Source organism: Tiliqua scincoides, chromosome 1, assembly GCF_035046505.1.
Source record: "Tiliqua scincoides isolate rTilSci1 chromosome 1, rTilSci1.hap2, whole genome shotgun sequence".
In the NCBI taxonomy this organism is placed as follows: Eukaryota; Metazoa; Chordata; class Lepidosauria; order Squamata; family Scincidae; genus Tiliqua; species Tiliqua scincoides.
The window spans coordinates 59,741,720-59,885,898 of record NC_089821.1 but is presented as its reverse complement, the minus strand read 5'-3'; the positions used below and the strand labels follow the sequence as shown (position 1 = coordinate 59,885,898).

Genomic DNA, 144,179 nt, shown 5'->3' with positions numbered 1-144,179 from the left:
GGGCTCTGCATTGGGCACTGAATTTCTGCACCATCAATCAGTTGAAATTCTGATAGCACTGTGTGGCTTTTGTATGCAAGACTATTAACATCCCAAGTGGCCTGTCAACGAGCAGCCTATGGCCTGATCCAGTGGGGCTGTTCTTATGAGCCTATCAACTTGCTCTAGCAATAAAATCACCTTATTTTTTGGTGCCATCCTACACTTCCATTGCTGCCACAGCAGACAACAAACCTCAAGTATTCTTTGTCAGGGTTATTACAAGAAACTTTGATAGTTTCTTTGATAAAAGAAACTTTGATAAAAGCACATCTTGCGTGTGTGCGGTGCCTGCTGTTCAGACTGCTCAGAACATGCTGGATCTTGTCCTCTATGGCACAATTTTCCTTTGCAGATTTCCAGAGAACTCTGCAATATGGAAATGCCAAGAAAACAACACTTTCTATTGCCCTTCATTGTATGTTTTTTGAGATACCTATGGTGGGCATGATTCTTGTTGGAAAATATTCCACTAACTTGTTGTGGGTGGCAACAGAGCAGTCATTTAACTGACTGAATTATAATTGAAAGCCAACTGCAATTCTGTCCTTTGGAACAATATCAGATGATAAGCCCCTTTGCATGCCATACCTTTCCTTTACCTTTCCAAAATGTCTTCTACAAGAGATGTCTGAAGCAAAAAAGTGGTGCTTACATTGCCAGCTACTTAGTATTTTGCTCTCACAACTGTCTAGAAGATTTTGTGGGTTAGCTATAAAACATAGTCCAGTAGCTGTGAAAACAGTCGAGTTTAATATGCTAATAAAAGCCTTAGATTAATGACTGCTCATGCCTACAGTGACAGCTGGTGCTAGATATACAAGAGCAGTGCTAAGCAGAAAGCAAGATGGGTCCATTTGGGCTCCAGGAAAGAGATCTCTCTCTCTCTCCTCCTCCTCTCCCCCTCTCAATTTTTTCAAATTTCGAAAGGACTGGATAATTTTTATATAGCCTCTAGCACAACAACAGAGAAGTCAAAATACTACTGTTTTTAAGGATACAACATGTTCAGGGCCACAGAAAAGAGCATGGGTGTGTTCCCCCCACAGTAAGGGACTGAGAAAGGCCCTCACTGACATGTATGTATGCACGCAAGTACATATACACACACATGATATACCCACATAAACACAGACATGATAGAAACTAGACCAGTTTCTATCCCTCCCATTTTGGTCATGATAGGTAGGTTCACTCCTAGATTCTCTTAAATAATTCAATTGCCCTTGTGAAACAAAAATTATCAGAAATCTGAAACAGACTCAAGCTATCTGCAAAAGAACTTGGTACAGTTCAAAAGCCTACATTCCTACACCAAACATATTTTGATTTGATATCAGACATAGGGTGCAATCCTAACCCCTTATGTCAGCACTTTCCAGCACTGGCATAGCAGTGCCAATGGGACGTGTGCTGCAGTTGGGTGTCACTCATGGAGGCTTCCTCCAAGTAAGGGAATGTTGGTTCCCTTACCTCAGAGCTGCATTGCCCTTATGTCAGTGCTTGAAAGCACCGACATAAGGGGCTAGGATTGTGCCCATAATCTATTTTACATCACTTCTGTCTGTAGCTGATCAGTAGTATGTTACCAGTGTATCATTGGTTACTTTTACAGGTCACTAAATGGTCTTGGGAAAATCATGTCCCCTAATAATAGACTCCCACCCAAATGTGTTCTCCCCATCACCATCGCATTAAGATGTGAGCATCTTGCATGCATGGGGGGGGGGAACTGCATTTTTGCAGCATGATACTTGGTTATGATCATAAAAAGCAACCTTCCTCCACAGATAGTATGTCCGTTATGAGAGTAATTGCCACAAGTATGTATTGGTAAGTGCCCTTGACATCCCTGAGGATAAGTGACGAAACTACATCCTTAGTGGTATTTTGTAAGGTACCAATTTTTTTTCTTGTTCTTTACAGTTTAAGCCCTGACCCCTATTGTAGCAATTAATCACAGGAGAAGAATTTTTTTGTTTTGTTTCTTTAAAATTTAAATTTTAAGTGAATAGTTTTTATGCTGTTTAAAAGCAAGCATATATAACTAAGCAAACATCTTATTATTTGTTTTGCTTAGTTATATATGCATATATATCTTAGTTATATATATAACTTAGTTATATAAGCATATATAACTAAGCAAAACAAATAATAATAATAAAAAACATAATAAAACAACACCCCAGATTAATAACTGAGTAGAAGGAGAGAATATCAACAATTGTTTAGATTAGAGAAACACATTCTAAGATGAGAAAACAGGTTTGCATCTGGACTGTTTTAACAACGAATGAATAAATAAAAAATGCAGAACAGATAATTGTAAACTCCACAAAATATCGCCTACAAGCCAAAACTGTTAGTTAATGCTTAATCTGTGTCTTTTTTATGAAAAGAGGGTTCACAGAAGCACCGAAGAATACCAGTGAAACACACACTCTTGTTTGCCCCCTCCCATATTGTGATATAGCATAAAGTATATGCAAAATTTATTCACTACTAGTCATAATTTCATTGGCAAGTCATTGTCTTCCTATCTGCCCTCTTATGATCTGCATGCTGAGATATAGGGAAGCTTGCATTGAGGCTCCTGAATACTCAGAACTCATGGTCAAGAGAGAAACCTTTAATCCTGGTTAGATATGAAAAGTGTAATTTCTTCATAGAGGGAAGAAGCTTGGTTTTGGTGCATAGTCGTCACTGTTTTTCCTTGTGAATGTGACTGGTACTCCTACCATTTGGTGACTAACACAAGGATGCAACAGACCTGGCCAAATAACCTACTTCAAGAGGGCCCCTTGGCATGGAGAATATTATCTTGCACCTGTCAAATGATGCCTTCACCTATCAAAGAAACATTAGTCTCAGATTTCTTTAGCACAAGCAGCTTGTGTTCCTGTTTATGAGATGAATTCCATGTTTTCTTCAAACTTGTGCTGCTTGTTGCTTCCTATAGTAATTGAAAAGAACTATTCTTGGCACTGCCAAGCTCTGGACACCACATCATCACTAGTGTGGGGCCAGATGGATGGTTATTATTCCTGAATGCTGGACATATGCTGTCATTTAACAGTTTCTCTGCAGTTTCTAAAGCCAGAAAGCTGAGATGACTCTGTATCCACAATCCTGTGCCTTTCAGCATTTTCTAAAGCTATGCTCAGAGGCTGCGTCAATAATACATTTCTGCCATTGAATATTTTATTGATGGTTTGACTTCTGCTGCTTGCCGTTCCCATTTCAAGGCTGCCTGATTGTCTCTAATTAAAATTTTATGCCCTGGGAGAAGCCTCCTTGCTACAGTGGAGATGCTGCTGTCCTTTTCTAGACCAGAACAGAGCAGTGGGAAGGGATTACTGGTCCCTGTATAACAAACAATTACTTAAGTATGGAGTGGAAAATGAAGAAGGGATCATGATAAGGTAGGCTCAGGGCAAGAGCAGTATTTTAAGTGCCGCAGTGGGTTCCCTCCACAGGTATGCTGTGGCAGTGAACCAAATGGCCATGTCTTGGCTTCTCTGTGTGGGAAACGAACTGGGGAAATTCTGCCACAGCAGCTGCAGGAAGGTACTCAAGTGCAACTGGCTTAGCCCAGTAATGCTTTCCTTCCTTTAAGTGATCCACTAATTAATTTGCAGTTTGCAAATGTTGTTGATGGAGGATTACTGGAAACCCTAACGGAGCAAGACTTTTACGATACTCTTAGCCAGATGTTATAGGGGTGTTCAGAGTTGTCTGTAAAAAAGACCTCTCCCCTCACCCAGGTCTCTTAGTTAGGATTAGCCCTTCAGCAAAAGCCAGGGTCTAATTAATACAATAGGGCTCCATCAGATCCAAGCTGTGCCCCATCAGCAGCTTGCAACGTGCAAGTTTAAAGATCAAAACATGATAAGGCAAAGAGGATTCTCTGAGGTTTAGAGCTTCATTCTCCGGGTTAGGTGTGAGCAGGGTGCCCCTAAAGCTCAGTGCTAGTGGTTCCGGGGGTGTGTGTCAGAATGCCTTAGACTCTACAGATCATCACTCCAAAGATGTTACTGGCAAAACAAAAAACTTTCTGCCTTTATCAATTGTCTGGGTACAAGGATGGAGATACAGAAACACTAGCGCTAAGAAAGAATGGCATAAAATCCAAGTTATAGGTCAAGTTTACTGTTGACTTCACATTGTGCACCTCTGCCCAGTGGGACATGCAACAGTGATGAGGAAAGTTACACATTTTGCTCCTTTCATTGTTATGTAATATTCAATAGCATACGAGCACTGAAAGACCAATATGTGGCCAGTTGGGCTAATACTTCAAATGTCTGACAGGCCCCATGTGATAGCAGACCCAAGCACATATATCCTTGTTCCCCCCCCCCCATAGCTGGGGGTGTTTGGGGCATTTTGCTTAATTGGGGGGGGAGAGCAGTTCAGACGAACTCTTCTCCCACTTGATTGAGGGACATGCTCCAATGTCCCCTAGATGCAAAGAAAGGTGCTAAGAAGGCCAATCTTTCATTATGTGGGGCTTGTGAGATATGTGAAGCATCACCCAGGCTGGTCCATGGTTGACCACTGCATTCTTCTGCAATGCTCTCAGAACTCACTGCACAATGGATGCTGTTCAAACAACATTAAAAGTGGTATTAAAAGTTTTCTCTTCAAACATTATTCATCTCAGCTTTCTCTATGGGGGGGGCCACGCAGCTTGGGAAGGTGGAGTACAACTTGTTCATCACAGGTACATCTCACTGAAGCACAGGCTCTGCCTTGGGGTAGTGCCAGAGGGCCAGCCTGCTGGAGCACATGCTGCAGGAGAGCTTAATGCCTCATTCAGTCATTAGCTGCTGTGAAACTTGCAGCAGCCTGAAAAGTTCATTAAGGAAATGTATGAGTTGCACACAGAATTAAGGAAAGATACAGCATGGCTCAAGGGCCCAGAACCAGGCCAGGCCCCCAGGGTCTGCCTTTGGTCCTGGCCTACATTCTGCCTATGACCATTCCATTGCTGTACTAGCCAAGGTGGTCTCAACTCTCTTCTGTCCAGTTTCGACTGGTTTATTGTAGACTCAGAGATTGGGAGGTACAAAATGGGAGTGTGCATATGGTGATAATGGGGAATTACCACTATGTTCTGAGACGATAAAGAGCAGACTCTGGAATCATCAACTGAACAGGGGAAGCATTTGTGGCTGAATGGGATAAAGAGTGCTAGTCAAAATGAAAGGCATCAATGGGACAGACACTTATGTAAGCGAGCCTTATGGCTCCCAGTCACGTCCTCTCACACACACTACACTTCCAGGCCTTTGCCTTATTAGACTGTAGCTGAGGATTGCACTAAGCCCTCCTATATACAATGCCTATGCTTTTTTTTAATGAACCTTGGGTCATATGGGACCCCTTGGGTTCTGTGCGACATAGCTGGGAGTGCTACCATGCATGGGGCAGGGTAAAGGGGGGGGTGAACAAAATTTCTCAGGGGCCTAGGCCACAACAAGGACTCTTCCCCCTGGGGACACACTCTTGTGTTCAGTGAAACAGACCCAGCTTCTGCTTTTACTGCTGCTTCCTTTTAGGAGGTTCTTGCCAGCAAGACCCCAGAGGACTGTCTCTTGTGGTAGTGACATTCACATTTCTCTTATGAGGCACTCATTGCTTCTTCCTCACTCAAATTACTATTACAAGACAGCTTGTGGTGGGGCCTGCTATGAGCTTGCTGCTGAAGCTACTATTCTTTCCTTGGCATGTGCACTCCTCACCCCTCCTCTGCGAAGTGTTGGCTTCCTTCACAGACACAGTAATACAAAACCATTGTTGGCAACGTTATAGGATTTACTTGCCTGGAAGTATTGTTCTCAAAGCAGTACTTGAACCTTTTCTCCTGGGAAGCCTCTTGGTTCTCAGTGCAGAACATAGTGCCCTGACAGTTTCTACAGGGTGAGGTATGATGGCTGCCATGTTCGTTGTATATGGAGGGTATGGCACTTGGTTGTGTAGCACCATGGGTTGTTTCATCATCAACCTGCAGCCATTGGCACCTTCTATGCATAAGTAATGTGATATCATAGGTATGTACCATATTGATTGGTAGGCAGCAGCGACATCCAGAAATGCTATTAGCTTTTGTTTTTATAGCTACCCTTGTGCTGCTGACTGTCAGTAGGATAACAAATTATCCCCTCCCCTCCCATAATTGAGTTTTTTGGAATAAAGTCCCCCTTCTAGCAACAGGAAGGTCATTAATGGTACAGAAAAGGCACCCCCCTTTACCTTATGTGTAGCCAAGGACAGTGGGGGGGATAGAATGATGAAGGGGCATGTGGCAGTGTGTTCACAGAGCTGACTTGCAAGGGAGACTGGAAAAAGAGTTCCTTCTTGCTAACAGCCGTTCCTTTGTAAAGCAAAGAAAAATACTACAAGGCGGCTTAAAATTTGCTCCCCATCCCTTTACCAAGGCAGAACACAATGTTCACTCTCTAAGCAGGAAGGTCACATGACCTTCTTGTAGGCATTGCCAGGCAACAGGACCATACCAGCTGTAGCCATCTAAACAAGGAAGGGTTGGACGGCTGGCAGCATCTCACAGCTATCTAGGTGTTGGATCCCACTAGCTGATGAAGATGCCAAGTGCAGCAATACCAGCAACAGATTTGTTTTTGTAAAGACTGCAGACTTCAGTTCCCAGCAAGATCAGTCAGACTACGACAAATACCATCCTACTTTGAGTCACCTTCTGTAGCACATGTGCCCTCCTGGTCAGTAAAGCAGAACCCTGCACGTTTCATGAAATGAGCAGCTCATTGTGCCAGCATGACAAACAATGCAGAGATGGGTGTGACAACCCCCCCCCCAAGCCAGAGCAACATTTCTCTCAAACAAAAGGGGAGCCAACTTGGCAGTGAATAAGGATGCCTCAGGTTGGGGTAGGAAAGAGAGCCAAGACTAGGCAAATTGTCTGCCCTTATGTTAAGTCTACCACTTGTGGGTTTGCTTTTCCTGCAACAGCAAGGAATACTTCTGATTAGGACCAGTGCCAGGCTGCTGAGGCCCCTCTGGCACCACCCTGGTGGCACATTAGGTGCCACTACTGCCACCAATACCATGGTGGTATTGCAATGGTTCAAGGGTTGATCTGACCAGGTGGGTGATGAGCTCTTGGCCAGTGCCCGACCTGCAACACCACCCCTGCTTTTGAGAATGAACGTAAAAAACAAACTTCCATCTAACCATTACTCTCCCCTTCACAACAGAACCTCTACTTCTTGTACCCTTTTCATTTATGTAAGACACGGAGCTTTGATTTTCACATTGAAAGAATTCCACTGTGATTAATACTTGAAACAGTTTATTATGAAGAATATTTATGTAGCACTTTTCAATAGTAGTTCACAAAGCGGTGTACATAGAAAAAAATCAATGGTTTCCTGTCCCTAAAGGACTCACAATCTGAAAAAAAAATACATAAGAGACCAGCAACAACCACTGGAAAAGACATTGTGCTGGGGTAAAGAGGACAGTTGCGCTCCCCCTGGTAAATATAAGAGGGCACCACTTTGAAAGGTGCCTCTTTGCCCAGTTAGCAAGAGTTAAAGCAACAATATTTGTCTTGAAAAATGTATTCTATATTTTAGTTAGTTCTATTAACAGCAGTTTTAAATTCCCTTGCAGTAGGTTTTTGAAAGACTTTTTCCAAGTTTACTTCCTTTAGAAATTGCCTATTATATAAAAGCAAAGTGCTAAAGTACAAAAGAGGCTTCCTGACTCCAAGGCCTTTCCAGGTGATATACAAATACTGATGCAAAGGCAACAGGAGGGGCTGCATTAGCCACAAAGAGGCATCTTGCATGTTTAGTATGATTGGTTCAATCGAGGAAGTAGAATCATTAATACAATACGAACTCTTGTTATCTGTATTCCCTCCTTGTGTCAATAGAATCTCTCTTTTTTAAATAATCCACCAGACTATTCGAATAACTGAAGTTTTCCTATAGATTCTCATGCCATGGGCAAAGCTTAGTATGCTGCAAGTGAGGTTAAATGAAATAATTAAAAAACTCCTAAGTTTATAAGGATAAAAGAGCCATCCCGAAACAGTCAGTGTTTGATAGGCACAGAGCTTTCAACTTGCCTTATGATTTTTTCAGAAGCTCTTGTTCTGTGTCAGAAGATTCTGGCTGTTTCTGGATGAGCGCGTTCTCTCCCCCAGTGGAATTTCCTGCCAACTGATTTTAAGAGGTATTATATAAGTCTCTGCACAAGTAACATGTGCTCTTTTGGTGCTGGAGAAATCCTCTAGGATCAAAGCTTCTTACTCACAGAGGTGCATTAAAAGCAAGACAGGGTACTTCACTTATTATCAGAGAAGTCACAGTCTGCCTTCTGCATAAGACTGAAGAAAATATAGTCACAATACCTTAATCAAGTATATTTGTAAGAAATCAACAATTTCTAATTATTCCAAGATTAAAGCACCATTTTACTTGTGCTGACATTTGGGGGCCCAATAGCCATAGTGCTTTGCTGAAATAACTTGAACTTTGGTCATGAAAAGTTTGCTGTTGAATTTACACTCTTGGTAGGAGTAATGTTTTATGATGTGTAGCTGTCAACACTCTCAATTCCAAGTACTTAGTGCTGGTGGCACAGCAAATATTTGGGTTATTAGACTCTTAAATTCTCATATTATTGGCCAATCCAGAAATATCTAAAGTGTACCATTAAGAATCACATCTCCCTCAGCTGAATGTTATATTCTTTAGAATAGTGATCATGGTTTAACTTTAGGAGGTCCCCTTGAGATGCTTACTCTGTGATTTGATGACGCTACTAATAGAATACTTTGTCTACTAATCTACTGTGGAAAATGTAAATACCAATGAAAGAAATATAGATGCAGGAAGTGGCATGTTCAACCATGATGTAGTAAGATTAGATTCCCCTCCCCCATGTTCAGTCACAGTGGATAAACATGACTCAGAGATAAGGCATAATCATAAAAAACAGAAAAGCAACCCCAACAATACAATCAATCATGTTGCTTTAAAAGTAATATGTACACAATTGTTGCAGATTATTGATTTAGCAACCAGTGTAATAAAACTAATGTGACAAATGGTTTGGTCTGTCTCCCTACACTTTACACAGCTGTATACTTTTTAAAAAGGGGGGAAGATTGTTTGAGCTTTTGCATTTAATCCTAAATTGTTATACATTTTGCTCAGTACTCTAGAGACAGCAAATTAAAAGTATGTGCAGGATGAGAGCGAGGTTAGCATGACCATTTCTGGTATTGGCCCAAATTTCTGGAAGGCAGAAGTCAATTCTAAACTACCTCCCAGTGACTTTTAGCATGCACTTCTTATATGTGATGCTCTACAACTCTTCCGTCATTAACCTTCCCAGCAAACCTGCATCAGGCCACAGTTATTCCTATTTTTCAGATGGACACCCGAGTTTGACCCAATGCAATGAGAAGTTTAAGGAGATAACTAAAAGGGAAGATTTATTAACAGCAATTAAAGAATAGCAGCATGTACATTGTGATGCAATACAAAAGCCTTAATTTGAGCAGTAAGCTTATATATTATATAGACGTAATATTCTGTACACAGAGACCAAGCTTTATAACAGACCACAGATGTGATACACTGGGCCACCAAAACAACCTACAGGAGTTGTTCAGTGACCCTGTAAATAATGTGAAGCAACTTAATTAATGCACAGTTGGACCTCATCTCCATATTCATTATTTAAGCACAACTTAAGACTAGTATGAACCTCAGTTGATGTGTGAACTGACTCTTTTGAAAAGAACCATTTATGTGACAATATTAAATTTTGATAATCAATTCAAGCATGCCAATGCTTTTCCGATTGGGGTACTTCACATTATAGCAGGTGCAGATGGTATTTGGTCACGCTGTCCCACCTGGTCTGCCCCTACTGGAAGTGGAGATGCCTGGGGCAGTTATGCACATGTGACTGCAGTGCAATTTCCTGCCTTCCTCCCAAATAAAAGGCCTGAATTGGGTGAAGGAGGGTGCAGAGAAAAACCCCCAACTGTGGGGAAAGCTGCCCACTTCTGTGCATAGCTGTTATCGCTGTTTCTCTGTCTATTTGGAAAGGTGGGGAGGGGGGAAACAAAGCAAAACAAGAAGGCCAAAAAGCCCTAACATATGCCATGCTGCTTCTTGATCCTGCAGTCATCAGATGATGGCCAACACAAATGAACCAGCCCTTAGATGTAGAACAAACAGAGAAGCCTGTGCTCTGTCAGGACAACTAGACATTGGTTATACCTTCAGCAATGCCTTCCTGAATGTTTCTGGATTGTGAATAGTACAAGAGAAATAGGCACAGCTGAACAATGAGTCCACTGAATGGACTGATGACCATGGGAAACTTGGGTTCAAATTCCAGGCTAGCCTTGCATTCATTAGGTGTCTTTGGGTATATCCTTCTCATATTCGATTATCTATCTGTAAAGTAGGAACACAATGACCTACGTGCATGGACTGTCATGAGGTTTTGTGAAATTATTTTTGTACAGTATAACACTCAGAAAATTGTGCTAGATAGAAAAAATAAAAGTAATACAAAGCCATATGAGTCTGATGACTTTTGCTTGATATACACAGTAACCTACTGTGTGTGTGTGGGTGCCCCTGTGCCAAGTAAAAATTTCACAGCTAGGAAACAAATATAGTAGCATGGTATTATTAAAATAACTCTAATAACCCACATTAGTTGTCCGATACAAACAGTGAGGTCACAGACATCAATCTTTGAGGCCAAAACCATACATGCACCTAAAGTATTTTATTAGTCATTCAGGAGACCTCCCCCTCCCACCCACCCACCCCACTAATGCGTACTATCCCAACCTTATCCCACTTTAAATGTTACTATAGCCACACTAGCTAAAATGAGAAAAGTCTCCTTCCCATACCTGCCTACCCCAGATACGAGACAGGAACGCCCTGTATTTAGACTTGGATGCAATCTCATGTGACTGTGTCTTTCCTATCCTACCACTATTTCTTCACTGTCCCCTGTTCTGCTCTCCTGAGGTAAAGGGAAAGACTTGTCTGTTTCTTTAACATATTGCTATTGCCTGTTCAAAGAAAGAGGCCCCCCTGGCCTCCCTGGAGCTGCAGCAGAAAATGCAAGAAATGGATGAGTGAAGTTTTTTCCAATATCAGTGAAACAAAAAAGACTTTACCTCTGCAGTTCTGCACTGGAAGGAGAAGTTAAAATGTGAAAAATGCCATGTTCAGATGTGTACAACTTTATGAGGGAAAAAATGTTGGGAGGAGAACTTAAAACATCTATCTGCTTCAAACATAACTTATCTGTTCACAAGTTGAAATTTGGTTGCAAGTCTGCCATCCTGGTTGGCTATTATCCACCTTTAAACTTGATAGCACTTTTAAAGCTGCATTTCTGTCTTCCATACAGACACCAACAGCAAAAGTGTATTGTGTGCTACGTGTGAAATCCATCCACTGTGACAGGTCACTGCTCTCCCCTCTGCCCATCAGAGGAACAGCTCACTTGTCCCAATTTGCTCCCTAAGGAAGATCAGCTAGGAAAGGAGCACAGCCCACACTTAAAGGGCAAAACTCTAACAGTGGAAATTGTTTACAATTCTAATCTTTTGAGCATCATAGTCTTCCCTATTTGCAGTTCACTGACAGCAACATCAAGTATAATTTCCTCTGCTGACATAGCCATGTGAAGGAATCTTGACTGCATTACTCAGATTGCAATTCTACTCTACACGCACTTACCTAGGATTCTATACACACTTACCTAGGAGCAAGCTCTACTGAACACAATGGAACTTATTTCTCAGTAAACATGTATGCAATTGCATTATCATTCACTTAACTGTGTACCAATATACTGGCAAACATTTTTTTATTCAATACAATATCCCCTAAGAATTCTTGAAACTTTTTTGGCAAGGTTTTTCAATTCCTTATATTTACTGTCATAAATTCATGATCTTCCCATACAGATCATGATCAGGTCACAAATCTAGTTCACTGCATTAGTTATGTAGAAGAAATCAATCATGGATCATCTTTCAGCACTCCAAGCAAGACTTTGCTAAATTACACCCTTCCCCAATCTAGTGACCCCTCTAAAAACATAACTCGCTTAAATCTGACAACAGTGATTTCATTGTCAGTTTCATCTCATTTCTATTTCGAGTCGTTCATACATCCCCAAGGGGAAGATTGTACACAGATGTCAGGTCTGCTTTTCTGCAATAATCATGGCTGTACAAGCTTGTTAGTGGTCGATGCTCAGATCCGAAGAGTTTTTTCCCCTTCTACTGAACTCAGGGAAACTGGAAGATAGATCACCAGGCTCCAATGTGTCGCTGCTTTCCAGGGCATGAGGGTAACTGGAGACACAGTGATGTCCGAAAAGCAGGTTAGCCGCTGTCACACGCACAGTGGGGACACTAGAAGCACAATGTGCGTTAGTCAGTGGCTCACCTGCTTCTGGAGGTTAGTCCAACATAGATAGGTTTATGCTCCTAGGATGCCAGCAACAGAGCCCCCCTCCCCCACCCTAGCCCCTAATAACAATGACCTGAAACATACAAGAAACATATCAGCAATAAAGTCAGCACCATCATTCCCCAAGTTCTAACACACACCTGCATATTTAGATACCAATATTCAACATGCCATAAGCTCAAAAAGCTTCCACTTTAATATCCTGGTCCACTACAATGTGTGCAGGGTTGGTGTAAAAAGTCACACTGAAAGTCACAATCTGCAACCAACACAGTGCCTTGCCTCACAGTTTTTTGTTTTTTTTTTAATTCAGAGCATTCTCTCTCTCTTTGGGCACTGAGATTTAGACTGACACCAATACCTAGGGCTTTTTTTCTGCTTGGTTGGACAGAAAATATGACACCCCCCCCACAGAACAACGTTAATTTTGGAAGATTATCAGAGAATATGTACAGGAGGTCAATCCAGTTGAGTATTCCCAGCAACTGTTTCACAGAAAGACAGCAAGAGATGCTGTTGTTGGAGATATTACAACAAGGAAGTTCTCCTCCAAGCTATTCCCACCTGGAGTACAATTCACCGCCTGCTGAATTGAAAAATACCAACTTTTCTCATTGACTTTTAAAAGAAATGGATTGCATCTTCAGTCACTTACTGATTGCCCCAATGCTCATGCAAACTCTCAGGTCCTTTAAGAGTTTGAGCTCTTATTAGAGGTGTTTGCTTCCAGAGAGTAAGATAAGATTACAGCCTAACAGCCCAATCCTATACCTTTCTACTGAGAAAGTAAGACTCATGATAGTCAATGGGACTTACTCCCAGATAAGTGCATACAGGATTTCAGCCAGAGAGCCCAGTCCTATGTCTTTCTACTCAGAAGTAAGTCTCATTATCATCAATAGGGCTTACTCCCAGGTAAGTGTGGCCAGCATTACAGCCTAAGAACCCAATCCTACACCTTTTTTACTTAGAAGTAAGTCTCATAGGTCAATGGGGCTTACTCCCAGTTCAGTGTGGACAGGACTGTAGCCTTATTGACCGAAGTTTTAGTGAACACAATGGGCTTACTCCAGAGTAAAGTAAACAAACACCATCCTCGTACACCTCTAGCTCTTACTATCACCTGAAACTTCTGTCTTTTATCTGGGCGCTTCTCCGCATACTTAGCACACACCTGAAAGAGTAAACAACTTTGTGAATGTATAGGGGTGGCAAAAAAACAATTACAGCAACAGAGAGGGGCATTTAATTAAGAAGAAAGAAAAAGTTGAACAGGAGTTCAGAGCCCTTTTTTCTCAGGGGATGTGGAGGGCTCTGGGGTTGGCATGGCATGAGCCCGGTCCTCAGATCAGGAATATGGGACTGGGTGGGGAGGCAGGTGAGGCAGTGCCTCCGCACTGGAGTCCTTAAAAAAGCACCACCGCCATATGAGGCACCCAAGCACCCACAACCCACAGGCTTTGCGCTTGGGTTGTGGGTGCCTCACACGGCGGCTGCGCTTTTCAAAGGACTCCAGTGCGGAGACACTGCCTCACTTGCCTCCCCACCCAGCCCCACAGAACACACTAGATACCCGAAGACTTTGGGGCGAAAAGTCTCGTCTGAACGCGTTGACACGTGTCAGTGCTGTGCTCCATGGACCACCATCTCCCTGCCACCTGAGGAAAGCGGGGCCAGAAGTCCTCCTGACGCCTTCCGAGACGCTCTTCCCCTCAGCGAAGCCACGACGCGCCAACCTGCACAGCCCAGGTGCGCCCAGCCCAGCGCAGGCTCCTACCTGGTGCCCCTGCTTACTTACCCGAACTTCGGAGGCGCCGGGCGCGGGCTATGCCGTCCAGGCGAGCCTCTGGGGCAGCGCTGGGCACGGGCAGGGCCACCTCCGGCGGGGAGAGCGCGCGCCACAACTTCTCCTCTCCTCGCCGCGCTTCCCTTCCCAGCCCTGCCCACGCCGCGACCACCGCTCCTGTGCAACCTGCCTTCTCCCTCGCGCCCCTGCCCCGCCCTGGCTTCATGCAAATCGAGGCCGTGACGCGCCCCGCCCTCGCCCAATCGCGGCCGCGCCCGGCTCCCCTGCAGCCACGCCTCCCGCCGCGCGGGCCAATCGGCGCGCGCTTCCCTCCTCGCAGCGGGCTAGGCGGCTCCCTCCTTCCCTTCCGCGTGAGTTACAGTGCGGGGTTCGGCGCGTTCGGTTCTGCACGTCCTTCTTTGAGGGAGGAACCAACTGTACTTGTCCGAGCGTTAGCGCCGCTCTCCTCCCCCCTCCCGCAATGGTTGCCGCCAGCCAGCTAGGCGCTTGCAGTGCGAGTCACGCCAGGGCGAGCCTCCGGATCGGCGTCCGCCGCCCGCCTCGCCCGCGCGCGCGCGTGTGACTCGGCCCTCCCCCGCCCCTCTTCGGGGGTGCTCAGTGGTACAGCCCGGCTTGGGCTTTGCCATGAGGACAGTGTCAGTGTGCACGTAGCAAGCGCAGAAGCCACAGAAGGACGGGCCCCAAGTGGCGGGGCGGGCAGGGCAGGCAGGCGCGCGCCGCTAGATGTCCCCCGCGCGGCCACCGGTGCAGCTGTTGTTTGCAGCTGGCGCGCTGTCCTCAAAGGCTCTTTCAGTCCCCGCGCGGCACAGTCCTGCCGGCCTCCCCCAGCAAGGTGGGAGCCGAGAAGCCCCGCCCTTTAGCCTCGTTATTTCTTGCAAGGCTGGGGGTGTGAGTGTCTCTTGCAGTGCTGGCTCTATGCGTGTCTTGCAGGGAGTGTGTGTGTCTCTCTCGTGCACTGTTGGTTCTGTGTGTGTCTGTGTCTTGCAACGTTGACTCTCGGTGTGTCTGTGTCTTGCAATGCTGGCTCTGTGTGTGTGAGTGTCTTGCAGTGCTGGCTGTGTGTGCGTGCAAAAAGCGCGGGGGGGATCTGTTTATCTTTAGCACTGGAACAGTACATTCAAGACAGCAGGCGAGCGCCACAAATTTTGTGTGCTGCTTGCTGCCCCTGAGATGGTGCAAGTCATCAAAGGCATTCTCGTGCATCTGAGCCCCCAGATAGGTACCGCAGACACTAGCTGGACACTGCATGGACTGTGGCTGGCGTGTGACTTTCCGAGTAGACTCTTGTCAGCTTGCATTTTCAAAAAAGTATGAGAGGACACTCACCCTCCGGGGAGAGAGAGGAGAGCATTGGGGAAGTGTGGCTCTCGGGGCAAGACAAACCTGAATGCATCAGGGATGTGCGGTGGGTGGGGAGGTAGGTGAGGCAGAGCCTCCCCTCCAGAGTACTTCGAAAAGTGCCACCACCACCACCATGTGAGGTGCACTCTCAACCCACACACAAAGCTTCGCACAAATCCTCTCACGGTTGCGGCAGAGGTGTTTTTCAAAGGACTCCAGTGGGGAGGCTCTGCTTCACCTGCCTCACTGCATCTGGGTTATGAGTGCTTTGGGCTCCTTCCACGGCAGCGCTTTTCTTTTTTTTTAATTAATTTTTTTTAATTTTTCCAAAAACAAAATAACAAACAGACATAACACATAATGTACAATACATACAAGACATAAACACAATATTAGAGGGTGCAAGATATCATACATCACTATAACTAATAAATCATTACATATTTCCTAATCCAGTTTCTCTTCTACGTTAGCCTCTTAATATCATTTATCTATCATATATAATATATATATAATACATTCATCTAAATGCCCTATCTTATACTTTTACAACTTTATTTTCAACCAAACATCAAATGATTTTCATTACTCAATCTACATCAGTTTCACTGTTGATCCAAGCTCTCTAAAAATCTGTCCATTTCTACCACATTCATTATTTTCTCTATTAATTCATATTTCATTGGGATCTTCATGTCTTTCCAATATCTAGCATATAAAATCCTCACAAAAATTAATATCATAATCCAATATCTAACATACTAAATTGCATACTAACATCCTCATGACTAAATACATAAACATATACATAAACATCCAAAACAATCACCAAAAATTAATTCTAATTCATTAAAATTATCCTCTAAAATTCTAACATCTATTCATATCAAACTAAAATTTTTATACATATTACATATCACTTATAAAGCTTATATAAATTCTCATTGACATCTAATAAGCTTTAATTTCTAACATACAAAATTCACACATTACTGTCTTTCTTTTTATCTATTTTCTTGTCTCCAACCTAAATATCCACAGGTCTGCAAAATATCTTCTCTAGACTTTAACTTTCCATCTTTTTTTCTAATAAATTTCACATGAGTTCCTCTTAACTAATCACGGTTTAATGTACTCGCCCTTCTTGCTAAATCAACATCTTGATGAGTCATCTCCTTCACTTGATCATTCCAATCCATGTCAGTTGGTTGAAGTATTTCTTCTTCCTTCACTTGATCAATCCAATCTGCATCAATTAGTCAGAAGTATTTCTTCTCCTTTCTGGTCTGGTGACTTTTGAGTCTTTATGTTCCAAGCTATCTCCATTAACATTGTCTCTTCCAATTGTTTATTTTGTCCTATCTCCAGTGTTGTGGATATATCTTCCATTTCTTTGCTCTTTGGTTGATCCTCTCCGGTCTGTTGCGTATTAGACTAATTTGTCTGTTGAATTAAGATTTCCAGGCTAATTTGGATTTGTAAATATCGATTTGCTTGTTGCTTTTCCATTTCCAATACTTTTTCCATAATCCTCTGTTTTTTCTCTTGTGATTCAGATATAACATCTTTGAGTTGCACACTAAGATCATTTAGTTGTGTAGTTAACACATCCAAACTAGCTTGAACCCGCAGATATTGATTTATTTGTTGCTGTCCCATCGCCACTAATTTCTCTTTATTGTCTTGTATTATCTGCTTCCATTCTTTCCTTTTTGGTTCCTCTTGTGTTAGTTTTCCCAAGCTGAACTCTGGGGCAGAAGAGCTCCTAACTTTCTCTCCTTTTCCTGTCATCCTTTTTCTTCCTTCTTACATCTTCTTTCTTCTTACTTCACTTGTCAAGCCCTGTACTTGTCCTTGTAGTATCTTTTTTAGTCCACTAGATGTCCCTGATGTTCTTATTTCTGTTGTTTATATCTTATTCTGTTATTTATATTTATCTCTATGTCAACCACATTCTTTTCCAAGCAATAATCAAAGGAATGTAAACAATCAACCACTTTTGCAAAACAAAAAAAATGCAGGTCTCCTGCCGCTCTCCACAGGCTCTCCACAGGAAAACAAAACTGAACACTCCACAACAACAATTGTATTCCAAGATGGTTAATTTGTAATCCAACAAATTTCAGATTTATAAAATTAGAGTTATGCACTCATATTTCCATAACAAGCTCGGCAGATCTCCTCCAAAGCTTCTTCTCACATCAACAAACAAATACGCAGAGAAAGCCTCCCCCTTCTTCCTCTTCTCCCAGGAGGGGGAAAGCCTGCCCCTCCTTCTCCTTCTCTAGGGCAAAAGCTTAATCAGGCAGTCAATTAGTCAATTAATGCCAGACACACACAAAGGAACAACACTCGCTTCTTTCAACTTCCTTCCCTGCTTGGAACCTTCAGCTTAATTTCAACATTGAATCCTCACCATCACTGACATTGATGGCTGGGTTCCTTTGGAGAAAAAACAGTCCCCCCTTCTTCTCTGAAACTGTACAGCATCTGTACGATCAAGGCCTCTCCTGACCACTGATCCTTGGATCTCATCGGACCCGCGATCCTGGGAAGAAATAGTGTTTTCCAAGAGCTTTCCAGGAGCTCAGAAAAACATGGCTACTCAGTCACCTCAGGCCCCGCCCCCCTCCATGATAGTGCTTTTCAAAGGACTCCAGTGGGGAGGCTCTGCCTCACTGCATCTGGGTTATGGGTGCTTCGGGCTCCTCACACGGCAGCACATTTCGAAGAATTCCAGTGGGGAGGCTCTGCCTCACCTGCCTCCCTGCATCTGGGTTGTGGGTGCTTGGGCTGCTCACACGGCGGCGCTTTTCAAAGGACTCCAGTGGGGAGGCTCTGACTCACCTGCCTCCCCACCCACCACACGTCCCTGAAATGCATTGCTTTCAAAGCTCATGATTTCCAACATATCACACTTTTGAAATGCTCTGATAAGCTCTACTGCAGGAATTTCAGCTTGATTCTTTACTGGAATTCTTTAATGTGTACTTTAGGACACTTTGTGCGTGAACTTGTGTCACATTGGAGATCTCAGCTCATTATTAATGTTCAAAAGATCTTCTGAATGACCTGGTGTTTTTTTGTTTTTGTTACACTCCAGAAATTGTACCCAGTGGCACAACATAAAGAATACAAGGCATTCACCAGCTGTGGCCTGGCAACCGACATGTCTGAGCAGATTCTGCTAAATATATGTGTGTGTTGTTAACTTTTATGACTTTTAGGCACTGTATTTCTCCCATGAACACCCCGCCCAATTCTCAAGTATTAAAACTGGGGGAAGTGATACAAGGTAGAAGATGAAGTGCAGAAATTATATCTGACAATACACTACTCTAGTAATCCTTCAAAGCAATTTGTAAAATCTCTTCTCCTCCCCGTCTCTGCTACTTTATGATGAGATTTTCAAAATGTGAGTCAACCAGTAAACATTCTCTCCACATTTTATTGCCCATCCGTGCAGAAATGTGAAATCCTTGGGAGCAGCCTGGTGAATGCACACAGCACTTCCTCTCCCTGTTCGGCGTCCAATAACAGCATGGCTAATGTGTTACATAAGAAGAGGAACTCACGCAGGCTATGGTGATGGGTGCTGCATTCCAGAGGGCAGAGAGCATGGCAGGAAGCTTTCAGGCCAACAGACCAATTGTGCAGAAGGGATTTGTACATAACATACACCAGCATGGAGGGAAATGACTGTGACGACTGATCCTTACCTCACCAGCATGGGGTGGCAGCACTGAACATGGCCACTGGGGTTGTGCCAGTTGGGAAAATGTTGGAGCTCTGCCAGTACCTGTGGCCTTTTCCCTCCTGCCTGCTCACCTTCTGATTGCCCAGGCGCTCAGATTTCCTTCCCCCATAGCCACCTCCCTCTCTTCTGCTTGGCTGCAGTCTTCTCTCCTAGCATCCCATTCCTCTGAAGCCCTCCCACTGACAACTACGTCTCTTGCACCTACCCTGCCACTTTCCTGCCCCCAACCCATCTCTTGTTTCTTCCTGTTTTACTGATGTTGATTTTATTCTTAAACTTGGCACTGTTTGTCATTTCTGATTCTTCATTACTGAAAAGCAGCACTCGCATTTTATTACCAAAAAACCCCCAAATGCATGCTTGTCCTTTCCTATGTAGTCTTCCCCCTCACTGTCCAAAGCTGGATTTGAAGTAGGGCTCAGCATTTCTGTTGTTGGACTCAGGACTGGCACAAGACTTACTGGCACAAGGGTTCCTTGTAAGCTATGCAGCCACATAGCTCTGAGCTGAGCTCTGCACAGCACAGAGCTCAGCTCAGCAACCTGGAAGTTTGGAAATGAAGTGATGACAGCATCACCAGGTGCCCAGGGACAGTGTCACAACACAGTCACAATGCCATGCTGACACGCGTTAGAAAGAAGATTGCTTGGCACCTGAGGTGACACGTCCAATCCTGCCTCCCTTACCTGGTGATGAGCCAGCTTCTGCTCTTCCAGCATTCTAGCCCACTGCTCTCCTCCACACTTCTCTGTCCCCTTCTTCCTTTTCCAATCCAAGGAGTGGAAGGAGGAGGATCAGTGAAGATGAGAAGACTGACAGATGTGGCTGCCCCCTGCCAATCTACTGCCTGAAGCAACTACTTCAGTTGGCCTCATGGATAGACCTGCCCTGGGTGAACCTATACTCATTTTAGGCATAGCCCAAATTAAACTCTGGAGATTGTTGAGACTGGTAATTTGATTGTCCCTGCATCTTCACTAGTAGGCAGCTATGAGGCGCTTCCTAACAACTGCTGCAAACAGGATAAAGAATGACCAAGCCTTTCATACAAACCCTAGAACAGCTTCCCTCTCCATTCTGATCTGGCTCCCTTCTCCTGCTTGCTCCTCTTAGCTGGGCTAAATAAAGGAGCTTGTTGAGGCAAGGTTGCTTTTCTTCAAGGCCGCAACCCTATGTACATTTTCCTGAAAGAAAGCCCCAGTGAATAAAATGGGGCTTACTTCAAAATAGACATGAATGGATTGCATTGTTATTGGTGTTTTTGTTTTTTGAAAAAGCCCTTCCCATCTCCATCATAGAGGAGGAGCCATGTAGTTCACTTGGGTTGCCAGGCCCAGGCTTTGTCAGGACTGTTTGTATCTCTGAAGTTACACAGAAGAGAAAATTCCACCAGGTGCAGCTTCTCCTGTCACCACAGCACTGTGATGAGAAAAGCCTCATGGTAAAATTCTTCCTTTGGTGGAAGGTCTTTACCATTTTGGTTGCCTACTTTACCCTTTTCCTACACAAGTAGTACTAATTGTATTCTGCTATGCGCACATGCATGCTCTCTCTCTCTCTCTCTCTCTCTCTCTCACACACACACACACACACACACACTGGATTATTCAGTGACTTCTTCACTTGCTCACTGCTTTTTAAGCTGTATGTTTTCCCTGTACAGCTTAAATATAGACATTTCCCCCTTGTTTTCCTCTGAGCCAATTAATCAACTGTTTTAAACATATTGTATGCCCTTTGCTGCCTTTATAAGTTAGTTGCTTCTAGATGCCATATGCTTTAGTCATTACTATAAATACTCACTTCAAAGGAGATCTAAATTCTCTGCCAAAGGAAGTGGAATTCTACCACCAGAATACTTTATGTAAATCAAGTGCATTTATTTCACAGCACGTATTCTGCATCTGAGATCAAGTATTTCAGTGAATTTGGCATTTTTAGCCAACACTAGGGTGAGAGGTGTAGAGGGAGGCAAAGAAACTGGGGTAGCTGATGAACATATCTGGGGGTGGGGCAGTAAATGTGGCAATCATAAGAATCTACTATCAGAATCCTGATTTCTCCACTCAGTCAACTGTCTTTTGATTACTGATCCCATATTCTAGCCACATAGTTCCAGCCTTTCCTCTACAGCAGTGTTTCTCAAACTGGATCAGGACCCACTAGGTGGGTTGCAAGCCAATTTCAGATGAGTCCCCAGTCATTTCAATATTTTATTTTTAATATATTAGACTTGATGCTACCATGATATAGGACTGCATCTGGGGAAATGTGACAGATGTATACTTTTAACAGGCTACTATGTATATTTATTTAACAATGATAGTAAATGGGACTTACTCCTTGGTAAGTGAGGGTAGGATTGCAGGATTGTTAAAAGTGTTCCTGCTTGATGATGTCACTTCCGGTCATGACATCACTTCCGGAGAGTCCTGACCAATTTTCATTCTAAAAAGTGGGTCCCAGTTGAGAACCACTGCTGTACAGCGATAAAGACATCGGCTCAAAAAAAGTCAACTATGTAGCAGAATCCTAAGCATGTTTACTCAGAAGTAAGTCCCACTGAATTCACTGGGATTTGCTCCCTACTCAATTTGCAGCCATGCAACCAAATCCTATTTATATGTGGAATTTAGTGCAACTTACTATAAAGTAAGTGTGTACATGTATATCATTGCAGTCTTATATTTCAGGATTCCAAATTCTATTTGTTCAGTGGACCTGCAGCTGTGTTGAATAAACAAAGTCTCAATTGTTGTTTTGCTGCAGTAATTGCTTTGTTAATTGGCAGTTTGGCAGCACAGAATCGTAACACTGGGCAATACCTCAAGATCATCTACTCCAAATCCCAAAATGACAAGGTTCCTTAGACTTTGAACACCCTTGGCATTTCCAAGGCTTTCCATTGTTCCATTGAACACCATTGAGCACCACTGAATTCCATTGAACACCAAGGCTGCCTCCTATCCCCCCTTTCCCCCCCCCCCAATCACTTTTAACAGTCACAGGCAGGAATTTTGAGATTAAACATTTTCTGGTATACAGATACAAGGACATACCTACTGATTTTTGTTTGTCATAAAAGATGCAGGAGTTTTGTCAGAAAAAAAGTTGGCAATCCTAGATACTAAGGCAGTTGAATAGCTGTTGGGAATGAATTTTCCATAACTTTCTGAGCCCCTTGTTCTCTGCTGTTCAACTATTCTTATAGTTGGGAAATGTTTTCTGATATCCTATCTAAATTTGCTTTGTGCAATCTGAACCACTTCCTTCTTGTAGTCCCAAAACTGCACTGGCAAATTGCTGCTTTATCTGGCACTGGCAACTGCTGCTTTATCTTTCCTTTATGGTCACCCACTCACTTGCATACCTTACTACATCTGGCAGTTTCACTGCTGCAAGCCACTACTGGTCTTGGCAACTCAGGGAAGTTAAAACAGGGAGAGCGTATTTGGAAGTCTATTTGGAAGTAGTATTTATTCCAAGGGGCAAAGCATCATTATTATTGATAGCAAAGCATTATTTAACCAAATATAAAAATCACACACACACAAACGTGGACCAATGCTTGTACAAAACAGCAGAACTTTACAGCTACTTACAGTACTGGCCCTTTGCAAGGAGTGCAGTAAGCTTATTGGTTAATCCAGTGCTCCTGGCCTACATGCAGAGTAATGCCACTGAAGTCAGGGAATTACAGTGGTTTAAAACCACTGTAAATGAGATTAGACTCACACTAATTTTCTTTTGCAGGGATTTTACAGTAACTAAGCCCAAAGACTTAGATGCCCTTGCATTGGTCAACAGTAAGGCTGCAATCATATTCACACTTTAATGGGGTTAATAGCCCAATTAAGCCCCCCACCACAGCTATAGCATGTAGCTGTGCCAACGGAGCATGCTCTGCATGCCATAATGGTGGTGGGGGAAACTAGAAGGCCAAAAAGCGATAAACAAAAACATTTTTACTTACTCTTTTCTGTAGGCCTTCTGGCCACCAATGGGTCTCCTATGGGTCACCTGTACAGCAGGCATAAGTCTGAGATGGGGGTGGAGCAGACTGAAAAATGGGGAAAAGGACAGCATATACCTTTTACATCAAGACCCACCCCCTTCAGCCTGCTCCCCACCCCCTGCCCTCCCTGTTCTGAACCTCCCCCCAAATTGCCCATGGCCATCCTATGGTTTGCCCCTGTCATCATCTTACCTGGACTAGTGGAGCATCTCGGTAAGTCTGGCACATGCACAATGCCCGGTGTGCAGGCATGGTGCTGTTGCCCATTTCCGGCAGTAGCTTCATTGCATGTGACAGCAGCTTTTGCACCTTTGATAGGATTGGGCCATCAATCCCATTGAAACAGTGGCACTTCTGAATAAACACACACAGGGTTGCACTGTAAGAGTTTATAAGATGTACCCATAAGGTCTTCTACTGCATATTGTATCAGCAAAAAAGGGGATCCGTTTCTAGCCAAGGACTATAGATGGACACTAGCCGTGCCTCAGTAATGTAGCTGGAGGGTGGTCACAGCACTAAGTTTTTGCAGACACAAAATTCTTGTCAGAAGCTGGACTAGATGGGTCTTAGGCCTGATCCAGTGGAGCTCTTCTTATGTTCAGGCACCTGAATGCACCATGCAAGCAGCTCCTCTCCCCCTTCGGAGCCCCCTTCAGAGACATTCCAGGCAGCTCTCCATTTTTGCTCTGGCCACTTGTGAGCATTCCTCCAGCTATGCTACTGCTATGCCTAACAGTACTGTAGTGTGATGCGCAAACAGTAGCAGGTAATGATGCTATCTGCATGCACTAAAAAAATTAATTTGCTGGTTTCTGCAGATCAGACTGCAACTGAAGGCAGAAGAGCAGGACAGGCTGTCAATTTCCAGAACAGCTGGCAACTCTATTTCTATCTGCCACTGCTAGAATGTGATAATTAACTGAGCTGGGGTCAATAGCTCATTCTTACTGTATTCTGAATCACTGGCTAGAGAAAGAGATGCCAATAACTAATGTAGACTAAACACCACAGAAATCAATAGGCCCAAATAGACAAGCCTAGAACCTGTCTAGCCAAGCCTAGAACCAGTGTTCTAGACTTTTAGGGAACCTATGATTTTTTAGGTTCTTTCGATAGGGACCATAGACTAAACTGCTGATATAAAAGATGATTTGCTAATAATGTTCCAGGGTCTCTGAGAGGAATTTTATCCAGGGTACAAAGTTTCTTCCCTTCTCCACCAGATCATAATTTCATACAATCATAATTTCTGTGAATTACGATATATAAAACTATATAGGCTTACACAAAATGTGAATGCTAGTCTTCACAAAATATATGCAAACACTTTCTGAGATCCCAGGAAATTTCCAACTCCTCTCCTTTGGCTCCCAGGCTCCCCCCCTTTTTTTTTACCCTCTGCACCCCCTTCTCATGGACCCTGGTAAGATCGGAAAATGTAAGATCCAGGTATTTTTGTGCCCCCTTTGGCTTCCAGACCCCCTTTTTGACCTGGGCCTGGGTACAGTTTACCCCCCCCCCCAACCCGTCTCATGAGCCCTATGCTGCTCAGTAAATTCATATCTGTTTGCAAGGCACAGGCACACACAAGGGTTTGCCCAGTTTATATTCTGCCCAACCCACCACCTGTAAAGTTGCAATCAGTAAGAAAAAGTGAACAGGAGTGGCCCATTCATGAGGCCATCTGAGGCAACTACCCCAATGGCAGATTGATGGAAATGCCTACCTCCATTTTTCCACTCACCCCAACTGTTCTGGAACAATTCCTGAAACAGATGAGCAAGGCAGAGCATGTGTTTTTCTTCCTTTTCCTGTCCAGAGAGTGGGAGGAGCAGAGGCTAGCACATCATCAGAAATTTCATTGTAAATTACAATGACAATAAAGTATCTATCAGATAAGGGGGGAGCAGCATTTAGCATGCCATTTCAGGTGCTAAAAGTCTTGGACCAGCCCTAAAACTGAAGCTACCTGGTTCTCAGTCAAGCTATTGGTTCATCTAGTCCAGAACTGACTGGCAGCCGCTCAACAAGGTTTAAATCAGAGGATTTCTCAGTTCTGCTCCTTCTAATTGGTGATACCAAAGATTGAATAAAGGATCTTTTGCATGTGCTCTGCCTCTGTGTGGTGGTCCTTTCCTCTGGCTGAAGTGGCTGAAAGCCAAGAAGACAGCTGGGTTGTGTGTCAAGTAGTTACTGGGAAAGTGGAAATGATGAGAAAGAATAATTTTATTCCCCACAACATTTTGCAGATTCTCAAGCCAAGTCCTTAGAGTCTGCCAGAAGCACCTGGATGCCAATCTGAGATTCACTTCAAAAATGTGAACTGCCCTCCACATGAGGTGTTTTGTTTGTCATGTCCATAGCTCTTCCTGGTTTTCAAAATGGTTTGCAGATTTTCCCCCCCTCATTTGCCCTCACGTTGACCCTTTGAGGAAGGTTAGGTTGAAAGTGACCTGACCAAGACCACCCAGAGAGCTTCATGGTTGAGTAGGGATTGGACCTTGGAAGGATGGAAAGATGGAAGCCAAGAGAATGACAGGCTTTCAACTTAGTATTCTTTGAATTTCAATCAGCTCTAGTGTTGAGATCACTATAACAATCTCAACTGGCTAAGTCTTTATTATTCAAGAAACTCACAGGAAAATTTTACAGCACAGCAATAAAATGGATGCTCCATGTCTGAGTTTACATGAGAAATGTGTCTGTAGTTTTAATTATCCTTGTGTTTAGCTGTGCATGACATACTGCAGGGAGCACATTGACGTTTGGAGTAGATTCAAATCCTCTGTCTGAAGACAATGGGGTGGATTTTAGTCAAAGCCAAAGTATATCTTAAGAGTCAGGGAGGAGACTTCAAATGCTGTTATATGTAATAAATTAATTTCCTCGATTCTCACCACAGGGAGGAAATATGATTATTTCCAGTTTATAATACTTATTCATTTTTAGTCAGAAATATAGTTCTAAATTTATTTGATAAGATATTCATATACATTTTACACATCTTCATTAGTTTTCCATAGATGATCTATAGCCAAAATTTTTTTGCTCTTTTAAAACTAGCACAATCATTTTTGATCTATTCATAGAATTCATCTGGGGATATTCTTATTCTTTCAGTTTGTTACAACAACCTGCTTTGTGGTCACATGGCTCTTAAAGCCCATGGTTTTAAATATTTCCAGGAATGTCAAGTAGCCAAGAATATAGTGGGATCTAGTCTACTGACTCAGGAAGACACTCTTGTCCTGATCTACAAAAATTTTGTTCTCAGCTGAAGAGCACCCGCGATGGAATACTCTTACAGGGCCAACTGAATTTGATGGAAGAATGTGGCAACATGAATGGGAAAATGTATCTGGAGCTACTAAGCACATGGAATACAAGGGATCAAAGCTGGGTTATACCCATGGGTTGAATCCAAAGACAGTAATGAATGACAAAGTTACAACTTAAAATCAGTTATGGCTAATTAATTGATTTTGATGTTACTTAGGGCTCAGTCCTACAGGCCTGTAGCAACGGTGCTGAGCTCCTGCACCAGCGCTAGGTGTTGTAAACATGCCGTAAAGCATGATTACAATACCCTCAGAGTAAGGAGCACCAGTGTCGGGCCAGCGCCAGTTGGAGGAGGATGCAGTGCAGCTGCTAGAGGTGAGTGTGACCACTGGGTGGTGGTGCGGCCTTTCAGGGTGTGGGAATGCATTCCAGGGTGGGGGAGAGCAAGGTGGGGGGAGGAACCAACTGGTGGGGTGTGGGACCGGTGAAGGCCTCCTCCACCGGATCCTACCCTCCGTGTTAGGCTGAAAAGCCTGGCGTGGAGATTCTCAAGACTACGCCAGCAAAACAGCAGGCGCAGACTTGAGAAGCCCTACTGTGGGCCTATGCCCCAAACATCCCCTTCGCCCGGGATACCTCTGACAGCTTTGCAGGATACAGTGGTCACCATTTTGGTGCCACTGTTCCTCTGGGTGCCAAGAAGCACAGGATTGGGCTGCCCCTTATGGCTAGCTTTCTTTGGCTATAACCCATGAATTTTTATCCTCATCATTATGTTTTACCGTATTTTTCGCTCCATAAGATGCACTTTTTCCACCCCAAAAAGTGGGGGGGAAAGTGTGTGTGTCTTATGGAGCGAATACTGCAAAAAAAAAAAAAAAAAAAAAACCGCCCCGGCCCTGGCCCCGCCCCCTGCCCACTCGCTCTGCTTGGCTTCCCTGGGCAGTCAGAGGATGAGCTGGCTGGGGGGGCTCCTGCGTTCCCTCAGCGCCCATGCGGACTGTGGCAGCGCTGGAGGGAGCCCAAGCCCGCGTGTCTACTCAGAAGTAAGTTTCAGAGTCACTGGGGCTCACTCCCAGGAAAGCGTGGGTGGGGTGGCAGTCTCGCTGCCCAATCCTGTGCATGCCTACTCTGAAGTAAGTCCCATTAGAGTCAGGGGGGCTTACTCCCAGGAAAGCCTCTCTCTCCCCCCCCCAAGCCTGGAGCATCACAGCCTCTCTTCTCTTTCCCCCCACCCTAAGCCTGGAGCATCACATCCTCTCTCCCCCCAAGCCTGGAGCATCACAGCTTCTCTCTTCCGCCCCCCAAACCTGGAGCATCACAGCCTCTCTCTCCCCCCCCCCAAAGCCTGGAGCATTACAGCCTCTCTCCCCCCCCCCAAGCCTGGAGCATCATAGCCTCTCTCTCTCCCCCCCAAGCCTGGAGCATCACAGCTTCTCTCTTCCCCCCCCCCCCAAGCCTGGAGCATCACAGACTCTTGCTCCCCCCCAAGCCTAGAGCATCACAGACTTCCCCTCCCCCAAGCCTGGAGCATCACAGCTTCTCTCTTCCCCCCCCCAAGCCTGGAGCATCACAGACTCTTGCTTCCCTCCCCCAAGCCTAGAGCATCACAGACTCTTCCCCCCCCAAGCCTAGAGCATCACAGCCTCTCTTTCCCCCCACCCCAAGCCTGGAGCATCACAACTTCTCTGCAACACAAACACTTTCCCCCCCTCTCTCACACACAGGCTGCCCCCTTCTCTTACACACACAGATGCTCGCCCCCCCCCCACACACACACTTACACAGCAGGGGAGGGGCACTTTCACTCACCTCATCCAGCATCTGAATGTAAGCCCCCCCCATCACAAAGAAAAAACTGTCTCCTTGGTCAGAATGCCAGTGTTTGCTTATTGCACAAGCCCCAGGTAAATCACCATAAATCCAGAGGTTTGTTGTGTCTTGAGAATTCAAGTTGTGGTTGGACTTTCCACTTGTTCATTTGTATTGGAATCACAGAAGAACTGGTGAGGAGGTAGATGTGGTGTCAGCAGTGGCCCCTTTAAGGGTAAGGCCTGGGCATCCAGCATAGTGTGCTGCACAGCTGCAGCCACTGGAAGGCAATAGGGCCATAAGAACATAAGAACAGCCCCACTGGATCAGGCCATAGGCCCATCTAGTCCAGCTTCCTGTATCTCACAGCGGCCCACCAAATGCCCCAGGGAGCACACCAGATAACAAGAGACCTCATCCTGGTGCCCTCCCTTGCATCTGGCATTCTGACATAACCCATTTCTAAAATCAGGAGGTTGCGCATACATATCATGGCTTGTACCCCATAATGGATTTTTCCTCCAGAAACTTGTCCAATCCCCTTTTAAAGGCGTCTAGGCTAGACGCCAGCACCACATCCTGTGGCAAGGAGTTCCACAGACCAACCACACGCTGAGTAAAGAAATATTTTTTTTTGTCTGTCCTAACCCGCCCAACACTCAATTTTAGTGGATGTCCCCTGGTTCTGGTATTATGTGAGAGTGTAAAGAGCACCTCCCTATCCACTCTGTCCATTCCCTGCATAATTTTGTATGTCTCAATCATGTCTCCCCTCAAGCGTCTCTTTTCTAGGCTGAAGAGGCCCAAACGCCGTAGCCTTTCCTCAGAAGGAAGGTGCCCTAGCCCCGTAATCATCTTAGTCGCTCTCTTTTGCACCTTTTCCATTTCCTATGGAAATGTCTTTTTTGAGATGCGGCGACCAGAACTGGACACAATACTCCAGGTGTGGCCTTACCATAGATTTGTACAACGGCATTATAATACTAGCCATTTTGTTCTCAATACCCTTCCTAATGATCCCAAGCATAGAATTGGCCTTCTTCACTGCCGCCGCACATTGGGTCGACACTTTCATTGACCTGTCCACCACCACCCCAAGATCTCTCTCCTGATCTGTCACAGACAGCTCAGAACCCATCAGCCTATATCTTAAGTTTTGATTTTTTGCCCCAATGTGCATGACTTTACACTTACTGACATTGAAGCGCATCTGCCATTTTGTTGCCCATTCTGCCAGTCTGGAGAGATCCTTCTGGAGCTCCTCACAATCACTTCTGGTCTTTACCACTCGGAAAAGTTTGGTGTCGTCTGCAAACTTAGCCACTTCACTGCTCAACCCTGTCTCCAGGTCATTTATGAAGAGGTTGAAAAGCAGCGGTCCCAGGACAGATCCTTGGGGCACACCACTTTTCACCTCTCTCCATTGTGAAAATTGCCCATTGACACCCACTCTCTGCTTCCTGGCCTCCAACCAGTTCTCAATCCACGAGAGGACCTGTCCTCTAATTCCCTGACTGTGGAGTTTTTTCAGTAGCCTTTGGTAAGGGACCGTGTCAGACGCCTTCTGAAAGTCCAGATATATAATGTCCACGGGTTCTCCCGCATCCACATGCCTGTTGACCTTTTCAAAGAATTCCATAAGGTTTGTGAGGCAAGACTTACCCTTACAGAAGCCATGCTGACTCTCCCTCAGCAAGGCCTGTTCGTCTATGTGTTTTGAGATCCTATCTTTGATGAGGCATTCCACCATCAGGGATATAAGGAGTACCTGAGGCAGGAAGGGTTTGTGGGTTTTGAAGGAGTGCAGGTTGGAGGTAGGAGAGGGTTTATTGAATTTGGAATCTGACTGTGGATTGTGACTGGACTTGGATACCCTGATGGATTTGACTAACCTACCTGGAACCTGACCTTGGACAGTAATTTGGCTTATTGGCTCTGGACTCTGATTTGGCAACTCTGATTGATGGGACTGATTTACTTGGCATCTGTGGACTAGAACTGGACTCACTTTTGCTTGCTGCACTGGTGAGTTGCACAAGGGGGACTGATCAGCCTTAAGCGGGCATGAGGCCCATTGGATTGGAATTTGGCAGAACCTCATTGTAGAAGAAAGATAATGTGATCCCCTATTTGTGTGCACCTGCTTTTATGAGCTTCATAAATTCCGACTCTAGCGATGATGAGTTCTTGGGGTTTCCAGAAAACTAGAGTACTCAAACCTTTAAGTCTCTCCATTTGTTAATGACAGTGATAATGGTTCTTAATGCCACTGTTGACTGCTGTTCACTTTACATGGTTCAAATGTTCTGTTATAGTTTATTACACTATTTGGTTCAGAATATTTTTTTCCTGTTTTCCTCCTCTAAAAGCTAGGTGTGTCTTATGGTCAGGTGTGTCTTATGGAGCGAAAAATACAGTATTTTATTTTATTTTTCACATTTTTTATACCACCCTTCCTCCAAGGAGCTCAGGGCGGTGTACACAGCTGCTCCCCTCCTTTTGTCCTCACAACAACCCTGTGAGGTAGGTGAGGCTGAGAGAAAGTGACTGGCTGAAGGTCATCCAGGAAGTTTTGTGGCTTAGGAGGGATTCAAACCTGGATCTTCCAGGTCTAAGTCCACCTCTGAATCCACTACAGCATCCTGGCACAGTTTTTTAAATCAAGAACCTGGTTTTTAAAATAAAAAACCTTATACAACCTTACATTTCCACATCTTCTGCCCCATGTTCACATCACTGGTTTCATATCTCTAGCGCAGGGGTGCCCAAACCCCAGCCATGGGGCCACTTGCGGCCCTTAAGGTCTCTCAGTGTGGCCCTCAGGGAGCCCCCAGTCTCCAATGAGCTTCTGGCCCTCCAGAGATTTGTTGGAGCCTGCACTAGACCGATGCAACTGCTCTAAGCGTGAGGGCAACTGTTTGACCTCTCACGTGAGCTGTGGGATAAGGGTTTCCTCCACTGCTTGCTGTTTCACATGTGATACAGTAGTAGTAGCAAAGGAAAGGCCAGACTTGCTTTGTGCAAGGCCTTTTATAGGCCTTGAGCTATTGCAAGAACTTTATTCATTCATATAAGTTCATCTGTAATCATTTATGTAAACATGTAAATTCATTCAAACTTTAAATGTAAATTAATTATTTTTTCCCCCCGGCCCCTGACACAGTGTCAGAGAGAGGACGTGGCCCTTCTCCCAAAAACTTTGGACACCCCTGCTCTAGCATCCAAGATAGCAGAATCATTTTAGGCACAAATCTAGAAAGAACAGACTACAGTTGAATATATTCCTGTGTCCCCCTTCTTGAGAGAGGATTTTGCAAGCAACATTTCCAGTGACAGCACTAGGTTGCAAAGGCCTGAGGCAAAGCCCTGCACTGGACCCCCTCCCTCCATGGTCTCCCCACTCATACCACAGCCACCAGTATTGAGGGTTCAGGGTTGGCCCACCCAGGTCCACCTTTTGATTGGCATGAATCTCTGGTAAGAGCTTGAACTGGCCAATCCTGATACTTCAGTATATTTTTAATCTTTAGGTATTGTTAACAACAGTCAAATACAATAATCTCTGTGCTAACAATTTTTTTCCCAACTGGAATGTTTGATTAAACCATAAGGAACTACAGAGATGTGAATTCAATTTAGGCACAAACCTAATTCTTAGCTAATCAGGAGGTCTGGGCAGGAGGTCTGGTCTAGAGGGTTGAGCCTCCATTTGCCTGAAGATAACATCTGAAGGTCGCCAGTTCGAGGGCACCGTGCGACCTTGAAGCAGCTGACAAGCTGAGCCGAGCTATTCCATCTGCTCTGAGCGTGGGAGGATGGAGGCCAGAATGTGCGACCAGATCAAGAAAGAAACATCTGAATGTTGTGGTTTCTTGAAAGATAGAAACCTTCTTTCAAATTGTAAAAATCCCTATGGGGATTTAAATTGCCTGCCTATGTAAACCGCCTTGAATAAAGTCTAAGGAGAAATCTGAGGACCAAGAAAGGCGGTATAGAAATACCTGTATTATTAATATTATTTAATCAAGTTCCATATACTACACCAGGGGTGTCCAAAGTTTTTGGCTGGAGGGCCACATCTCTTTGACACTGTGTCGGGGGGTGGGGGAGAAAAAAGAATTTTCAATTTACATTTAAAATTTGAATAAATTTGCATAAGTTTACATAAATGAATATATTAAAGATGAACTTATATGAATGAATGAAGGTCTTGCAATAGCTCAAGGTCTATAAAAGGCCTTGCATAAAGCAAGGCTGGTCTTTCCTTTTCTGCCTCTGCTGCATCACAGACATGAAACAGCTCACAGCTCACGCGAGAAGTCAAACAGTCACCCTCACGCTGAGAGCAGTTGCATCGGGCCAGTGTGGACTCCAACAAATCTCCAGAGGGCCAGAGGCTCATTGGAGACTGGGGGCTCCCTGAGGGCTGCATTTGGCCCCAGGGGCGGGGTTAGGGCACCCCTGTACTACACTATTATTCAATGTTGCATGTATAGAAGGTATTTGGTTTAAAAAAATAAAAATTTTAAAATTAAAATTGGTGTTGCTGTGTACTATAAGAAAATCTAATGAAAGAGAACATCATATTTCTAGGTCTCTACCACCTCCTCTCTAAGCTCTAGTTCACAGTTCTTCAACCTGTGGGTCATGACCCTAATAGGCTTGCAAAGCCTCACTTGGGAGATCGCAGCAACCTTTCAAAGACAATTTCATTGAATTTGATTCAATCCAATAATGGTACTGCCTTATCAAAACTGAGTTCTTGATATAATCCTGCATAGCCTCTTCTCACGGTCTTGCGCTCCTAAGGCAAGCCCTAGTCCACAGGGTTGTTGTGAAGACACAAGAGGTAGGGGGAAACAGGGCTGGGTAGGAGCAGAGAGTGGGTGGATTGGGTCCTGGGAGGGGGGATGAGATTGATGGTGAGTCCCCAGTTCTTTCTTTCTTTTAGGGGGTCATGGCATGAAAAAGATTGAAGACCACTGCTCTAGTTGGTTTACAATGCTTTAGAAACACAGAAATAGCAGAAATGTACTGTACAGACATTATTCGATAGTGACTGCTGCTGAATACTGTTCCATATTTTCTGTCTCTTTTCTAAGCCTGTGATTTGCCATTATCCTTTATAATGTAACAATAGGAAAATATGTATATAAATTGATAAACAAAACAAGCTCTAGCCCAGTGGCTGCTACAGGATTTATGAGTTTTGAGAAGCAATTTTGCAGCAGTTTGGGCATGAGTTCACCTCTGAAGGAGCCTGGAGAACAACAGAGTGCCAGGTTAACTCATAAGCCTATCCAGCTATGCAGAGACATTAACAGTCAAGTAGCTTGATACCCTTGTGAGCACTTTTGGATTTGAAAAGGGCAACTATGAAAGCCAGAGAGCCTAAAGAAGATCCAGAGCGATCAAGTCCTCATTTGTTTTCTTTATTAATGAGATGTGCAGTGAAAGGCACATTAGGCAATCCCAGGGCAGGAGTGGTGTTTCCAAAGCACTGCTTACTCACAAGCTTCAACCGGGGGTGGGGGGTGGTTTAGAGAGAAGCTCCATAGAAATGAAAGGAAACTGAGGTGTGGCAGTACTGGAGGGATGGCAACAACTTTTGTTTGGATTGTGATGTCAACCTCTCAGGATTACAGCCCAACACCCTAACAGTTTTCTAATGAAGGGTGCCTAATAACTTTGCTTGCGCTAAATAAATAAACAAATGTGACTTCAGCTCTGTTGCAGACAACATTGTTTGGAAGGTAGCCCTTTTGAGTTTAACATTGATTAGGATGCCAGATATATATTTATTAGGCAACTTAACAAAGAACATTCTCCTGTTATCTTTGTTGACTTTCATTAGATCTACAGGTGATTCCACACTACTACATGTGCTTGTCTCTGATAATTGTTCAGCTAGTAAATTTTGAACAGAAGTGTAGCAGGGAGTGGAGTACACTGATGCTCCAGGACTCCTACAACAGGAGCAGTGATGTCATCAGCAAGAGCATTCAGGTGCTCTCTGAAACTTTTTTCAAAGAGATTTGAGAAGCGGCAGGCTTAGCAGGAGGCAAACTGAGAAATTTGCCTTGGAAAGCAGTTCCAAACTTTTGAGCTTCATAACCTGCCTCATTGTCTGTGGTGGGTCATGGGCCTGTGATGGCTGCCGGACCACTGGGCATTATGAGGCACAACACAGAAGTGGTTTCCAGGTTGTGCCGGCATGTGACCTGCTTCACTGGCTGTGTTGTGCCTTGTTACACCCCATAATGCAATGCATTCCCAAACTGTGTGTTGTGACTCACTGGTGGGCCACAACCCAATTTTTGGTGGATTGCTGACCCACTACAACCAGGAAGCTATAAGGCAGTCCAGGATGCAACATGGCCAATGAAGTGGTTCATGCATCAGTGTGACCTGAAAGCAACTTCCATATCATACCCCACAATCGCTGGTGGCTTCCTTGTTGCTGCATAACTGCAACCCACCAAAAATTGGGTCATGACCCACTAGTGAGTTGCAACCAACAGTTTGAGAATTGCTGGGCCAAGAACTGTTATCTAAGACGAAGTATGTAGCTCATGTTACATTAAGATTACAATTCTATGCAAATTTCTCTAGGAGTAAGTCTTATTGAATGTAGTGGGACTTACCTCTGAATGAACACACATAGGCCAACATTTTAATAAACCTTCTATATTCTGAAATATTTTTAATTACATTAAAAGCACAAAGCTTACTCAAAAGTCATGTTTTAGTTACTTGCTTAAAGGGGAGCAGCATGGCACCTATAGAGGCCTCCCTGAGGAGAGGGTTTCACAGCCGAGGTGCTGCCATCCAAAAGGCCCAAAGCAGGAGGGAGGGAGGAAGGCTAAAATCTACAAGGCCTCAGCTGTTGAAACAGACTGTCTAGGCCAACTCATATGGAAGGGAGTGGCCTTTAAAATATCCTAGACCCAGACAGTTCAAGACCTTGAAGAAACTTTGAAGTGAGCCTGGAAGCAAATTGGTTGTCAGGGCAGCTGAAACAGCATCCAAGTGACGTGATCACAATACAGTATAGTACTTCATGCCAGATAATAGTCCATCAGCTGCATTCTGAACCAACCAAACCCCCTGGATGCTCTTCAAAGGGACTCTCATGCAAAGCCCATTAAAATAATCAAACCTGGATGTAACAAGGGCATGGACAACAGTGGCCCAACTAGATTCCTCCAGGTAAGGATCCAACATGCACACCACTCAAAGCTATGGAAAATATAAAAAGGTTAGCAGTTGAGCCAACTGGAGCTCCAAAAGACCTGAAATCCAGTGATATACACATATACATAATGATATAAAGAATCTCATTTAATTTGAGAACCAGTAAAGATTAAGACCCCAATTCTGAGCTTGGTGTAGCAAACGTGCCATAAGGCACATTTGCAGGTCATACTGCTGGGTGAGCACTGGTTGTAGCCCAGTGCTGGCCGGTGCCAGGCGGGTGCCTGACCCCCACTGCTCAGCAGTCGCGCGGTCTGCCGAGCAACGGAGACGTAAGCGGGAGTATGGGGGAGGTGGGGAGGAGGTGTTCTGGGGAGGGGGAGCAGACAGAGGGCAGGGTTGAGGTGTTATGGGGGTGGCAGGAGGCACAGAGCGGGCGGGGTGAGGCGTGCCGGGGGGGGGAGGGAGTGGGAAGGGAGGGAGGCTGGACTGGTGGAGCTTTGCTCCACCAGATCCAAAGCCTCCGTGTAGGGCTCACCACCTTACACAGAAGCTCTTGATTCACAACCCACCTTTGGGTTGGCAGTGAATTGAGTAGTGAATCGAGGAACACATTTGTTCCCTTACCTAGAAGCAACAATGCCCTTAGCTCGATGATGAAAATTTGGTTAGTATTGCGCCCTAAGGTGTATCTGTTTAGAAATAGGGGGTGGGGGATATTTAAGGAAACAATTTCTGATCATGACCAAAGCATATGTGTAAGAGAGGCATCCAAGATGTTACAACATAGCATTTAGATTTTTAAATTAATCCTTTACTAAGAAGCTGAGATGTACAATAAAACCGAATTTTTTTTTGGTTGAATTAAATACAGTCTAAGATCCATAGATAATGAAGATATATTATTTAGAATCATTTTCCATTGATTATACAAGATAGAACAGTCGCGCTCTAAATTCCATCTTACTCTGAATAGTTGAGTCATCTTACATCTCTATTTAGCAGATTTGTTGTTTTACATTCTAAGTGACAAGAACAATTATTTTCTGCAACAAAAACAAGTTGTTTTACCTTTCTTGGCCTTTACTTTTATGAATCCATTTTTTTGGTTGTCTCATTTCATTATGTGGAATATTAGTTAACAACCAGACTTCCCAGTTGTGCAAGCTGTAATCCTTATAATCCTGAACTTTTTAGCAAGAGAATACTGGCATGCCACACTGTTCATCCCTTCAGCAAGGTTTAACACGCACAACTCGCTCTCATTAAACTACAGGGTGCAGTATTGTTCATGGGTATTAGAGAGACCTCTTGTGGGAGAAAGCTGGCACAACCACAATAACAATTTTAAAAAAGGATAAAAAATGTGTACATACATGGTCTCTGACTGTGTTCAAAGCACCATGTGACAGGGTCATCATAATCCTAAACATAATTACTCAGATATGCCCCTCTGAGTTCAATAGGAGTTATTACACACTATGTTTGCTTAGAATTTAATTCTATGTATGTCTATTTTGAAGTCTCATTATGTTCAGTTAAGATTACTCCTAAGTAAGTATGCATCAGATTGAAGCCTTAATTAAATAGAACTAAAGTGGATAAAGTCAATATTGCCTTAACTTTCAAGAAGTCAAAAAATCCAAACAGTTGTTTTTTTTTGCGCCTCAACTGTTTTAAGGAACCCATTAAAAAAATCTCTTTCAGGACAAGTCCGATGCACACTGCTATGAGGATTGCTCCTGATTGCATGAAGTGGCTTAGACCTTCTCCCATGGTTTACTGAGCATTACTTATGCTCATATTTATAATGGTGTGTCACCCGGGCACAGCTCAAGCACCATGGGTCTCCTCCAGAGTAAGGGTCTCCTTAAGAGTAGGGGAGCCGAATAAGTATGGCCAGTATCCAGCTCCCTTGCCAGGGGCCTACCTGGGAGTAAGGCCAAGGGTCACATGGCTGGAAGGGGTGGAGTCAGGGAAACCAGCTGCTGGGCTCAGAGGGAGCTCAGCAGCTGTGGGAGCAGGAGGTTGCCTCCTGGGCTCTGGCTTTGGAAGGAGGATCAGGGGAAGCCACCCTGGTACTTACCCTAGACCTGTGCCTGTCCGGGATAGGGTCGGACAGGCCCCAAGCTGGGGTAACCTCTGGGGGAGAGCTGGCCCCAAGGAGGAAGAATACCCCGGGCTTGCGAAATACGTCCTGTAGAGTCTCCTGTCTCTTGCCAACAACCTGAAGGAAGCCTGGGGAACACAAGGGAAAAGGCAGGCTAAAGACTAATACCGGGTCTTGTGAAGCAACAAGACCCTGATGAGTGTAAAATTGATAACGAGAATAAACCGTGTGCATAGACCATCTTCACTGGCTCCTTGCCTCCTTATGTGCCTGGGGTAAGGCAGTCCCCACCGGTACCAGTTCGGCAGAAGCTCCACCCCTTGGCCCTGCCCAGGGGATGGACATGACATGGTGTCACATTAAAATCAAGACAGTATTAAAAATAAGAATTTTTTTTTTAGAATTAAACAGTTGAATTTTATTTATATAAACACTTGGATGGGGCTCATCATCGTTATCCTAGCATCTCTGGGTAGGGCTGAGAATTACAAGTCTAAAATCATGTCAAGTCAGTCAGGGCCCAATCCTATCCAATTTTCCAGCACTGGTGTAGCTGCAATGCAGCCCCAAGATAAGGGAACAAATGTCCCCATACCTTAAGGGGACCTCTGTGATTGCTGCTCCATGACAAGATGCAGTGCATGCCCCATTGGCACAGCAGCACCAGCACTGGAAAATTGGATAGGATTGGGCCCTCAAACTAGAAACAATATTGACCTAGATGGACCAATGGATTGACTTGGTATATATCAGCTTCATATAACACAGGCCAACACACATTTTGCTTCCTTAAACGTTACACCAATTCCTGGGTATATTTGGGGTGCCGATTCCAAAAATGGCATCCATTTTGCCCTATCATGCACATTGGGGCAAAAAATCAAAACTTACTAAACTGAGACTGCTAGCATGATGTCTCCTGAGTTGTTTTGAAATGAAAATGCCAGAGACAGAACCTAGAAACTACAGTCACAGATGTGCTCCTCTACCCTCCACACCTACACTTTTAGTTAATGACTAAGGGCCCAATCCTATCCAGTTTTCCAGTGCTGGCGCAACCATGCCAATGGGTGTGCATTGCATCCTGTGGTGGGGAGACAGTCACAGAGGCCTCCTCAAGGTATGGGAACATTTGTTCCCTTATCTCAGGGCTGCATTGTGGTTGGAAATTTGGATAGGACTGGGCCCTAAGGGAGGGATCGGAGACAACACTCTAAAACAAAAAGTGGTAACCTGGCTAATAAAGGAAAAGTGCTCTGCATGTGTTCAACAACACTGTTACTTATCCCTGGGCTGATAACAGGGATGCCACTGATGCCAACTCCAGGCCTGCCTCTGCCACATCATGGTGATTTTAAAAAACCTCACGGTCCTCCATTGTGCTTTTCACTGTACAAAAGTGCAGGACTTCCAGTTATATTTACAGGGGCCACATGAATGAAAGTGCATCTTGTTCACACTGCCCCTGTAAATAAAACCGGAAGTCCCACACTTCTGGGTTTGTAAAAACTTGCAATGGAACATGGTAAGGAAGCAAATGATCTGAGGTAGACCTGGAGGTGGTTCTTCTAAATACCTTGTCACCCACAGCTGGCTCAGCCACAAAGCGACCTGATACAGTTTGTGTCCATAGTGGAGGAGCTACCTCCCTCCAGCCTGCCATAGACATGAGCTGCATTGAGCCACTCTCTGGTCACTAAAAATGAGCAGAAAGCTGATGATGATGATGAAGAACAGTATTTATATACCGCTTTTCAACAACAACATAAAGTTCACAATCTTAACCAGGTCTACTCAGAAGTAAGCCCTATTTTGTTCAATGGGGCTTACTCTCAGGAAAGTGTGGTTAGGATTGCAACCAAAGTCCTAGATCTTTTGCAGGCTTATTGAGCAACTGAGGGCTCAATCCTATCCAGGTTTCCAGTGCCAATGCAGCTGTGCCTGCACTGGGGGGTAGTAATGGAGGGGGTTTGTTTCCTTACTCGAGGGGCTGCTTTGCAGCTGCATTGGGGGTGGAAAGTTGGATAGGACTGAGCCCTGTATTCAATGAGACTGAGGACCCAATCCTAATTTTCCAGTACTGATGCAGTTGTGCCAGTAGGGTGTGTGCTGCATCCTGTGGTGGAGGGGCAGTCACTGGGGCCTTCTCAAGGTATAGGAACATGTGTTCTCTTACCCTGGGGCTACATTGTGGCTACACTGGAAACTTGGATAGGATTGGGCCCTGACTCTCCAGATAAGGGTGCTTGGGATTTAGTGATGGCTTTTTGGCATGTGCAACTCGTCATGAGGGCCAGGGAAAGGTGCAACTGCTCAAGAGTTCTTTTAAACAAGAACCCAGCTGTCCTCCTTCCACAGGATGTTCTCAGCTAGAGGGATCCGTGGCCTGACTCCGTCACAGGCAGCATCCTGCATCCACTGCAAGCACCCACCCTCCACTATGGGTGCCCCTGTTCTCTGCTAGGGGACACCACCGCACCCCTGGAAACAGCTGCTGCTGCGGGTGGCAATCTGACCCAGCCCAGCCTCATAATCTTAGGACGTGTCTCCTTGGAGGTAAATCTCATTGACTCCAATGGGACTTACTCCCAGGTAAAAATGCACATAGGATGGCAACTGAAAGCAATGGTTCTTTAACCCCTTCCTCAAAGAGGTGAGGCTGCCACCCTATCCACACTTTCCTGGGAGTAAGCCCCATTGACTCTGTTGGGACTTACTTCTGAGTAGACAGGCATAGCATTGGACTCTCAGGCTGCCATTCTGGCCAGACTTTCCTGGGAGTAAGCTCCCTTGACTCTGATGGAACTTGCTTCTGAGCAGACATGCCAGGCTTGGACTCTGGGGGAGGCGGCGCCGCCAGGCTCGGCCCCTCAGAGCGCGCAGGGTAGGGCAGGGCAGGGCCTCCTGGCAGGGCAGTCCCCCGCGTCGTGTCGCGTCCCTCCTCCTCCTCCTCCTCCTCCGCGCCGCGTTACCCGGAAGAGCTGCGCATTATTTTTCCGGGGCGGCCAAGCGGCGTCGGGGCCTACTCGACGTCCGGCTTCGGGGGCGCGCGCTTTCCACAGAGCGCCCGGCCTGCGCCCCTCCGAGGCCTGTGGGACTCCCTCGTGGCAGGTGGGTGGGGCCCGGCCGGCGGCGTCGCGCGACACCCACTCTGGGCCGGGCGGGGGGAGGCGACTCGCGCTTGGAACGCAGGCTGGCGCCGCAGCCCTGACAGGGGCGGAATGTGGGCAGGCAGAGCGCCAAGGGCCCCGGGCGGGGAGGGGGCGGCTCGCCGTGTCTTGGAGCCCAGTCCTGTGCATGTCTGCTCAGAAGTAAGTCGCATGATAGTCAGCGGGGCTTACTCCCAGGTAAGCGTGGCCGGGATGGCAGCCTGAGAGCCCAATCCTGTGCCTGTCTACTCAAAAGTAAGTCCCATTGTGTTCAGTGGGGCTTACTTCCAGGTAAGTGTGGATAGGATTACTGCCTCAGAACCCACTCTTGTGCATGCCTACTCAGAAGTAGGTTGCATTATAGTCAGTGGGGCTTACTCCTGGGTAAATGTGGATAGGATTGCTGCCTCAGAACCCACTCTTGTGCATGTCTACCAGTTCCCCTAGCAGCCTTAAGTGCACTTAGCAGACATGCACTAGGACTTGTTCAGTACAGTTCTCTGTACAATTACAGAGAAGGATGACAATTCTCAAAATAGGCCCAGTCCTATCTAGCTTTCTAGTGCCAACGCAGCCCCAAGGTAAGGAAACAAATGGCTCCGTACCTCCATGACCGCCACCGCCACCACAGTATGCAACATGCACCCCATTCGAATGGCTGCATCAGTTTGGAAAGTTGGATATGATTGGGCCCTTGTAAGAGTTAGCACCAGGCAGATCTTTGTGGGGAGAGTGCTCCAGAGACAGGATGCAACAGCTGAAAAAGCTTTTTCTTGGGTCATTGCCTGCCTAACCTTTGAAGGCACCTAGGGAAAAAGGTCAGTGGGTAGGCATGGTCAAGTAGGAGTCAGTGATCTGAATCCCAAGGCTTGTGGAGCTTAAGAGACTTCACCAAAGTTATGCCGAGTTATTTCTGGATTCCTAGGTATATCTGTGTTTAACTCATAAGTAACTGCAACTTGCAAGTGCTTGGTTGTGAACAACCAAGAGAACTGCTTCTCTTGTTATAAACATATGAAAGTCAACTGTTCACTGGCAACAGCTAAAGAAACAAGCTGACTTCTTGTTATTTTGTTGAGCTGTCCAACTCTTCATGCATGTCCAAGGGTTAAGGTGAAGTACCACATATTGAAAGGTGTCTGTCATCACTGAGGCTATATCAGAGTTTCCTGTGCTGTAACAGCAAAATAAAGTTATTTGTCCTAAGTGTGAGGGTGAGGTGATAACAAATAAAAGACAGGTCTTCACGCTGCATATGGCTTCGGTATGATGTTTTAAGTTCTTCTCTAAAGCATCACAGGGAAGTTTGCTTTGGAGGACAGAATTGTTGCCAAATCCAACCAGCTACAGAGTGTGAGGAGAGCTTGTATCTTCTCTTGGCATTTACCTGCATTTCCTTTGGTAGGCATGCTTTGTATTTTGAGAGTTGTCATCCTTGGTACCGAACAAGTTCCCTAGCAGCCTTAAGAGTCTCCTTTGTATATAGTCTATATACACATTGCAGTAGTTTATATATAGTATTTATATACAGTTTCCTTTATATATACACTATATAGCATGCAAGTTATTTCCTTTTTGCATATCACCTCTGTATTCTAGGATTCAGTTTCATACGCTAAAAAAAAGTCTTTATGTATTTGTCCAGGTTAAATCTAGAGCAGTGTTTCTCAAACTGTGGGTCAGGACCCACTAGGTGGGTCACGAGCCAATTTCAGGTGGGCCCCCATTCATTTCAATATTTTATTTTTATTAGACTTGATGCTACCATGGTATGTGACTGCGTTTGGGGAAATGTTACAGACCAGACTATTCTGTATATTCTTTTAACAATGATAGTAAATGGGACTTGCTCCTGAGTAAGGGTGGGCAGGATTGCAGCCTAGGATTGTTAAAAATTTTCCTGCTTGGTGATGTCACTTCTGGTCATGACATTACTTCCAGTGGATCCTGACAGATTCTCATTCTAAAAAGTGGGTCCCGGTGCTAAATGTGTGAGAACCACTGATCTAGAGCATTAAACAGTTAACTTTTATTCAGATCATGTATTCTGTGTTCCTTGCAAATGTTTAACTGAAACCTTGTTTGCTGCAGGGAGCCAATTCCAAATGCCCCGAAATGGATGAGGACAGCCAGGACGAGCTCATAAACAAGAATGCTGCATTAGGCAAAGTCAAAAAAACAAATGCGCTGCTCTTTGGTGATGCAGGTAAATCAAAATAGTTGAAGCATATTCTTAAAATGGTCTGTGCTTCCTGTTCTTAATACAAGAGCTGATTTGTCTAAAGCAGGGGTTGGCAACCTTTATGTTTCAAGGATCTTAATGTTCAGCAGTGACATCATCACATCACCACCGAACTTCTCAGTTGCCGAGTACCTGGAAGTAGCCTGTGCAGAGCTCAGCTTGGGAGGCACAGCCTCCTGCCCAATTTGCCATGGGCAGCTCCACCATTCCCATGTGGTGGATGGTGACTTGGGTAGAAGGCTTTGCCTCCCAAGCCGACCTCTGCATGGGCAGATTCAGAGTGTGGGAGGTAGGTTACAGAACCAGCATGGCTTCTGTAAGGGTAAGTCTTGCCTCACGAACCTTATAGAATTCTTTGAAAAGGTCAACAGGCATGTGGATGCGGGAGAACCCGTGGACATTATATATCTGGACTTTCAGAAGGTGTTCGACAAGGTCCCTCACCAAAGGCTACTGAAAAAACTCCACAGTCAGGGAATTAGAGGACAGGTCCTCTCATGGATTGAGAACTGGTTGGAGGCTAGGAAGCAGAGAGTGGGTGTCAATGGGCAATTTTCACAATGGAGAGAGGTGAAAAGTGGTGTGCCCCAAGGATCTGTCCTGGGATCGGTGCTTTTCAACCTCTTCATAAATGACCTGGAGACAGGGTTGAGCAGTGAGGTGGCAAAGTTTGCAGACGACACCAAACTTTTCCGAGTGGTGAAGACCAGAAGTGATTGTGAGGAGCTCCAGAAGGATCTCTCCAGACTGGCAGAATGGGCAACAAAATGGCAGATGCGCTTCAATGTCAGTAAGTGTAAAGTCATGCACATTGGGGCAAAAAATCAAAACTTTAGATATAGGCTGATGGGTTCTGAGCTGTCTGTGACAGATCAGGAGAGAGATCTTGGGGTGGTGGTGGACAGGTCGATGAAAGTGTCGACCCAATGTGCGGCGGCAATGAAGAAGGCCAATTCTATGCTTGGGATCATTAGGAAGGGTATTGACAACAAAATGGCTACTATTATAATGCCGTTGTACAAATCTATGGTAAGGCCACACCTGGAGTATTGTGTCCAGTTCTGGTCGCCGCATCTCAAAAAAGACATAGTGGAAATGGAAAAGGTGCAAAAGAGAGCGACTAAGATGATTATGGGGCTGGGGCACCCTCCTTCTGAGGAAGGGCTACGGCGTTTGGGCCTCTTCAGCCTAGAAAAGAGATGCCTGAGGGGGGACATGATTGAGACATACAAAATTATGCAGGGGATGGACAGAGTGGATAGGGAGATGCTCTTTACGCTCTCACATAATACCAGAACCAGGGGACATCCACTAAAATTGAGTGTTGGGCGGGTTAGGACAGACAAAAGAAAATATTTCTTTACTCAGCGTGTGGTCGGTCTGTGGAACTCCTTGCCGCAGGATGTGGTGCTGGCGTCTAGCCTAGACGCCTTTAAAAGGGGATTGGACAAGTTTCTGGAGGAAAACTCCATTACGGGGTACAAGCCATGATGTGTATGCGCAACTTCCTGATTTTAGAAATTGGTTATGTCAGAATGCCAGATGCAAGGGAGGGCACCAGGATGAGGTCTCTTGTTATCTGGTGTGCTCCCTGGGGCATTTGGTGGGCCGCTGTGAGATACAGGAAGCTGGACTAGATGGGCCTATGGCCTGATCCAGTGGGGCTGTGCTTATGTTCTTATGTTCTTATGTCTAGAGCAGGGGTCTCCAGACCCTGGCCCAGGGGTCAGATGCAGCCCACAGTGAGCCTCTCTTTGGCCCACGGCAAATATCTGATTCCCTGCAAGCCTCTGGCCCACTCATCAGAATGTGACCGAAGCTGTGCTCCAGTCACATCTGGGGGGTGTTCTGAAGGTCAGGAACACCATGCACTCAGTAATGGTGTAACCATTCCCCCCTCAGAATTATTATCAAAGTAGCCATTACTAAGAGCCATTAGTTATTTCATTTTTCTCTGTAAACCGCTTTGTGAACTAATGTTAATAATAATAACTGCCTATCTGATGCATCTTGGAAATATTTTTTGTTTGGTCTTTACATGGCAATCTGGTACCTTGTCTGTGTGACTGTTGTAGTGAACATTCATGGCAATTGTAGGGCCCAATCCTATCCAGCTTTCCATTACTGATGCAGCCATGCTAGTGGGGCGTGTGCTGCATTCTTTGGTGGTGCGGTCAGTCGTGGAGGCTGCCTCAAGGTAAGGAAACATTTGTTCTCTTACGTTGTGACTGCACTGCGGCTACATTGGTGCTGGAAAGATGAATGGGATTTGGCCCTTAGTTAGGAGTATATACAGGCGTCCCCTTGTATCTCTGAGAGATGTGTTCCAGGGCCCCCCTTGGAAATGGGAAACTGTGGTTATGGGGGAACCCTATCTCCATGCTTCCCACGCCCATTAACTTTGTATTCTTAATGCTAGCTTTAAGTTTGAACTTGTCTTGCTTGTACAGTACTGGTTGCTATAAGCAGGTTCCTGCTTCCTGTTAATATTAAATGCCTAAATATACATGACCAAGTCATCAATCACTGATAGAAAAATCAGCAAGTAGGCAGCACAGCACAATTGGACATTTAACCAAAATTTTTCTTCTTCTTTGCTTCATATCCTGGCTGGTTGGTCATGGGAACTCATGGTTTTGTTTTGTCCCTTGCATTGTTCAAAAGAAAGCAGCGATGGAAATAGTGGGGACTCTGATGATACAGGAAGTGAGGAAGAAGATGATACTGATGAAGATGGAGGTGAGGAGGATGAAGAAGGTGAAGATGAAGATCTAGAAGGTGGGTCGCTTTACACCAGTTTTGAATATTGGCACTTTAGAAGAATAATGTTGATGACTGGCAAAGCAAGGAGCTTGTTAAACTGTAGAACAGTGTTCTACAACCTTGGGGTCAGGACCCCAATGGGGTCATGAAGCCTCAGTTGTGGGGTTGCAGCAACTTATGGGAATGAAAAAGATTGAATACCACTGAACTAGAGCACCACCAGGTAAAGGTGGAGGCATCTGGTGTACCCCTTCAGGTATCAGGAGATTGTGTCCCAGTCCTGCTCAGGTTCTTAGCAATTGTGCTAAAATAGCTTTCACTGGTGCCAGGCTTCATGGTAACTTTTTCTGTTCTCTCTAATAAGTATCTTTGGTTACAGTGTGCTGGGAGGGCATTATGAGGGCGGAACGTGGGTGGCAATGGGGTGGGGTGGACAGGTGGGGTCTTGGGAGGGGATGCAGGATTGGTAGTGGGGTCCCCAGTCTCTATATTGGGATTCAGGTTTTGCTCATACTCTTCAGAACTCAAAGGGACTACTCCAGAATATGTTTTCTGAATACTACAGGCTTATGAAGCCCTGAAAATGGCTATTCATATGCTCATGCTGCTCTAGAAATCCATTCAGATGTTGCCTTCTTTCTGAATTGTTTTGCATTCTAATGTCCTAATCCAAAATGCGTTATCTAGAAACAAGTGCTAAACTATTTTAATCATTTCTCAAGATTCTGATGAAGATGAGGAAGAGGATGATATGGAAATTGCTTCTGAGCAACCAACACATCTGGTGAAAGGAAAACCACAAATTAATGGAGGAGCTTGTTCTTCTTCTGATGAAGATGCTGAAAAATGCCCTATATGCCTCAATACATTCAGGGACCAGGAAGTTGGAACACCTGAAAACTGTGCCCATTACTTCTGCTCTGATTGTATAGTGGAATGGTCTAAAGTAAGAATGCTTTTTTAAAATAACTGTCTCTTCCCCTCTTTCCCACCCCCCAGGCATCCTTCTGGTTCAGTCTTTGTAGCTTTGTCTACCTAGTATGTGCCTCTGTGCTAGCTTCTGTAAGGGTCATCAAGTGGGACTAAAACGAAGACTCCCTGTTTTGTTAAAGGATCCATGCAAGAGACTTATAGCGGGGAGATGGGGACAGGGACTAATTCCCAGTTCTGTAATAACTCTTTGCTTCTTCTCATACTGCTGTTGGAATAGCCTGGAGGTTGTATTCTCTCTTTCACAAATGGAAGGCACTTCTGTTTGGGCACAGAGAGAGGAGTGATCCTTGCCAATTTCCCTGTAATCCTGGAACCCTCTGCACCCTGCAGAATCCCACTGTGGGCTTCTCTTCAGTATTTTTGAGCAGAGGGCAGAGAGAGCTATCAGGACAAGGAAGTTCATATCTGTGGGTGTGTCTTGGGATACAATTTCTGTATTTGTGCTCAAGAACTGTGTATTTGGCTCTTTTAGTGTTCACTTCTAAAATTATTACAACTTGAAATTTCAGCCATGTAATTACACAGAATTCTTAATGATTCTAGTGAAAATTCATTGTACAGGATTGAGTTATTAATGCAGCTTTTCAGTTGTAGGCCAGCACAATCAATAAGAACTAGACCAAATGTTTATTTATTTTATTTAGCGTATGGCATATAATACATGGACTTGTATATCAGTTAGACTAAATAGACCAAATGTGATCTGCTATGACACATTTAAGTTACTATTGTAAACTATTAGAGTCCAGTGGCAGAACTTTCTTTTAGTATTGGTAGTAATAATCTCAGTAATCTCAAAATACATGTGCTTACAATCCTTTTCTTTCTTTCTTTCTTTCTTTCTTTCTTTCTTTCTTTCTTTCTTTCTTTCTTTCTTTCTTTCTTTCTTTCTTTCTTTCTTTCTTTCTTTCTTTCTTTCTTTCTTTCTTTCTTTCTTTCTAATTCAAGTGCATTATCTGGTTTATTCGTATCTCCCACATTTCCTGTTTAGTCATTTGGATAGCATAAAAACTAAAACTGTTTGCTCTGACAAGGATCTGTAAGCTTTTGGCTTGCCTTGGTAGTCAGTGAAAACTTGTAGTTACCACAAATCCTGCCCTTCCCTGACTTCCCTGAGTAGGGTAGAGAGGTTTATCACAGCAGTTGGGCTTTGGAACCACTTGAAAGCAGTGAGAAATTTTGTTGCTTCCATGAGCTTCCAAAGTCAACCTCAAGGCAAAGGTGAGCGCTACCTGTCTCTCACTTTGCACTTGCTGAAAATGTGTTTGCCACGTTGTCGTTGTTTAAGAATACAGTTATCTATTTAAGAATACTTGTTATGTGCAGAGATTCTGTTCCCAGAACCCCTGCGGATACCAAAATCCATGGGTAATCAAGTCTGCAGATTAGGGCACTAAAATTCTCTGAAAACAACTGGAACTGTGCTCCAGTCATGTCCGGAGGCTGTTCTGAGGGCCAGGGAGGCTCCACGCAGCCTCCCTGAACCTCAGAATACCTTCTACAGGCATTTTAACGCAACTGCCGGAAGTGGCATTTTTATGACCTTATAAGGTATTCTGAGACCTGGGGAAGCCATGCAGAGCTTCAAATGCAGACGATAACACCAGCAGCAGCCTATGGAAAAGACACTATGCGTGGGTGAAGAGGGACAATTGCTCTCCTCCTGCTAACTTTAAGAGGACACAATTTCTGCCCTGTTAGCAGGAAAAGAGCAAGTTGGGAGAGATGCTCTGCACTGATGAGCATGTCTGTGGACCTCTGTAGTCTGGTAACTTGAATCTGTAATTTGCTGTGGCATGGAACAACTAAGATGCAAACCTAAGAAGTGTTAATTTCTAATCTGAGAGGATAGATGCTAACCCTTTTCCTTGTTTTTGCAGAATGCCAACTCTTGTCCAGTGGATCGAATTACTTTTAAATTTATCTGCATTCGAACACATTTTGGTGGAGAAATCTTGAAAAAAGTAGGCTTTCTATTGACTTACAACAATCAAAGCTTAGAATGCTTGTTTCGTAGACTTTATGTTAAAATCTTTATTGGCTTTCTCTTGTCTGTCTTCAACTCATAATTCTAAGTGACTTTTGTTTTGGATTTGACTCTTTCAACCTAAGTTTTGCAACCTTTCTTCTATGCTGTAGTTGATATGCCAATGCCCATTTGAAAATACAGGTGGACCCTTGTTATTCGCGAGGATTCTGTTCCTGGAACCCACGTGAATATCGAATTTCACGTGAAACAAAGTCACACAAAATTTGGAATCCACTGAGCTCTGAACACAACCAGAGCCTTCCTCTAGTCATGTCTGGAGCTGTTCTGAGGCCCGTGGAGGCTGCACATGGCTTCTATGGGCCTCAGAAAGGCCCCCAAAAGCCTTAGAGGCTACTTCTCCGGAGACGATTGGAGCTGTGCCCTAGTGGCCTCCAGAGGCTCTTCTGAGCCCCATGGAAGCCATGTGCAGCCTCCATGAGCCTCAGAAGAGCCTCTGGAGATCCTAGAGAGGCACTTCCAGTTTTCAGGCAAAAACTGGGCTCTGCAACTTTCTGGGCTTGTGGAATCTGCACCTGGCCTCCACAGGCCTGAGAAGAGCCTTCGAAGGCCACTGGAGCACAGCTTCAGTCACCTCCAGAGTTCTCTGGTAGGGCCAAGTCTGACTCCACGCAGGTCCTGGGGACCCGCATTGAACCAGATTTTGCAGAAAGAAATTCCAAGAATAGGCTCCACCTGTATTTATTATTAAGAATATTTATAAACTATTCTTCAACAAAATGTTCCCAAAGTGGTTTGCAGAGAAAATCAAATAACTAAATGGCTTCCTGTCCTTAAAAGGCTCACAGTCTAAAGAGATGCAGAAGAGCACTAGTAAAAGCCACTAGAAAAGACACTGTGAGCCCAAGCCTAAGCATGTCTACTCAGAAGTAAGTCCTATTATAGTCAGTGGGGCTTACTCCCAGGAAAGTATAGACAGGATTGCAGCCTGTGTTGAAGAGGGATTGTTTCTTTGCTAAATATAAGAGGAGCACCACTTGAAAACACGTGAACAGAAAACTGAAATATGAACAGATGAGTTTTGGGATGCATATGCCATAAAATCAGATAGCTGAAAGAAGTAAGATTAGTTTAGCAAGTCATGGTGGTCATCTGGGGATCTCATTTCTGTGTCTGTCTGTGTGTAAGGGATTTTGCTTATGCCAGCAGCTGTGACCCACTCACTACTTCATGTAACATTTTGCCTCTGGGTGCTATTGAATGAAACTTGCTACAGATGAATAGGGTAGAAACTGTAATGTGACTGACAGTAAAGTCTTTCACCTTTTAAATTTTGCAGACACTTCTAAAAATATATAACTTTGTTTAGGTACCTGTTGAGAATGCACAATCTCAGGAGGTTGTGGTGGAGGATGATCCAACTTTTTGTGAAGTGTGTGGCCGAAGCGACAGAGAAGATCGTCTCTTGCTCTGTGATGGCTGTGATGCCGGGTAAGGACTCTTTGCCTTTAAAAACGTATTTATTATAAAACAGGGTGTCCATACTTTTTGGCAGGAGGAGGCTACATCATCTCTCTGACACTGTGTATAGGGCTAGGGAAAGAAATTACAGGTCCAGCCTATTTATACACAGATTTTTTTATACATGGATTTGACTCAACATGAATTGCCACTGCAAATGAGAAGGAATGTGCTGATCCCTGGAGAACTGGGAAAATGCATCCCTTTAAAATCAGTTTAAAAAACTGAACAGTCCTTTAACAGCAGCCTCCTTAATGAGCAAGAGAGAGGGCAACTGGCTGACAATCCATCAATCCTTCTCTCCCCAGCGGCCCCCCTCCCCCCCCAGCACATTTGCATTGGTGAAGGGAGGGTCTGAGTGAAGCGGTTGGAGGAGGACTGATTGATGGATTGTCTTCTTAATGACTCTTATCTTAGAGTCAAAAGGTCAGCAAGGCTGTTCTTTCAAACACTAGAGCAAAGAAACTTTTAAATTGATTTGCTATAGTGCGTTTTTTGCCATCCACATGAGTGCTTGGAATGGAACCCATGAGAATAATTAGTCTCAACCTGTAGTTTACATTTAAAATTTACATAAATGAATATATTAGATATGAATGAATGAACAAACATCTCAAGGACTATAAAAGGCCTTGTGCAAAGCAAGACCGGCCTTTCCTCTTCCACTGCTGCTTCACAGATGCAAAACAGCAGACAGTGGAGGTAGCCCTTGGCCTGCACACAAGAGGTCAAACAGTTGCCCTCATGCTGAGAGCAGCCGTGTTGGCCAGTGCAGGCTCCAGCAAATCTCCAGAGGACCAGAGGCTCATTGGGGACTGGAGGATCCCCATGGACCAGATTGGAGGATCCCCATGGACCAGATGGACCCATGGACCACGAATGGCCCTTGGGCCGGGGTTTGGGCACCGCTGTTATAAAACCATAAAATGTCTCTAAGCTTGTGTTTGATGGTAAAAACAAGCCTGTCTCCACATTGGATTATTTTATTAGGGTAAAGAGATGGGTTTTACTTCTATGTTTGTACAAATACACTGTGTGGTGTTCTTTTTCTTTTCTTTTCTTTTTTTGCTAGGTATCACATGGAATGCCTTAATCCACCTCTGAGTGAGGTACCTGTGGCTGAATGGTTCTGTCCACCTTGCACATTGGCAAATGCTGTACCTATTGATGCCGGTAAATATGTTCTTTAGCTTAACTTTGAATTTCAGAAAGCTATTCTTTAAAAAACAAAATTTTCCCATAACTTACACAGCATTTTGCTCCCACTTCTTCAGGTGGTTCCCTGTATGCAATACTAAAATAAGTTGCATGAGCCCTCTAACAGCAGTGGGAAGTAAGGGGGAGGATGATTTCAGGTGACCAAATAAACCATAATTTATTAATAAATAAACCAAATAAACCATAATTTATTCAGTTGTAAATGTAACTTGAACCTGCATGCTCTTTCTTTGTCGTGGTTTCATGACTCAAAGGAACCTAAAGCAGTGCTTTAACTGTGACTTACAAACCATGTTGAAACCAACATTTGAAAAAGATACTCAACTGTGGTTTCAAAGTTTAGTTTAATTGTGGTCTGTAAGTCAAACTGAAAGCACAGCGCCATAGTTTGCACAAAAACCACCCGTTTGCTTTTACCAAATCATAATATTGATGTAAATGGCTTGTTCACAGAGCAAAGGAAGTAAAGTGAGGGGAGGAGGGAGTGTGCCAGCTGGGACACATTCATGATAAAACTAGGGTGGGCAGACTTCAGGGATTTACTTTTGTCTCTTACATGAACAATATGAGCGAGATGCAAAATAGTGGTATTGGCACTATGCGTGAGGAGAGCAGATATACAGCTAGATCTAAGGAGCAAAGTCTCTCTGAACACATGCTCAGTCCAGGAATTTGTCTTCTGTACCGGAACTGAGCTGTCATTTATGGTCCAAACCTATTGTGCGTGTGTTCTGCTGGCAGTGACTGCCTTATGGCAGTTGTAAAAGATGCTCCAGCAGCATGCAGAGTAGGGCACTGCAGGAGCACCAGTGAGAAGGCCACAGTCTTCTCCTGTGTGTCAGTGGATCACCAGCGACCCGTTGAGTTGGGGAGGGCAGAATGGGTCCAGAAAGGGTAGTTGGTTGGGTTTGGCCACAGCAGAAGCTGCCAGATTCTAGCCTCCTTCCTGGGTCTGAAGTCTGAACAGTCTGAACAGTCTGAAGTCTGGGTCTGAAGTCTGAACAGGTCCATGCAGACTTGTGCCAGCAAACCTGCTAGTGCAGGTCTGAGTAGACCTCTCTGCACTGTTGAGGCTTATCCCAGGAAGGAGAACAAATGTTCCCTTACCCCAAGGAGACCTTCACAACTGCTCCCTACAGAATGCAGTTGTAGCCACTTTGACATTGCTGCATTGGCAGCAGGGAGGAGATTAGGATTGGGCTATTACTCGCTGATTCTTTCCCTTTCTTTATCTTGGCACCCTAAGCCTCTCTGTTGCTATTGTAAACCGGTAAGAGTCAGAAAGCCTTGCCAATCTACTGCAAATTACTCAGAGAACTACCAGTAGATTCTTTTGACAATCCTGGAATAACCCATGGCTTTTCTGGTTGTCTAAATCTACCCAGTATATCTTAAAATGTAAAACTGGGCTTTGTATAAGGCTGTCAACCTGGGAAGGTTTGAACTCTTCCTTGGGGGATTATAGACCAAGGGGATTTTAAATAAACTTTCTTTTTTTCAGAAACCTTGCAAGTTTTGTTCCAGAGGGTTAGCAAAATGCCTGGATTTAGGTCTCTAGAAAAGGGGTTCAGGTGCTGGTTGGAATACTCAGAACTGACACAAAGATCTTGTTTTAAGAAACAGATCATGTGAGTGAAGAGGAAGTTGCTTCCCTCACAGCTGATGTTGTCCCTACTACTAGTAGACTACGCCCTAATGTCCGAATGCGAGCGATAGCCCGAACCCGCCAGAGCGAGCGTGTGCGGGCAACGGTGAATAGAAACCGCATAACAACTGCACAGCGAATTCAGGTATTGTGTGATCAAGGGGATGAAATAATTTTCAAACTATTATCCGGTGAGTTTTCAGATATTTGCATATGTAGTGTATAGAAGGAACTTGAGTTTCAACATAATGTGAGAACTTTTTAGGCCTTGTGGGGCATAACTCCCAAAAGTAAAGTTTGAGGAACAGTCCCTCGGGAATTATTTGCAAACCCTATTAAAATGAATAAGGGCTATGCAAGAATACTTAGTGTGGTGGTATTCAATGCCTGTTTGTTTCTGTGAAGATCATGGGAGATCTTTCCAGTGTGCCCTCTGTAGTGGGGTCAGTGTGTGACTTTTGAATAGGGTAGATTTCATAAGACTCTTTAGGGGAATTGTTAAAGAATAAATGTTTATGAAACAAAATTAAAGGTGTGATAATTCTCAATTGTGGGCATCAAAGGAGCCCCAGATCCCCTTTGAATGTGCAGGGCTGTGTGCTACTTCACACTTATGACACCACATGGCAATTTTGTGACTTCTGTGTTGACCTGTGCATCTCCAAACACTTGGGTTAGGCAGTGAAAATATGTTAGGAGTTTGTAATTGGCAGTGGCTCACTAGCATGTATTCGCTACATGTTTCCAAACTCATCACCCCTTCATGTTTCATGTGCTTATCTGCAGTGGACTGTAAAATTACTCATGGTCCTGCGTGTTCACACTGGGTTTACAGACTGATTGGGCAATATAAGTCTTCTCCATTTTTTACACTAATTTTGTTGTAGATAACCTGAAGCAGTAACTTGGAATGTCCACCTTGCTTTTAGCATGTACCGAGGTACCTTATGTCTTCCCTTGATGAAACAATTGAGGCTGTTGCAGCAGGGATAAGCACAGCAGTGTACCAGAGACCACTGACTCCTCGAGCCCGATCTAAGAAGAAACGAAAAGTTGGTAAGAAGCTTAGAATGATGGCAGTTGCCTACTGCTGGGGAAAAAAATAGAGCAACTGCTATATCTCTGGCTGTTTAAGTGTTTTGGCAGGGCACAGACACAAAATGACAATGGGATTATTGTACCTTGGAGAATGTTACGAAGCTTGAGTTGATGTAGGCTATGAGGATCTTCTGACATATCCATAGCATTTAAGTACCCAGTTGCCTTATTAAAGGGGGGAGGGAGCAATTGCTCTGGTGGATTTACAGTCTTTGAAGTGAACCCTGAATCAACCCCAAACTGTTGGATTACAGAAAATAGCAATTCCATCCAAAGAGTTGGCCTCTTTCATAGTAATTTCCAGTTATGTTTTTCTAAAGGATGCGACGCTTCAAATATAGGTGGTGTGAGAAGTTCAGGGTGGGGCACTTGTTTTCCTTTTATAAACTTGCTTTTTAGTAGCAATGTAGGGAGGGCTATAGGAGTCCGTGTTTGATACTTAATTCAAAAATCTTTTACATTTTTTGTAATTCAGGGAGGAGAAAGAGAGTGGCGGGTAAAAAAAATCACACACAAACATCTGTTGGAAAAAAGAGCACCGGAGTATGGATTAAGAGACGGAGACGTCGAACAAAGAGGAGAAGGGTGAAAAAAATAAAAGTAAGCTCCCATGTTAGTTTCACCAGTATTGAAACAAATATAGTTTATGCTTTCTTAGAATACAGTACTTACAGAATGGTGGAGATGCAGCCCCCTATTTCTGTAATATACTGTTTTCTGTCTTCAGAGGATTGATAGAAATCCTGTTCCTTGGCATATTAACTCCTTCTTCTTCTGCCCAGCTGAAAACTGAGATGACTGCTCGTTCCCGAATTGCAAAAACTCTCCGTCTTGGCAAGCCTGTGCATGGCATATCAATTCCTTCCATGCACAAACCAATAGAACCCTCGCTTGGTCTTCTGAGAGCAGATATTGGGGCAGCATCTCTCTCTGTTTTTGGAGATCCTTTTGAGTTGGACCCATATGACAGGTAACAATATGACAGGTGGTAAGGAAATTATCGGCAACTCTTTATACACACACACACATTCACTAACACGCACAGAAGTGGCTTTGAATCATGTAGTGTTTGTGACTGTATGGACAGTTTGCTAGTGCCCAATGATCTTCTGGTATTTTCAGCTTACCCACCTTGAGCCTTTATGTCAGGGTTGGATCAAAAAGGTATATAAATAATAAAAGAATGAAATAAGTAAGAAATAAATAAGAATGAAATTTTAGGTAATGTAACCTTGTCTTAAATGAAGTTGTTGTGTGCCAGGTCTTAATACATATATCTTGGTGCTATATCTGAGTTTTCTTTTACTGCATTTAACAAGCCTAAAGACACTGTGACAGAACTGTTTCGTTGAGAACTCCACACTGATGCTGAACTTTTCACAATGTATGGAGATACAATCCCACTCTGCCAAGTTGTTGCTCAATCTATGTCCACATCATCTATATATAGCAGTACAGTAGGCCCTTGGTGTCATGTGGGATCTGTTCCTGCGGATACCAATTTCTATAGATAATCAAATTCATGGGAAGGGCCTTGAGGACCTCCCAGATGTGACTGAACTGTCTTCAGGACACCTCCCAGGAGGCCTTCTGAGGCTCAGGGAGGCCACATGTCCATTGTATACTTTTTCTGAATTCCCTTTGCTCAGTTATACAAACATCCAGCCGGCTCACCTCAAATTTGAAAACTCAGTTCTGATTTGGTCTTTGACTTGTTTGGATTGCCTTTTGAATATTTCCTGCTACTGTGAATTTGTCACATTTGACCTACTTATTGTTTTTCTTTCCTAATATGAATGACAGGAAAGACACAACCCCTCCCCCCAAGATAACTGAAATGTAAACTGTGGCTAGACCAAATTAGATTGAAGTTTATTCAGACTGAAGAAAAAGTCAGGCTTTTAGTGTACCAACTGCAAATTCTGTCACTTGTAGTTCCCTGTCTCTCTCCCCACCCTGTTTTCACTGAAGCCCCACCCTGTTTTCAATGAAGTTTTTTGTTTGAATATTACAGTTAAAATAAGAACTTGGATGAGACAGAGTTTGAGACTAACCTTTCACATATTTCTCTTTGTAGTGATGATGAAGAGCTTCCTGTAAACTCAGCCTCACCTCTGAGTGCTAAAAGAAGAGTCCTGTCTCAATCAGCACTTAGATCACATCGTCCTGTTGCTAGACCTGTTGCTGTGGGGTTTCCTGGGTAAGGTCAAGCAGATGATTCTGTCTTGTGTAAAAATGAAGAAGCCTTTTTTTTAATCTCTTGTTTCTGTGTACCGCATAGAGAGCTCCCCACTTTTTGCTGTGGATTCAAGTTCAGTGCTGTGGACTATAGTGTAGGGATGCATACCTGGAGAAACAATTCAAATGCTGGCTTAGCTAGGGGTGGCCTTGAACAGGTTACTATCTTTCACAGATTATAGTTCCCAGTCTGTGAAATCAGATTTGCAGAATAAAAGGTTGTGCTTCTCAACATGTGAAAATGTACTAAACAGAAAACCTAAACCTTGTAACCTAAATAGTCTCTTCTGCATACTTGTTCATGGAGAAAAACTAAATACAATTGTTCCTAAAGAGATAGGTGGAGTCTAGTACAAATGTAGCTCAGCATTCTGCATCTGCAAAGGCCCTTTGTACTCTAGAAAAGTCTGCAAGTCAAAGCTAGTGACAGCTCTTTTCATACATTCCAGCAATCCTCTGAATAGAGGTGAGGGGATTGACAGCCAGCAATGTTTTTACACTAAAGTATTCAAAGTATATTTACTCGTATGAAATTGAGGATTAACAATGCTGAGCAGGTTTAAAAACAAAATATCTTAATCTTGCAGGGCATCCTGGGCTTGGCATTGCACTCAATTTGAGTGCCAATACCAGTTCAAGCAACATTTATTTTATTAATTTAATTGAGAAATTTATATCCCATCTTTCCCACGCTGAAGCAGATGCTCAAGGCAGATTACAAACTTCATAATAAAGTACAAGGTATCATAACAGATAAGAAAGAAAAACATCAAACAAAGCATTAAAAACATTAGTTTTAACATTAAACAAGAAAACATAAAAAAAAAAAAACAAAGCAAGACCTAACACACATTGTTGAGCAAATAAGTCCAGGGGGAACAAATAAGTCCAGGAAGGCAGTCAAGTCACAGCAGTATTGCAAAGGGCTAATACTTACCATTAGCACAATAGTGTTGCACTTTCCTGAGCTATGGACCCTTGGTGTGTTAATGTTGCAATAACCATGATGCTGAGTTCATGCAATGTTGTTTGGGTAACACGTACTGTGTATTTTTTGGTTGAGCTTAGGTCTGAAGGGAGTATTCCTTTAATGGTGGAATGAGATGGAATGTTGAATCTGGGAGGTTCTGTTGCAGTTGGAGTGGAGAAGGGACTTCTAGAGAAAAGTGAGGGGCAATTTGGGGCTTACATCAAAAGGAGGATTACTGGTGTAAGTACAAGAGATTGAGGGAAGGTGTTGGAGCAACACACCTCAGTAGCATGGAAATTTCAGTTTGTCATTTAGGGAACCTAGAATTCAAAAGGGTTTGGAAGAACTACAGACTTCAGGAATAAAGCTGTTATGCATTTGGCTCTTTTGCCCTGCAATTTTCTAATTTCTTTTTTCCTGTATCTGATTCAGAACTATAAGAGACAGTTCTGTAAAGAGTTTTATTTATATGTTTGGAAATTAAGTTAGCTTAGAAGAAATACAGTTTCCTTGCCTAGTGTCTGAACAGGGTCATTTGGCTGGATTCCTGCTCATCTTCCCAAGTGGTAACTAGAAATGAAGCCGTTCTCATGCAGGTCCATGTCTGTGAAATAAACAATGCTTTAAAGTTTAGGGAGCTTTCTGCTTCCTTTTTATTAGGAGCCAAAGTGTAAGCTGAATACACTGAGATGTTTCCTGTAGAACGAAAGGGGGCCAAAGCCCACTGAGAATTATCAGAGAATCTACCAAAGAGCAGGAATGCAGCCAAATGTTAACCTCCAAAGAAGGCAAATTACAGGTGAGTTATTACAGGTAAGGCAAAACCAATGAACAGGAATGCCACAAGAAAGTTCCAAAGTGAGGGGGAGGGAAAAAAACAAACCTTGTCATAGTTTTGACTCTTCCTTTCAAAGTGCTTAGCTCAAGTTTAGTTGGTAGTAAAGTTTAGTTGGAAGCAATCTAATCTTGTTTCATATACCATAAGTTGAAGCCATAGCCACCCCAGCTTGAGCTCTTAATGAATAGTGTCTCTAGGGTATACAGACACTGGACAGCAGCTGTGTGGCAGTGTCATATTTTAGGTGCTGAGTGTACTATGATTCCATATGTTCCGGACTACTGTTCTTTAGCCCCCTGCTCTTGGTTCTTTTTGTAACATCTTTTTAGCTTTTGGTTTTAAAAATTTGGTTTTAATGCGTTTATATCCTGCCTTTCCTTCACATTGTAAAATGCTTGAAGGAGAGTGTAGCAGAGATGGAACTCTTTCTGTAGAAAGGCAGAGTGTATATAAAAGTTGTTTTGTGTGTATCCCACAACATTTGCATGGTTTGCATATGGATAGGTGTTGTATTAGCATGTGTGAGATCATGCAGATAAAACCTGGTTAGCTCAGCTGAGAAGACTACTTCTTTCTTTCTTTCTCAGATGTGGCCTTCACTTGGAGGGCAGATGTTAAGGTGTTGGAGGGCAGGAGGACCAGAAGTAGATTTAGAGTTACTGTTCTTTGGCATGAAGTGCAACATCCTATTCTTTCTATGTGTACCTTTATTCTCACTTTCCTTGCATCACTTGACTCTGATGTTGTATCCTGTCTTTATGGTGCTTTCTAAAACGTATTTTACAAACATATTTTTTGTGTTCAACAAGCTTCTTGGGTGGCAAAGAGATTGATAACCACAACACTGTATGTTTTGCCATTCTCCTGTTGAGCAATTAATAGAATTCTCAAGCTTAGCATGCAAGCAAAAGTGTCTCATAATAGGAGAGAAATGAAATGTACCCTTTTATCTGGCAGAAGGTGGTTGGTTCATTTTAAGAAAGGAAACTTATGTAAGCTAATTCTGAATTGCCCTCTGTTTTTGTGCACACTCCCTGCCCCACCCCACCCCCTTCTCTCTTTTACAGAAAGGGTGGCATTCTTCTTTATTTCCTCCCCTTTCATTGTTATTCATTTCTAATTGGCTGTTGGGAAAAGTTGGGGATGAGATGGGGCATTCCTATTGTTATTTTGTAAAAATTAAATCCCTTAAAAATATTCAAATGTAAAGAATCTGCTACTTCAGAGTAATGGAAGGTGCTATAGAAACATCTGTTGGGTCTAGTTTGAGGAAGAAAAAAGATTCAAGATGCAATAAAACAGTGCTGCTCAAACTGTGGGTCGGGACCCACTAGGTGGGTCGCAAGCCAATTTCAGGTGGGTCCCCATTCATTTCAATATTTTATTTTTAATATATTAGACTTGATGCTACAAGTATGTGACTGTATTTTGGGAAATGTTACAAACCTGTACTTTTAACAAGTTACTATGTATATTCTTATAATAATGATAGTCAATGGGACTTACTCCTGGGTAAGTGTGGGTAGGAGTGCAGCCTAGGATTGTCAAAAAGTTTCCTTCTTGATGATGTCATTTCCGGTCACGACATCACTTCCGGCGGGTCCTGACAGATTCTCAATCTAAAAAGTGTGTCCCAGTGCTAAAAGTTTGAGAGCCGCTGATTTAGTGTAACTTGACAAACTTATCATTTTCACAAGGTCTTTAGCTGTTCAGGGTGCTGCCCTCACTATAGGAAATCCTATTGAACCACTCCTTGGGGCTCTAAAAGTCCTCCAGGCATTGCACACCTATTTCTCACTTGAAGAAGGAATAAATATGTTTTAAAAATCAGTGGAACTATTGTGAAGGCCAATTCTGTGTCTAATAATCCATTCTACAGGTTTTCTTCACTTGCAAGGAAAGAATATACAGCCCTACGTATTATCCATAGTTAAGTAGAAGAGCTCATATTTGCATGCAGAAGTTCAGTCCCTGACATCTCCAGGTAGGGTTGGGAAAGAGCCCTCTCCAAAGTCCTGGAGAGCCAATCAGGGCAGGCAGTATTGAGTTGGATGAACCAATTGTCTGACTTGGTATAAGGCAACTTACTATTTTAATTTCTCTTTTTCCCTGACTTACCTCAATTTATGTTAGGTATTGATAATCCATCTTTTAATCCTCATGGGGCTCCCACTTCTCTAGCAATGCAAAATTAAAATAAAAGAAAAAAATCACCACAAACCAATAGCAAATAAAACTTCCAACAGTTTTTTTTTTCCAAACTCTTTGACCAAGTAAGTTGTACTTGACAATTTCTTTCTTATCTAACTTTTGCAATGGGGGGGGGGAATGTCCGTGGATTCCCGTATCCATGGATCGGGTCCACACACCCCTGTGCGCTACCTCTGGAGGTGATGGGAGCACCACTCCTCTTGCCTCTGGAGCAGGGGTGTCCAAAGTTTTTGGCAGGAGGGCCACATCAGTTCTCTGATACTGTGTCGGGGGCCGGGGGGAAAAAAAGAATTAATTTGCATTTAAAATTTGAATAAATTTGAATAAATTTACATAAATGAATATATTAAAGATGAACTTATATGAACGAATGAAGGTCTTGCAACAGTTCAATGCCTATAAAAGGCCTTGCACAAAGCAAGGCTGGCCTTTCCTTTGCTGCCGCTGCTGCATCACAGATGTGAAAGAGCAAGCAATGGAGGGAGCCCTCATCCCACAGCTCACGTGAGAGGTCAAACAGTCGCCGTCACGCTGAGAGAAGTTGCGTTGGGCCAGTGCGGGCTTCAACAAATCTCTGGAGGGCCAGAGGCTCATTGGAGACTGGGGGTTCCCTGAGGGCCGCATTAAGAGACCTCGAGGGCCGCAAGTGGCCCCCGGGCCGGGGTTTGGGCACCCCTGCTCTGGAGGGTCCTCTGAGCTCAGCAGGCTTCCAGAGGGCTTCCCTGGGCCTTATAAGGCATTAGAAATGTTACTTTCTATTTCTCTGTGAAACCAGAAGTCACATGTTTTGAGCTCTAGATGTCCATCCGTGGCCTCTGCTGAGCTCTGAAGTCTCTTCAGAGGAGGGGGCGCTGGGCTTCCCTTGCCTCCAGAAGGTTCAGACCGCATGAATGAGCATTTTGCCCATATCCGCAGTTTCGGCTATCTGTGGGGGGGTTCTGGAATTGATGCCCCCCACGGATAAGGGGGCGCACCTGTAGTCCCATAGGTTGCCAGCAGACCGCTCTTTCTGTAAACAATGGTAGCAGTAGCCCTTGGTATATGTGTGTTAATCACTCCTGATTGCCTGTATAAGGACATGGGTTCTGTTTATGCGAGTACAGTTGTGTCTGGTAATCTGTGCAGAGAATTCTCATGTAAAGTGATGTAAAAGTTCTTGTTCTGATGCAACATGTACAGAAGGTGTATTCATTGTAAAAATAGAGAAGGCATATATTGTCTTATTTGCAGGAGGAGTGTGCCTGCCCTGATACCGGAGCCAGAAGCTGAGTCAGCTGACCTGTTAGGAACCATCTTGGCCGGACAGACTCGTCTTATGATGAGTGGTTCTGATGTTGTAATTAATCGAGATGGATCATTAACAGCAAAGAAAGCAGGTGAGGATTTAACTTTAACTACCTGTGTGGTGTTTGGTCAAACTGGCTCTTACGGTGTTTGGACCTCTTCAGCCTAGAAAAGAGACGCCTGAGGGGGGACATGATTGAGACATACAAAATTATGCAGGGGAAGGATAAAGTGGATAGAGAAATGCTCTTTACACTTTCACATTACACCAGAACAAGGGGACATCCACTAAAATTGAGCGTTGGGAGGGTTAGGACAGACAAAAGAAAATATTTCTTTACTTAGCTTGTGGTCTGTCTGTGGAACTCCTTGCCGCAGGATGTGGTGATGGCATCTGGCCTGGATGCCTTTAAAAGGGGACTGGACAAGTTTCTGGAGGAAAAATCCATTATGGGTTACAAGCCATGATGTGTATGTGCAACCTCCTGATTTTAGAAATGGGCTATGTCAGATGCAAGGGAGGGCACCAGGATGCAGATCTCTTGTTATCTGGTGTGCTCCCTGGGGCATTTGGTGGGCTGCTGTGAGATACAGGAAGCTGGACTAGATGGGCCTATGGTCTGATCCAGTGGGGCTGTTCTTATGTTCTTATGGCTCTGATTCTGTAGATACATTTGTGTTTTATGCTCATCAACACACTTTAATCCTTGCAAGATCTGGGCAAATAATAACAAGTATTATTGGTATTGATTTTGTCAGTTGCATCCTGTAAATACTAAGTCTTGTTTTGATAGTAGTCAGGGGTGTTAAGGTTTTTGGAAGCATGGGCTCAGTAGAAGAAAACTGCATACAACAAATGAATACTGTGTGGCTATTAGGCTTTGTAGAATGCAATGTGTGAATTTTCACAGTAATATAGAAACTTGGTCTTGCTTTTCTGCACAATATATATGTATACCACAGACACTCATCTATAAGTCACAGATAAGTTGAGTGCAGTGATTGCACCAAAAATCATGGAATTTTCTATTACCCTTGGATACATTAGGGGTAAATCTGCAGGGTGTGTGAAATTCTTTTAATGACTTACCAGTAATTGTTCTGAGGCAGCCGCAAAAAGCCAAAAAGAAAGATAAAGGTGCCATCTTACCTTCTTCTCCTAACAGGGAGATGAAGGTGCTTATAGGAGTTGTAGGCTTTGTGACTAGTACAGTGCTGCATTTCCATAGCAGCAGCCCTCATACAATTCCCATAAGCATCTTCACTTTTCTTCCTGTTTGGAGAAGAAGCTAAAATGGCTACTATTTTTTGTTGCTGCCTCTGAATACTGTAATTACTGGTAAGTGAAATTGCTCCTTTTTCTCCCCTCCCCCTGTTTCCTACTTCTCAGCCCAGTCCCACCTCACCAGGTGGCTGCTCTTAGAAGCCTTATTTACTGTATTGACCAATGTATGCTGATCCATATTTTCAGGGTTAATTTTTTTGACTTATACACTAGTATGTACGGTATGTTGCTGTTTAAAAGTCATACTAGAATTGGTATGAAGCTGCTTATGGAATAGCAGCTGGCACCTTGATAACCTTTTATTAAAGAATCTTAACTTTGTGTTTCTTGCACAATTGCAATGGGAGATTACTTACTGCCGTAATAGAAACCATATTAGCTAGTAACTTCAGTGGACTGAGTGCAGAGATGACATTTCAACAGCAGTTACTTGCATAGTAATGTCTGTTGCCAATAATCACTTTGACTTAAATTAGCTTCATATTAAAATGATGAAATACTGTTTCAGTGTGGATTAGTTATGCTAATTATTGGAAAAATATTTTTCTCATGTATCTTTCAGTTCCACCGTTGCATGCCAATTCAGTACACAATTCAAAAGCAGAGGAAAACTCAGAAGATGGTGCCCAGCCTGGAGCATCTCATTTGGGAACCTCCGTTAGTAGCTCTGGTGCTGAATCTTTGGGTTCTTTGTTGCTGAATACAAACTCCAGACCCACCTCCTCAAATACTTGCTCTTCTTCCCTACAGTTAGCAAGCAAAGCCGTGAGTTCATTGCAGACTGTGTTGGGAAAGGCACCCATTAGGTTTGAATATTCAATGACTCCAAGGTCTGTTCAGACTCAGAATTTAGCAAATCTGAATAGGTGTATTCCCAAACTGGGTGACATACCCAGATTTAATGGAAACTCACAGTCTCATTCCGAATCTTCTAAGTTGTACAATAACTCAAGCTCATTTACAAAAACTGTATCTGTGAGACAGCCTCTCAAGCTCGTTCCTAAAAGGCCTGATATCTCTGAACTTCCCAGGATACCAAAGATTAAAAAGGAAGCAAACAGTGGCCATTTGGGATCACAGTCTGCCAGTGAGAGAAGTGGTGATGTTCCCAGCTCCTGTATAACACAACTGACTGGCAAAGGGGGTACAAACCAGCCGATCAGAGGTAGTAAAATGGAAAGCAGCAAACCAAATGCCACTCAGCAGCAAGCATGCTCAAGTGGAGGCTCTCTCTCTGCAAATACCATTGCTCATGGCAGTTCTGTTCTTTCTTCATCAAGGGGGAAAGCAGGAAGCTCTTCCTTTGAGAGTTTTAAAATCAACATCCCTGGAAATGTTGGGCATTCCAGCAGACTGTCTAATCCTGGATTTTGCAATACTTTTCGACCTGTTGACAATAAAGCGCAACAGAAAGAGAATTCTTCACCTTTCTTTTCTCTGAAAAAAACAAAACCTGTCAAAAGTGAAATATATGATCCTTTTGATCCAACAGGCTCTGATTCAAGCTCAGCAAATAGCAGTCCTGAAAGATTGCCCCTCACTAATATAACCAGAACAATATCCATAGCAAGCCCCAAAGTTCAGACATTCCAAACAGTGCGCCGTATTACCCCTTACACACTGGAAAACATCTTTGGACCAGGAGCAGAGTTGTCTGATGTGCCATCAAGTAACACAGAGTCCCATGATGATGTGGTGATTAAGGAGCGACTGGTAAAACAAATCTCTGATACAGAACAAAATGAGAAGGAATTGTCAAATATATCCTGCCCTTCATCTGCCATCAAGCAAGTTCCTGATGCAGAGCACTTAAATGAAGGTGACAGGGACAGTCCTCGGATAGTTTTTGAAGATGACCACGGTAAACCTAGAGTGAAAATGGAGCTGGACAGTCCTATAAGGAATGAGCACCAAAACACACCTAAAAATGGGCAAGCAGAGAAGCCATCTTTTTCACAATCCCCATCAAGTTCCAGTTCTTGGAGCCAGAAGAAATTAAAAAAAGAGGAGACCACAAAAGAGTACAAATGCACCCAGTCACGATCTAGATCAAGAGACAGAAGCTCCAGATCTACTTCCCGCTCAGTTGAAGAAAGCTACAGCAAAATTCACAAGATGAAATCCAAGGTCAGGCAGTCATCGAGCGACCACTCTAGCAGTCATGAGCAATCTCAAAAAAAGAAAGCCAAGGATAAAATGAAGAACAAAAAAGTAAAAACCTCCTGGGCAAAAGAACACAAGCGATCTAGGTCACGATCTGGTAGCCCAGGTAACTCTTCTGTTGAGTTTTACGAAAGCAGGAAGAAGAAAAAACACTCTTCCTCTAGAGCAAAGGGAAGAGAATGTTCCCAATCAGACAGTACTGAGAGAACTAAGAAAAAGAAGCACAGAAGAGAGAGATGCTATGACAGATATGAAAAGGAAAGAACCTCAAGGAGAAGATCCAGATCTAGGTCTCGGGAGAAGCGAAAAAAGAGATCAAGGTCACCCTCTGCATCAGGATTCTGGGAGCCCAAAGAAACTAAATCAAGAGAGAGATGGCCGCAGTGCAGGTCACGCTCCAAAGAAAGAAAATTGAAGCCAAAGGAAACATCCCCTCCTCTTAATGAGAAGGACCAGAGATCTTCAGATAACAACACAGACAATTCTCTTGAGTATGCTCTCCCTTGGAAACAAGAGCTGGAAGAAATGAAGCAAGAACCTTTGAATATTCATCTAGACCTGATATCTCTACAGGAGATTCCTCCAAAGGGCAACATAATAGAAACTGATTTAAAAGAGTCCATTGCAGCAGAGCAGATCTGTGAGAAGTTTATAAATGAAGCCATTCCTTCCCAGTCAGAATGCTCAAATACTGGAGTTTTACCAAATAGCATAGACTCTTCCATGGAGATTGAACTGACAACGGGCAGTGATTCACCAGAGCTCAGTAGTCAAAATAGTATAAGATTGGAAGAAATTTCAGTTAAAGAAGAAGATAATGAAGTATGCCCATTTCTAACAGACTTTCCTTTAGAGAAGGAAAAACTTGAACAGGGACCTGTTGAAACAGCAACTCAATCTTCACCTGAAATCAAAATGCCAGCAGAGGCTCAAGATGGGGGCCTTGTGTTGGGTGATGATGTAGCTGATGTAAATAAACCTGAAACAGAGACCTGTGCTCAAGGTCCTGCATTGAAATCTAAAGCATTAGTGAAAAGGGTTACGTGGAATCTGCAAGAGGAAGAAGGTGATACAGTGACTGTGGACAAAGCAAGTAAGTGTGGGCAGTGTGAAAAAAAAGAATTGGACTAGAAACCACCTTAAGTGGAAGGAATGTTATTGCCACACAAAACTCAAAATCTGCTGTTTGTTTGGTTCCCTTAACCTGGCAGTTCCCAATCTGTACATTGCAGTGCCCCAAGGCACTTGCTGGTGCGATACGGGCCACCCATAGCCCAGCTGTCAGACTGCAGTGTGAGCCTGCAGACAGCAGCAGGAGGTTTGGTGCAGCGGGCAGAGCTGCAGCATGCGAAAACTGGATGCCTGCCCTGACCTGCTTACCACTGTTTAGAGGCTTTTGTTGGGCCTTGGAACCAGGAAGTGAATGGTGATGATGTCATTACATGTTGCATTTCGTGTCATCATCATTCACTTCCTGGTTCTGAGGGCATCGCAACCCCAGCATGTTTGGGAACTGTAACCTTAACCCAAAGCTACAGGTTAGGCTGCAATAATTGGTGCAGTTCAAAAAAAGTTGAAAGCGCATTTGAAAAAAGTTTTGAGGGTGGGATTTGCTATTAGGAAGGTTGTGGCTCAGTAGCAGAGCACTTGCTTTGCATGCAGAAGATCTCAGATTTGATCTCTGGCATCTCCAAGTAGGAGAGATAAATATTCTTGTTTGAAACCCTGGAGAGCTGCAACTAGTCTGTTGTTAATACTGACATGTATGGTCCAGGTGTCTGATTCACTATGACACAAATTAATGTTTACTGCAGATACTCACCTATAAGTTGCCCCCACAGATAAATCAAGGGCAAGTTTTGAGCCAACAATCATGGAATTTTCTATGACCCTCGGATAAGTCGGGGGTTAAACTTAGGGTGGTGTCTGACTATAGTTTTGTCTGATTTTACCTGACGCCAGATCCTGAAAATAACCTACCACTAATTGTTACCTAAGATCTGTAGTCTCTAATTTATTAAAAGATCATAAGATACATTTTTCTTCTTTTTTAAATTCTGGTCTTCACCACCTTTTTGTAAACACTATCAGAGTAAGTGCACTGTAAACAGCATACCTATAGAACAGTGGTTCCTAACCTGGTATTCATGTACTCCCAGGGACACTCAACAGGACCTTTAGGGGTACTTGAAAAAGAATGGAATAATGGCAGAAAAAGGCAGGCCGTGCTCCAGAATGCACAGCCTGGAAGGGAGGTAGCTAGTTGGCTGCGAAAGCCCCACCAGTAGCTAGCTTTTGGTCATCAATTCATCTATGAACCAGTGATTGAAAACCAGCACAGTAAAAAAACTGAAACATAATATGGAAAGTGATCAATCGCCCAGAATTTCTCAGCGCACTTCTGGTGCAAAACAGTGCAAAGGCAGAGTCTTCTGTTCTTCAAACAGATGAAAAGAGAAAACACTGTGATGAATACATGAAGTCTGGGCTTTCATATGGAGGAGATGAGGGCTTGTCTTACTAATTACAAACATTTTGCTAATAGGTACAATTAATGGAAATGGGCTGCCAAGGGATATGCCAGTGAAAAAGATAGCAACATGAATCAAATCCACATTTAAGGTGTCTGGTGTGTTAAGCCAGAAGCTCTACATACAGCATATAACACATAACTAGGAGTGTGCAATTCAGTTCACAGCAGAGAGATGCAGCTGCATTTATTTGCAACCCTTTTTACTCAGAAGTAGACCCACTGCTTTCCATGGGTGTCATTCTGGAGTGATGGTGCACTGAATTGTAGCCTGGGAAGGAGGGTTCCATCCTGGTGTTTCAAGAAACAGACCCGCTTTGCAAGCATTTGCCAAGCAGAGCCAGAACCAGGCTGCAGCAGGAGATTAAAAGGTTAACTTCGGCTGGAATTTCCCAGTTGCCTTGCCAAAGGATCTCTGCCTTGCCTGCCTGGTGCCTGCCTGCTACTTGAGAAACTTGGCGCCTGCCTGTCTGCCCTTGAGAAAGGAAACTGTTCAGAGTTGAAAGGCTCTGCCCTCTGATTTACCCGGAGATCAGGCCAAGTGAGAATTGGAGCTTGATTACTTGGCAAAAATTTCACGTACTATACATGAGTATCTATGGTAGTTTTTTGCTCATTAATTTGTTGTGGCACACTTTAATCTGAGTTCTGTGTCCTGTGCCATTGGGGTGGCAGCTAGTGAGGAATGCCATCTTGAAGGAGGGCTGAACGAGATTATTTTCAATGTAATGTAATGTAATTGGAAGGGAGAAGTATGAGAAGTGGGCTATCTGCTGCAGGTACTTGGATGTGTTGATGTACTGAAATTCTTTTTTTCTTTTGGGATATGCTTAGGAGTGCCATTCTGCAAACAGAGAATGAAAGAAGGGGTCTGGAAAGCAGAGGATTTGACCCAGACATTTAATCAGGTGCAGTTAACTGAGCCTCCTCCAACCAATTATATGATTCCTGAGCCTATGTTTCCTGATCTAGATTCTTCTCAGGTTGGTTCCCACTCCAGAAGCCAAGTATAATGGAAGGCCATTCCACTCCATCTGTGACCTTGTGCCCCACCTGATTTCATTGCGCAATGCTCCTCCTCCTTCCATGTGCAGTACATTTTCATATAGCCCAATAAACTGATGTTGGTATTTCCTCCCCGTCCCCACCGTCCCTTTTAAAACAAAAACTGCGTTCTGCTACTTTGCAATACACGTGTGACTTGTTTACCAAGCATCATAGGTTTTTAGCCCTTTTTTGCTTGCTATTTTGGTGAATGTAAGGTGCCCTTGGAACCCCTGGAGCTCTGGGCAGTGGTACAGCAAATGGTTTGACTTCTGTTCCTTTTTCTTCAGGTTTACAACCAAAACCTACCTTTGACAGCACCACTGCCATCAAGTCTGCCACCCTATGCGCCTGTCAGTCAGCCCACTGTTCAGTTCATAATGCAAGGGAGCCTTCCTCTGCTCAGCTGTGTGTCAGGGCAAGGGCTAACTCCAGAGCCTGGCAATCTGGCCACAGCTTCAGAGCCAGGAATTCAGGCAGCTTCCACTGGAGAGATGGAGGAGAAAGTCAAAGCACTTAAATCCCCGATGGATAAAACAAAAAATGAAGAGGTGAGTGAATAGCCAAGATAGACGTATGCTGGGTTTGCTCATCTTGCTGCAGAAAATATCTGATAACAAAGATAACATTCTGCCTCTAGTAGTGGTCATCTAAGCACTACAAAAGCTGTTCATGATAGAGATCCTCCTCCCAGCATTTTGTCACAAAAGGGGGAGGAGTTTGTGGAGGTTCCATTTAAATCCCTACTAAGAAACCTGTCCCTCCATTAGTGTTGCCTACTCCTCTTTAAATTCATCTTACCTAGTGGATGTCACCAGCCCTTGTGACAATGGATTCCATGAATTGATTATTCATTTTCATCCTTCTTGCTTGTCCTGAGCCTATTGTCAGTTAGTTGCACTGGATGGTCCCACACTCTGGAGCAATGTTTCTCAAACTTGGATCGGGATCAACTAGGTGGGTCGTGAGCCAATTTCAGGTGGGTCCCCATTCATTTCAATATTTTATTTTTAACCTATTAGACTTGATGCTACCATGGTATGTGACTGCATTTCGGGAAACATAGACCTGTACTTTTAACAAGCTACTATGTATATTCTTTTAACAATACTAGTCAATGGGACTTACTCCTGTGTAAGTGTGGGTAGGAGTGCAGCCTAGGATTGTCAGAAATTTTTCTGTTTGATGATGTCACTTCCAGTCATGACACTACTTCCGGTGGATCCTGACAGATTCTCATTCTAAAAAATGGGTCCCAGCGTTAAATGTGTGAGAACCACTGCTCTACAGAGATTCAAGTGTTCATTCAAAGATATCATTCAGTGGTTTCCCCCACCCAGTTTTAAAGTTGGTGTAATGGTAGGAGCAGTGGAATAGCCAGAACAATGACATACCCCTTTGAGTGGAAACCAGCAGATGGTTTATCGTTGAATACATCACTTGGGAATTGCAGGCAGGATGCTGTCCTGCTGGGCTAAAGATTTCATAGGGGTCCATACATTAGCCAGGTAAAGTCTCTTCCAGCGTGTGTGCTTTGCAGAGTTCTTCTCACTTTTAATCATACATTATTCTGAGTCATTTTCCATATGCTTGTTAAACGACTCTTTGCATACATCTGATCTCTTCATCATTTCTGAGTGAAGACATTTGTGCAATTTCTTCATCTTACAGTACAATAGGCCTGCTATCTTCTTAAGGTGCTGGGCACTGATGACATTTGGCTGCTGCAAAAAAGTTTCATGTGTGAGCTGAGTGGAATGTAAAGGCAGATGCTTCAACTATCATCTGGTGCAGAGTGGGTTAGATGCCACTGTCCATAAAACCCATTCTCTTATCTATCTGATTCTCCTAACCATCTTAGTTGTGCCTTCTGTACTCTCCAGTTTTCCTCTGTTCTTTTAGAAAATGGAGCGACTAGAATTGCTTGTGCATGTGCCATAGATTGATGTAATGGCAGTATGATGCTGCCTTTATTGTGTTCAGCCTCTTTCTTAAAAACCCTGAAACAACCACTTTCCCTTTTTGAGCTGGTGATTCAGTTAGCTTTCTACTATGATCCCATGATAGTCTGTCTTCCTGGGTCGTTGCACCCAGTGCAGCTGCATTTTGTTCCATTTCAGTTTGAGAGAAGTGAATGTACAGTATATATCCTATCTCATTATCTACTCAGCCATCTCATTATCTACTTTGGGAATTAATATTTTTTAAGTTTTTACAATTCTTAGTAGCTTACCCAAGGTAGCTGGTCACTCCATTTATTCCTATCCTTTTCTTCCCATCACGTTGATACAATATGGTCTAAATGAATTGCTACCATAGGACAGTGGAATAATATGGTGTAAAATTTGCTATTCCGGGAGAAACAGAACATCACATCACAAGATATTCCTGTTTTCTGAGCCTTAGTTCATAGCTTTCTTTTGCATTCCCCCTGCTCCACTTTTACTGAAGGACCTGTCCTCTTTGTCCATGACTGCACAGTCTTAGGAAGTTGAAGGAATTTTTCATTACCTGGAATGTTATTGTGCCTGCTTGTCTCATGTGATTTTCCCCATGTTCTGACATTTCTGGGAACTGCATGGGATGTAGCCGTAGGAGAGCAGCAAGAGTGTGCTCCTGTCATTCATTCGATTTGTACCCTGTACCCAGAGGGCACACATGGCAGCTAACAACAATTAAATGAATCATCAATGTTCGTAGTTTACTATGATCAGATATATGAATGGGCCTCTGGATGTTTTACTTGAGATGCTGCTTGCAGACAGTTCTTGGTTAACCCATTTTTTGTCCTTGTAGTACATGAAGAAACTTCATATGCAAGAGAGGGCTGTGGAAGAAGTGAAACTTGCAATCAAGCCCTTTTACCAGAAGAGGGAGATCACCAAGGAGGAGTACAAGGATATTCTTCGAAAGGCAGTACAAAAGGTAATGGGAGAGAAGGATGTTGGGCAAAGTATCTCCTTGCATGATTTGACTGGGAGCTTGAGTTACTGACACAGGAATATCCTACTCCTTCATGTAGTAAAGTTTGAAGTGAAGAACAATTTTTATTTGCACCAGCTAATGCTGAGATTAAGACTGACTTCTTTTACTGTTTCTAGATTTGTCACAGCAGAAGTGGTGAAATCAACCCTGTGAAGGTGGCTAATCTTGTGAAGGCTTATGTTGAGAAGTACAAACATATGAGGAAACATAAGAAGGCTGATGCTGAAGAAGAGCCTCATGAAATGGGGAACTGAGGACAAAAAAAAATGGGGAACTGAAGAGCCCAGGTGAAACCAGCAGAGGCTGCGTTAGCCAAGGAATTTTGCTTCCTCCGAAGAGAGACGGGGATCAGCAATTGCATGTTGCAGGCCTTTCCCCCTCTGCCCCTCAGAAACTGGATGCTGTAAGAGGACCTTCCTGCAGGACGACACATTTTCCCATAGGAGTAGAACCTCCTTTTGGATTTGACTGCAGTTTGAGAACCAAATAAGCCAGCATATCCCCCTTAACTTGTGGAGTAACTCTGGACAAAGGGAACTTTGTGGGCTTTGGAGAAGTGCCCCATCAATGTTCATGGTTTACTATGATCACATTTTTGAATCTAGTCACCCGTCCTGCTCACAGTTTAAAGCAGGCACTTTCATATACGGTATATGGCAATGTATACTGTTACCATTGTGTTCTTATTTATCGGAAATACGGATTATTTAGAGATTTCTCAGAAATTAGTTTAATACTTGAACTGTGAAATTTTTTAGCTTGTTTGAGAAGAGAAACTTTGGTTCGCCCTGTCAGGTGGGAGTTGCAAATATGTGCACACCTTTATAAATTTTCTTCTGCAAGAACCACTTTCAGAAGTGGCATTTATTTACATTTTGTTAATATCTCAATGAGGAACTCCATTTGGGATTTGGGGGGGAGGGTAGCATGGTGACGGGGAACCAAACTCTGTTGTGCTTCCTGTGAATAATGTGCTGAAGGGTTGGTTTTGAGGTATTTTGCATTCAACAATGCTGTCTTTCACTAAGGGGGGGGGAGAGCAATGTTTGCAGACTTTTAGCAGCAAACCTGAGGAATGCAATATAAGGATGTACAAAGCAGAAATGTGGCAATTTATAAAGTTATTTTGAATTGTTTTAGTCCTTTAGAAGGTGTGTCATTTTTGTCCTTGTTCTTCTAACTTTATGTATCTCTGGGTTTGTAGTGGTAGTCTAGATAGAGCAAACTATTTTTATCAAGACTAGAGGACAAGTGGATACAAGTCACAGGGGCTTTTGCATCAGAAACAGGCTGTGGAATTGTGTACACTGCCACCTCTTTCTGATGCTGATAGTGACATAAGCCTATACATATCTAAGAAGTAAGTTTCATTGAATTCATTGGAAATTATTCCCAGAAAGTGGTTTTAGGATTGCAACCTAGATAGGCTTAGGAATAATTCCAAATACCCTTTTCATTTTATTTAAGTGGTAGTACAGGTTGAGTATCCATTATCCAGAATTCTGAAATGTTCCAAAATCTGAAATATTACCACTTCACAGAGGCAAGTCCCACCTCAATGCCCCAAGCAGAGTGGAGCTTGCTTTCCCACACCTGGTTGAATGAAACAGCAACTCGGGACATGGCATCAGTCTAGAGGAAGAGGCGGAAGGGCAGTGTGGAGGGACATGCTTGGCTGTTTCAGGAACGTGCATTAAGGCAGCTGCAAAGGTAGTAGGAAACGAACGTTTACACTCATGGGTGCTGCTCCTTGGTAGTGAGGCTTGTGGTCATTGGTGGGGTTCCTTCTGAGGAAGGTGCGCACTACAAAACAGCAACCTTACACAAGCTTCCATTCAAAGGCAGGCCTGCGCACAACTCATTACAATAACCCAATATGAGTATTGTCAGGATGTTTGGTAGGCTGTCTCTGAGAAGGACAGCTTATAAGCACATCAGTGGTAGTGAGTGTAAGTTGCACACCATTGCCACTCAGGGCCTCAGACTGCAAGCTGGATCCTTAGAGCAGGGTTTCTTAACTGGGGGGTATTCATACCCCAGCAGCCAAATGCTGGAGGTATTGGACTCTGAACAATTAAAAAAAAAAAAAAAGATAGATTGGATTATTAACAACATTATCACTACAGATTAGTTAGTTGGCAACCTTCAGTCTCGAAAGACTATGGTATCGCGCTCTGAAAGGTGGTTCTGGAACAGCGTCTAGTGTGACCGATTCGGGAGTGACAATCCCTTCCACACTGGGAGCAAGTGCAGTCTGTCCCTGGCCTGTCTCCCTGGCTATGGGCCTTCCTTCTTTGCCTCTTAGCCTCAGACTGTTGGCCAAGTGTCTCTTCAAACTGGGAAAGGCCATGTTGCACAGCCTGCCTCCAAGCGGGCCGCTCAGAGGCCAGGGTTTCCCACTTGTTGAGGTCCACTCCTAAGGCCTTCAGATCCCTCTTGCAGATGTCCTTGTATCGCAGCTGTGGTCTACCCGTAGGGCGCTTTCCTTGCACGAGTTCTCCATAGAGGAGATCCTTTGGGATCCGGCCATCATCCATTCTCACGACATGACCGAGCCAACGCAGGCGTCTCTGTTTCAGTAGTGCATACATGCTAGGGATTCCAGCACGTTCCAGGACTGTGTTGTTTGGAACTTTGTCCTGCCAGGTGATGCCGAGAATACATCAGAGGCAGCGCATGTGGAAAGCATTCAGTTTCCTCTCCTGTTGTGAGTGAAGAGTCCATGATTCGCTGCAGTACAGAAGTGGACTCAGGACGCAAGCTCTGTAGACCTGGATCTTGGTATGTTCCGTCAGCTTCTTGTTGGACCAGACTCTCTTTGTGAGTCTGGAAAATGTGGTAGCTGCTTTACCGATGCGTTTGTTTAGCTCGGTATCGAGAGAAAGAGTGTCGGAGATCGTTGAGCCAAGGTACACAAAGTCATGGACAACCTCCAGTTCATGCGCAGAGATTGTAATGCAGGGAGGTGAGTCCACACCCTGAACCATGACCTGTGTTTTCTTCAGGCTGATTGTCAGTCCAAAATCTTGGCAGGCCTTGCTAAAACGATCCATGAGCTGCTGGAGATCTTTGGCAGAGTGGGTAGTGATAGCTGCATCGTCGGCAAAGAGGAAGTCACGCAGACATTTCAGCTGGACTTTGGACTTTGCTCTCAGTCTGGAGAGGTTGGAGAGCTTTCCATCTGATCTGGTCCGGAGATAGATGCCTTCTGTTGTAGTTCCAAAGGCCTGCTTCAGCAGGACAGCGAAGAAGATCCCAAACAAGGTTGGTGCAAGAACACAGCCCTGCTTCACGCCGCTTCGGATCATCAGACACTACATCAGACACTACAGATTGAAGTATTCTATTCATAGCTATCCATAAGTAAAGTACAATCAAGCTATTGACACATTTTGTAGTCCTTCTGGTTCCTAATAGGATTTGTGTTGGTGGTGATGATGATTTTGACAGTCTGGCGAAGGGGATATGGGGGCATACTGGGTAATCCACTGGGAATCTGTAATCGAAAAAATGTTAAGAACTCCTGCTGAATTCTGTTCAGAAAAGGGTTGAATACTATCTCCTAAATCATCTTAACAACCTAGCAACAGTATCTGTGCCTTAATCAGCTTGAGCCTCTGTTATAAAAGGCTTTTATCCATGCACAGTATGTTGCTTATATGGTATGCTGTTGAGGAACCAAGTGAATGGAAGCCTTTACCACAAGCCTGACAGGCATGGAAGAACTGTAGATACTAGTCTAGAAGGTGAGAAATTTTACCAAAAATATCCAGAATAGGCAATCTCCTGGTCCTATCTGTGAGTCATTCAGGGTCAGGGCAGTTCAGGGATGTTGCAGCAGTCAGGAGAAGCCTGAGGAGTGGCAGGCAGGGGTTCAGCTCCAGCTGGCGATGCTTTGCCTTGCCCACCAGCTCTCTGTTGCAGGGAGATGCTTTGCCAGCATGCGACTGGCAAGACAGTCAGGCAAGCTGCTGCTGGGGCTTAAAGCCTACCAGCTACAAAGTCAGTACAACTACAGATTGGAAAAATTCCCCTCTCTTCCTCTGGGCTGTTCAATTACACAGAAGGGGGGAATGGCATCCAATACTGCATAAGCACCTTGTTAATGTCTTCAAAACAGTGGCACGGTTCAGATTCTTTCCCCCTATCTATCAGGCTCCAGGGCAAGCTACAGCTCTTCCTCACAAGCATCTTTACCTACCTTTTACACCCCTGACTCTGAGGGTCATGGAACATTCCCATGATTTTGGGCTGAAAACCTGCGCTTGTCTTATCTGTGATTGCCTTATAGGAGAGTATCTATGGTAACTAAGACAGCTATACTCTGCCAGAACAGAGCATAGAAAAGCCCTCTTTTTATTTTACCCCTAGGCCACTTCCACCATTTAAGGTGCCTTCCTGTTGGTTATGAAAGGATGTGATAGCTACCAAGTTGTTTGTTTGTTTTGTACTCTGCCTTTCTCCCCAAAAGTGGCTAACAATCAATAGATAAAAGTACAAAAAATACAAATAAAACTAAAAAAATAATAAACAGTATAGACCAGTGGTTCCCAAAGTGGTGGGTTGCGACCCAACAGTTTGTGTAAAGGGTCCCCTGTCCCTTTAAGGGGAGGGGGAGAGGGAAGTGAGCCCCAGGGTCATGTCCCTCCATTTTGCAGGAGGTGCTTCGTGTCCACTTTTAGTTAATGTTCCAAGCCTCAGGAAGCACTGTAGAGGGCTGTGCAGAGTTCCCCGTACCTGCTGCAGCCCTATGTACATAAAGTAAGTGAAAGCACCCTCTCGTAATGACACGATCCTGGGGATTGTGTCACTGCCCTAGCCCCTCCCCCACAAAGACTTACTGAGGGAGTAAAGCTCCCTCAAAGTTTGAGAAACACTGGTATAGACAATAAAAATAATCAGTATAAAACACTTTAGTGTTTTATAAATCACTTTAGTGGTGATGTAATGAAGTGTTTCTTAAACTGTGGGTCGGGACCCATTAGTTGGGTCATGAGCCAATTTCAGGTGGGTCCCCATTCATTTCAATATTTTAATTTCAATATATTAGACTTGATGCTACCATTATGTGTGACTGCATTTGGGGAAATGTTACACATCTGTACTTTTAACAATGATAGTAAATGGCACTTACTCTGGGTAAGTGTAGGTAGGATTGCAGCCTAGGATTGTAAAAAATTTTCCTGCTTGATGATGTCACTTCTGGTCATGACATCACTTCCGGTGGGTCCTGACAGATTCTCATTCTAGAAAGTGCTAAATGTGTGAGAACCACTGGCTCAGAGCTTTCACCCTGTTGAGTACTGAGCACCCAATTCTTCCTTTTCCAATCTGTTGTGTATGAGTGTGATATTTTGAAATTGCCTGGAGGACTTTTCAGAGACAATTGAGGAAACGAAAGCAGATGAATGTAGCAGAAAGACACAGCTGCAGCTTGCCATATAGGGAGCACCAGATGAAAAGCATGGCCCTGCTTGGATTTAGTGAGTACTCCTGGTCTTTTATTCCCCTCTTAATTGCTGCTGCTTTGAAAGAGGAAGAAAAAAAAAGGATTGCTGTGTTCTTGCTAACCTTTCTCCAATACAAGGGGATAAAGAAATGATGCTTTAATTTTGCTTTCTGAATGTTTGAGATTTTTGTGCTTTTCTGAACTGTTCTATGTCATATGCAGCACAAGTTAGCAGAAGTCTGATCTGTTCCAGATTTAGTACAGCCCTCTCTGTAATGTGCTACTCTGACACTTGCTGGGAGACCGCATAGAGGATCATTTGTCTGCAATATGAAGGGATACAGTCCTATCATCTTGGTCTACCATCTCCTATGAGTTGTAGAACTCTGTTTAGTGGTTCTGTGTCCCTTTTTAGAGATCTCGTAGCTAGGATTGAGGGAATTTTAAAAGGAAGAATAGTTTCTCATACAGGGATCTTTCTCCTAAGTTTGAGTTTGTTTCTCATCTGCAGTGGAACCTATTATAATTTCTACATCTACCTGCCTCTTGTTCCTTCCCACTCATTCTTTCTCAGGTAGCTTGCAACAGTTGACTGTTAACAAAGCCAGCTTGGCAAGTGTCTTGCAGGGCACAATCCTAACAAGGTCTACTCAGAAATAAGTCCTATTTTGTTCAATGGGGCTTACTCTCAGGAAAGTGTGGTTGGGATTGCAGCCACAGTTTCCTGTTTCCAAATAATTAGCACTTACTAATAGAATGCAAATTGTAGACTCATACTTTCCATGAGTTACTGAAGTCTCTCCTACAAATTTAGCAGAATGGGGTGGCACAATTGTATCTATCAGGTTAGGCTCTAGGTGGAAGAAGTCACTTTTTTAACGCTCCAGAATTAAAAACATAGACCCAGAAACCTGCCCAAAGCATTGAGGAGGGAGGCAGCCATAGGCACCATTCTCTTGCATGAGGAATGCATAACAATTTCTGTACCAAATTTCAGCTTCAGTCCTATGCACCTTTACTTGGGTGTAAGCCCCACTGAACAAAAAGGGAATTGCTTCCAGGTAAACCTGCATAGGTTTGTACCACTAATGTTTGTACTGCTAAACACTAGGATGATGCTGTCATTCATTCAGTGTGGTTTTATGGATTATTTTATGTGTAGTTTTGTGTGTATGTTCAATATTGCTTCTGTGCTTTACTGTCATCTCTCCCACACATACACCTCTTCTTTATGGGGCAAATCAGAGGAAACACCAAATACAGTTTTGATACTGGAAGTTCTAAGAACAAAAATATTACCAAATTCCACCATGATCTTCCATTTTGTTTCATTTGATTTTAAACCAGTCATTACATAACTATATCCGGGCTGCTAGACTGAACCAGTTCCTTCTTGAGTGACTCTGCAACATGTATCTGTTTTTCTTTTTTAGAAAGTACTTGGTACATCCCAGGGGGAATTGAATGGAAAACTTTGAACCCCGCTATCAAATGAACTGCTCAAGGCCTCTTGTGATATACAATCAGAATGACACACTTGACAATTTTGAAAAGTTATTTGGAGGCTGACTGGGGAGGGGGTGCTTGATGGTTTCTCTCAGATGGCTTTGTTTGAATGAGTGGTGGCCATAGCCACAGTCCTGCTACCCAGGAAAGCCTCTACCAGGATCTGGTTTGGGTGTAAGTAAAGAATTGAAAGGGTAAGAATAAGGGGTGGGGAGGTGGGAAGAGAAATGAGACATGGCTATGCAAGAGAAAATGGGGAGATTACGCAATGTGAACAAAAAACACAGAAAGGAGTAGTGGAGAGCTGGAAGTGGAGTCCTTGCAAACGGAATAACCCGCAAGTCTTGCTGAAAGCAACCAATATAGCATTTATTTTCTGGCTGTTGGAACCAGCCCAGGCAGATGACCTCCCTCGACTCATGGCTGCTTGGGAGGAGAAGAGGGATTTTTCTTGAAGCCATTTCTGTGCAATGTTGCATATAAACAATAGGGACCAAATGTGCACACCTGTGGCCTGGGTTAAGCAGTTGCATGCGACTGGGCTAGGAACCCAGGAAACCCAGTAGGTCCATCGTGCCTGTCTAGCCACCTGCTTTGGCTACTCTTGGAGAAGGGAGAGAGGAAGAAAACATGGGGAAGTGAAAAGTGAGCAATCCTTTTGTCTGGGTTTGCCTTGCAGAGTCATGGACCTCGAAATTTTTACCACAGGCACTTGTGTCCACATAAGGACATGCTGCCTATCCTTGGAGGGAGGGTGGCAAAGAGCATTCAGACAGTATGTAGGTTGGTAGAGGAGCAAGAGTGGTGGGTGGAGCTGCTCCTGGAAGGGAACTCCTCTGTCTTAGGGCAAAAGTGAAAAGTAGTGCTGCTGCTAGACCTTGATTGTGTCTTTTCTCTGGTTTGTGTCATCGCCACTGTAAACACTTGGAAATTAAGGTTAGTACTGTGAGTGGATACAGAGCACCCCTACCAAGTGTTAGATGGAAACAGTTATGCATCTACTTTATATTAAGTAACTGGTATCATCCTGAACTGTTAGGGAGAATTTTGCCACAAATTAAGTGCAGGTATGCTGTAAAAATCCGCCTGGCCATTCAAAAACATTGAAATAATATCTATAGCTTGTTCAGAGAAGAAGTGGTCCTCATCTTACCATGTGTGCAAGTTTTGAAACTACATAAAAGACAGAGAGATTTGGCATTGCTATTTCTCTGCTTTTTATTTTCCTATAGAGTCCCTGCCTGAACTCAATGTTTCTTTCCAATGAAGTCGTTTATTTGTAAATTATGCTGAGAGAATTTGAAATGGTTATAGAAAGCACAGTCATACAACAATCACCTTGAGCAGAGCTACTCTCACACACCAGGAGATGTTCTTTTTTGTCCATTGGCTGAAATCCTTTGTGTCTTCTTAATTATTAATAACAGTGTCTCGTGCCATCTGTTTACCAGGTCAAAAGCAAGATGGCTGCTCAACTGAGGTGACCCTCTCCACTTTTCGGCTCCGAGTGCTTCCACCTGAAGTTTTGCAAAACAACAACATAGAAAGCTTGAATTTGGACCGGAACAAACTGAAGCATCTGACAGGCATTTCAAGGCTTTGCAATCTGAAAAAACTGGTTTTGTCTAAAAATGATATAACAGACTTCCCAGAGGAAATCAGGAATTTGGTCCATCTGGAGAAGCTAGAACTCAATCAGAACCAAATCAAAGTCATTCCAGAAAGCGTCTTTTCTTGCATTTCCAAGTTAAAACATCTCAAGCTGAATAACAACCGCCTGGATCGCCTTCCCAAGGACTTGGCAGCCTGCAGTGACAGTCTCCAGTACCTCAACCTGTCCAACAACTGCTTCCAAACTGTCCCTTCGGTGGTCTTGGAGCTTAAAAAATTACAGGAGTTTTATATACAGAACAATCTGCTGCACCAGCTTCCTGTGGAGTTATTCAAAGAACTGCCACTGAAAATGTTCAAGGTAAATGAGAACCCACTGAGGGAGCCTCCCTTTGAAGTTTGTGCAGGAGGCATCAGGCAAATCATAAGCTACTTCAACCAGCTGCAGAACTGCCAAGCTGAAGAGGACCGGAGAGTAAAGACTATGTTCCTGGGGACGACCTTAGCCGGGAAGTCTACCATTTGCAAGAGCCTGAAGCAGAGGCAAGTAGTTTGCATGTCGGAGGACGAGCGGACTGTTGGGATTGAGATCAGTGAGTTCCATCTCCAAGGCTTCACCTTTCTCTTTTGGGACTTTGCTGGCCAGTTGGAATACTACATGACTCACCACATGTTCATCACCCCACAAGCACTTGTCATCTTGGTGGTTAACTTTCAGCAGTAAGTGTCATCCAGTTGATCTTATTTGATGATATTGCCAAAGGCCAGCAGCGCTTCTCAGGCCCATTGCTTTTGATTTGAGACTGACACTGGTGCGTCACTTTCCCATTGAAACAAAGTTTTTTTAAAAAACTTTGGTTAAGTTGGCATTTTTGTTATGAGCTTATAGATTTTGCCTTATAACAAAAACTAGTTACTGTTTTTCTAATAGCTTACTTCTGTTTGATAGGCATGAAGGCTGCAGTATGGTACATTTTTATCTTAGGGGGAGCCCCATGACACCCAGTGAGATTTCCTGCCAAGTAAATATGCATAGAAGCAAGCTGCGTGTGTACCAACTTAATGCATTGCATGATTAGCCTAGGGAGTTCGCTGTCGGAGGATATTTTGACAGGCTTCTAAGAACCTCAGAAACAGCTGTTTGGCCCCAAAACAGCAGAGGGTGGTTTCTTTGCTTGTCCCCTTCTTGCACCTCCTTCCCCAGGTTTGTTGCTTGCTTCAGCAGGTTATGTGAGAATCTGCCTGCGTCAGGTTCTTGTCTTCTGTTTATTGAGCTATCAGTCAAATACATTAACCAAGTCAGAACAGGACAGGTATTTGTCTTGGCTCCAATTTAGAATAAAACGTTGCCTCTGAGCATGGGCAAAATGCATTTTCTCACCCAGGGCCTAGGAGAAGGGGGTAAATTTGTACCTGGGCCCAGGGTCTGAAAGGGGGCCCGGAAGCTAGAGGAGGGGGCCTGGAGCCATACAGTTTCCTTGGAGCTCAGCAGACTGCTGCACGGGAGACAGGACGCTCCGACCAACTGGACGCCAAGTCCCCGAAGGCAAAGCAGCAGGCTACAGCCTACTGGGCCTGTGCTGCCTCCTCCGAGCTTAGCGGTGGCACACGGGCTTGCCTCATGCAGGAGCACCGCTGCCTTGCCTCGTGGAACTCGGGCAGCCAATGCCAGCACTCAGCAGCAGGCTCCATGAACTGCGATGAACTGGCCTCCAACTCCCACAAGGCAAAGCGGCAGTGACACCTACTGGGCTTGGGCACTAGTACACGAGGCAAACCTGTGCTCCGAGCGTAAGAGAGGGGCTGAGATCTGTTCTTGTGGCCTGCTGGCATCCTAAATATTCCCTCAACATTTTCAACGTCTAAAAAAAAATGTTGTGACTTTTCTTCTCTTCAGTCTGGTCTGTCTCTAAAATGTCTTATTCTCATAAATCAGGAGCCCAGAAAAGAAAAGACAAAAAAGAACGAGATGAAACTCATAGAAGGGGTCAACAAACACTATTTCAGTTTGGGTTAGGTGCAGCTTCGCATTCACAGAGTTCTCCATTGAGCTCACCTGTAGAATTGGAACAAGAAGAAGATGTTGAAAGCCTTATCCCCAAACAAGCAGCAATTGATTTGGGAGCTTCTGCACAGAGTTTTAATAAAGAGGCAAATGCAAAAAATGAAAATGCAACAGACATACAGATGCATGTGAAAGAGAATTTGGAAGGAGAGAGGAGTGATCATAATGCAGGCCTTGACATTGGATATATCACAACTGAGTTTCCACCTCAAAAGAAAATAGAAAAGTATGTTATGAATCGTCACATCCCTGTGCCTAAAATATTCCCAAAAGATACCTGTAATACAGTTTCCCCAGAAAGCATACTGAAATATCAAAGCACTAATGGAGAAGTACATTCAAGAGACTGGCTTGTTTGGAGTCAACAGAAACAAGCTTTATATTGCTTCGCGTGTAGATTATTTTGGCACAAGACAGTCAAGACTAGCACTTCTGCTGCACAGAAGTCTGCACTGGTATCTGCTGAAGGCTGGGGTTTGAATGTAAAGTGGCAGGAATTTTCCTACAGGATCCCAAAAGGCAATAGCCACAGAGAATGTTACCTAGCTTGGCGAGAACTGGCAAGGCTGGAACAGGAGCTGACATAATCTTACAAGCATCAGTCGAAACTGAAGCTGCAAAATGGTATAACCTCTTAAAGTGTATAATAGATGTTGTACTCGTCTTGGGAGAACATGGTCTACCATTTACTGGTTCATCCCAACAAATTGGTGATCCAGACAATGGAAACTTTTTAGGACTCATTTAACTGCTCTCCAGGTGGGACCCCATCCTTCAGGAACACGTACTACATGTGTAGGAATCACAGAAAAGGGCTTCAAGTTCATTGACTCACAAAATGAGTTTATTGCAGAATGCTCAAATCTTGTGAAACCACATTTTGCTTGAGAGGCAATCTGCAAAGTACTTTGCAGTAATAGTAGATTCCACACCAGATTCCTCCCATACTGAACAAACAACATTTCTTTTGAGATATGTACTTTTAAAAGAAATGCAGTGAGATTCAAGAAAGATTTCTTACATTTGCAGATTGTAGCAACAAAAGGGGAAGAGATTGCTCAGTTGATAACTGATACATTGAAAGAACATGGTATTCCTCTCAGTGATTGCAGAGCTCAAGCCTATGATAATGAGGCTAATATGACCAGAAAGTACAGTGGTGCACAAGCAAAAATACTAGAATAGTGTTCTATAGCAATTTTTTCACCTTGTGGTTGTCATACATTCAACTTACATGGAAATGATGCTGCTGAATGCCTACCTGAAGCAATAACCTTCTCTGGAACAAATCAAACTGTGTACCACCTATTCAGTTCCAGTCTTAAGAGGTGGGAATTACTACAAAACAGTATTGGGTATGTCTGAAACAAGATGGTCTGATCACATTGAATGTGTACAACTTTTTTGCAGCTCACTTGCCTGGCATTAAATTAGCACTGAAAGACCTTCTAGAACTGAATTTGACAACAAAAGCAAGAAATGAAGTCACTGGAGCTTTAGTATACATGACATCGTTTGCACGTGTGTTAATGCCAGCCTTGTGGTACAAAATATTAGCTGCCACAGATATTTGCAACAGGGTCATCCAAGCTAGAGATGCCACACTGGATGTTGAAGTAGCAAACATAGACACGCTTATCACAGATATAAAAGAACTTCGAAACAACTGGAAATGCATATGGAATGAAGCCAAATTGGTTGCATCAAATGTAAATATAGAAATAACACTCTCCCACAGAGGTGATAGAGCTAGGCGCAAGACGGCAAAGTCGCATGATGACAATACACCTGATGCTTACTTGGAGGAAATGAATGACCCATAGATGATACTCCAGAAGAGGCCTATTTCAGAAAGTGTGCGTTTTATTTTTGTATTCATGTTATAGCAGGATTAACCATCCGCTTCAATGCTGATAAGCAGTTGGCAGAAAAATTTGATTTCTTGTGGCACTATCTCTCCATGTCTGCATGTGATGTGGAGAGAGAGGTTTTATCTTTGTCAGAACAATATCCTGCTGACCTTAATAGTGATGACTTTGGAAAAGAAATGGAGCATTTACGATCACTGCATAAAGCAAATTTTGGAACTGCACAATTAAAACCATTAGATCTGTTGAACTTGTGAACAGAGTACAGGCTAGGTGACCTGTTTCCAAATGTTTGAATTAGTTTAAGAATATTGTTAACAATTCCAGCAACAGTAGCTTCTGCAGAGTGGTCATTTAGCAAACTAAAGCTAATTAAAAATTATTTAAGATCTACAATGTCTCAGGAACGTCTTGTGGATTTGGCCAGGTTAAGTATCGAATCAAGCGTTGCCAGAACAATTAATTTCAATGTTGTGATTCAAAACTTTTCACAGAAAAAGGCCAGGAAAGCTCTTTTTGCTAAGTAAATACTAAAACTACAATTCTATACACGCGTTCCTGGGAGTAAGCCTTATTGAACACAATGAGGTTTACTTCCGAGTAGACATGAATAGGATTGCACTGTAAGATTCTTAATAATAGTTATGTCTTCTGATGATCATATCTGCATATTAATATAAAATGTTTCAAGGTGAATTCTGTCTCCTTATCTGTATTGTTCTTTCTCATCTGCATTATAGCGTAAACAGATATGTTCAAATCAAATGTGCTTTCTTATCATCTTTTATTTATTTATTTATTTATATTAATTATATCCATCAACCCCCGTCACTTCCCTCCCCCCTCATTGACCCCTCCTCCTTTGAGAAGGAGCACAAAATAAACTTTGTACCCCCTGCCAAAATTCCTCTCAGAGGCCCTGTTCTCACTAGTCAGTAAAGCTATAGTTCTCCTGTTGCCGTGGTGTTGTGGACAAATGCTATGCCATTGCTAATCATTTAGTTATCCCTTTAATGGATATTTTCTCTAGTGGTGCACCTCACTTCCCCATCTGCAAAATGAGAACAGTAGCATTTCCCAACTGCAGAGATTATGCTCCTGTCCTTAATATCAGTAAGAAATTTGCTTTGTGTGAGCTGCCATTATTAGAGACGGTTGGAAGGTCATCTGGAGTACTTTCATTGGGATTAGTTTGCTTATCCCTATCATGCCAGCCAGGGCAACTGTCTGAGGCTCTGACTGCCCTGGAGTCAGCCCCTCTCTCTCTCTCTCCCCCACTCCCAGGTACCAGCTCAGCAATGATTCTTTTAAGGAGCGTGTTGGATTTTGGATCAACAACCTCTTTATGCGAGTGCCAAACTCTGTTGTCCTCCCTGTTGGAACCCATATAGATGCCTGTAGTGATGAAGAGGTTGAAATAAAGAAACAGGACATCATGTGCAAGATCCAGGCCATGCTGGAGGAGCGCAAGACCAACTTATCCCACTTCATTGCCAACTTGGAGGACAATGAAGAATCTGAGTTTTATGTAGACCAGTGCAATAAACTGAAAGAAATGGAAAGCTGCAGTCTAAAGGTGAGGTGTATGGTGAGGTAGTTTGTGTATATAGAGGGCTCAAGGCATTATACAATGTGATCAGAACTTGAAAAAGTGCACGCTCCTTCCTTACTTCCTGCTGTGTTTCAGTGTTCCGCTTTTGTGGCAGGTTCCCCATTTGTCGAGTTGCAGCTTTTATTTCTTCAACAGAAAGGGAGTGAGTTGACAGGCATTGCTTTGCCCCTGTTCCTTGTTCTGTTGTAGTGATCACATCTCCATCATCATTGCAATAGTTAATTATTGGGCTCAATCTCCTACCCATAAGGGTCCCATTCTCATAAATCACCATCATCTGTCACTACACAAGCTATTTAGTGTAAGAGGCACTTTTTCAAGTGGGTTCTCCTCTTTGATTTAGCAGAGGGAGAGTAACTGGCCCTCTTTACCCCAGCAGTGTCTTTTCTAGTGGCTATCTGCTGGTATTCTTTTGCATCTTTTTAGATTGTGAGCCCTTTTGGGACAGGGAGCCATTAGTTATTTGATTTTTCTTTGTAAACCGCTTTGGGAACTTTTTGTTGAAAAGCGGTATATAAATACTGTTAATGTTAATAATAGTGTATGGAAGTTCCAATTTCTCTTTTAAAGCCCTAATCTGGCCTCACAATATGTGCAGTCCAGTCTATTTTGAGATTTCCCTTATTCTAGGGCAGTGTTTCTCAACCAGTGGTACAGGTGCCACCAGTGGTACTTGAAGTGGTGTCTGGTGGTACACACGCAGGACCTCTGGAACCTGCCGTCTGGAGGTGAGACCAGCAATGCGACTTGACACACAGCAGTAGGAGGCTCTACTTGGTGGGCAGAACTCCAAGGCACGCTTTTCCGTGCTCGACAAAGCCCTCCTGTCCACCCTGAGCCTCTTAATGATGATTATCATTTCACATCTGGCCTCCCAACCTATACGTAGATGTCATCACCAGCTACTTCCAATAGGTGAACCATGCAAAGTGGTACAGTGGAGGGCAAATGTTGAGAAACTCGGTTCTAAGGTGATTTTTCATTCACATGCCCCTAAGGAAGCTTCTGCCATTCATCTGCTTACACTGTAAGCCTTACAGAGATAGAATTACAAACTTGAACTCCTTTTTAGGACCACTGTGGGCCAGGTGGATATATCTTTTGGGGACTACAGGCTGGATGATTTCAGGTGGCAGGCCAGATCAGGCTGTGGGCCATACGCTGCCTATCCCTGTATTACAGTAAAGCATCATAATATTGATTTTCCATCCTCATCTAGACATCTACTCCCTGCCTCAGATCCCAATGCAGTTTTCACACATCCTGCCACTAGGACACTGTGGAAACAGGGCCCCTAAGCAGTCTTCTGTTAACACCTGTTTTACCTCATAAGAAGCCTGACTCCTTGAACCCTACACATCTACATCCTCTTTTCCAGGCTTCACACTTGCTATTCCTGCCTTTCTGTACTGAGGTGGACTGTCTATCCCATTTAGCCATATCCTTCCCTCTGCCCATGGGTGGGGAAGGGGGCAAAGCTCAACTCCTTCCTTACATCATCCCCTTCTATTCAGCCAGAATGTTCTACCCTTTGCCTTTCCTTTTTTAGCTATCTATTGCCAATGTATCTTGACGCTGCTTTTTTCGTGGCAATATATCTTGGCAATGTATCTCTATGCCTTCCATTATCTGTATTGGAGACCATTCCTCCCAATTCTTCTCTACCTGCATTCAGTTGGCAACCTTCAGTCTCGAAAGACTATGGTATCGCGCTCTGAAAGGTGGTTCTGGAACAGCGTCTAGTGTGGCTGAAAAGGCCGATTCGGGAGTGACAATCCCTTCCACACTGGGAGCAAGTGCAGTCTGTCCCTGGCCTGTCTCCCTGGCTATGGGCCTTCCTTCTTTGCCTCTTAGCCTCAGACTGTTGGCCAAGTGTCTCTTCAAACTGGGAAAGGCCATGTTGCACAGCCTGCCTCCAAGCGGGCCGCTCAGAGGCCAGGGTTTCCCACTTGTTGAGGTCCACTCCTAAGGCCTTCAGATCCCTCTTGCAGATGTCCTTGTATCGCAGCTGTGGTCTACCTGTAGGGCGCTTTCCTTGCACGAGTTCTCCATAGAGGAGATCCTTTGGGATCCGGCCATCATCCATTCTCACGACATGACCGAGCCAACGCAAGCGTCTCTGTTTCAGTAGTGCATACATGCTAGGGATTCCAGCACGTTCCAGGACTGTGTTGTTTGGAACTTTGTCCTGCCAGGTGATGCCGAGAATACGTCGGAGGCAGCGCATGTGGAAAGCATTCAGTTTCCTCTCCTGTTGTGAGTGAAGAGTCCATGACTCGCTGCAGTACAGAAGTGTACTCAGGACGCATACCTGCATTATGTCGTGTCAGAGGCCCTTCCTACTCCCTGTGAGAAGCTACCTTTCACTTACTGGCCCTCTCATTAATTAACCTCAATTGAGCCACTTGCACATTAAAATTCACCAGTTGGTTGGGTGACCCCCCCCCCCCGCCATTTTAGACAACTAGTGATATGAAAAGTTGGAGGCAGTATCTCAGTTACTCTGTAGCCCAGTCTATATTGTCCACTGTACTGGCACTGGCTCCTTCCACCATTTGAGGCATCCTTTTCCATGTTTCCCCTGGATTAGCAGTCATAATTATGGCTTGTTTCTTCAACATCTTTAACCCCAATTCCTATTCCAATCGAAGGAGCATTTTAAATGCATTATTTTGTCCTTGTGCTATAGCTCTGGACACATCTGAATGCAGACAATAGAGAACACACGTAGAACAACTGATTCAGCTCTTCTCACAAACGTTCTGCTGTTGTACTGTGTGAGCCCTTTATCTCACGATGCAAGTATTTAGAAAACAATTCTGCTTTCAAGATTTACTTATTTTTCCTCCCCTTCTGCCCATCTTGGAACAAAACTAGAATTTGATTTGTAAGTGTTCACCTCTCTATTGCATTGCCTACGGATTGATTGCGGTGATGTCCAGTTGTTTTGAATGGATTCAGATGAATTGGTGCAATTATAATGAGGATGGTTATGCAACTAGTGGAATGACTTTAGGTGGGGTCATGGTGATTGTTTAAATGTTCTAAATGCTCATGGCCATGTGCAGACTTCCAATTGGCCATACCTCTGAGAGCAGAATCAACTTCTTTTAGATAAATGTATAATTTACATCTGTTGCTTGCTTCTAAACTATTTAGAGTCTGGGATGTGTGTGTGTGTTTACCTGCTCCAGATTTTAGACCTTATTCCAGTCAATTGCATGGATTATCGAGACATCAAAAATCTAGAAGACACAATTTTGAAGCATGTCAAAAATGAAGCAATATTCCCTAATGTCATCCAAGTGCTCCCCTCCATCTACAAACAAGTAGAAGCTGCAATTGTGGATATGGTGCAAAAAAATGACAAGATGGCAGAGCATGGTAAATAAACACGACCACTTACAATTTTACAGCTTCCCCACTGCCTACTCCCTTCCTTGTTCAAGCAAGATCTTAGCCCTGGAACACACGACATCATAACAGAACAAAGTGTTTCTGAACATATGCAGAGGGTCTGTCATTAGTCAGGTAGTACCCATAGCTAGCTCAGATTAATGTGAGTTTTCAGCCTGGCTTGTGAACCAGACACAGCACCAAGCTTAGGTTTGCTACTACCTCCACTCGCTGCCTCAGCTATAATGGCTCCCATCCAATGCCTTTGTCCTTCCACTACCTCAGTTTCTCTTCCTTCCAGAGTGCTTTCAATTTCTGCTTCACATTCTCCCTAACCTTGTTTTCCAACTGTCGTTCACCTGTGTTTATCTCTCAAGCATGTGCCTGCCGTGGTTTGCTTGCCATTGAACTCAGTAGGTGCATACCTTCACATCATAAACTTATATCCAGTTTGATGCTAGTGTGGCATTTAGTTTAGCCACATTCAGGGAGACATCGTTCCTAAAAGAAATCTAAGGGTTGGATCCAAATGCTTGTTGCATGGGTACTGCCTCCTGCTCGCACAAGAGGAGATGGGACATCATTTGTAGCAATTTTCCCTTCCATCTCTTCCCAGTTCCCAAGAATTGGGGACAATCAGGAACAAGTTAGTGTGTAGCATTGCTGCTGGAGAGAAGTAGATCTGTGATTGTTCCCTCCCCTATTTGGATTTTCCTTGGCTCAGAATAATTCCATTACTCCCAGGTTGCTTTTCCTCCTGAAAGGTAAAAGATAAAGACCCTTTTAATTACTTGGGAGAAACGAAGTCATTCTCAAGTCCCTATTCAGGGACACGGGAAGCTGTCTTAAACTGAGTTAGATCATTGGTTCACTGAGCTCAGAACTGTTGACACTGGCTGGCTATAGGGCTCTCCAGGGTTTCAGACACACAAGATGTTAAAAACCATCCAAAAGTTGGAAAGCCCTTCCCCATCACAGACAGCAAACACCTGTCAGCTCCCTGCCCTTATTCATTCTGACACATTTTGACAGTGATACTTGACTACTGAGAGACAATACTCCACTGCCCCATAGGGAGAAAAAGTCCACAACTGTGAGACTGCAGTGAAGAAGTAATATCAACATTTTAATACAGGGGAGCATTTCTTTATGTTTCACATTCTCCTGTTAGTTATAGCAACCAAAGTAGTTTTAGAACTGCGGGAGAGCTTGCATAGATTGGTATGCGATTACCTGTCCTGTTTAGGGTTCATCCTGATTTCTCTCCCATTTGAAAGCATTTTTCCATCATTTAAATCAGCCATTTTCAACCACTGTGCCGTGGCACACATGGTCTCCAGGTGTGCCGTGGAAATTTGGGAGAGTGTCATTTATCAATAGGGCCATTGGGGGATGTGAGCCCCCATTTGACAGCACAGTGTTCCTTGTCAATTGTCAAAAAGCCGATGGTGGGCCTTGACCATTTTAGCGCCTTGCCAATGTGCAGCAAGATGAAAAAGGTTGAAAATCACTGATTTAAATCGTGACTCTAAGCACACTTATTTAGAAGGCAGTCATTGTGTTTGATCACCCATCATAGAACATCTGCTTAGGATTTCTGCCTAGATTGAATCTCTTGCTTGCAGCAGTTACCAGAGTCCTGTTCTGATTCTCCAGGTATGATGGATCTTGGTCTCTTACACAGTGAACTTTCCTGCAAAGATCACCTGACCCACCTAGATAGAGAACTTCTATGGGATATCTTGAGATACCTCCACCGCATTGGACTAATTGTGTGGTATGAAGAAGTCAAGCAGCTCAAAAACATTGTATTTTTACGTCCAGCCATTCTGATCACCGTATTGAAAGTGAGTACCGGGTATCCTCCTTTCACTGTGCTTATTATAAAGATCATAAATACTTATACTTACTTACTAGACCTTTATCAGCATAGAATAAATACATACATATTCATAGTATAAAGAAAAAAAAATCACCTTATGGGAGGCTAAAGCAAATCGTAAAGGTCATAAATCTGTTGCACAAGAGGTCGTCTGAAAGGCATCCCAGTCATGACCATCTTGTAAAAATGAGCCCATTTGGAGTCCGAAATGGAATCTGAATTTGTCACATTCCTCAGCAATTTATTCACATTAACTGTTTTTAAAATGTTAATTTTTATGTCTCTGTGATTTGCAGAAAATGTGAAAATATACAGTATGTATATTATACAGTATGTCTAAAGACTCAGAAATCAGTTTATGTCTTGGCCCAGTCTTCCAGTGGTAATAGATTGAGACTTTTCCGCATAATTTCTTGGTCTTTCTTTTAAATGTTGAACTTTAGGGGATGGGACAATTTCTTTCAGTGGTAGAGCACATGGTTTGTATATAGAAGGTTCTCGGTTCGGTCCCGGACATCTCCAGGTAGGGTAGCAGATTTCAGAATGGTATGCCATTCAGAACAGAAGCTATAATTTTGTTTTTTGTTCAAAAGTGATGTTTTCCTCCTATTGTACAGCCCTGACTTGGTACAGTATTCTCCATTCTACAAGTCCTGATGTCTTTCCATAAGTTTATTCCTAATACATTACTGAGCTAGCTCTGTGACCAGCAGCAAGAGCCAAGTTCACCTCAAAAGGGGCAAGTTCTCCATCTTGCTACTTGCAACTCTTTTGGTGTCACTGTATTAAGTCCCCTATAAATGCAGTATCTTGATCTCAGGAAGAAAAACTCTTCGCTTCATGGAGTTTCTCTGCTCTCCCACTAACCTGCTCTAGTTTAAACCTGGTGACCTTAATTTGGGAGAGTATCCATGTTGCTTTGGAATGCAAGGGCTCAGAAGGGGGGGGTTCCCTCAAACCAATGTTAATTCCTATTGAGATGTGTGGAGATTGCACTGCTGCCTTCCTGAACCAAGCAGCAGAATGTCTCTACAATGTTTCAAGACGCCTGGTTTCCCCTGGGATAATTACGATCTCCTGACTGTATTCTAGCATCAACTGAGACGACATGAAATTTCTGCCTGCGTGAGAACTTTTGGAAAAAAGATTGCAAATAGACTGTTAAACATAGCAGAGAACAGATTTTTCTTTTATTTAGAACAAGGCTTAGTGGAGTCATATACACAGAGGCCAAAGCAGTATTATCATTATCATGCAGGTGATGTAGCAGGACTCAGCAGCTACTGAATAGAAGCAGTTACCGTTTTTCAACACTCAGTGCTAAAACTAAACTTAGATTCTGAACTTAGATTCAGATTCTAAACTTAGAATCCTATCTTTTGGTCCCATTCAAGGCAGCTTATAAAAATATTAAAGGGAATCAGCATCAATGGTGAAATTAATAAAAGCACAGTGATAAATTTAAAAAAAAATTGGAGTCAGCATGGTATAGCAAAACAAAACCCCATGTGAATGAGATTGAGGTGGAACAAGGATGTCTTAACTTTCTACCTAAAAGCTAACATTGAGGGGCTGACCAATGTTTACAGGACAGGGAGTTCTACAATCTGGATGCTGCCACTGAAAAGACCCTGCCCTATGCCCCAGCCAGCCAGACCTCTGATAGCAAAAGAATATGGAGTCTATTGCTCTCAGATGGAGGGCAATAGACAGTCTACTGTACTAGAAGTTGGTTCTTCAAATATCCAGATTCAAGCCATTTAAGACCTCATAGGTAGTGATAAACCCTTTGACTTTTGCCCAGAACCAAACTGACAGCCAGTGTAGGTGGAACAATACATTCCCAAAAAAACCCCAGATACAATCAAGGCAGCTGCTTTTTGTATCAGTTGACGTATCTAGACAGTCTTCAAGGCAAGCCCCATAAATAACACATTAAAATAATTTAACCTTGGCCTGAATTGGACCAATAATCATGGCCAGATCTGCCTTCTCCAAAAAAAGAGCACAGCTTGCACAGTAGCTGAAACTAAGCAACAGCACCCCTGATCACAACCACTGCCTAGTTCTCCAGGAATGAAGCCTGATCCAGGAGCACTTCCAAGTTGCAGAGGAGGAGAGCAACCCCATCTAGAATAGACTGAACACCTGATTCCAGATTGGCTTTCCTACTGACCAATGGCAGCCCCTTAGTCTTGCCAAGATTCCAGTTCGTTAGCCCAACTCATTCAGAATATCCACAGCCTCCCTGGATTCAGATGGGCAGAACAGACACAGTTGGGTGTCGTCAGCATATTGATGACATCACACTCCAAATACATGGGCATGCTCCCCCAGCAGTTTGATGCAGATATTAGATATCATGGACAAGATGGAACCGTCAGACTCCCATAGGCCAATGGCCAAGGGACCTAGAAATCCTCTATCACTATCTTTTGGAGCCCAGGTAGGAGCAGAATGATTAAAAAAAGCAGTGTCATTTTGATTGCAAGCCATGTTGCTTTCTTTATAATAACTACAGCATGTACTAAAAGGCAGTGATGGACCTGTGAACCTGGCCAGATGGGTATGTTTAGGACTGCACTTTAATGCTTTTTAAAAAAAAAAAGTTTCTGCCCTACCAGACCCTTGTTCGGTGTGGCCTGATGCAGCAGTTGAAGAGCATCACTGTGGACATCTTGGTAGGAGAACATGCAACCATCCGAGACCAGACCAACTGGGTGTGGACATTTAAATCAAAGGCCATGCTGAGCCAGAAAGCCATAAGAGCCTTGCTTAAGCACCAGCTTTATTTGGATGGCATGAGGGACATTTTCGAGGAAATGGTGGGCAGCAGATCCCGGAAGGGCAAACTGTTCTGCCTTTTGGAACATTTTGAGATCTGTCTGGAGGTCAGAAATACAGAGGGACTGAATCCAAGAGCCAGAGTGTTTGTGCCTGGACAACCCTGGGAAACTGTGCAAGGCTGTGAGGAGGTTCATTACTTATTTCCCACATACCTTAATCAGAGTGAGGAGGTTTCAGCAACGTGGGGAGGAGATCAAGCAGAAGACCTTCATATCCGTTTGTACTTTTCCCCTGAGATCCCAGAGGGTTTCTTCCAAAGGTAACAAAGCTTAGTCTGAGAGCATATGATACGGTCACCTTGCTGAAACTAAGCAAGTCTAGGTCTTGTCTGGACAAGAGAACAGCTGGAAACCCCATCTACACTGCCTAAAGTTCCACAATGGAAGAAAGGCAGACTATAAATGTAACAAATAGCTAGAGCCAGAGCATGAAGGCCATGTGATGTAACTTGGCCCTCCACATGGCAAGTTTCTGCAAGTATATTACTCTTTTAAACGGAGAATGCAATAATAAAAATTGGTTAATTGTATGTAGGGATTACCCCCCCATCCCTGTGCTGCCACATTAAGGCCCTGAGGATGCTGTGTGCCTTCTTTTCCTGTGTGTGCAACAGATACTTTTAAGTACAAGATCTGGGTATATGTAGTGGGAAAGGGTTGTGTGTGCAGGTGGGGTGATAGTTATGAGAAATGCATACCTCTGTATCAGAGCATACCTAAGTGATGGATGACCCAAATAGATCACGTGGTAGGCAGGATGAGATTATGTCATGTCCCCAACATGAAGAGATCTAACACCAGCATGACCTTTCAAAAGAACACAGAGCTAGCTCTAAGTGGTTGTTTTTACAAGGAGGGGCTTGTGGTCAAACAGAAACCATAACACTGGAAAAATATATGGAATACAAAACAAAACCATCACCACCCATGATCTGTGACACTGCCTGCTGTTTCTCTCTTTTCAAGGCTCATGGTGAAAGCTTGCTCCTTCTTCTCAACCCACTGGGTTGCAAAAGCAGAATGTCTGCTCATATGTAGTGGTAAACCTTTACTGATCAAAGCAAACAACCAAAAAGGATATAGCTACATTGAACTCAGGTGCAGAAAGCCACTGGAGAGGGCAGGTAAAGCTAAGAACCATCTTGATTTGTTCACTAGGAGAAATTGTCTTTGTTTTTCTTTCATCCTTTTCTGTGCTATTGAATTCTGCATTTTCTATTTGCTCTGAAAAGAGCAGGATTATTGGTACATAGTACTGTATAGCCTCAAATAATCCAGCATTTGGAGACACAGGCATACATGGTGTTAAAATGCCATGAAGCTACACAGATGACACAAATCATATCTAGAGCTGTTCCACCACAACAGATATGTATCTCACCATCCACAATATGAATTGCTTTTATACCAGTCTGTCATGACAACTGTGCTGAGAATTGTGTCTTAGATTCATTATCTTTTTTCTCCACTTAACATAATTAGTTACAATGTTTGCTGGAGAGAGGGAATGGCTATTAAATTGGTTTAATGCAGTGCTTCCAAAACTTACCCAGCCAGTGACACCAACACTTCCCTAGCCCTTGGAACGCAGAAGTGAATGGTGATGATGTGTTTCATGTTACACAATGACATCACCACCATTCACTTCCAGATTCAGAGGCCTGCAGCAACCCCACGAACACAAGGCTGTGGGTGGTAGGGCTTTTCTAAGCGCACAAACACCATGTGCAGGAGCTCTTCCTGCCACGCTGAGTGTCCTGCCGCCATTTGCAGGGTTGCATAGTGGTATCCCTGCTGGGCAATGGACATCCTATGATGTCCCAGTGAATGCCTCACGACACCCCAGGGTGTTGCCATGCAGTTTGGGAACCTCTGTTTAATGCAGTGGTTCCCAATCTTTAGGACCCTGCAGACCACTGAAGCAAAAATTGGAATCATCGTGGACTGCAATCTCCCCACCCCCACACACAAAAAATACAATTAAGCTTGTAATAATTAAAAGATTTATTAGAAATTTATTATAGAGAAGATTTGCAGGTTGCTGCTTTAGTTGTCGGCTACAGCTAGGGACACTCCGTTCTCCTCCCTTTCTAGTTGTCCATAGAAAAGAGTCTCCTGAGTGAGCTCTCCGCCACAGACTACTAGATAGGGTGGAGAATGGACTGCCCACAGCTGCAGCTGACACTTCAGTGATGGCTGTGGGTTGTCTGTGGGGAAGTGCTCACTCAGTGATACTTTAAAACTGATCAAAGGCAATTTTTTTTCCTGAGACCTAACAGACCACTTCTAAGGATCTCATGGACCACAGGTTGGGAACCAGTGGTTTAATGTAATGTAAAGACACCCAAGTAATTTTTCTTGTAGGAACTATATGTTGTAAATATGTTTTATATATTAAACTCACACAGAGGATGAACAATGAAGATGTACACTAGACTACCACAGTAATTGAGGATTATATGTTTATAATTTAACATAACACAGCACATGCAATCTGATATACAGAAAGACCTTGACTTTCATCACTTTGCTCTTTCAGTCATTTTCAGATATAACCACATTTCAAATTTTGTTCACATGCTTTCCTCTTTCATCCAATTTCATCCACTCTTCCACATTATTATTATTATTTTAATTCATATCCCGCCTTTTTGCCCCATGGGCACACAAGGCAGCTTACAACAATTAAAAATACAAGAATAGCAATTAAAAACAATAATTAAAACAGTTACACATAATTAAAAAATTACACATAATTAAAAAAACAAACATTATGTTTGTTATTCTTTTAGTTCTATTTATTTAGGTTTAGCCTTATTTGTGTGTATTACGTTTTTTGCCAGCCAAAATAAATTTGCAGATTAAATAAGGTTCTGCTTTGACATTCATTTGTTTTTTACTTTTGTCCATGCTTTGTCAAAAGTAATGGACAAAAGCCAAAAGTGCAAGGCATTGTTGCACCTGATATGCACTTGATTATATATATAAGTAAAACTATATGAGGAATTTAAAGGGATTGGAAAAAGTGAATTACATCCTAAATGGCATCTTTGGGCAATGTTTCATTGGTTGCTAAGTCATTTTCTTTCCTTTTGGGGCCACAAAAATGGGATAGTCTGAATAGTACAATTTTAGTGGGAACATAAAGATGACATTTAACTGTTTTCAGTTTATTAAATACATTATAAGCATGTAATTTAGAATCATAAGAATTCAGTAAAGATACTGAAAAAGTTTTGACTGTGACTTAACTGTCAATTTGTGTTGCTCTCTTGCATGTAAGATCTGTAGACAGCAGTGTGTTTGATTGCTCGTACTGTCCTGTAGCTACTGCCCTTTCTGTTGTTTTCTGAAGGATTCCAGGTAGCGTGGGATTTCATTATGACAATAGTCTCTATCAACTGTAAACTCTTGGAAGAGTGGCCTGGTCTCCATCTGTGCATAAAGTCACCTTGTCGGACAGCTGGATGTCCTGCAGAGTTTGTCTGGCCAGATGTGGATGATAAGAGCACTGTGTATGTATCATTAAGTTACTGTCTTAGATTAATTTTTAGTATGTAGTCTTCCAGTGTTTCCACAGCAAAACCTTCCTTCAGTATATGATTTAAATTACAGCTATAACAGCCATGACCCTTATACTATGGGTCAAATTTTACCCAAGCCAGCCCTCTACCTCTAGTCAGATCTTTGTTTCCAAGGGTTTTGGAGGCATTGGGGATGAAAGTGGGTGGGAAAGTTCAGTACTATTCATGTTGTTTTGGATTCAGTTTCTATATTTTTGAAGGCCAAGAGACTCCAACAGAACTCTGATTTGGTCAAGAACTTATTTGCTCTGCATTCATATTACTTTATCTTAAGTGTGTGTGTGTGGGGGGGAGGGGGGTTACATTCATACAATGAAGTCTGAGACTAAGTTATAGACTGAGAAATATTGAGCTTCAAGGCTGATTTGGGGATTCAAACCTATGCAAGACCAACATTTAATACAAAATATGTGTATATGATTATGCATATGTGCATAATTTCTGATGAGTTTGTGCCAAGAGCTGCAACAGAAAAAACTAGTGAATGACTGATGACACCTATCAATAAACAATCAGCCCAGACCCCAGTTCTCCCAGATGGCAACAGCCTGCTAAGGTCTGAATATTATATTTCAGGTATCCTTGTTTTTCCATATTTAAAGCTTCGGGGTTTAAAAAAAAAAACATAGGGCTGCAAGTTTATTTAAAGATACCTTTGTGCTTTCTACCCACATAGGACAAAAGAAGAAATTAAAACCTGTGGGATTTGTGCTTATCGCTTTAAAACAGAACTCCTGTTACCCAAAGGTGAAGCTGTGGCTTTTTATTTCTTTTTAATTGCAGATGCAATACAAGAACAAAACAGGTCTTTTTATTAATGGGGAACATTGTTTCTGCTGTTTAGCCTATAAGTGAGTGATGTATAAAGCAATAAGCCTGTTGGTATCAGTGCATTTAGCTCTGTATTAGAGCATGACTACAGTGCAGTCACTATGAACAACGCTTATTCTACTAGCCCAGTGCATTTGTAGGGGTTAAACAGAACTGTGCAGGGGGAGGTTAGGGGCCAGGAGGCACTTTCTGACCTCACTCTTGTGCACTGAACCACTTCCCCTGCTGCTCACAATGAGGAATTATGTGCCTACAGGCACAGTTGTGCTTCTGTTACCCTTTCAGTCATGAGCTGTACAGTACTAACATTTGAAAATAGAGTAGACGGAGAGTTTTAAAAAACTGTATTAACATCTGCTTAGAGAGTGTTTCTGCTATTGTTTTAGTCCCAACCGAACCAGACATCCTCCAGCCCCCTGCACACTATTATGTCACCAGCTATGGAAACGCAACATTCGGATGCAGCACAGTCCATGTGGAGACACAGGTATTTTACTAGCTCTTTCAATTGTGTGCTTTAGAACAGCTAATGTTTTGTCAGGTCATCAACAGTATGTACAAATAACCCCTTTGCCGTATAGAGCATTCTCTTTGAACAGGGCACCTTTATGCCCTTCTTCCATGGTAGAAAACACATGGGATTCCTAGGAGGTGGCTACCTTGTCCAGATAGGCCCTGCTTTGCTTAAATAAGCTGGCTGCATCATGTGCCTTCAGACCATTTTGACCCCTCTGTCAAAGCCAGTTCAGATGTTTCATCATGCATGAGCTGCTTGCCCTCATCAAGACTTTCCATACTCCCACCAACCACTTTCAGAAGTGTCAGTCTGCTGTCCTACTCCTGTAAGAGCTCTATTCCTCATATATCAGAAATGAGCCATACTGTAGCCCCAATCTGTAAAACACAGATGATTTTTAAGGAGACCTGTGTACACTGCCCTGTAGTGAAATCTGGCAGAGCTTACCTCGCAGCTGCAGTAGTGCTAGACTGAAGGAATTACAATGGAGGCTTCAGCCATACTAGTGAGGCACACGCCAAAAGAAGAATTTTAAAGGGACTGGTGCCTGACTGCATCATCAACCCAAAGTGCCAGGCCTGCTGCAGAAAATTACAGTGAGCCCTCCTTAGGGGTGGGCTTGGCTTTTGTTGATTTGAGTATCCACAGGTGCTGAGCCCATGGGTGAAGGGCCTCAGAACACCTTCTGGTCACATCCAGGAGACCTTCTGAGTAGCCTGGGAGGACACATAAGAACATAAGAACATAAGAACAGCCCCACTGGATCAGGCCATAGGCCCATCTAGTCCAGCTTCCTGTATCTCACAGCGGCCCACCAAATGCCCCAGGGAGCACACCAGATAACAAGAGACCTCGTCCTGGTGCTCTCCCCTACATCTGGCATTCTGACTTAACCCATTCCTAAAATCAGGAGGTTGCGCATACACATCATGGCTTGTACCCCATAATGGATTTTTCCTCCAGAAACTCGTCCAATCCCCTTTTAAAGGCGTCTAGGCTAGACGCCAGCACCACATCCTGTGGCAAGGAGTTCCACAGACTGACCACGCGCTGAGTAAAGAAATATTTTCTTTTGTCTGTCCTAACCCGCCCAACACTCAATTTTAGTGGATGTCCCCTGGTTCTGGTATTATGTGAGAGTGTAAAGAGCATCTCCCTATCCACTCTGTCCATCCCCTGCATAATTTTGTATGTCTCAATCATGTCCCCCCTCAAGCGTCTCTTTTCTAGGCTGAAGAGGCCCAAACGCCGTAGCCTTTCCTCATAAGGAAGGTGCCCCAGCCCCGTAATCAGCTTAGTCGCTCTCTTTTGCACCTTTTCCTGCAAGCAGGTCACACCTGACCACAGGAGGGTGTAGTCTCCCTGTAAGTATTTGCAGCACTGCACCAGCACCCCCCCCAATTTAATTATCCACAGAATGTGGTAGCCATGGGAGGGAAGTATCCTGGAATGGAGCCTGAGGGCCCACTGTAGTTGTGTTTCACACCTATTGAAATCAATAAGAGTTGGGTTTAGGCACAGCTAAGAAAATCCAGGATGAATCATTTAGCCGTTTGATATTTGTGCCCTTTTGTTGTTCCTGTTAACAATGGCCATGTTGTAGTTATTCTTTTGACCTATTTTGTTGCAGAACATCCTGGATAAATGACAGCAGCAACATTAGTCTCTGGTCAGAATCAAAATATTTCCTAAGGAGGAATGAGTGTGATTAAATGCTATATACATTTTAAGACCATACTGAACAGTTCAAATCCAACAATTGTGCTCAATGTTCTAATAAATGGACACATCCTACCCATTGTGGCATACCAATTTATTTGCACAGATACAGGGTGACCAGATGTCTTTACTGTCTTCACAAGGCACCCCAAAATGTAGAACATGACAAAAGTTGAAAACACTTGTATATTGATTTCATGTGGTTGAATTAACCCTATATTAAATTTAAAACTATATTACATATAATTTATTACAAGGCTATGTGCTGCCTGCTGGGGCTTGCTCACAGAGAAAAGGAGAACATTTAAGTTCTTTTCCAGGACAGGAGGCTAAAAAAAAAAAAAAAAAGGATATGTCCTGGAAAAGGAGGATGTCTGGTTACTTGCACAGATATGAAGTAGTGCACATACATCCAAGGTATAGTTCAGCAAGCTTCCAGCATTACAGAAGCATTTAGTAATCTCTCATTATGTAGCATTTACACACATGAGTGCCCCCAAAAAGACCACCATCTAAATTCAGAACTGTGGTATCCCAAACACATTTAACTATTTACAACCCACCTTCAGGGTCCTGCCTTCCATAACTTAAGACATACTCCAATACCTAAGTTCACAATAAAAGCAAACAGCAGACAAATCCATGACTGACAAAAAACAGCCCATTAACTCTTATGGCTTGCTTAAGAGGGTTGAGGAAAGAATTCTGGAGTTGCAGCACCACTGCTGGGAGAGCCCTGATACTGCTAAGTGAATCAGCATTATATCCAAATAGCCCCTGGATAGGCCTGAATGGATACAGACAATCTTTCAGGTAAGTGGGACCCAGGCTGTGCAAGGTTTTTCCGGTCAATATTATCACTTATGCAAAGTTAAGCCCAGAAATGCAACAGATAGAGGACTGGCATCACCCAACCATACTGCCTGGCCCCCCATATCTGTAAATCTATATTTTGCATATTTGGGCCATCTCTGAAGGCAGCCCTGCATTTTCTACCCTGCTCTTTCTTCAGAGGTTCACCAGGGCAGCTTACAGTAAATATTTAAAATCAGACAGTACAATTAAGATCTGACTGTTTTATACAATATCATAAAGTCATAACCCTCACTATCAAAACAAGTTTCACCAGCAATTCCACCAGCTCTCAAATGCCTAAGACAATGGTCTCCAGTTTGGAAACCACTGTGCACCCCTCTCCCTCCTGAGCAGTGCTTACCATTCTGCCGCTAATTTCTTCACCCTATCTGGACATAGGGATGTTTGGGCAGTCACATTTGTTGGCTTTGCACCAGGATTTCCGCACAGATGTGATTGCCCAGAGCATCCCTATGTCCAGATGGGTTGAAAGATCAGCAGCAGCATGGTAAGCTTTTGCCAAACTCCAGATCTGGCCCACATGCCCTTGTTTGGAGAGCCCTGGTCTAAGATATCACATCCCCCTGCTTTGTGTGGATAAACCCCACCATCTAAAAATACTGCCAAGAAAACTTCTGCTAGGTTCAGATGATCTAATTATGGTTTTGATTAATGCAAACAAGCTGCAGTGAGTCTTTACTTGTATGCTTTCCTTCCACTCTGTTTTGTTCACTTGTGAGAGAAGACTGAAACAAAAGCTGCAGTTTTGGGTTTTGGGTAAACTGCAGTTTTCTATTATGTCTGAATTCAAAATCGTTTGTCAGCAAGACAGGGTAGAGTTTGGATGCAACATGGATACCCGTTTTGTTTTGAAAAAAATGGAAGCTTTCAAGTTGCACAGAGGAGGAGGCATATGCAAGCCTGAGACTTGTTATGCCTCATTCATAAAAAATTTAATCTGGTTTAAGATGATTATCTGAGCTAAGCCTAAGTGCAGCTTCACAGGAGCTAGTGAAACAATGCTGGTTCATTTTTTCCTGATGCACCAATCTCTCATACACATTTACAATATGTTTGAAATTATGCCACTTTTAATAAAGTGGTATAGTGTGCACCAGAAATCAACTTCATCAGTCTCCCTCTGTTAATCAAGCAAGAGTGTTTTAGCATTGCTTCATCAGAGAGTGCATCCACATTTCAGGGGTGTGAGTATGCAGAATAAACAATATGTCACGAGTGGAAGACTGAGCAGTTGCATATAAGTCTCTTTACTCATTTGACATGGTACAGGTAGGCCCCAACTTGCATCCAGGCTCCATTCTGGACATTTGTCTGGGAGTTGGAACCAACATATGATTGGAACGGTGCTATTGCACAGAATGAAAGCATAAGGCCATCTGGTCTGTGCCTGTGAAGAAGCACCAGTGCAGCTGTCTGTAAGTTGGGGAATACCTGTACCTGCAAATGGATATTCTGCTTATGTGCTTGGCAATTTAACTACACAACACCAAGGCTATTTTTTAACAAGACTTACAAGCATGCTTAGTGTCTCAAGTTTTAGTTTCTTCTATAGTTCACTTTCACATTTAAGATTAAAGGATGCAGTCATTTTTACAATAATTTCATGTCACTTGTACATAAACCTGATGCAGGAGACCACCCTGTTAATCATGATGCAACACTGGTTTCAGAAGCACCTTTCCTTAGCCCATAACAAACATCAGTAAATCTTTGGGCAAGAATGCATGGATGGGGTCAGCAAGAGAGCACCAGGAAGCCCTACCCTTCTGTTGTCTACAAGCATAATCTCCCTCTCTCTGCAGGAACAAATCTTGTAGTTGGAGAAAAATCTTCTCCATGATGATGAATGTCTAGGTACACAGGCATTCCCAATCATGGGGAGAATCTCTTTTACAGTACAGACAGCTCTTGAGTCACATGGGGGTGAGGTTCCTGAAAAATCCCATATATAGAAAACTAGCTTTCCCATAGAGAATAATGGGATCAGCATGAAAGGGAATGGTCTGCAATTACTTTCTGCAACCGAATTTATTAAAGTGAGAAGCTATTGGAGAGAGGCTGCCAATGACAATGGCTTACTTGCCCTGCAATCCAGTTTGGTGGAGGGGGGTGTGTGATTTTTTGTGTGCTTTGTTAAACACCCAAGAATGAGTCTCCTGCTTCCAGATCCTCATCCCAGCTGTGAAACCTCCCACACTCTTGCTTGAATCCTGGTGGGACTTGACTCAGCCTTTGGGATATCTGGCTGCCAGGGATGGCCTTCACCACTGCACTGAGTAACTCTTCGTGCATATTTTATCCCCAGTCTCATCTAGTTGGCAGGCAGGCATACATTCTGCTTGCCTGGAATGAACTCTACCTTGAATCAGAGGCAGCCAGACAGAATCTATTCTTGCCTGCCAGCCAGACAAGATGGGGGGGAAAAAAACTCAAGAGGCAGAGATATGTGGTGCTGCATCCAATGTATGGAAAACCAAAATTAGTTCCTCCAGGAGTCAAGTAGGAACGTGAAGAGTTCACAGCTTTGAGGAGGGTTTTTTCATGGGGGGAAACAGACTCATTCTCAGGGTTCAAGAATGCATGTAAAAAGTCTCCCAGCACCAGACATTTTGAAAAAATGAGCCTGCGTGTGTGTACATGCACAAGAGAGAAGACTTCCTGGTGTACTCTCACTGCCCCCTACCATTCATTCGTAGGCACTGATGTCTGTATGGAACTAAAGAATCATATTAATGAAATCAGTGTTAAACGTGAATCATGGCTAACAATCAAGATACTATCAGGTCTGATTTATGGGCAAGTGAAATGATTATACAAGTTCCTTGCTTTTACAAGTGGACTATACAGGTAAACAAGCATGTCGTATTATTCAATATACATAATTGATTCCAGTCACAGAATTCTTTTCATGAAGTAGAATTCTTTTTTTGCTGAGTACACTTGAGCCTGATCCTAATCCTGTCCTCCTCCCCTAAAATGAAATGACAAGTAGAATCATCTAGGGATAGGAGGAACAGAGAAGAGACACTGCAGCCTCAGTTAACTAAAACATCCTAAATGTTTGGGTAATCGCTTGAGCGAATTAAGGCTGGATACACATACACATTATGGGAATGCTGCCCTCTACGGCACCTGTGTTGCTAAGATCCCCCCTATAGTGCATGGAATCCTTACCCCATGACAAGATCCTTTTGTGACTATTGCCACCAGCTGCCACAGGCAAGGGTGCATAAAATCACGATGCAATGTCATGTAATGGGGTAAGTCAGTGGTTCCCAAGCTTACCTGGGTCATGATGCCCCTGTAGCCTCCTCCTCCTGACTGAGCTGGGCAGAGCTGTCAACTTACAAAATCCAAGATGGCAGCACCCAAATCTCATGAGATTGAGTAAGATCCAAGATGGCGGTGCCCAAATCTTGACAGATTAGGCCATGCATCTTGGATCTCACCGAATCCTGCAAGATCCAAGATGGCAGTGCGGGGGGGGGGGGGAGATAGGAGGGGTGACTAGGGACATCCTGCAGCTCCCCTGTGAGTGTGCTGCGACACCCACTCTGGGAACCTCCCGGATAAGCGTTTCAAACACCAAGGAGGGTGCTGTTTTCATCTGCTTTTCCAAGGTGCATGCAACACATACAGTAGTTCCAGCTTCAGATAACTGCATTACTGTAAATTATGAGGGTTGGCAAAATAGCAAGATCTGATAGTGTAACTTTCAGTTGCTGTTCTTCGTAAGTCAAGCAGGGAAAGCCTTCTCACCCCCCCCCCCGAATCTTACTATTGGTGTGAAACAGAACATTCAACAAGTTTCCACCTGCATCTTACAGAGGGAGAGGATTTCTTCAAGCATGTCAGGTATGCTGTTGGAGATCTGTAGGCTCATGTTCTCACTCAAGGACGAGGCTCCTTCCTTTTGTGCTTGTTCATGCCAAGATTTACATAACTTTGGCACCAACTGGAAGACACACACAAGCACCTTAAGCCCATCTGCTTACGCAGATTCCCATGCAGTTGCCCCCAACACAACAAAATGCATCTAACATCCTGTAGTAGGCCTTTCAGAGAGTCAAAGGTGATGAAAAAGGATTATCTTTACTCATGGGATGTACACACGTCCTACTCATCTCAGTACTGGGTCAAGGTCTGCTTTAGCAGGGGTGACTGGAGGACAAGAGATCTGTGTGTGTACCACAGATAAACAATGCCTCTCTTGCCATCTTCAACAGCCATAGAAGCTAACTACTCTTGCTTGTCTTCAGACTTTGGCTGACAAATAGAAGAGAGTTTAGTTAAATTTACCTTTGGTGCTAGGCCTCTGGCTCATGTGCTCTATGTTTCGACAGAATGGAACTAGATAATTTCTTCTTCCCCCCTCCATCAGGGAGAGGAACTATTTTGAACCATCTTTGGGAGGTTTGCAAATGTTCATCATGCAGGTACAATTTCCGGCAAGCTAGCATTGACTACAGTTCCCTCTTGAGAATACAGGTGTGTATCGTTTAGCGACCTTCTAACTAACAATTGATTGCATATACAGGCTGGCCTCTGGAATCCATGGAATCAGTTATCCGTGGCTCCGGATCCAGCCCTGCCCCCCACACGCCCATTGCATATTAACTTATTTTTATAGTCATGCTTGGAGCATGAGTATTTCTTACTTCACTTTCTTGCTAAACTGCAGAACCTAGCTTGCAGGCAACTAGCCTGCATGCTAGAGGATGACTAGCATGAACTCCTGCTTCATGTTAATGTTCAATTAGTTTCCTCTCTGCAGTGTGCAGCCCCATTGCCTGCATATGCAGTTCTTCAGTTTAGCAAGAAAGTGAAGCAAGAAACACTCATGCTCCAAGCACAACTACAAGCATGAAAGATAACATGCAGTAGGGCCCTCCTCATGTATAGTATCCTCCATTTCCAGTATCCTCCAGTTGAGGCAAGAACGCATCCCCCAAGATATCAGAGCACACCTATATGATGGCCCTCTAAGATAAGAACACAAGATTCATACATCTAGTCAATTTCACTCAATTACATGCTATAGACCAGTGGTTCTCAAACTTTGAGGGAGCTTTGCTTCCTTAGCAAGCCTGTGAGGGAGGGGCTAGGGCAGTGATGCAATCCCCAGGATTGCCTTGCTAATGGAGGCCAGGGGGTGTGCTTTCACTTACTTTTAAGTAGGTAGGGCTGATGAAGGAGCTACAGGGAGCCCTGTGCAGCCCTCTGCAATGCTCCCCGAGGCTTGGAACATTCAGTAAAAGCAGGTACAAAGCACCTCCTGCAAAATGGAAGTGCTTTGTACTTGCTTTTACTGAAGATTTCAAGCCTCAGGGAGCACTGCAGAGGGCTGCACAGGGCTCCCTGCACCTCCTGCAGCCCTACCTACTTAAAAGTAAAAGCACACACCCTCACTCCCCCAAAAGGACATGATCCTGGGGATCACTTCCCTGCCTCTCCCCTTCTCCCACTCCTTAAAGGGACAGGGGAACCTTTATACAAAATGGTGGGACACAACCCACCAGTTTGAGAACCATTGCTATAGACCAGGGGTGTCCAAAGTTTTTGGCAGGAGGGCCACATCATCTCTCTGACACTGTGTCGGGGGTCAGGGAAAAAAAGAATTTACATTTAAAATTGGAATAAATTTACATAAGTTTACATAAATGAGTATATTAAAGATGAACTCATATGAATGAATGAATGGTCTTGCAATAGCTCAAGACCTATAAAAGGCCTTGCACAAAGCAAGGCTGGCCATTCCTTTGCTGTCACTACTGCATCACAGAGGTGAACCAGCAAGCAATGGAGGAAGCCCGCATCCCACAGCTCACGCAAGAGGTCAAACAGTTGCCCTCTCGCTGAGAGCAGTTGCATTGGGCCAGTGCGGGCTCCAACAAATCTCTGGAGGGCCGGAGGCTCATTGGAGACTGGGGGCTCCCTGAGGGCCGCATTGAGAGGCCCTGAGGGCCGCATGTGGCCCCAGGGCCACATGTGGCCCCAGGGCCGGGGTTTGGGCACCCCTGTTATAGACCAGGGGTGCCCAAACCCCGGCCCGGGGGCCACCTGCGGCCCTCAGGGGCTCCCAATCAGGCCCTTAGGGAGCCCCCAATCTTCAATGGGCCTCTGGCCCTCCAGAGACTTGCTGGAGCCCATGCTGGCCCAATGCAACTGCTCTCAGCATGAGGACAACTGTTCAACCTCTCATCTGAGCTGTGGGACGTGGGCTCCCTCTATTACTTGCTGTTTCACATCTGTGATGCAGCAGTGGCAGAAAAGGAAAGGCTGGCCTTGCTTTATGCAAGGCCTTTTATAGGCCTTGAGCTACTGCAACACCTTCATTCATATAAGTTCCATCTCTAATAAATTCATTTATGTAAATTTATTCAAATTTTAAATGTAAATTAATTCTTCCCCCCCGGCCCCCTACACTGTGTCAGAGATGATGTGGCCCTCCTGCCAAAATGTTTGGACACCCCTGTTATAGACTAATGATGGCAAACCTATGTTATGCCTGTCAAAGATGGGATGCCACAATGTTTTGGGTGACACACCAGCATTCACCAACACCCAACAACAATTAAATCAGTTTCCAACCTGCTTACTTTTGCAATGAACATGCATCCTCCAAGTACTTGCCATCGACTTTCACATTCAGAACTGGACAGGCTGGAGGGAGCCATGAACGAATTGTCACTCTCTCAAGCTCCAAACCTCATTCTGCTTCACACACAACTCGCTCTCCCCTTTTCCCTTGGCTAATTTACAGCATATTCTCTTTCCTTCTCACTTTACAGCACAAGTTATTACCCTCAAGCAAGGACTGATTCTTACACAGACTCTTACTGGGAAAAAGCAATAGCCTTCCCCCCTTGCGCTTCCAGCACCAGAAAGCTATGGTTTGTTAAAATCATTCCAAAAGTGAGTCAGCAAGAATCCCGACAGATGAAGACAGCATTTTGTGCTGATATTTTTACAGGACTACCCTTTGCTCACCTTCACCAAGATTAGCTTTGACTCCTTGGGCTTAGCAGAAGAGAAGCACTGTCCAAAGCACAGGTAGATGGTGTAGTCAGGAGAGGAACTACGTCGATTCTCAAAAAAATCCTTCAGTTCTGTTAGAAAAATACAAGGATATCTTCACGTGCCACATAAAGATTTTTGAGCCTCTATCTCTGAGTGCAGGGCACACAACACATTTCAGCTAATGTAGGTTTTACATGTTTGCTTTATAGGTCAATGTTAATGCAGGTGTACTTGGAACAACAGGACAATGAAGGATGAAGCAGTTCTTATCGAGCCTTTAACCACATTTTCAGGTGCCAGACTGCAAAGGACAGATTTCATTTTCAACAACAGATTTCTATGTGCATACATTGCTAAACTCAACTTTGTACACTGCTTGTGCAGTTCAGCAGCAGAGACTCAGTACAATCCTATGCATGTTTACTTGGAAGTAATCCCAGTGTTCAGTTGGGCTTACTTTCAAGGAAGTATGTTTAGGATTGCAGTTAGCACGACAAACCAGGAAGTCACCGCTCAAATTTCATCTCTGCAGACCCAACGGGTAGCCCTTAAGCCTTTCATTCTTGGCCTTCAGATGCGCAACATAATACTTACAAGTTTGTTGTAAGAATTACAGAGATGTACGGATTGCAGGGTGCTTTGAATTATGCATGGGAAGGATAAAGTGGATAGAGAGATGCTCTTTACACTCTCACACAACACCAGAACCAGGGGACATCCATTAAAATTGAGTGTTGGGAGAGTTAGGACAGACAAAAGAAAATATTTCTTTACTCAGCGTGTGGTTGGTCTGTGGAACTCTTTGCCACAGGATGTGGTGACAGCATCTGGCCTGGATGCCTTTAAAAGGGGATTGAACAAGTTTCTGGAAGAAAAATCCATTATGGTTACAAGCCATGATGCATATGTGCAACCTCCTGATTTTAGAAATGGGCTATGTATCAGAATGCCAGCATGCAGGTCTATGTCAGAATGCCGGATGCAAAGGAGCGCACCGGGATGCAGGTCTCCTGTTAACTGGTATGCTCCCTGGGGCATTTGGTGGGCCGCTGTGAGGGCATTCCTCCCAGCCCTGGGGCATTCCTGTGAGATACAGGAAGCTGGACTAGATGATCCTATGGCCTGATCCAGTGGGGCTGTTCTTATGTTCTTATGATCCAAAATGCCATACAAATGCAGCATAGTATTGCTGTCTCATTCCTTCCCCTGCACCACCAGCTATGCACTGAATGCTGCTGGTTAGAGATAAGCTTTGTAGGCAAAGTGAAAACTCCTGCAAGCACCAAGAGCTACGCTCAGGGTCATGCATAGCTTGTACTGGAAAACATTAAAATTCTGCCCCAAGGCAACTCAAATGGCATACGTTGCCTTATTGTACCTGCATTCATGCACATTGTGGGAAAGACAGGAAAAAAATTCACTATGTCACCAACATCAGGCACTTATAGGCCCCTGGACATGCTGATCAGCCTAGCCCAACCCAGCCAGCTTCTGGGTTTTCATGAGGCATTGCCCACACACACTAAAGCTTTTGCAGCCAAATGGGATAGAAACACGTTTTTAATGGAAGCAAAGATTTTCAAGTCCTGTGCCCAATACCAATAAATACCTACCTACCCAATACCAGCAACTTCTGGCCAACCCCCATCCATATACAGTCCTCTAACACAGAGTAAGCACCAATACTGCAAGACTGGGGTTGAAAGATAGTTAATAGGTATAGTTGTTTTAGACCAGGGGTGTCCAAACTTTTTGGCAGGAGGGCCACATCATCTCTCTGACACTGTGTCGGAGGCCGGGGAAAAAAAGAATTTACATTTCAAATTTGAATAAATTTACATAAATGAATATATTAGAGATGGAACTTATATGAACGAAGGTCTTGCAATAATTCAAGGCCTTGCACAAAGCAAGCCCAGCCTTTCCTTTGCTGCCGCTGCTGCATCACAGATGTGAAACAGCAAGCAGTTGAGGGAGCTCTTGCCCACAGCTCATGCAAGACGTCATGCTGAGAGCAATTGTGTTGGGCCAGCATGGGCTCCAGCAAGTCTCCGGAGGGCCAGAAGCTCATTGAAGTCTTGGGGCTCCCTATGGGCCAGATTGGGAGTCCTCAAGGGCCACAAATGGCCCCAGGGCTGGGGTTTGGGCACCCCTGTTTTAGACTATTGATAACACTCGACTCCATACCAGCATATGGAAAATGGTATAAAATATTCTGCCATTTAAAAAATGATATATGGTCAAACTGCATTATTATTTCTACTAAGGAGGCAATTGCAAGGTGAAGCCACCACTGTAAGAGGCACAGTTGCAGCCTTGTAAGTGTCTTGACCTGTGCTACAATTTCATATCAAAACCTCCTGACCCAACTCAAATTCAAACAGCATGCTCCAGACAGAGAGAAAGCTACAAATAGCATGGCAAAAGAAACATTTAATATGCCAGTTCACAACTTTACAGGTTGAGCCTACTTATCCACAGATCTGGCTAAACACAGGTCCCCCGGACCTGCATTGAGTCAGACTTCACCCAACCTGAAACTGCTGTGCTCCAGTCACCTCTGGAGGGCTTTCTGAAAGCCTTTCTGAAACGCTCAGAATGCCTTTAAAAGCAGTGGTTCCCAACCTCTAGGAGACCACGGACCACTGAGGCAAAACTTGGAATTGTTGTGAACCACATGCAACCCCCACCCCCACACAAAAAAATACATTTGTAATACAGGCAGCCCTCATTATCCATGGGGTTCCAATCCTAGAACCCCCATGGATAAGGAAAACCGCAGGTATTTGAAACCTATGGTTTTCACTCTGCCAAACCCATCTGAAGCCATGCTCCAATTGATCCAGAGGCTCTACTGAAATCCGCAGAGGCTGCAGGCAGACACACATGGCCTCTGCGGGTTGCAGAAGAGCCTCCGGAGGGGAGAGGAGCATAACTCCCCTCACCTTCAGATTGGCCCGCACCACAGGTTTGGGGACCTGCGAATGAAGAAATCCATGGGTACCAAAACCTGTGGAGAATGCCTGTAATTACAAAAGATTCTTTAGAGATTTATGATTAATAGAGAAGATTTGTGGTTTGCTGCTTTTGCTGCCAGCTGCAGGTCATCCATTCTCTGCTGTCTCTGATGGTTCATTGGGGACCACTTGCTCAGAGACACACTGGAAGTTATCAAAAGTGATTTTTTTTCCTGAGACCTTGCGGACCACTTCTCAGGGACTTGCGGACCACCTGTGGTCTCCGGACCATAGGTTGGGAATCAGTGCTTTTAGAGGCATAAGTAGTCACTTCTGGTTTTCTTCCGAAAACTGAAAGACGATTTTTGCCTCTAGGAAGCAGAGGCTGTGGGTGGTCGCACAACACTGGTCACCTTCAGATTTGCTTTTCTGCTGTTTTCAGTATCTACAGGGAGTCTGAGAACAGATCCCCTGCAGATACCAAGGCCCCACCTGTATTACCATTTTTAAAAAGAAAGAATTGTACAAAATAAATTCAAATTCATTTGGTGCCCATAGAGGCAACAGAGCAACTTTCAAGAGAATCACCTGTGAAAAATATTCTGTAGTTGAAGATCTCAGTTTCTTCAATCCGTGGCAACAATCTAGACTGAGGGTCCTGATCCATGTTCTCCAGTTGCTTGGAGAAGGCCAAGAAGACCTTACACCTGCCAAGTCGCCTGGCACAGATCTTCTCATTTTTTTGATATAGCTGCAGACTGGCATTCTGCAGCAGGGTCAGGGTGTGCTTCACCTGGTTCCTATCATGCAGGGTCTCTGGGTTTGGAAACTTTATTATCTGTGCATCTTTAGTATCTAAAGTGGAACCAGAGCAGTTATCGTTGGCAAACATGCATGCACTTGCTTCCACGTGTCTTTCAACCAGTAGTTTCCCTTTGTAGTAGATGGTGACATCCAAGTTAAGAGAAAAAAATCCTGCAGAAGACAAGGGTGAGCTTCATCTAGTTAAATTTGACTGAGAAGGAACAGGGTGGGAGATAAGAGGTAAGATAAGAGATAAGATAACAGGATATGGAGAGAAGATAACTGAATGCTTCCTAGGCATCAGCAGCAAAGCCAATGCAAGACAGAAAAGTGCTATTTGGGGGTACACTTATAGAAGTATCATACCTGAAATCAAAGAAGGGATATTCTAGTTAGCGTGGCTAAACAGGTCAAGTAATAAAACACACTTCCCAGGCACTGGAGAAAAAACATTATGAAATAAATTGGAATAAATGCATTAGAGCAGTGGTTCTCAAAGTTTTCCCTCAGGAGGAGGGAACCACTTGAGTCTTTGCATGGGGGTGGCCTCCTGCACTGGGTGATGTAAACTCGAGTGACACCACTGACTTCTATACTCTGGCCTTCTAATTTGTGGGCAAGGATTGCATACCCAGCTTTGGAACACTGCATTTTCTTTCAGCCCAACGTACAAGTTAAATGCAAGGCCTAGTCAGCACCAAGCAGAGGACAGGGTGTATGGTCAATTCCCCTCATTGTCAGTCAAAACCACAAGATCTTTCTTCCCAAGCCTCTGCTGCCCTGAGAATTGCACCCATTGCCAACTTCACTGGAATTTGCCTTATTCAAGACAGAGTGTAATTTACTAACCTGTATTATTCTGCAAGGGAGCAATGAGAAGGGGCTGATCTGCTGGGGAGGGAACAGTTGGAGACACAAACATGTCCTGGTTTGCCACAGCATGCTCATTCATTGGCAGCCAACAGCCATTCCTCGTTGGGTTGTTCATCTCCACTTGATATCCCTGAGCTTCTTCATTCATGAAAACATTTTCGATGAGGCAGTTATTATATTGGGTTTCTCCTAATGCAGAAAAAGAATACTTGACTATCCTGATATGTATTCAAATATCCTTGAATATCCTAGCCCCACTGGGCAGATAAAATACCACTCCCACAGCATCCTCCCTCTGTCCAAAAATAAATAAATGCAGTGCTGCAATTGCACATGCAGCTCCTTTCATCCAAATGTTATTTTAATTCATTCCAATCAATTTAGCTTTAAAAAAAGCCCTTTTTATATTAATGACATACAGGTCCAGCCTATTTATACACAGATTTTTTATACATGGATTTGACTCAACACAAATGGCCCCTGCAAATGAGAAGGAATGTGCGTTTCCCCCCTGGAGAAGGGGAAAACACACTCCTTTAAAATCAGTTTAAAAAACTGAACAGTCCTTTAACAACAGCCTCCTTAATGAGAGAGAGAGAGGGCAGCTGGCTGACAATCCATCAAACCTCTCTCCAGTGGACCCCTCCCTTCCCCCTGAGCACATGAAAGAAAAGTGATCGCTTTGCATTGGTAAAGGGAGAGGCTGAGTGAAGTTTTCTAAGCTCTTGGAGGAAGACTGGTTGATGGTTTGTCTTCTTAATGACTCTTATCTTACATTACAAAGGTCAGCAAGGTCATTTTTAAATCACTGGAGCAAAGAAACTTTGTTTTTTAAATTGATTTGCTATAGTGAGTTTTTTTGCCATTCAGTGCTTAGAAGGGAATCCATGGGAATAATGAGTCTCAACCTGTACCTCTGTTGTCTGAGAAAAGTGGGGGCTGCGCATTTTGTTTGTAACTCTCCCCCTTGAGTATTTTTACTGATATTTTATTAAATGTTAACAAACATTGATTGAAATGTTCTGAAACACAGTTTGTCACATGCCTAGTTGGGGAGTTAGTTGGAAACCACTTCCTCCTTCAAAACTATCCGCTATGTTTCTTGTCACAAATCAAAACTGGGTATATGTTCCCTAGGAAACAAGTTCAAACATGGTCTCCAAAGGGGAAAGGGAAGAAAAATGCAAGTTACAGTGTAATATGAATATCTACTGGGGAGGCCTTTCAAACCTGCTAGTTTGCTCTCTCTCTAACAGGAACTCAAGACAGGGTGTTAACACATAAAGGGCTTATCCCATTTTCAGGAGGCATTCTACCCATAGAGGGGCCTCTATTTTGGGTTAAAAGATGATGATCTGCAGGATATCTGCGAAAATGGGTTGTAGATACAAGTTCAAAACATCTTAGACTGGACAAATTGAAATATACACACTTGATTTTGGAAGCAAAATTGCAAGTGCTTTTAGAAGGACAGCATTTAGACCAGCAATTTTCAACCACTATGCTGCGGCACATTGGTGTGCCACGAATTGTCTGCAGGTGTGCTGTGGGAGTTTGGGGGAGGGTCATTTATTAGTAGAGCCATTGGAGGAAGTGAGCCGCCAGCTGGCAGTGCAGTATGCCTAGCCAGTTGTCCAAAAACAAATGGTGTGCCTTGACAATTTTAGCATCTTGTTAGCAGGTCATGCAATGAAAAAGGTAAAAATCATTGATTTAGACATTTGTTTAGATTTTGTGTGCAAGCAAAGCAAACAGGAAGTGAGCTGAATTAATGAAAACATGAATTTTGCACAGGGCTGCAGTTCTCTTAATAGATTTACTTTAGTAGTTTCGAAGTGTGAAGAAAGGTGACAGTTGTAAGAGACGTATGGTTTATAGAGAATTATTAATTCCCATGGTGCCTTACACAGAATGTAAAACAGGTCCTTACCCGTAGGGGTTTACAACCTAGAAACTGACAAAGGGGAAGGCATCTTCATGGATACAATTATGCAGAAAATACATCTTCAATAGCAATTGGCAAAGACTTGAGCAGAATATGTCTACCTCAGTTTCATATTTTGATTAATATATTCTTGCTTGTCCATAAACCAGAACCTGGGTATTATTTGAGCAGAAGCATGGATTATGTCTCCCATACATAAAAATCCATCTGTTCCCATTTACCCAAAAATGTCAAGTGCAGAATATATTCCTCACCTAAGTTAAATGGATTTGTTCCAGGTGAGTCTTGTGTATGCTGCCGTACATGAATGGCAGCTGAGTGGGAATTCACATTTGGTATAGTTTGAGCTGGCCACATCGAATAGTCGTTCTCCACTGGTCCATTCAATCCTCTGTTTCCAAGTGGCAAGCAGCCATTTTGGTCAATATGAGGAACTATATAACTATAGTCTGGTTCATATGTGGCGGACCCTGCTGTATTAAAAAAAACATTAACTCAAACACACACTTGCTTTCATAGCAGACAGAACAAAGGAATGGTCCATAAATCATACTGCTAAAGATTAATTAAATGCAGTTGGGGATATTAAAGCTCCAACCATCATTGTCATGATTGCCATGAGACATTAAGCCACTGAACTTTGATCTTCAGTAAATATTACACAAGTCTGGATCATAAGACTAACCGGTTTTGCTCCATGCTGCGAACAGGCCACGCTATTTTTGCTTCCTCAGGCCTACACAGCTGGGAGAGGAGCACATAGGAGAATCCCTTGCGAAGTGTGTGCTTGTATTCCATGAGGTGACACACTTCAGTACAATCAGTGCATTCCAGGTTGGATCCTTGAGCACTAGTAGGTATGGTATTCACCAGCCCTATTCAGGCATTATGATCAGACTAAGAAAAGTTCTTATTTTATATTACTCGTATAAACTGTAATATGCATTGTCTTGTGCTGATCTTTGGTTTTAAGCCAGGGGCCTCCAAATTTCAGCCTAAGGGCAGAATCTGGTCAGCTGGAGTATTCATTCCGGACACAGCGGAGGCAAAGCCTTGCATTTGGGTGCGCAGCAACCAGTTTTTGCACCATGTGGCCTCAGAGCCTTGCATCGGGGAACTGTTACCCCAGGAAATCGGGGCACAGAACCCTCCGGGGTGTTCATCAGGGGAAGCAGTTCCCAGGCTTGAGGCTCTGTGATTGTATGGTATGAAAACTGGTTACTGCGCTCCAGAATGGTAAAGCTTCACTACCACTGTGCAAAGATTTTGAAGTCTGTGATGCAGTAGTGGCAGCAAAGGAAAGGTCAGCCTTGCCTTGTGCAAGGCCTTTTATAGGCCTTGAGCTATTGCAAGACCTTCATTCATTCATTCATTCATATAAATTCATCTTTAACAGATTCATTTATGTAAACTTATGTAAATTTATTCAAATTTTAAATGTAAATTAATTCTTTTGGCCCTCCTGCCAAAAACTTTGGACACACCTGCTGTAGACAAACACTCTCTATGGGGGGAGGGCAGCACCTGCCAGTTTGCTCTTACTGCCCCAGCCCTTTAACAGGCTACACCAGGGGTGTCCAAAGTTTTTGGCAGGAGGGCCACATCATCTCTCTGACACTGGGTCGGGGGCCGGGGAAAAAAAGAATTTACATTTAAAATTTGAATAAATTTACATATGTTTACATAAATGTATATATTAAAGATGAACTTATATGAATGGATGAAGGTCTTGCAATAGCTCAAGGCCTATAAAAGGCCTTGCACAAAGCAAGGCTGGCCTTTCCTTTACTGCCGCTACTGCATGACAAATGTGAACCGGCAAGCAGTGGAGGGAGCCCTCATCCCACAGCTCATGCAAGAGGTCAAACAGTCTCCCTCACACTGAGAGCAGTTGTGTCGGGCCAGTGTGGGCTCCAGCACATCTCTGGAGGGCCAGAGGCTCATTGGAGACTGGGGGCTCCGCAAGGGCCGCATTGGGAGTCCTCAAGGGCCGCAAGTGGCCCCAGGGCCGGGGTTTGGGCACCCCTGGGCTACACCCACACAGTTATAACAATATGGATACAAACACTCAACAAGACATTGCACAGGCAAATAAAGCTAGCCATTTTTTGAGTAGCTAGTGTAGGACCTAATCTACACGTTACAACCACTGGAAATAGTAAACTGAGGGGATAAAATTCTGGACTATTCCACTTCAAATTGCAGGTGGAGTCATATTTTAAAATGTCTTACTGTAAAAAAACAACACCCTCTTACTGCATGTACTAAATGAGCACACTGGAGGACAGGTTTAGTGTAGGCATTCCCCAGTTTGCTGATTTCTTATATGCAGGATGGGGTAAGAGAGAGGGACTTGTAAGGAAGAGGATTCAAATACAAACAATTCTCCATGTGCAGTTTGAGGTGGAACAGTCCAGAATTCTACCCCTTTCAGTTTACCATCTGACTGCATAAGGTGCAGATTGATGCAGAGATTGAAGAATCAGTTCTTATTGTGCTTTTTCATTTTTGGCAAGCAAACAGATCTAGACCTACCAGTGGGATTATCAGATCCTCCAAATGGGTTAGGGACCCATGCAACCTGTTCACTCAGATTTGGGCTGGGCCTCTTGTCTGGTGGCAAATGATGCACAGGCCACTGGACTGCACCACCGCGACTGCACTGGTAGAAGTTCTCCGATGAGTTCCCAGTCAGCACTGCAGGGAACACATGCACCTCATTAAGATTTCAACACCAACTTTATATACACTCATTTTACTGCATCTGCCTACTGAGCTAAAGAGTTGGTTCATGCCCTCTCCTTCTTATGCCAAATGGATGCAGAACACAGAAAGCTGGCTGAACACCTAAGTACCGATTTGAGTGATCAATTTGCACCTCACAGCAGCCTTCTGGGTCACTTGCTTTATGACAATGAGCACAAAAAGCAATGCACTTGGCAGACAACTAGGAATGATAAGTGCAGTATTTCAGGCTACTGAAGTCTTTATGGGCTCAAAAGTGCAGTGACATCCAGGCCCAGGGAGGCAATACACACTCTCTCCCTCCCCCTTCAGAAATAAATTACGATCAGTGTCTGGAACACACTCTCTCCCCTGACCCCCTTGGGAATTTTTTCTTTTTAAAATCACCTTCTTCCACTCAGAGCTAGGGAGAATTCAGCCCAAGACTCCTGAAACAGAAAAGCTGCTTCTCCTGCTGCTATGCAGAGCAGTCCTTTGCACAGGCTCCCTGTGTTTTGTTTTTGTTTAAGTTTAAACAGAAGAGAAGCAACTCTTCCCTCTGCCTCCCCAGAGCTTGCTGATGCAGGCATCCTACCGTTTTTTTATTTGAAGCCAGCCACACTATTTTGTTGGTTTTTTATTGGAAGACACCCATGCTTCCAGCCTAACCTGCTGGAGGCAACTCTTCCTGATGCCTCCCTAGAGACTCAGGCACTCTCTTTTTATTATTGAGCAAGTGGAGGTAGCTCTTTAATTGCACAGGTGTCCCTGCCTGTTTTGTTCTTTGCAAGCCACCATAACAATTGAGCTGATTGGCAGCTCTCCTTGTTCCCTCTTTGTTTTATGTGTGTTGCTTTAAATGGACTAAGCTGGAGCAGAGCAGAAAGGAAGCTTGAGAGAGGTAAAAGGTACTTTTTAAAACTTGTTGGGTCCTTTACTTTTTTCTTCTTCTTGCTGATTAGGTGAGGCTCTGCCTACCTTGCCTATATATCACTGACATGGTGAGACTTTAAAGAAGGGACATAATTCAGACTTGAAGCCACTTTAAAGCTGACACACCCTTCTCCTTGGGCAGGTCCACCTCTAAGACTTCCATCTCACTCTGCCTATGACACCCCCCCTTACCTTCATCAAGAGAAAAAAAATAATGTTGAGCAAGGGAGGGAGGATTTAAGTAGAGGTGGGTTCCAGCAGAGGAGAGGCCCAAACAATGTACCTGCAAGGTTGGGACTGGGTTACAAGTCCCAGCATCCTAGCAGGAAATTACTCACACAATATAATTTGTAGTCTTCTCAATGGCTGTGAGTGACATGTGGAGCATCATTTCCTTGTAAGTCATCCAATCCCTCCCTCCACCCACCCTCATACTGCAGGAAACAAACATTCTGCACATCATTCACTACCAGAGAAGAGGCCCACTCAGTCTTCCCCAACTTTCCTGTCCAACACCCAAGTGACCTATGAGGTCCCAGAGGTGGCATATCGAGGGCTTCTGGCACCAAGGCCAACGCCCAACATCATGACACCATGCAGCATCATGACATCATCATGAGTGGCCCGGATCAACAGGGAAGCAATTGGAGCACAAGCTCTGGCACCCCCCCCCTCAATGTGGTGCCCACAGCATGCACCAGGTTTAGCGCAGGGTTGGTACACCCCTGGGTCCCAGAGCATTTGATGAATGCTCAAAATGTTTAAATTGTTTTCAGGGAAGCTACCAGATTGCTTGCTCAGCTTTATTCAGAATGGCATCTGTGGAAGATGCACCCACTTCTATTTTTGAAACATTAAAACACTTTCAGAATACAGTTAGTCCCAGAACCCTCAAGGTCATAGATCAAACCATACAGAAGGCAGAGAAAGTGGTTGGCAGCCCCAACACCAAATCCTCATCAGAGTAGAGTCTCTCCTAAAATTGTTTGCTTTAAGCTACTTCGTGCTCCTCCAACAGTTACACAACTGGATTTAAGTTGGTATTAACTGGGTTGATGGCACTCCTATGTGAATGAACCAACCTTGAATAGTAGGTTCCAACAAAAGAGTGTTAGTGCAAATGTATTCACTAGGTCAGTGGTTTAGCACCATGATCCACCTTGTCCTCAGAGCCATAACTAGGGGTATCTGCCCCGGATGCTCCACCAAGGGGGGGGGGTGCAGGACTGACCCCAGGCTCTGTTCTAGTTATGGAGGATGCTGTGGCCACTTTCTGCATCCCATTCCATCTCCTCTGGAGACTTCCAACCTCCAGAGAAGCAATGGAGCAGTTCAGCCCACAGTTTGGGAAATGCTGCAGTAGGTTGTACTGTTGAGCTGCAAATGAAAACACTTCCATTCCTGGAAGGTAATTTGTGCCAATACTCTTAACCTGCACCGCACCAGTGCCACATGCCAGCCTATTCCAGAGGTCCTTCAATTCTCAAGAACAGATTTTCAAGAGACTGTAGAGCAGGGGTGCTCACACTTTTTTGGCTCGAGAGCTACTTTGAAACCCAGCAAGGCCCGGAGATCTACCAGAGTTTTTTTTACAATGTTCGCGCCATCATAACATATAACATTTATGTGTACAATGTATGTTGGTGTACCTTGAGCCCCACTGAGTATAACAGGACTTACTCCTGAGTAGACATGCCTAGGATTAGGCTGTGAGGCTGCAATCCTAGCCACACTTACCTGGGAGTAAGCCCCATTGAGTACAATGGGCTTTACTCCCAGCATTTCCTCCCAGAGGCACCTGAAGGGGGGGGTCGGCACTCTGTGATCTACTCATTTTGCTTCGCGATCTACCAGTAGATCACGATCCACTTATTGAGCACCCCTGCTGTAGAGGAAGGGGGAGAAGAATTTGGAAAATCTTCTTCCTCACCACCACATATACTGATGTTCCACCACCCACAGAAGAACTTGGGGTTCAAGAGTTAGGAGAATATTAGCAATTACAAAACTTGTACAAAAAATGTTTAATAAGAAAGTGTCCTAAGCTTCCACACTAAGTAAGACGGATGGCAATAAACTGTAGGTGAGCAATCACAGAAACAAATTTTGTCAGCTTACCTGGGACTGGATTTCCCAGTGACAAAGTTTCAAAAGCAACATCTATCTCCGGCTGTGAACCAGACAAATAAAGGTTGTGTCACACACAAAAATGTTCATTCAATATTTTCCCAGTATCTTTACATGGGAATACTGTAGCTTATCCCAAGATCATTTTTCAGTGATCAACTGTCTTTGATCTCTTGTGGTACAAAGCTACATAGGCTTGCATTTTACCTTGCAAGTCTCAGGGCTCCATCCTATCCAATTTTCCAGCACCGGTGTAGCTGTAATGCAGCCCTGAGGTAAGGGAACAAAAGTTCCCATACCTTGAGGAGGCCTCTGTGACTCCCTCCCCAACATAGGAAGCAGTGCATACCCCATTGACACAGCAACACCAGCACTGGAAAATATTGAATAGGATTGGGCCCTCAGGCACACAGATCAAAGAAAAGAACTAGCTTGGGCATTCCAAATAGTTTCCTAAGCATTCTGCTCAGGGCTGAAAGTTTCATCAAACTTTACTCATCTTGGAGTACTTTTCATACAAGAGGTTTAAATCTTTTGAGCACAACAGGCTTTTTTCACAGATTTTTACAGCTGCTGTAAAACTTAACAGCAGCTCTTATCTAAATAATTTCGTAATGCAGGCATAAACCTACATTGGCCTGGATGATCATTCACATTACAAATGTCTCTCCCTATTCTCTTCCATAAATATAAATGGCAGAAAAGACAATCAAAGCAATATAAAATATGGGCCTGTAAAAAATGCCCAGTGCTTGTTAGTATGGAAGAAAGGATTTGTAATTCAAGGAAAATTTGTACTCCAAGAAAGTATCCCAAGAAACATAGTTTACAACTGTGTCGCAGACTAGATCTAAGCAGGACCAGAACAGGTTTCATGTGTGAAAACTGCCTTAAATCCATGGCTGTCTTGACTCACAGCAAGATTTTTAGCTAAAAGCACTGAGAAAATCCAAGACAGGAACTGCTTAGAAACTAGGAAGCACATCAGTTCACTCATGCCCAATCCTATCCAAACAGCATGCAAGAGGAGCAAATGCTCCACTGGTGCACCAGGCTTTCACACTGCCACTAAAGCATTGTAAAACACTCTGCAATGGAGCAAAGGCTGCATAAGGTCTGGCCTTCCTGCCAGCCCATTATATGGGTCAATTTGCTAAACAGACTGCCAATCATAATCTGATTAATAGATTCATTTATGCAAGATTACAATTTTCCCCATATTAAAGAGGTATTTTGCTACTTAACTGTTTGGCTTTGATTTTAAATGACTGCAATGTTTTTAATTTTTTAAAGGAAATGTTAATGGAGTATGCCTGTGCACGTGTTATTTAGGATATAGAATGCCACATGAAGGACCTCCAGGGTAGCCCCAGCCCTACTGACAACAGCAAGTGCAGAGTTGTTGCTGCAAACTAATGCAGAATGGGTGGGCTTCAGGACTGCTGTGGTGGCATGGGGACTAACACAGCACAATCCAACGAGCCCTCCTTGGATAGTGTGTGACAAGGCAAGTATCTCTAAGAAATCTGTTCCTTGATTAGCCAGAAACAGTTTTCAAGTCAATAATTGATTTTTAAAAACTAATTAATTAATCCAGCAGTTCACAAAGTCCTATTCAGACTTTGAGAGAGCAGCAAGTATTGGCGGGGCAGAGGGGAGGCCCCGACAGCACCACAGTGATCACGCCACTGCCAGGAGCAAGGGTTTTGTTTTTTAAACTTATCAGTTTTAAAGTTAAGCTTACCATTTAACTTAAATGACCCATATAATGGGCTGGTGGTCACACTGACCTGGGAGGCTCGCAGCCTCCTCTGCAGGCCTCCTGCTATTTGGAGCAGCAGGGAGACCTGCAAAGTGGGCTGCAAGCCTCCCAGAGGTCAGTGAGACCCCCCAGGTAAGTTTAAAAAATGTTTGCTCTCAGCGGCTTGATCACTGCAGCACCATCGGGGCACCCATTTCTAGATCTCTCCTCCTAAGAAGAAATAGCCCTCTTCTGATTCCCCTGGTGGGTTATGACTCACCAGTTTGGGAACCACTGAATTTATTAGAAGTCGTTTTCCTACCACTTACTAATAGGATTCCATCCTAAGGTACATGATTTTTCTAATCTCTGCCACCCCTTGAGATGGCTATCATTCACCAGTTAGATATGAAACATATCCCAACATCTTGTGTCAACTCTTCCACTGCTAACAGTTAAAAAGTCTTCTCTGTTGTAACAGAAATGCCCAGTACTCAGTATATTGACAGAACTTTGGAATGTTAACACTGTAACAAAATTGGGTCAATTTTGTGTTTATCTGAATATTTTGATGTTTATTATAGTGTTTATTATTAATAAATTGGTGCAAGGATTTCAAGAATGCCATTACTTTTGGCATAGTAACAATAGTTTAGCCAAAATTTTTGCTATGCAGGCGTATAATACAACATGTATTATAATGCATTAGACAATATGATAGATCAGTGTTTCTCAAACTGTGGGTCGGGACCCACCAGGTGGGTCACGAGCCATTTTCAGGTGGGTTCCCATTCATTTCAATGTTTTCAATATATTAGACTACCATGGTTTGTGACTGCATTTGGGGAAATGTTACTCATCGGTACTTTTAACAGGCTACTCTGTACATGCTTTAAACAATGATGGTAAATGGGACTTAATCCTGCGTAGGATTGCAGCCTAGAAGTGTTAAAAACTTTTCTGATTGATGATGTCGCTTCCAGTCATGACATCACTTCCGGTGGGTCCTGACAGATTCTCATTTGAAAAAGGGGTCCTGGTGCTAAAAGTTTGCGAACCACTGGGATGGATAACACAAAATTTAAGATAAAGTCTTGATGCAGATTACTGTTGGAATTGGTGCCTCCGAATTCTATAAGAAACATTAAAATTCAACATAAACAATTTTTGTGTTATACAGTAATCAGCTGGACCTTGCTGAGAGTGAAAAAAAACCAAACACACTCCTGTATTCGATGTGTGCCAGCTATACCTTCAGCAAGTTTCAGGATAAGGCAATGATCAGTGCCCACCAAAGTCCAGGAGTATAGCTTGAACGCAACCTTCTTAAGATAAGCAGTTTTTACAAGTCTGTCTTTTGTACCTGTATTTGATGTGTAGGCTGACAAAGGGTTGGTAGCCCATCACTGTAAGGGCTTACATGTAATTGATCATCTTCATGGTCACTTCTGTGATCTGAGGGAGCTGGAAAAGATAACAAAATGACATACAAACAGACTCCCTGGAGGGAAGAGCTAATTAATTAGGGCAGCAACCCACCAGGGGAACTAGAAATGGGCCATCCCCCTTAGGAAAGTGGCCCAGGAAAAGGTCCCCAATGAGGCCACTGCAATCGTGGTACTGTGGGGACATTCTAATGTACCTGCAGGGCTCCTGAAGCCTCTTTGAGGGTCCTGGAGATTTGCAGCCCTCTCTACGAGCCTCCACATAGTTGCCCTGAGATCCAATCACCAATTTGAGCTCACTTCCAGTTTGCACAATTGCAAGCACAATCACAAGCTGCAACCCTCCAGGACCCTCAAAGAGGCTTCAGGCGCCCCCCCCCCCGGTACCATAGAATGTCCCTGAGTCCCCATGATAACTGTTGCACAATTGGGGCCACCCCTACCACTATTTATGAGGTTCCCTACTCCTTTTGAGGAGTTTGGGAACCTCTGAATTCAGAAATATTACATGGTTTAATGTGCAGGTTAAGAATATTTGGGAGCTTCATCATTAATATCAAACTTTTCAGATGCTCAAGCTGATTTTCCAGATCCTGCAAAACACTGAATGGACCTACCCACCGATTTAAAAAAAAAGCAAAACATCTCAGGGGGGAGGAATTTAGGGCAGAGTAGAAGAAATGTTGCTTCTCCCTTCCTTTGCTTGCATGTTCTCTACTCCATATTCTCTCCATGCTGCCTCCCCCCACTCTCAACCAGTTATAGTAAAGGGTATTTTTCACAGGGTTGCACGTTTAACATTATACATTTATCAACTGAGCTGTACCAATTGGGAAAATACAAAGGGGTCAAGAGTTTGAATTTAAAAACTCAGACAGAAAAATGTTACAGATATACCTCAAGATTTTTTGAAACAATTTTAATCATCACATAGCCAAGTAATAATATTAAAGACCCTGCACAGATGTTTTTGGCTTTTACTGCCCAACCCTAGGAACATGGCCGAAGAGCTCCTGTAGCCCCACACAGCTCAACTGGGAGGGGAACAGGAAGCAGAGCTAGGTTGCCAGCTCCCAAGCAAAGGCTGTGCATCCTGAGCAAAATAGTGCTGCAGTTAAATGTGGAGAGATGATACACCAAATCGATTGATCAGCACCCCAATCATGCCTTGTTGCTCACTTTCAGACATGAGAATGTCACTGAATCATCATCACAGATGTTAGCCCATAGCAGATTCTTTCATTTTTATTCCTTCCTTCTTCTATAGAATTTAAGGTAGCATACAGAGTCTGCCTCTGCGAGTGGTCTGTTCTAAAGGCTTTAATTGTAAGGGTTAACCACACACAATGCTAAGCTGCCAAGTATGGGTTTTTGGTTTTTTTACACATTAGAAAAGCATTGACAATTTTCACTGTGACGGTACAAGAAAAATATTTTGCTCCCTCCCTGCATGCCACAGTTTCATTGTCAAGTAGTCCCCAGCAGGTACTATTGTGACAAACAGGGAAAAAAGCTCCAGTGATGCTTCTAGTGTCACAGATGGTTTCATTCATAAGAACATAAGAACTAAATTCTACTTTTCTCTTTAGAAGTGTTCTCTCTCTCTCCAGTCTATCAAAAAAGTAAGATACAAGAACACCATAGAACTTCTACAAATTCTAACTGTTGATCTGCTGTCCTTACTTGTATCAGCAGGAGAGTCAGCAGCTGTCCTGAAGTGGGTGCGGATCCTGTACACATGATGAGGGTCAGGGTCTTTCGACTCACTCACTAACTCAAACCTCCTTGTACTCTTCAAGGCACAGCGGAAGTTAGTTTTCCATTTTGCTGGGTCTGGCAAAGCTTCAACATACTTTCCGCTGACTAAGGCCCATGCCTTTTCACATGGAGACATAGAAAATAAGAAGGGAAAAAGAGTGAAAGGATTGCTCTGATCAGTGCATCACTTAACCTTCCTGTCCAACATGCCTATCTCAAATGCTAGTGGGCAAGTGTGGATGATACATCTCATCAGCCCTGCCCACCATACAATGAAGGTTGTAAGCAGGCACAACCCACCACCCTAGCATATATTGCTCCACAGCTCTGCCTAATTGTGCAGAGAGCTCAGTTAAGCTCATCTGAACTAACCCCACACAATTTAAATACTGCGTTACTTTAACACTTAAACTGCACAAGGAGAAGCTCAGACCAACAGTCTCCAACATTGCAGTTACGCAAAATGGATTGGTGCCCTGGGAAGGGGAGTGGGTCACATGCGCTCATCATAGGGTGTGTGGAGTGAGTGTCACATGCATCATCCAAATACATCCAGGACTCAGAAAGCAACTGGTGTACACTGGCAGACTTAGTGTAGCTTCTCATGTGACTTTGCCATGCTTAGTCCATATTCTGAGGCACTTCCCATCACCTGCATAAGCAAAACACCTATTTCTAGCATCCCACAGCTGCTTTACAGAAGCAGCTTTCATTATGCCTTACCAGAAATTACCATGTTGCACACATACCAGAGAATGTTGATGTGGACATAGCCAGAGCGATCCTTATGGTGAGGTACATGTTTACTCAGAAGCAAGTCCTACTCTGTTCAGTGGGGCTTACTCCCAGGGGAATGTGTACAGGGGTGCAGACTTAGCAAAAGATTCATACCTGGAAAATCTTATAGTCATTAGCCACTAGGCTCTTCCTTGCATTGTGTTTCCAAGGGATACGGAAAGTGGTGCGGCTGTCATCCTCCCAGCGTAACCCATCATAGCTTCCACTGTCGATCTCTTTAATGAGCCAATCAAAGAAACGGACCCTTTGAGAGCACCTGCAATAGCAAGAACAACAATGAGCTTCCACAGGACGACTCTCAAGGACCACTGCAACCAGCAAGCAATAAGATCAGCCATTCTGAACATAAAGAGGGTGACCTATGACAAAAGAAAAGGTTTCTACACAGGAGAGATGGCAATATCTACAGTGACTTAAAAAAAACCAAACACCAAATACACACAACTTTGCTCTGATAGTTCTGTGTTGAACCTTTCCTACCCTATCATCACATAAATGCCTTAGTGATGCAGCCCTGTAGATTCTACAACTGGAGAGGCCCAGAAATAAGGAACTCATCAACAGGAGAAAGCTTGGATCTGTAACTTACAGATCTGCAGCTGCGCAGCATATAAAATTTGAATCACTGAAGTGATTTACCTTGAACTAGCTGCACTCCTTTCTTAGTAACACTAGTTTGTGTAAGGAAACTCCACTTGCAAGAGAATTACTTGACAACGGTAATGGGATGAATTTCAATGGACTATTATTGTTATGGGATTGTTGCACTTGACTAAAGCACTGTAGTTATTACTAGATTTTTGTCTTTCCATGATAAAAGCTATAGTGGCAATGGGGGACTTCAACTATCCTGACACCTGTTGGAAATCCAACTTGGTTAAGAGTGGGAGGTTCAATAATTTCTTGCCTTGCAGATATAATTCAAAAGGTGGAGGAGGAAATAAAAGGCTCTCTTATGCCAGACTTAATCCTACACACAGGAACAACTTGGCAGAGGATGTGAAATTGACAGGGACTTTGGGCAAAGGCAACAACATTATCTTAGAATTCATTGAAAATTAAGACACTGAAGCCACAATTGCTAACAGTTCCTATGAGAAGAAGAGTAGGCAGATGTCTAAGGAAATCACTGCTACTACACAAATCTTTCCAAAAAGTTGAAACGCAAGTTCATGTACATGAAGCAGGAGGAGCAGTTAACAAAGGAACAGTACACAACCCTCACCTACAAGGATGGTGAAGGAAGACATAAGCACTGAATATGCTGAGGCTGGTGAAGGATGCCAAAACAAAGAGGGTTTGGGGGTTATATCCAAAGAAGGAAGGCCAAGGAAGCAGTAGGCCTGTTGTGTGGAGAAAATAGGGAAATGCTAACAGACAGTGAAGGCAAATCTGCTCAATTCTTATTTTGCATCTGTCTTCGCCCATAAGGGGAAGGTGACCCAACAACAGTTGCACTGAGGAAGAACTGGGGACAATTCAAGATAGAGATTATTAGGGAACACCTAGTTATCTGAACTGAATTTAAGGCACAGAACCAGAAGAATACATCCCAGAGTACTGAAGGAGAAAGCAGATGTGATCTCAGAACTGACTATAATCGCTGAGCTATGTCTGATAACTCCTGGGGAATGGATGAGATGCCAGCAGATTTGAAACAAGCAAATATTGCCTCTAACTTAGAGAAAGAAAAAAATCTAGGAAGTTACAGATTGGACAGTCTGTCGTGAATATGTACAGTTTAGGCCTAGTAGCATGTACAGCTTGAACCAGTAGAGCTTAAACCAGTAGCATGTAGAGCAGGGGTGCTCAATAGGTGGATCGCGATCTACTGGTAGATCGCGAGGCAAAATGAGTAGATCGCGGAGCCCTGTCTCTCCAAACTGTTAATATGTCAGTTTGGTCTAGTGACTAGACGAAACTGACATATTTAGCTAAACTGACACTGAAACTGACACTTTAGCTGCTCTTCAGGCATGCAGCAACAAAACTGACGAAACTGACTAGACTCCAGCAGGGGCTCCATACATTAAAGGGGGTGTCTGTCAGACGCTTCCTTCTCCCCTGGTAGATCTCCGGGCCTTGCTGGGTTTCAAAGTAGCTCTCGAGCCAAAAAAGTGTGAGCACCCCTGATGTAGAGCTTAAACCAGTAACAGAGAAGTGGCTTGCAGTTCCTAACTGCAAGGATGTGAGTAACAACAGCCAACAAAATTAACAACTCAATGGAAGGTAATAATGTAGCACCTATGCAGACAGAAAGGCATTCCATCAAGGATGGAATGCAGCTGTGGACCTCCAGTGGGGAGGGGAGAACTAAGAGGGCTAGCATCCAGCCCCACTTCAGGAAGATTCTGTCCCCAAGAGCTTCTGATTGGACAGTTTAAATAAGTACAGAATCACTTCCATCCTGTTAGCCTGAGAAGTATAAGAACAAAGCCCAAGGGGTGCGTCTCGGTCTTTTGGTGGAAAAGGTTGTGGGTGCAACATCCTGCAGGTGGAGAGTCTGGTCCACCAGGGCCATGTGGCCTCATAGGTAACCTGGAGCTGAAAGATCTACAAAAGAAAGCTGACCCAGGTGAGAGTTAGGGAATAATAGAGATAGCCAGTTAGCTTTGTTATTTTAATGCTGATATGTTTCCTAGATGTTTTATGCCTCTGGCATTTGCTACCTTTTGTAACTTTATGTAACCCTATGTATTTAATAAAGTAAAAATCCTTTTACTAAGTTGTTGCATTGTCTGTTGGGGACAAAGGTTCAGAATCCTGCCTAGCAGTTCAGCAAGCTACCAAATACTCATTGAGGACTAGTAACTTGAGGTCTGAGGCTTTAAAAGAAAGTGCTCAGTGCCTGCAAGGGATAGAATTAAGCCTAGAGGGTCTCAGTGTCCCTGGACTGCGACACCGGCACATACAGGGTGGTGGCAGTACTACTGAACAGGGGTCCTTGAGGGCTCTAGGGTTCGAGAACCAAGAACTCTGAGCACCCCAAACCCTGGTCTGACATCAATTCCTAGAAAAGATCATTAAGCAGAATGTCTGTGAGCACTTGAAAAATAATGCTGAGATTTTTAGGTGCCAATATAGGTTTATCAAGACCAAATCATGCCAGACATGACAAAGGGAATGCAGAGGACATAGCATACCTAGATTTCAGCATTTTGAAAAGGTCTTCCATGATATCCTTGTGAATAAAATACAAAATGTGGGCTTGATGGTACTATGGTTAGGTGGTTGAACAACTGTTCCTGCAAAAGCTATTAAATGGCTCTATGTCAACCTGGAGGGGGGTTATCAAGGAGAGTACCACAGATCTCTGCCTTGGGCCCTGGGCTGTTCAACATTTTTATAAATGATCTGGATGACAAGGTAGTGTGAATCCCTCTTTACATCAACAGAGACAAGTGTAAAGTCTTGCACATAAAACAGAAAAAAAATGTGGAGACACAAACACAGGATGGGGAAACCTGGCTTGGAAGCAACCTGCAAGAAAAAGATCCAGATGTTTCAGACGATTGCAAGTCGAACACAAGCCAGCAATGTCATGACAGCAAAAGAAGGGAATGCTTTTCTGGGCTGCATTAGTGGATCATGAGAAGCAATAGTTCTACACTGCACTAATCTGACCTCACTTGAAATACTATATCTGGTTTTGGGCAGCATATTTTAATAGTGACATTGATAAGCTGGAGTGGGTCCAGAGGAGGGCAACTAAGGGCGCAATCCTAACCCCTTATGTTATGGCACTGGCATAGCAATGCCAATGGGATATGTACTGCATCCTGCAGCTGGGTGTCACTCACTGAGGCTTCCTCAAAGTAAGGGAATTTCCTCAAAGTACGTACCCTTACCTCAGAGCTGCATTGCCGTTATGTCAGTGCTGGAAAGCACTGACATAAGGGGTTAGGATTGCACCCTAAGACAGTGAGGAGTCTGGAAAACAAGTCCTATGAAGATTGGTTAAAAAGCTCTGTATATTTAGTCTGGAGAAACTAAAATACGACAACTATCTTGCCAATACAATACAAATGAAGGGCTGTCGCACAGTAGAAGAGGAGGAAGAATTTCTCAACTGTAAGAGCTGTCCAACACTGGAACCAACTGCATTGTGCAGCTGTGGCCACCCCCTTATTTGAGGTTTCAACCAGAGGCTGGATGGCCATCTGTCAGGGATGTTGTAGCAGTTGCCTGAACTGCACAGAGGGATGGACTAGATTACCTTCAAGGTCTTCCAACATTCCCAATCTGACATTGTATTATTCTTTAAAATAAGCAAGTAAGACTGCTTCGGGAATGCGCATAACACAGTGGTCTCCAAATTCTGAACCATGGTCTGCTGGAATATTCATTCTGGGAACAGCACAGTGGTAGTGAAGCTTTACCATTCTGGAGCGCAGTAACCAGTTTTCATACCATACGATCACAGAGCCTCAAGCCTGGGAACTGCTTCCCCTGATGAACACCCCGGAGGGTTCTGTGCCCCGATTTCCTGGGGTAACGGTTCCCCGATGCAAGGCTCTGAGGCCACATGGTGCAAAAACTGGTTGCTGCGCACCCAAATGCAAGGCTTTGCCTCCGCTGTGTCCGGAATGAATACTCCAGCTGACCAGATTCTGCCCTTAGGCTGAAATTTGGAGGCCCCTGGCTTAAAACCAAAGATCAGCACAAGACAATGCATATTACAGTTTATACACATAAAATAAGAACTTCTCTTAGTTTCAGCAAGCTATGGTCAATCTCCTTTGCCTTAATTTGGAACTGGAATCCAAAACAAGAACAAAAATTGGAAAATAGCTTCCTTCCTGTCTACTGGAGCACTGGAATGGCAGAGTGTCAGAGACCTGGAAAAATGTAACCTTTCTGGGACATTTGAGCCAACAAGTCAAAACAGTGTTGTCATGAGCACAAGCCCAGAGCTTGTACACAAGAGAAGACTGTTACAAGATGTGAACGGAAGCTTTCAGGCCACAGTTTCTCCAACTTAGATACAGAAAACCGGTTTGTTATAACCATGAAAGGAAGCTTTCAAATTTCCACCTCATGTGCAAAGGAGAGAGGAGAACTCATGAGCCCAGGGCTCATATCCACAGACAACAACTTTCGTTGCATCTAAACCAGGTCAGATGTAGCAAGTCTTGTGCTACACCTAACTCTAAAGATTAACCAATCTGCTGTTTGCAGACATCAGTGTGCCAGAATATTAGCTACTTTCCAAGTTGCTACTTTCTAAGGAAAGCCAGGTGAAATTAGATGTTCTATACATAGTAGCTTTTATTAATACACTCACCGATACACATGCACACTTGCTGGAGCCAATACAACTATATAAGTCATTGCACAGAAGTGTTTATAAAGAGGCAGAAGAGAGAAACTGAACCCACACAAAGACACACACCCCAGCAGTCACAGAGGCACTCACCTCTCATTTGCCAATGCAGACATTGTGCCAAGAAAAGCACCGAACACTTCTGGCCTTGTACTACTTGATGTTGCTTTGCAGACTGATGGAAGATCTCTGACAGAATCTGTGTAGATAAGGGAAAAACACAGTGTCAGAAGAGTCAGCAGACCCAAGAGGTTTGATAAACTTTAATTGGCATTGGAACAGTTACTGTGATATCCGTTTGCCCTCAGGTCCCCCAGACAGAGCAAGTCAGGTTGCTGCTGTTCGCAGCAGTGAGGAAGGCCCAGGCACAGTAGTGTCACATCAGGCGATTTCAGTTTCTCTCACTGGTGCTACCACACAAGCTTCATGCTGCCCCATATGCATTTTGCATGTATGCTGAAAATAGTTTTTTAAAAAAAAAAATAAGAAGTCTAAAGTTACTGGAAGCCACAGCAGAAGGTGAAAATTGTCCTGTCTAAGCAGTCTCACACATTTAAGGAGTTCATGCTCATCCTGGCCTCTCCTCTCACTTTACTTATAAACTTCTATTATCAGGTGGGGGTACAGTTCAGTCAACACACCACTCGGCCATGCAATTAGCAAGTTTCAAGGAAAGCAAAGGTTTCCTTAAGCACATGTTGTTAAATCTGTGGGCATGGTCAGGAAGGGTAAGTATAGGGGTCCCCATTGCAAGGGGTTCTCACTGTCATACACTTCCCATATTTAAGTCCTCCACTGTTTTAGGAACTAGCACTTGGATGGTGTACTGCTGCAGCCCCACCTCCAAATCTTCTTATTTCTCTGAGTTCTTAAAGGAACATCTCTGATGTTCAGATTTTGCTGTTGCTGGACTTGCATGTTCTTCTCTCTCTTCTCCAAACTGTCCAAGCTCTTAATCGGACATTATTACAGTATTGTTACTTTTAAGCAATTTCTGCCCAATGTTGCATATACGCAACAGGAACGAAATATGCACACATGTGGGTTGGACAAAAATGGGTTAATTGGAATAGGGAGGGTATCCCCCCAACCCCTGTAACGGCCACAGAAGGAATGCTGGGCTCCCAACATTCCCTCCACCAGATTAGAGGCAATGGTAGCAGGAAAGAAAGTGCTAGACCAAGGATGTCAAACTCATTTCATACAGCGGGCCAAATGGCATTTATGACACCTGCTGAGACCAGAAGTGACGTAATTAGGCAGGAAGTGATGTCATTAAACAGGTCATAACCAGAAATAAGCACTTTTTCTCACTTAGGAACACATTAGCTGCAAATGACAGAAAATACACAAATCTTGATCATATTTCAAGATATGGGAGAGCCCAATTATGTGGGCTGCCCCTTCAGCAGTAAAACCTCAGGACTACTCAGAGAGAGCCTGAGGGACAGATAAAAAGCTTCTGGGGGCCACACCCAGCCCCCAGGTCTTTTCTTTGACACCCTTGCACTAGACAGCAAAAGGCAGATGAGGAGGGTTTAGGTTTTTCCCAGGACATTCATTGGCCATGGATGCACTTCCTAAATATACTTTTCCCTGGGTATTAGGGGAAAGAACCACAGAAGAGCTGCACTGAAGTGTGGTAGCACCTAGTGGTTAGTCAAAGACCAGGGTGTCCATCACACCTAGTTATAGTTTTAACAGTTTGGGACAAAGGCTTCTGGTTGCATTTCACTGTCCACTAATCAAACTTTTGCTCCCTATTATGCTCAAGGGGACAGATAGAAATTCCTTCATTGTGCATGGCAGAAAAAGAATCACAGAAACAAGCTTCTACTCATTGCTAGGCAATCCCATGGAAACTGCTGTCAGGAACAGATACTGTTGCCACTACCCCATTCCTCTCCATTCATTCTTCTACAGATCCTCTTATCGAGCCTCCTTCCCTACCTGTTGTCCTCATCAAGATGCTACTTTTGCCCCATAGCTAGTCAACAGGGGTGTGGTGATGAAGGTAGAAGGTTGCACCTGCAGTACTCAAAAGCCACAGGCACTACCTCTAGGAGTGGACTTGGCAACCCTCCAAGCCAACAACTCACTGATTACAAAGAGTTCATTCATTCTACACATACCAATTAGAATGATACTTCAGATGACAGCAGTAAGGATTTCTCCTAATGAGGCAATGAAGGAGTCGAGATATATTCAGTAGGTAGCAATGGTCCTAAGCAATGGAAGACAGAAAATAAAGTTTTCTGGTACAGCTTGGGCCAATGCAAGTTCAGAATGCAATACTCAGAATGCAATACTCAGAATTTTTTATCTGGCAGAACAAATACCAAAAGGAGAATCCTTACTGTGCACAGAGCTACCCTGATCCAAGATTTATTCGTTTTTAGCAATGGACAAGAGTCATGTAAGAGCAGAAAACATGCAGTGCCAGCTGGTCATTGGCAAAAGTCTCGTTGGAGCCTGTTTATCTATTTTGCAGCATGACTAAACATTTTGTCCATTTAAAAGAGCTACAGAAAAATAATCAACTGAGATCTGCTTCTCTGTCAAGCCAAACTCTTAGAGTTCTCCTAAAATGCAGTGGTATTACAGCTTCCATAGAAGTGATACTTTCACATCACTGACGCAGCAATTCCGCTGAAAGTCATTCACAATTCCTCTCCTGAAGTACCATGTGCTATTTTAAAAATACAGAACCAAAAGAGACATCATCCAGCGAAAGTCATTTAAATGGAGAACCTGGGCTTACATTTTGTCAGGCACCTAAACTACTGTACTGCACCCACCCTTCACAAATTGTTACACAATACAAGGGATACACAAGTTCCTGTGCAGACTTTTTTTACCCTTTTCACACATCCAGGGGATTTGGCAATCATGCACCCAGTCAACATACATTGGTCAAAAGTTGCCTACACCCATAGGCTAAAGCCTAATGTCAGAATAGGGTTAGCCACCACAGTCACACAAAGAGCACATTCCCTGCTGCTGAAATGTGGCAGATGCATTCCTGCTGAGCCTTTCCTGCACTTGCTCACTCTTGACTTAAGAACCCTGCTCTATAGAGCAGACCAATTCAACACATCTAGTCCAGAAACCTGTTTCCCACAGGACATGTAAGCATAGCCCTCTCCTGCACTTGCTCCCCAGCAACTGGTATTCAGATATACTGCCTCTGAACCTGGAAGCAGTACATAGCCATCATGGTTAGAAGCCCTTGACAGCTTCCTCCTCCAACTCTTTGTCTAATATCCTTTCAAAACCATCCAAACCATCACTGCATCTTGTGGCAGTGAATTCCATAGACCAGTTGCAGGTTGCATGAAGTAGCATTTCCTTTTCCCCGTTCTTGATCACCTGCCCAGTCAATTTTACTGAATGACTCCTGGCTGTGGTGTCATGAGAGGAAGGGAAGAAAAAATCTTCAGTTTTCAAGCTTTTTCATCTCACAGCACACTGACAAGGTACTAAAATGGTCAAGGCACACCAACAGGATTTTGACAATCAACTAGACACAGTGGGGGCTCACATCCCCCACTGTCCCTACTAAAAAGTGACATTCCCCCAAATTCCTGTGGCACACCTGTGGACCACTCATGGCACACCAACATGTCACAGCACAGTGGTTGAAAATGGCTGCTCTGGCCACTATCTCCACATCACACACAGAAACCCAAGACTGCTTTTCCCAAAAGAGAAGTCTCATCACCTGATCCATACACCCAATTTTTCTGGAATACACACCCAGCAGCTGCAGTTTGCACACATGCCACTCTACACATGGTTAACCAACAAGGGTTTGTCGGAAGTGTGCAGGGATGAGGCTTGTCACCAGCTCCTAGGCATGGGAAATATGCACCCGCTTGCCTGCGCAGAGCATATGAGTTCATTTCAGACAAACACCAGAAGACCTGCACACACTACGCTCACAGACAACATGCTCAGAACGTCAGAGCTCTCTATGTAGGTGCCCAATTTGCAGCGCATTGTGCTGCAAAGGCACCACAGTGAAGCCTGCACATGGTGTGCCTTTCAAATGCAAGTCACTTTGGTCCACCCCACGATGAGAGTGCTCTGGTGCAACAACCTCCTTTTGCTCTAAACACTCCCTACAGGGAGAAAGCTCTTGTTACCTGAAGCTACCACCAGGTGACTTCTGTGGCTGGAGGGATGATGCCCGGACGGGGAAAAAAAAAACAATGCCACTCACTTCCCCGGGGTTATATAACAAGCTCGGGGTCCTCTCATTGGCTGGAAATGACTCAAGGCCGTGGCGATCGGCCAATCAGAGGGAACCCCCTTTCGAACAGGCGCGCGCTTGTTTTGCTTGGCTCGCAGACGTTCCAGGTCTAAGCACATTGTAGCTGAGATGCGGTGATGCAACGACCGAATATGGTGTTTCCGTTTCTGGAAACCACGTGATCTTCGTGAAACATTAGCTTTCATTTCTAGGTGCAAGCGCTGCTGCGCCCTCTGCCATTGCTAAGACTGGCTGCAGACAGGCAGGGCTTGCGCCTTCCTTTGGAAAGCGGCCAGGGTTTCCCTGAAAGTGAAACTGGAGCAGGACGGGAGTTTCCTCGGGGAGCAGCCCCTTCGCCCTGAAGCAGGCTGCGGGCACAGCCTGCGGTTTTAGGCACGCTTTCTTGGAAGTAGGCTGCAGAAGGGCTGCCATCCTAGGCATGCCCGCCCCCGAGCACAGCAGGACTTGCTTCCAGGTAGGATTGCACTGTGAGTTCAGGAGGGCTTCCTTCGGAGGAAACGCAAGATAAAATGATGCAAGATTGAAAGTATATATAGTACTTCCGTATCTGGGAGCAAGTCACATTTAACTGAGTAGGACATATTTCGCCTGGGAAAAGAAAAGATCAGCTGAAAATGCGTAGCCCAAATTGCTTCCGTCCCTAGAAGAGGGGCAGGTGCAACTCTACATGGAAGGGCTTACAGCCCAATCCTATCCACACTTTCCTGGGAGTAAGCCCCACTGACACTAATGCGACTTACTCCTGAGTAGACGGGCATTTTCCAGCGCCAGTACAATTGCAATGCAGTCCCAAGGTAAGGGAACAAATGTTCCCATACCTTGAGGAGGCATTTGTTACTGCATCCCCAACACAGGAAGCAGTGCATACCCCATTGGCACAGCAACACTGGCACTGGAAAACTGGATAAGATTGGGCCCTTAGAAAGCTGCCCATGCCAACATTCCCTCTTTTATACAATGGTTAAAAGCAGGGGTGCTCAAACTTTCAACTTTAGAGATGCTGGACCTTTAACAAGTGTATAGAAGAGAGAAATGCAGCAGGTGTAGCTTGTCATCTGTGGGATGACAAGTTGCACCTGCTGCAATTCTCTCTTCTATACACTTGTTAAAGGTCCAGCATCCCTAAAGTTGAAAGTTTGAGCACCCCTGGTTAAAAGTATTGGCACTATCTTCCATTGTATCTGGTCACCCTGAGTCTACAGTGATGTATTTGTGGAAGAGCCTAACAGCCCAATCGTATCCACACTTTCCTGGTAATAAGCCTCATTGACTCTAATGGGACTTACTTCTGAGTAAGTAAGTTACTCAGTAACAGAGTTACTACTCAGAAGTAAGACCCACTATTGTTGGTAGGATCAGGATAGGATTGCAGCCTAGTACTGTACAACAGAACATTTTTGAGGAGGGATCCTGTAGTGGGCAGCAAGGGAAATATAGATTTTGGGGGGGGGGGAGGATTATAGATTTTTATTTTAAAAGTTTCATACTACAATAAATACAAAGGAAAGAAATCACATTTCACATTTTCAACTACAGTCACATTACATCAACTGTTTAGCTAGAATACAGATACATCACGTTATAGGTAGATTCACCCCATCTAATCACTCCCACCATTTTTTCCACCTGTCTCTACCTGTTCTTACCCTTTTGTAAGCCTCGATGCCGTATACTCTGGAGACCACAAAGCGAACCCATCCCTGCATGTTGGTGGACTTTTTCTCCTTTATTTCTTTGCCCCTTTGGATGCCCAGCACAAAAGGGACATACAGATTTATCAGTCTTACCATAGACCACCTCCCACCTATCGTCTCCTCCCCTCCCTTGACCCGCAACAGCAGCAAGGGGCAAGGAAACAATGTGACACAAAGGAAACCTTACAAGTGCATGTAGCTTATTTGATTGACAGCTGCAGTCTGTGCACAGACTGAGCTTATGCTGAGCACACACAGCCTTCTTGAGACAGACTGCTGCCTTTTAGAGAGGGTCATTCTAGTGCACTATTGCATCACTGCTGACACAGCCATCAGTGAAGAGAGAGAACAAGCACATGTGAAGTGCTCTTAAATAGCATACTTAAGCATGAAAGCTGGTTCCCCCCCCCCTATATTTTGGACAGCATGAAGCCAGAGATGTAGGTATTAGTGATATTTATATCCTGCTTTTTAGTGAGAACAGATTTCAAGCTGATACACGGATTTGACTCAACATGAATGGCCACTGCAAATGAGAAGGAATGTGCTGATCCCTGGAGAAGGGGGAAAAAGCATCCCTTTAAAATCACAGTTTACTGTTGTAGAGACAGTCATGCAAGCAATTACAGGTATATCCTAATTATCCATGGATTTTTTTATCCTGGGGAAAATCCACAGATTTTTCTATCTCAACACAATGAGAAGGGCACTTTAAATTAAAGGAAAACAGTCGTTTAACAATAGCCTTGTTAATGCAAGAGAGGGTTGACAATCCATTAGTCATTCTCCAGGCAGAACAGCTTCACTCCAAGTCAGCAACCCCTCCCTTCCCCCTGAGCTTGTGAAAGAAAGATAATCACTTTACATTGGTGAAGGGAGGGGTCGCTGGCTCAGAGTAAAGCCTTTCTAAGCACCTGGAGAGAGAGACTGCTTAATGGATTGTCTGCCTAATGTCTGTTTTACATCACAAAGGTCAGCAAGGCTGTTTTTCAATCACTGAGCAAAATGACATTGTTTTTTAAATGGATTTGCTTTAATGTGATTTTTGCCATCCATGTGAGTTCTGGGAACAGAACCCTGGTATAAGGACACTCAACCTGTGCACACATACACTATTATATACACATACAAATACACAAAATCAGGTATTTTATATGATTTTACACTGGCTTTTATATGTACTTTATACAGCCACTTTATATAAAAGCCAGTGTAAAATCATGTAAAAACAAGACTTTAAAATTATTGTTAAAAATGCATCTTTTGCACCTAACAGAAGCTTTGGTCACATTACGTTCAGCAAGATGTGATCTTTGTAGAATGTACCCAACTATTGATCTGTTAAGACATACAGTTATTCACACATTACGTTCAACATAGTTTACAGTCATACATATGATCAGTATTCTACATTTTAGAGGTCTAGTCTCCATATTTTAAAGTCAGTTCACATATAGTGGTTCACACAAAATAGCTCACCTATGTGCTCATTCAGCATAGGATGTGAAATTTTAGTCCAACCCAATCAAGTCTGCCTAGTACCTAATACACTCCAGTTTAAGACAAACTGTAGACCTTTGAGCTTCAACATCATGGCCATCTTTTTCTCTCTCTGTCTTGTTCTGCTTCATGCCAGCCTAAAGAAGAATTCTGGATAACCAAAAAGCTGTACACATTTTAATGCATCCTAATACAGTAAAGGTATTCATTTCACCTTATAGTAGCATTTGCACTGAAAACTGGGACAACTACTGGTAACTTTCCCTTTGTAGACTGTACCATCAACCAATCAGAATATTGATATTCATCATGGACTATGCTAAGAGCACAATCCTATGCATGTCTACTCACAAGTAAGTCCCATTGTCTCCAATGGGGTTACTCACAGGAAAGTGATTTAGGATTGCAACCTAGCTCCCATATGTTGGGTTCTGGTATTTGCATTCCTGAAAGGTTGAGCATTGATGATACAGTACAAAATGAGCACTCTGATATTCATTGTTTACTCTTGGCTTTCATTCTAAATAAGGGTGTGACATACAAAAAAGCAACATTACAAGTAACTATATAAAGACATGACACCACAGCTGAAACCACAAAATTAATTCCAGTGTTGGAAGACTAGGTAGGTAGGTAGTAACCCTTAGGGCCCAATGCTATCCAATTTTCCAGCACCGGTGCAACTTAAATGCAGCCCTGAGGTAAGGGAACAAATGTTCCCATACCTTGAGGAGGCCTCTGTGACTGCCTCCCCAATACAGGAAGCAGTGCATACACCATTAGGCCCTTAGGTAGGTAGTTACTCTACCAAATAGGTAGGTAGTAAACTTTCCTTTGTGCCTTTCATATTTGAGGCTGAACCTTTGCCAAAGCAGCTATCAGCATTTGCCACCACAACTTGTCTGGGGGGTAGATAAGCCTGAGAAGTCACAGAAAATTACAGCAGCATGGAGAAGGTAATAAGCAATCCAAACAAGCATTTAATGCCAAACATCACCTGCCTTCAAAATGTTTTGAGAATTTTGCTAAACATTTGTCCAGTGCTGGAATGTTATATCCACAATATTCCATGAACAGGGAATATACAGGATGTTATATTGATCTTGGGGTTAACCACAACTTCAAACTACAATTCATTTACAGTACTACAGAGTACCCCTCTGAATACTAAGAGGGATGATCTAAAATGAATAGCTTTTGGAAAAGGAGATATAAATAATTCCAATATTGCATCACATATGATCTATTTGCTCTAATTAAGAATGCAAATCCATCCCGACTATACCAAGGGCAGCTAGATATAGGAGAATAAAGTTCCTGATCCTTGACCTGTTACCAGGACCAGCTCATCCATGACGTTGACTGGTGATTAGTAGGCACCTGCTTCTTCTGCTCCCTGGATTCAGATAAGAAGAGGGACACTCTAATCAACTACCCTTCCTGTCCATTTACCTTGTTTCAGTTGAGGAAGCAAGAGCAGCACTAGCAGAGATGTTCTGCTTTCTGAGACTGTTTTCTCACGTAGTAGCAACTGTTACCTTGCAGATGCCTGATCTCATCTGATTTCAGAAGCTAAGCAGCGGCAGACCTTGTTAGTACTTGGATGGGAGGCCACCTGGGAATCCCAGGTGCTGTAGGCTTATACCATAGTATTTCGAGACTGAAGGTTGCTAACCAGTTTTTTTCTCAGGTAACCTCATGGATAAGCCAGCCTTGAAGATAGCTTGATCACAGAATCTTTCAACAGGTTGAAATCCTTTAACTTTTATTTGTAATTTAGCTACAGTGTGGCTTTTCAGGAACTTACAGTTTGTCTGCTTATTGAAGAAAAATGATCTGACAGGCTTTTTAGCATCAGCTTGATCTACAAAAGTCAATGGTGAAGTTTTCACAGTATGGAGATGAATAGCAGGGATGTGAAGGGGTAGGTGAGACAGAACCACCCCACCAGGGTCCTTCTAAAGCAAGGTTGTTGCTACAGCTGTAAGCATGCCAGCACTCACAATCTGCACATTCCAGCCACTGTTCAGAGCACATGGGCTGTGAATGCTTGCATGCTGATAGTCACAGTAGTGGCAGGGATGCTTTTCAAAGGGGGGTGGTGGTTCCAGCAGGGTGGTTCTGCCTCACGTCCCTGATAAACAGTCTCATTCAGGAACACCTGCATGTCAAGATACTCTTAATGGTATAGTTGCAGGGACTAGTTCAGAGTGGGCAACTAACATGTAATTTGGCCACTATTTTCAAGAGAACAAGCAAAGGAACTCACCGCAGACACCCACCTATAAGTTGATCACACAGATAAGTCGAGGGCAGGTTTTGAGCCAACAATCATGGAACTTTCTATGACCCTTGGATAAGTCGGGAGTTAAATTTAGGGGAATGTCTGACTATAGTTTTGACTGATTTTACCCAAGGCCAGATCCTGAAAAATAACCCACCACTAATTGTTACCCAAGAACTGTAGTCTCTATTTTATTAAAAACATAGTAAAAGATCATAAGATACATTTTTATTCTTTTTAAATTCTGTTCTTTATCACTTTTAGTAAGCACTATCAGAGTAAGTGCACTGTAAACAACATACCAGTAAAACAGTGGTTCCCAACCTGGGATTCATGTACTCCCAGGGACACTCAATAGGACCTTTAGGGGTACTTGAAAAAGAATGGAATAATGGCAGAAAAAGGCAGGTCGTGCTCCAGAATGCTTTGCAGGACCAGCAAGGCACGAAGGGAGGTAGCTAGTTGGCTGTGAAAGCCCCACCAACAGCTAGTTTTTGGTCATCAATTCATCTATGAACCAGTGACTGAAAACCAGCACAGTAAAAAAGCTGAAACATAAGATGGAAAATGATCAATCACCCAGAATTTCTCAGCACACTTCTGGTGCAAAACAGTGCAAAGGCAGAGTCTTCTGTTCTTCAAACAGATGAAAAGAGAAAATATGTGATGGATACATGAAGTCTGGGTTTTCATAGAGAAGAGGGCTTGTATCATTACAAACATTTTGCTAATATGAAGGGTACAATTTATGGAAATGGGCTGCCAAGGGGTATGCAAGTGAAAAAGGTTGGGAACCACTGCAGGAGATCCATGAATCAAATCCACCTTTAAGGTGTCTGGTGTGTTAAGCCAGAAGCTCTACATACAACATACAACCTATAACACATAACTGAGAGTGTGCAATTCAATTCACAACAGAGAGATGCAGCTGCATATATTTGCAACCCTTTTTACTCAGAAGTAGACTCACTGCTTTCCATGGGTGTTATTCTTAAGTAATGGTGCATTGAATTGTAGCCTGTGACTTTGCTTCAAATGGAAAGGAGGATCCTATCCTGGTGTTGAAAAAACAGATCTCTGCTAAAACCTTTGCAAAACAGAACCAGGCAAACAGCATTTGCAAAAGGGAAGGAAGGAGAATAAAAGGTTAACTTTGACTGGAATTTCCCAGGAAAGTTACTATAGAAACAGATGAGCCTGCTTTAGCAAGAGTTGAAAGGTTCTGCCCTTTTGATTACTTGACAAAAATTTTACTTACTATAGTGGAGTATCTACGGTACATTCCTTACCAGAGACAGTATTTGCCATAGGTAGTATAAAGACTAAAATACCTCTTAGTTGTCCTCTTAAGGTATGGAAGGAGGAAGCAGCTCCACAATGGTGTGGGGGCAAGGCCCAGAAACCTGTGCTCATGCATAGTACCATCTTGGATAAGCTCCCCCCCCCCCCCTTGTAAGTCCTGTCTTGTTGGGCAAAATATATATCCAAACATTTTGGCTCCATAAGTTGTACCCCAAACTCAGCCCACCTGAGGAGAGGCCCTTAGTCCTACTTTGGCTGCAATTCTACATGTACTTACCTGGTAAGAAGTGTCATGGAACACAAAATAGCTTACTAGTGAAATTTACTTATGAATAAATTTGCTCAAGCTGTTGATATGGAATTTTTGAGTAGAAAGGGTTACTCTCATCTAGCTTAGAGGAATGAGGCAGCCCTTCCTTTTGCTAATTTCTGTGTATGCATTCAATTTATAAAATGCACATTATCTAATTAAAACACTTTTGCTTTCTACCACATTTTTGCTATCTGTCCCTTATTCTGATTCTAGTTGTCTGTTGGGCTTCCCCCTCTTGGAGTAATTTTTTTTTTAAAGCAACTTGGCAAGTGAAGTATGCTATCTCTGTTACAACAGGAAAAAATTTTTTAAGTGTGGGCTCCAAAGAGGATGCAAGAAGTCTGTCATGCAGTCATGTGTGGTCCAGATGCAAATCTCTAATGGCTTACTTCCTCCTTATATGAAGAGTCCTGAGGACAGGAGGTGGAGAAAATAATCAGTAAAATGAATGCTTGCTAGGATGAATGTATTGTTTTGAGGAGGATGTAGAGCCAGTAAGACAAAGATTCACCATTACCACCTTTACCTGTTGGTGCTTTTCAATCCAAACTGTACCTCTTGCCCTCT

The 144,179-nt window shown here is 43.7% G+C and overlaps 3 protein-coding genes across 10 annotated transcripts; 2 read left to right on the top strand and 1 right to left on the bottom strand.

Moving 5' to 3' along the window:
* The first annotated feature begins 40,881 nt into the window (after positions 1–40,881).
* PHRF1 (PHD and ring finger domains 1) lies at positions 40,882–73,186 on the top strand. 3 transcript variants are annotated; one of them, XM_066610748.1, is made up of 18 exons: positions 40,882–40,983; positions 43,113–43,227; positions 45,928–46,041; positions 46,749–46,972; positions 48,900–48,983; positions 50,376–50,497; positions 51,600–51,700; positions 53,369–53,535; positions 54,320–54,446; positions 54,964–55,088; positions 55,271–55,458; positions 56,566–56,688; positions 61,976–62,121; positions 63,877–66,570; positions 68,842–68,990; positions 69,342–69,602; positions 71,848–71,976; positions 72,153–73,186. In XM_066610748.1, the coding sequence occupies exons 2-18, from the start codon at positions 43,137–43,139 to the stop codon at positions 72,288–72,290; spliced, it is 4,983 nt and encodes a 1,660-aa protein (XP_066466845.1). In that variant the 5' UTR covers positions 40,882–40,983; positions 43,113–43,136; the 3' UTR covers positions 72,291–73,186. The 3 variants fall into 3 exon arrangements, with proteins under 3 accessions (XP_066466845.1, XP_066466853.1, XP_066466836.1); XM_066610756.1 differs by having other exon boundaries at positions 53,363–53,535; positions 68,842–68,915; XM_066610739.1 differs by having other exon boundaries at positions 53,363–53,535.
* Positions 73,187–90,019: 16,833 nt separating this feature from the next.
* IRF7 (interferon regulatory factor 7) lies at positions 90,020–136,473 on the bottom strand. Of its 6 annotated transcripts, none has more exons than XM_066610679.1 (12): positions 136,392–136,473; positions 132,340–132,445; positions 127,017–127,179; positions 126,051–126,243; positions 124,286–124,386; positions 121,173–121,224; positions 117,933–118,094; positions 115,652–115,870; positions 113,429–113,641; positions 112,364–112,750; positions 108,789–108,907; positions 90,020–90,300 (listed from the first exon to the last, which is right to left on the bottom strand). In XM_066610679.1, exons 2-12 carry the CDS (start codon positions 132,360–132,362, stop codon positions 90,244–90,246), a joined length of 1,689 nt encoding a protein of 562 aa, XP_066466776.1. In that variant the 5' UTR covers positions 132,363–132,445; positions 136,392–136,473; the 3' UTR covers positions 90,020–90,243. The 6 variants fall into 6 exon arrangements, with proteins under 6 accessions (XP_066466776.1, XP_066466740.1, XP_066466768.1 ...); XM_066610643.1 differs by lacking the exon at positions 90,020–90,300 and adding an exon at positions 102,208–105,753; XM_066610671.1 differs by lacking the exon at positions 90,020–90,300 and adding an exon at positions 102,208–105,753 and having other exon boundaries at positions 113,429–113,587.
* On the top strand, positions 91,275–100,993 carry LOC136635508 (uncharacterized). The gene is made up of 7 exons (XM_066610701.1): positions 91,275–91,390; positions 94,050–94,531; positions 95,238–95,395; positions 97,627–97,786; positions 98,532–98,602; positions 99,073–99,173; positions 100,834–100,993. Exons 2-7 carry the CDS (start codon positions 94,071–94,073, stop codon positions 100,849–100,851), a joined length of 969 nt encoding a protein of 322 aa, XP_066466798.1. The 5' UTR covers positions 91,275–91,390; positions 94,050–94,070; the 3' UTR covers positions 100,852–100,993.
* Positions 136,474–144,179: the final 7,706 nt, after the last annotated feature.

What these genes read in the sequence shown, in the direction of transcription:
- PHRF1 (XM_066610739.1), top strand. Translation starts at nt 43,137, where the DNA reads ATGGATGAGGACAGCCAGGACGAGCTCATAAACAAGAATGCTGCATTA. An exon ending in ATTAACAGCAAAGAAAGCAG is followed by an intron (nt 62,122 to 63,876) that starts GTGAGGATTTAA and finishes TGTATCTTTCAG; the next exon opens with TTCCACCGTTGCATGCCAAT. An exon ending in AGTGACTGTGGACAAAGCAA is followed by an intron (nt 66,571 to 68,841) that starts GTAAGTGTGGGC and finishes GGATATGCTTAG; the next exon opens with GAGTGCCATTCTGCAAACAG.
- LOC136635508 (XM_066610701.1), top strand. Translation starts at nt 94,071, where the DNA reads ATGCAGCAGTTGAAGAGCATCACTGTGGACATCTTGGTAGGAGAACAT. An exon ending in CCAGAGGGTTTCTTCCAAAG is followed by an intron (nt 94,532 to 95,237) that starts GTAACAAAGCTT and finishes TCTCTTTTCAAG; the next exon opens with GCTCATGGTGAAAGCTTGCT. An exon ending in GTGGATGATAAGAGCACTGT is followed by an intron (nt 97,787 to 98,531) that starts GTATGTATCATT and finishes CTACCCACATAG; the next exon opens with GACAAAAGAAGAAATTAAAA.
- IRF7 (XM_066610643.1), bottom strand. Translation starts at nt 132,362, where the DNA reads ATGTCTGCATTGGCAAATGAGAG. An exon ending in ATGACTATAAGATTTTCCAG is followed by an intron (nt 126,244 to 127,016) that starts GTATGAATCTTT and finishes CCATGTGAAAAG; the next exon opens with GCATGGGCCTTAGTCAGCGG. An exon ending in AGGATCTGATAATCCCACTG is followed by an intron (nt 115,871 to 117,932) that starts GTAGGTCTAGAT and finishes TTTTTAATACAG; the next exon opens with CAGGGTCCGCCACATATGAA.